Source organism: Diadema antillarum, unplaced genomic scaffold (assembly GCF_040938485.1).
Source record: "Diadema antillarum isolate AM-2024a unplaced genomic scaffold, OU_Dant_1.0 seq00000261_RagTag, whole genome shotgun sequence".
Classification (NCBI taxonomy): domain Eukaryota; kingdom Metazoa; phylum Echinodermata; class Echinoidea; order Diadematoida; family Diadematidae; genus Diadema; species Diadema antillarum.
The window spans coordinates 504189-629458 of record NW_027271299.1 but is presented as its reverse complement, the minus strand read 5'-3'; the positions used below and the strand labels follow the sequence as shown (position 1 = coordinate 629458).

At 37.7% G+C, this 125270-nt stretch overlaps 2 protein-coding genes across 2 annotated transcripts; one reads left to right on the top strand and one right to left on the bottom strand.

Moving 5' to 3' along the window:
• Positions 1 to 18778: 18778 nt before the first annotated feature.
• Positions 18779 to 68719, bottom strand: LOC139729733 (uncharacterized). Its single transcript, XM_071640669.1, has 2 exons — positions 67742 to 68719; positions 18779 to 22823 (listed from the first exon to the last, which is right to left on the bottom strand). The coding sequence occupies exons 1-2, from the start codon at positions 68577 to 68579 to the stop codon at positions 21553 to 21555; spliced, it is 2109 nt and encodes a 702-aa protein (XP_071496770.1). The 5' UTR covers positions 68580 to 68719; the 3' UTR covers positions 18779 to 21552.
• A 4092-nt stretch (positions 68720 to 72811) lies between these two features.
• On the top strand, positions 72812 to 98066 carry LOC139729736 (pyruvate dehydrogenase protein X component-like). The gene is made up of 11 exons (XM_071640672.1): positions 72812 to 72964; positions 76904 to 76987; positions 78429 to 78529; positions 79949 to 80157; positions 82649 to 82747; positions 83724 to 83868; positions 86545 to 86613; positions 88384 to 88521; positions 91339 to 91497; positions 92141 to 92205; positions 96221 to 98066. Exons 1-11 carry the CDS (start codon positions 72817 to 72819, stop codon positions 96459 to 96461), a joined length of 1458 nt encoding a protein of 485 aa, XP_071496773.1. The 5' UTR covers positions 72812 to 72816; the 3' UTR covers positions 96462 to 98066.
• The last annotated feature ends 27204 nt before the right edge of the window (positions 98067 to 125270 follow it).

Below are 125270 nucleotides of genomic sequence, written 5' to 3'. Positions count from 1 at the left end.
GTGTACATACCCACCCAAACACTCTCATACGAGCAATTGCGCTACTTGAAGTTGTCAATAGATTGGGAGAAAATTCAAACTCTCGATTAAACGTCTTTCTAATTTGTAATTCGTTAAATAACCATTTTGGGGTCATCATTCGTATATTATTATGATTGACCCTCATTGGCGTGTATTGGGGTACAAATAAGTGTCATTTTCAAATGTTCTCTAAAGATTTTCTTGGTATCTGTCTCTCTGAGTTGAATGAAAGCACATTAAGTTGATTTAGATCCTACCTATAAACTTCTAAGACTAGATGAGAGAATTACGTAATCACTTTTGTATCCTTCCTTAAACTTAAGGTGTGTGTGTGTGTGTGTGTGTGTGTGTGTGTGTGTGTGTGTGTGCAGGGGCGGATCCAGGAATTCCGTGAAGGGGAGGCGCCTTTGCAAAATTAAAGGGGTGCGCACGCACCCCCCCCCCCATTTTTTTCTTTATATTTCCTTTGTTTTAACCAAAAATAGAGAGAGGGATGCGCGCCCGGTGCGCCCCCTCTGGATCCGCCCACTGGTGTGTGTGTGTGTATGAAAAGATTGAAATGTTAGCAGTTTGGTTAGGAAGTAAGATGCACACAAAAGGATAAGAGCTGAGCTGTTTAAAAATTCTTAATCTCCATCTACTGCATCAATTCTGCCCAAAGCACACGTAATCAGACAAATATTGAGTTATTCAGCGCGTGTTTGGGACAGGTTGGGGTGAGGAATGGGTGGGGGCGGGGTAGCGGTCTTTAAACACTTAATGTAATATATTTTAAGCTGCAACGCACCTGCTAAACACAGCCCATTATACTACCGCGAGGCTCTTCAAAGTTCAAAGTTCAAATTTATTTTCATTTCCGTCAAATAGACAGAGAAAATTATATACAATGTATGAGCAGAACATATTTTGTAATAACATTGCAAAAACGTAAATTAACAAAATACCTGTAATAATGAGTAACAAAATGAAGAAAACATAATTGTATTATTTAAAAATATATATGAATATGTACAGTACAAATAAGGTGGGAGTGGAATTAATGAAGGGTTCCACTAAAAAGAAAAGCTTGTTCGATATGGGACCCTCAGAAAATACATAAGAGAACGAATAATGAATTAATGAAACTACAAACAGATATAAAAACAAAAAAACGGAACCAATGTCAACTGACATGAGATCAAATTAGGAAGGAAAAAAAGAGGAAAAAGAAAGGAGAAAAATAGTTTTAACGTAGGAAAAAAAAAGACATTCCGGGAGAATGAGTAAGCCAAAATGTACAGCTTTATTTTTGTTGACCTTTCGATATCCCATTACGCCGGGACTAACTTGGCCGTTTGTGTCACTCCGATACCTGATGAATGGGCCATATCTTCATCTAGTCTTGTTGTCATGGCTACATCTTCTCAACATCTTCGTACGCGATTAGGCGTGGTCTGTTCTTTGGATATCTCGCTATCTGATTGGTTAATTAACCTTCACATGTGTGCTCTGTGGGGCACAGTTTTAAAGATGTAATTAGGCCTATATAAGTCCTGATGATCCATCTACATAAAACGAGCCTGTCACAATCCGCATTCTAAGCAACATTGTCATTAGCTATTACGTTGTACGTAAACGCATACATGTCGCATTAAGAACTTTCACTACACCATCTGCATGGTACTGGTGATAAAATCGAGTTGTTCATTTAGATAAAATTAAGAATCAAGGACTCCACCATCATTATCTTCATCTCAAACTTCATCCAACCTATCATAAGATATCGATACACACTTCGGATTTATTGATATATTCGCGTCATCAATCGCGTCCCTGAAATTAACAATAAAAGCCCAAAATGGGTGTTAAGAACGCTGTTTTCAATTCGTGTAAAGGCGATTTAACAGTCGATTCTTCACTTACAGGTGAACAATAAGTACCTCTCGCATTTTGACTGATGATTGAGCACATTATAATTGGCATGTAGTCAAAGTAAGCGTGACATTAGTCAAATGGCTCGACACATCTGTTTCGTCAGATACACCTGAGGTTCGAACGATCCCCACGAAGGGCACCTTCGTAAACCAACAGGAGTGTTTCCATGACACTCAGCTAAATCTTTCATGCTCCTCACAAGGATGCTTGTTTCCCCCCGGTGATGAATGTTGCCATGGTAACGCTAATCATCACCCTCATCTTCGACCTCCCGATGCTGTCATCACTGTAATCTCACACACCTGAGCCCTCACTAATCCCCTCCCATCTCGATGACATTTCCCCCTCCATGATGTTGCAATTAGCTAATGGTTTTATCCTTCTCCACGATCGAACACAACTTAGAACAAGTGTTGTTGAGTCTTTGACTAACAATAGCAGAAGGTCGTTAGTCTGACGTGTTCTCTTGCCACGAGCTACGTGATTATACAACTTCAATTTCTTCACATTCTGCTACGCCTGACATTGCTTCTTATCCATATTTGATACTGGTTGTATTAAGTATATCACTCATATTCTACTATTTATACAATAACAAAAACGAAAGCAACAATTTGCTTTACTACTATACTACCACTACTACTACTACTGCTACTACTGCTACTACTACTACTACTACTACTACTACTACTACTACTACTACTACTACTACTACTACTACACTACTACATACATGTAATACTAATACTACTCCTTCGACTACGACTGCGACTAACGACTACGACTACCATGACTACCGCTTAATTGTGCTGCTAAGAATGACATGTGCTCCTGATTCAGTACTTTGTTTTGTTCTTTTTCTCCTATATACAAAGAGAGCTGCTTGTTACAATCACCGAGATGATGATGATATCGACTCCAAAACGAAAGACGAAGAACGAAGTCATGGGAGTTAATTTAAATTCAAGGTCTAGTGGTATACCAGTAGTCAAATGTCAAGCTCTGGTTACGAAAAGGGAATTTCCCTACCCGGTTATATCCGGCGAAATTACCGGTTTGTTTGATCTGGTTTGTGAGTTATGAGCACAAGACTCTCGATCAAAGTCCGACCTGCTTGTGTGTTCCACTGACCTCACTTATGTTATAGATAGTTTTGCTGCAGTTTTATAATCCATTCTGTACATATTTTTGGAATGTGCTAGTTTTTGCTAGGTTCTGTAAGTCAAACTGTTAATAATACAAAGCTTGCAATGAATATGTAGACCACCATGGATAAATTCGTTCAAGAAATCAGTAAACGAAAGAATAAATAAATTGTTAAGTAAATTCTCCGAGATACCCACGCGCAATTCTGCAATTTTAACTTGCTTTGGTTTACACACCTACTCATGAAATGTGAATGAACAGTATGAGGTCTCTGTTGGTATGATCGTCGATTGGTTCATTGACATTTTAACGTTTCTGTCCATTGTCCGAGTGTTATGTGATTCAACATACTTATACTTAATGATTGATTTGATTTGAACTAATTTTGATTGTTTCCGGACGGTCTGTATCACTTTGTGTCTGAAATCCAGATGTTGCAGATAAGATTAATGCTAAAATCAGAGCGTTGGTAAAATGACGCCTACACTGAAAAGATCTCCTTGGTCGAAACAATTAAAACAATATTATTGTATTGTTTATTTTTTTATTTTTTCATATAAAATGTGCACTGATCGACAGGTTGTTCAGTCCAATTTTATCGCTGATAGGGCAAGTGGGGGGGGGGGGGACGTAGACCCTCAAATATGGGTTATATTGTTTCTCTTTGGTTCAGAAGGTGGGCTGGTGATGTTATTGAACTCATGGATTAAGTTTTCTGCAGTTTTAACCTTATCATTTGTTCACCTTTGTGCTTGACTAAATTTAATGCACCGTTTGTGTATAGAAGGATGATCGTGTTTGCTATATCTGGCTTCTATAATGGTATACGATACTCTGAAGCTGTTACTGCTTCTTCCTATTTGCCACTTATTTCGACCAGCAGATTCGCAGAATAAGGACATAGACCATAATTCACTGTCGTGAGATCACCGTAGGGTGAACAAGTTCCGTTGTTTTATGCTGGTATAAAACCAAAGAGTCAGTACCGGAATTATACTTGTTATCGTTACGTGTTCTTTTCATGTCACGGGGATGGAAGTATGGATTGTTATAGCTTTAAGGGATACACTCACTGTGTCATGATATAGGTGAAAACAATATTTTGAAGTGTAAATCCAGACAACATTCACGTTTACTTTAAAGAAATACAGTAAACCTGGATGAACAGATGGTTGAAGTTTTATGAAAATCTGACAGAGAAAATATAGCGATTACATCCTAATAAAAGTAATCATTGCTGGGATATATTGTAACACCTTACTAAAAGTAATTATTGCACGGGTAGTGTAACACCGTTTAAAAGAAACAATCGCTGGGGTGTCGCAGCACCTTACTGGAAGTAATCATTGTTGGGCAATGTGGCACATTATACTATGAAAGCAATTTTTGTTGGGGTATTGCAAAACCTTACTATAAGTGATTATTGCTTGGGTATTGCGCAGCGATTACTATAGTAATCATTGTTGGGGTATTGCGCAACACCTTACTACAAGTGATAATGAATTGTTGGGATGTTGCAGCACCCTGTGTAGGTACACTGTACTATAGTAATCATTGCTTGCACGACAATAATTTGGTGCGAATGATATATCTCATTCAATTCAGGACAAATTACAAAGGGAAACGTCATAAGTACATTATTGTGTGTTGGTCCAATACACACTAAGTCCTGTGAGGTCATGACGTCATCACTTCAAAATTTGCATGTATGTTCTACTGGCATTGATTTTTCGTTAGCAAAAATAACTGTGTGAAATTTTTGAGATTTTGTAACTTTAGTTAAGGTCTGATTTTGGTGGAATCTCTACTAATCTGCTGTAGATCATTTAAATTTCATTACACTACCATGTAATGAAATTTAATTGAGTAGGTATATGAAATCGCACTGTAAACTCTTTTTTTTTTTCATCTTCTTCTTTCCTACTCCTACTTCAGCGTCTACATATTTTATTCCCTTTTTCTTTGGGGATTCCTTGCTATTCATTTGCGAGTTCATTTGCTCAGATATATGCGTTTCGATAATCAAACTGTAACCTGAACGCCTGATGCTGCGTAACCATAGTAACCATGTGTCATATCTTCAAGAACCTGAGAAGACATCAATAATCATTTGGAGAAGACGCTGAAACCAAAGAAGATTTCATCGATCGGAAACACTCTGTGTGCAATCGACACCAATTCAATAAAAATTCTAGGACAGTCCAGGTTAGCTATAATTTAATGGTATCTATCGGGCATCTCAATAATGGGCCTTTTGTTTGTATCATTTTAAATGTGACGTCATTTACATTTTACCATTCGTTTGTTTTATGAGTGAAATGTCACCATCTGGATATTTCAACAACTACGATTTCCTTTAGACCATGTAGACTGTGCTTAAGAGACAAGGACAAGATTGCTCTATATTTCTCTACATTTTGTTTGTTTGTTTTTTTGCAAAATAAAATAGCACTTGACTTACCTCTTTCATAAAACAGGGGGTAAAGTACATAACTTACCTTTACATAATGTCTGTAAAAGGTCAAGGAAATGTGTACTGTTCATAAAATTGAAAGTTTGTGGAATTCTGTGTATATTGCCCTGTTTTGCTTATCGTTGTCATACAGTAATGTCAAGAACTAGTCCTCTTTTCAAGCGACGGCGATATCAAAACTTTAAAAATTCGTAATTTTTCAACGGACCGTCCAATTTTCCTCAAACGTTCGCTGATGTGTTCTACGAATATTGCTGCACTCACTCAATCCGTAAATGAATTATCATTAGGGTACTTCACCAAGGAAAAATGGCACAAATTCCGTACACAAATGAAAGAATATTTTTGCTAACACCACCAGAATTAAATCTTACGTCAGAGTCACGTGATTAATAGACAGCTTTCTCGAATTCTGGAAGAGATACCACTCTTCTTTATTACTTTCATTCGATTTACAGATTTATTTCTTGGGGGGGGGGGGTCAGCTTGTCTGATCTTGCTCATGCTTTAGCTGCTTGTTTTTTTTTTTTCATTTCAACGTTGTAGATTCATAAGTCACGTCTTTTGCCAAGTAAAATTCCTCATGATTCATATTTCGTCATCTTCCTATTTGTGAAACCAGACTATTGAATCCAATGCAAAATGCAGCATAAAAGGAAAATAAAGATAAACTCCTCATGTATCGTGCAAAACTCGACTTGTCCAGTAAAAAACGCCCTTCAAAGATTAAGGTGATAACTTGATTGAAAGTGAAAATTGTTAAAGGTCAATGATGGCTAATGAAAAAAAAAATGTTCGGGGTAAGAACATATGAAGAGTTTGATCGGGAAATGAGTTAACTTCATCCCTAGTAACGTTGAGACATTTGCGATTAAAACTTCTGAAAAACAAAGGAAATGATAAAAAGTATGGAATATTTGAAATCTTATAAACTTCAGAAATAATCCTTTTATGTTACAAGTGAGGTATCAACGTCAAAGGTTTTATTTTGTTCTATCTGATGATGGACTTCATTTAAATGCTTAAAAATGTCGCTTAGACTATTTTGGGATCAAATTCTCTATATACAAAATGATACCAGTTAATTAGGGCCTACGTCCATTTGCAGTATCATGACTGCGTCCATTTATGACAAATTTGTTGTTCTCATGTTGACAACCACTTTTGGAGTGTTTGTCATCATCACCGTAACCAAGAATTATGAAGGAGAAGAACGCAATCAAGAATTACCAGGTATCAAAATAATTATCTGTCAGATCTTGTTTCCCTGAGCGAACGCCAAAATTGAGCAGGGCTATAAAAGTGATCATCATACTACCGTCAGCGTCCATTTCGTCAGTAGTAATAATATTCTGCATATTCAATGAATTTTTGTTTGATATCATGAAAAGAGGGGGGTACGATTCAAATCAAAACACATTTAACCTGGAGGGCAAAATGAAAAGTAAATAAGCAAACGAATAAATAAATCAATGAATGAATGAATAAACAAATAAATGAATTGATAAAGGAGTAAATGAATAAATGAAAGAATGAATGAATAAATACATAAATGAATGAATAAACAAATTTTAAAAAATAAATAAATAAAATGAATAAATACCAAAACATGGGGCACGCGGGTATCGCACATTGCGCTTCGTTTCCTCGCCTTATCCGATTTAAAGAGTTTTTGACGTAGACTACACATGTAACTCAATTGAAACTGTCAATACCGCCCACGCCGGCCAAAGAGAGAGAATTTCTGATGTGGTCCATGAATCTTTGAGTTCGTTCAGGGACTGTCATGGCTCGTCTCGTCAGACCCGCTATCTTGGGAGGACGGCGTGCTGAGAATACGTGATTTAAGCTCAGTGAACCAAGGAGACTGCTGTTTGGGGACCCATTGTCATGAAACGATGTAACAGTACAACGACTACTACCAAGACTACTACTACACGTAGGCATGTTACTACTACTATTACTACTGCTACTACTACTGCTACTACTACTACTACTACTACTACTACTACTACAACTACTACTACCACTACTACTACTACTACTACCGTATGATATTACTTGTATAATACACGTATGTATGATCTATTTTATCGTATAGTAAGATATTTTACGGCATCGTATCTTACTTCTGCCATGCATGTCAGCTATCCCTGACTCACTCCGTGAATACATTTTTTTTTTAAACTCTAATACATCCGATCTTCGCTCTTATGGTATGTGAATTTCAAGTTGTGATTTAAAGGGGATGGCTAGTTACCGATCAGTGGGAATCAGTGGGAATGCTGAGGGATGATTGTTCCAATCCTTGTGGGATTCATTTAAGAGTACATTATATATCTATTGTTGTGTGAAAATTATTTGCTTCAGAATGGTCTCATATTAAAGTAATGTGCAGATTAATGCCCCGTCACTGACCAGGGACGCTTACCTGGAAACATTAAACTGCACATTACTTGAATATGAGACCATTCTGAAGCAAATAATATTCACACAACAGTAGATATATAATGTACACTTAAATGAATCCCACAAGAATTGGAACAATCATCCCTCAGCATTCCCACTGATTCCCACTGATCAGTTACTAGCCATCCCCTTTAAGTTCTCGCCGGAAGAGTTTTTAAGCTGTATCTTGGCTTTTAATTGTATATGTGTCATATATCATTTTACAATTTCTGTAAAAACAAATAAATAGATTGATGGATAAATAGATGAATAAATGTACAAATAAATAAATGAAATAAAAATATGAATGAATGAATATAGAAAACTGTTTTGATTTACATCGTTTTTTGTGTGTGCATGTGTGTAATTTTCAACACCATATTTAGAAAAGGCATCACTGATTTCAGCTAGGAGTTTGTTCCTTCGGTATTGTTTATTTTTTGTTATATTTTATGATGTATAGTCTATATATTCATATCATTTTTGTACGTAAGGTTTCAGAATTGGACTGTACATGACCTTGATGTGAACCAGCATTCACTTGCTGATCTTGCTATTCTGCCAAAATAATATGTTGAAATAAATGAAAGAGTGAGTTAGTAAATAATTGAATGAATGAATGAATGAATAAATAAATAAATAAATAAATAAAAAATGGATAAATAAATGAAAGAATAAAGAATGAAAAAATGAAAAAAAAATAAAAAATGAATGAATGAATGAATAGATAAATGAATGAATGAATGAATGAATGAATGAATGAATGAATGAATGAATAAATAAATAAATATTAGCAATGATTGAAACAACATGATGTAAATTAGCAGCTGTGGAGATGATTGTCATCATCACACAATTTCCTGATTCGTGTGTGCAGAAAATTATTGTAAAAGTCATATTTTTCTTTCAGAATGTCTAACGACTACAACAGATGGACACAGTCATCAAAGCTGTAAGTTATTGCACCACAACAAAAATTTGATGAGAAAATGCAAGTTTTCTGGTCGGCTTCATATCAAAAGGGAAATTCATCACTGTCTTGTGAAAAACTCGTGATGCTCTAAAATTCTATAACTTCCTCAGTTTCGATTATGATTGACCCTCCACGGTTTTTTTTTTTTTAAAATCTTTGATTCTACTATTTTTGTTAAAAACAGCATGACCATGGTGTGGCATTGTGCAATAAATGGAAAAGAGTCTGAAATGTTAAAGGTATAATTTATCATTTGCTGAAAAAACAAAAACCCAGCATCAGCGCTTCAAAATAGTTAGTAAAATGTGAGTCAGGGATAGAAACAACCAATGTAAAAAATTGAACAAGTATAATCGATGTTAAGTATTGTTAGATATATAAAATGTGAACAATATTTATAACAAAAATGTTTCCAGACTAAACTGTCTACAGTTATGGTTTAATGAGAAAAATAGTGATATGTATCTCCTTTATGTTTTTAGGCTTTATTGCAAAAATCTTAGATGGTAGGATGTTTTGTGATATAACTGACCTACACATCAAAAGTAATATCTTGAACATTTTTTTTTTAAGTCACTGCTCCCAAAGGTAAACAGGACCTTTAACATTGGAGTGACTCATTCTTTCCTGGGTTGTTTCATTCTAGAGTAGAAAGTCCTTCTGATAATCGTAACAATATCAGTGTGTGTTTTCCTGACCATGGCTAAAGCTAAAGGTCCCTTTTTCTTGGCATGGGTGTCAAATCAGAAAGCAAGTGTAATGTTCTTTCTTTTGCCAAACTGTGAGACCAGTAAAATCATTTATAAACATATGATATATCAGGGTCTGGAAACAAATAAAATACGAGAGAGTTTGGGCTACAGTAGAGAGAGATTTCTTCGTTATAAAAAGAGTCACTACTACTACTACTGCTGCTGCTACTACTTATAATAGTAATAGTAGAAGTAATAGTAGTAGTAGTAGTAGTAGTAGTAGTAGTAGTAATAATAATAATAATAATAACATGGTATAATAATAATAATGATAATAACAATAATTGAAGATATTTATATGGTGTTTAATACAGGTGTTTCTAGGTGCATTGGTACTAAACAAACAAATTAAATCAAGATACAAAATGCAAAGACCAACATTGTGATATACATACAACATATTGAATAATGTGAGTTTTTAGTTTATCTGTTGAGTGTCCTTTTCATGGACAGCCCACTCTAAATAACTCACAAATCAGTTCATCTCACGTCATGGTAGAAAGAAAATCATTTACTGTCGCTTCTTATTCATATACATGACATATTATTTAGATTAGGAAGAAGTCACACAGAACAAAGACACTAATATGCCATTGAAGAAATTGATCAATTTCTGTTTCGCACCCGTAAACAAGAGAGTGATATCTTTCCCAAACCAGAGTGAAAAACACGCATTCCATGTCATGTTATTTATAATTGGTGTAATGTCCTTTTCTCTCTGATATATAAAAGCAAAGACACTAGTATACAATTGAAGAAATCAATCAATTTCTATTTTGCTTCCATAAACAAGGAACTGATATCATTTCAAAATCAGAGCGAAAGAAATGTCGCTATGGCGACTGGTATGCCTCCGCCATAATGCATGATTTTCCTAATAGGTCTAGATAGTACATGTGGACAGTGTGTGATTACATTTTCACAAAACTGGCAAAATATTGAAATGACAAGTTTGTCACAAATGTGTTGAATGTTCACCTCCCTTGACCTTGGTTTAATTGGATGAAAAGGAGAGCATGTATTTGGGGATTTAAGGACTTTAACTTGACTTTGACCCATTCATACATTTATGCATTGAGTAATTTTCATGGTACCGGTATGGAGAGAGAGTGCAATTTCTGTACTGAATAGTAAATTGATACCATGTTCATCTGGCCTTTGACCCTAAAATTCATAAGATACTAGTAATCACTTTCAGGTAGAATATGCATAAATATGCAGTAAATTTCACGATAAATTGAGCCACTTCTGAGATATGGAGGAAAAGTTAGTTCAGCACTTTCACTTGATCTTTGACCTTTTGACCTTTGAGGCAAAAAAAAAAAAAAACTCTCCAGAGAATTTCAATTAGGTTACACATGCATACACCAAGTGTAAAAAAAAAAAAATAATAATCCTGCTGGCATTGCATGAACATGAGGGAAATAGTAAAATTTTGAAGTGTTGCACTTGACCTTTGACCCCTGACCTTTGACCCCATGAACCCTACATTCTCTAGATAATCACTGCCAGTCAGTACATGTATATACTATGTTCCATGAAGATACCTTGAACAATTTTCCAATTTACAGAGAAAAAAAAAGAAGTTTTAATACGTTTACTCGACCTTTTGACCTTTGACCTTTGACCTCATGACCCAAACTTTCACCAGAGAATCTAAATTGGGTAATACATGTATACACTAAGTTTCAAGAAAATATCTTCTGGCATTGCATAGATATGGTGGAAATAGTGAAATTTTATATATTTGACCTTGACCTTTTGACCTTTGACCTTGAGCACGTGCACCCAAAAGTTGATAGGCACAACTTCACCCCCTAATACACATACATGCCAAGTTTCATTAGGATACCTCAACAGGTTTTGATAGTTACCTTGTCCACAAAATTCATTACGGACGGACGGAAAGACGGACGGACGGACGGACAACCCGAAAACATAATGCCTCCGGCACCACTTCGTGGCGGAGGCATAAAAACATGCACTCCATGTCGTAACTTATAACTGGCATAGTTTCTGTTTGTTTCTGATATATAATTACGTAATTTGCTTCTTCTTTCTCTTTTCTTTTTGTTTCCTGTATGTATAAAATGTATTATTGATTTTCACAGTAAAAAAGAGAGAGAGAGAAACAGGTAGATGTTTCATTAAAATAAGAAGGCAGGATTATGGACAATAAGTTTCACATGTTTCAAAAAAAAAAAGAAGAAAAACCCAACAAAACAAAAACAACAACAGTGACTCTAGTCACGACCATAATAAATGCAAATCATATGAGATGTGATATCATCACTTCACAATTCTCTTACAGACCTACATACACAATTTTCATGTTTACCTTCTTCTGCACAAAATGTAAAGAATAAATTGAACCCCTCTTAAGCATTCATGTCGTAGTTTTAGCACTGACAGAAGTGTCTTGACAATGGGAAGATGGTAGCTGTTTAATTCATTAATAAAACAACAAAATCTAACAAAATATACAGGAAAGATGAAGTCTCAGGATAATTCTTTTTTTTCAGTTTATAATTTACATAATTAAGTGATTGTGAAAAAAAAAAATCTTTGAACATGATATTAAGTTACGAATACCACACCTTACTTATCTATGTCTCCTTCCAATGAACTTCTACCTATGTTTGATTTCATTTTTAAAAAAGTTGACTTAAACAGATATGGCATTTCACTCTTGATGGGTAATAACTTTATGCAGCACTCAATCTTACAATACATTCATTTTGCTTTATTATTCATGCGCTTTACCAAAAACTACACTCTGGTATAAAAGTATATGAATAAGACATACATGTACCTGCTGGAAAAAAAAATAATGAGCTAATTAAGATGATATAACTTATGCACAATTGCATACTTTTGTAGAAGTGTTGAAATACTCTGAGTCACTTTGTTGTTGAAAAATAACATTTTGCTGAGCTACTAAATGTATCTTCTTTGATATTTTGGCTCATTTTCGTTTATGAAAATTCAACATTTTGCTGAGTTGCTAAAGGTGTTTTCTTTGATATTTTGATTTAAATTTTGATGCTGTTGTTAAAAAGAAAACTTTCTGCCAAGTTGCTAAATGTGTCTTCCTTTAATATTTTTCTCTTCCTGTTCAGATAATCACAATCCTCCTTTCATTCTTTCAAACACACACACACACACACACACACCCCACAATTTGAAAAGATTACAATACCATGAGAACATATTTCTCATTTATGTGACATTAACATTTTGGGATTTTCTTTTGCACAGTATTTTTCTTTTCTTTTCTCCACTTTAATAGTAATAATGGATTTGCACCCTAACCTTCACTTTCTACTTCAAGCCCTCTTCTCTGCAATTGAACACACACAGACTCAGGCTGACACAGTCATGCACACCCTTGTGTATAATATCATGAGTCATCACAGTACAGTCAAATGTAAAACCAGCAAAAGTTTTCAAAAGGTGTCCACTTAACCGTGGCAGACTTTCTCACGTTCACTTGACTCTTAGGGCCTCATGGCATAAAACTATGGGAACTTTACAATAATAAGTCTAACAATAATAGTAACTCTGCCATCAGTGGTAACTACCATGGCAACACTGTACAATTGCAAATCAAAAATCACTGATGGTTACCACTGATTACAGAGTTTACCTTTGATTGTAAAGTTACCGTAGTTTAAATGTAACTAAAACCCAAATATAAATTTGGATTGACTGAAAGTAGCATTATTGGTAGAATATATCATTCGAAGTTTGAAGAAAATTGGACAGTGGATTCAAAAGTTATGAATTTTTAAAGTTTCAGTGCAGATACCGCTGGATAAGGAGACTACTACAATTTATGATGTCATTGTGGACAATAAGAAAGAAAATATATGGAGAATTCCACAAATTTCATTTTTCATAGAAAGTAAAATGCATTTCATCAACATGCTACTGACACATGTTAAGGGTAATATTATTCCCTCTGCTTTCTGAAAGAGGAATAGTGCCCTTTCATAATGCTAGAAAAGTGAAAACATGTTGAATTTTCTTTATATTTTTTTTTTATATTGTTGTCCATAATGATGTCATGAACCTGTAGTAGTTTCCTTATCCTGCAATGACGGCACTGAAACTGTAAAAATTCAGAACTTTTGAACAGAATGTCCAATTTTCCTCGAACTTTCATTGGTGAGTTCAACTAATATGGCTGCTTTCACTCAATCCACATTTATATTTGGGTTTTGGTTTCCTTTCATGAAATGGGGCCCAGGTTTTTAAACACGTCCAATGATGGTGGTGGAGTTGCTTGCCATAAAACCAACCTCTGTTTCCTTTGAGGGGAACTCCAGGCCAGTTAGAAGTTCATCTGATAAGAAAGAGCAAAATCTTACGAGTACAACAGTGAAAATTTCATATTGACTGTTCAAGAACTGTTTCGAGAAAACTAGCAAAACTTCAAAAGTTCATAACTTCCTAACTGCTTTTAATCTGCTTTTTATCAAATTTTCACTGTAGTAAGAAAATCTTACTTCTTCTTTTAGAAACTTAACTGCACTGGAATTCTCCTTTCATGATCCTACATTCTTTCTGAATCACATCACGCTCAATTAAACAAGAGCCTGTTGCATCATGGGTATACCATGTTGTTTTCATAGATAATTTTCATTTATTTATGCACAGTAATACACATGTACATCATGGATTTGAGTCTACAGCTCTTGATTTCTTTCACCATTTCACACTGCTGGAGGAAACAATTACTATCAGCATTGTCATGTCTTGGCAAACTACAACATTTAACTCAGTTTGTAGGATATTGCATTGACAAACTCTAACATATGATTATGTGAGTAAAAATGCACAGCCATACTGGGGCTTATATTGACTACCACCAGCTGAGATTCATAAAAGGGTACTATTACACTGTAAGTGGTCTGTGGAGTTAACTCCTTCTGCTCCTAAAGTAACAACAATATCTGAGAAGGGATAACGCAACAAAGAGAAAATGCGTCTCATCTACTTTCATTTTATCATGATCGACATATAACCCTGTGAATACCACTGACAATCCGAGTTAAACTTACGTACATAATATTAATGACACTTTTAGTGGCTCTGTTCATGAGAGGATTACCTCTTCCAACTCATCAATTTTTGTTTGTTTGTTTTTTCTACAAGAGTGAGGACCAACTGGAAGAAATCACTGTTGTTATCCTCAATCCTATGATTTGTAATTTTATCTAATCCACAGTTAATCAATTCAAATCAATCAAAGTCAAGCTAAAGTGGTAGAGTAATCATCCCTACTTGTGACAGGGAGTCTATTTGCGGCAGGGACCATTTCATTAATTGATGAAAAGGCCCAATCAGGTGTGAGCATACCCTCACTCCCCATAACACATGTGAGTGAATCTAGCTTTTTGTTCTGATGGGACTAAGCACACTAAATGCTCTTTAGCTATTTCATCGATGAATAAAACTGCCCCTGCAGCAAATCGGCACCCTGTTGCAAACAGAAACAATTACTCTGTGCTCTCTGTTTAAAGCACCCAAATTACACAAAATATATACTTAGACCACAGTGCATGGAACAAATGAAGAGTTTGATTGCAGAGCAACTTAACTCCATTTTTGACCATTTGAGATATTTGCAATTAAAGCTCCTAGAAAGAAATGACAACAGTGAGATAAAAGGTGACATTTTTAATCATAATATGAAGGATATTCCCTGTTATGTAACAATTGAGGTACCATGGGAATAGGTTTATTTTGCTCTATTTGATGATGGAAAATTATATGTACATTGTATATGTTAACATTTTTGAAAATGGTGCTCAACCTGTTTTGCATTCAAACTCTTTGTATACTTCAGTGAGTTCTTGTAAAAAGAAAAGGAGAAAATTACAGAGTCTCCCCTCCCCCCTCTCCCCCCCCCCCCCCCCAAAAAAAAAAGATAAGTAAACAAAATAATTTGCCTTGATCAAAAATTTTCTGAGAACAGATATTTTAGTGATATTTTTGTTTCTGGAAATATCCCAAATATCACTCGCAAAGACTAAGCTGAGTTAAGAAGGTACCGAGTAAATATTCATAAAATGTCGCGAATACCGAGTCACATGACCGTGATGAGGGTATGTCATGTGACATTGGTGGAAAAAACAGTCTGTGTACCTGAAATAGTCACAAAGGTGTTACAGCTCCTTTGCTAAACAAGCAACAAAGTTTATGATCAAAAGCATGCAAATCACTCATATTTCTGTCACTTAAAACATATATCGCTGATTTACTGCCATAACCTGATTTCAAATATCATTCAGTAGATGAATACACGATGCTATCAAAATAAAGTATTACTAAAAAAAAAGAAAACTTTATTTTAAATGTCGAACTTCAAAATTGTAATGAATCACACAACCACAATGATTTTCAGTATTTGTTGAGTTGAACGATATAGCACACTTTCCCTTTTTTTTTCTAGGCTCATTTATACGCATCATTATATCAAAGGAAGCAAGTTAAGTATATGAACAAACAATGGCAACTCATTAATGAGTACGGAGCATGAAAGGCCAACATACAACATTCAAACTAATCGCATCATGAACTAAGCCTGAAACAAGGAGCAAGGTTTGAGAAACTTTCCGAGCAAATTTTCTAGAAATGTTGAAGTCTTTATGTGCCATGGTGTATTATTACCCCTGTGTGCCACATTATTCTGAGACAGCAACATAGTCATGCTTTGGGCCACCAATCCGTTTTTCAAATCAATGTAACTTTCTGAGATTCTTGTTACCCTGGACATGTAATAAGCAAAGTAGCAGAGAAAATGCCCAGCTTTGCTTTGATGTAAATTGTGTAACAAATCTATGACTGTCTTTCTGTCAAATGACCAGAAGCTAATTTATTGTAGAGGCATGACTTTTACACACAAAAAAGTGGCAGAAACTTTGAATTTACTTGCAAATCCAGTAGAAAACACTGCTTGATAGTCAACACCACATAAAATGCAAGCTATATGTGACAGGAATGGAATCGCAAGACATGCTTTCATCACACTATGGCATTTGGCGATTTATCGATCCGTTTAGGTGGGTTTTTGCGTTTGATGAGCAGAATATGCGAAGTTAGCACGCCGTCGACTGAGTTGGGCATGCGAACGTGGCACATAAAGAGTCAACATTCATTCCATGCCTCCTGCTACCTGCAGAAGTAATTCTTGCTGAAGTTTACAGAGATGGATAGGAGAAATCCCTAACTTGAAAGTGGTCAACGAAGGTCAAAACAAATCAAGCCACATGGTCAAGTGGCCTGAGCCAGTGAAAATGACCAGCCATGTAAGACATCTGCAGAGGCAGGTTAACTCCAAACATGGGTCCATTTACAACCTACTTTCAGAGCCTTTCTCCGAGGTGATATTTTGAAGTTAGCCATGTCATTTTAATACTCTCCTCATAAAGAATACATGGACTATAAAGTAGGATCACCAATTTCAAACAACAAGAACCAACTTGCAGTTTTGTTTTTTTAAGCAATTCTTTTTGTTTTCATTGGTAATGAAACGGGTCAAAAACAAAACACATCCATGTGTCCATGTTCTATTCTATGAAATGTCACCAAATATTTGCTAACTGAATAACATGCCGTAAGTGGAAAACAAAACTAGAACAAACAAAAAAAGTATCGACAGAAAATGGGATCTTGGGAATATCAAAAGTGTCCTTAGGAATATCAATAGTGTTCTTGGGAATATTAAAAGTGTCCTTAGGAATATCAATAGTGTTCTTGGGAATATTAAAAGTGTCCATCATTTACTTTCTTGACCAGATTATTTCCACATTTGTTAGTTTGTTTACATTTCAGCATGGGTCATGGCATAAACCAAGAATGCATGAGAGGTGGGTTGGAGTCTGCAGCAAAGATGATATCATGGAACAAATTTTCTTCTTTTTTTTTTTAGTTTGTAAAATCACGACCATAACTACAATTTTGTACCAAAGGACAATGTTATGAGCATTTGCTTACTTGTAATGTTATAAGATTGTTCTCAGTATGACTTTGCAAAGTCGCTATGGAGGTTTCCAATGAATGCTGTTTCACGCTCTTTTTAAATAATTTATGAACAGTATGCATAAGATATAACTGCAATAAAAATATAAAATAACAATCCACTCATCATACCGTAATAATGATTGGGATATCAAAGTCATATGCAATACTATTCATGATAATGTGTTACTTGATATAATTATTCTGCTGTATACAATGGCTAGATACCTGTAGACCCTTTGCACATTCAGAAGAAAAAGATATCAGTGTTGAATAATGAGATGATCTTCGCACCTGAAGTCTAGAAAACGAGAAAATCGATGCATCCATGACCACAAATTAATTGGCACAAGATTTGCTTGAGGAGAAAGTAAGAAAGTTTTCGATCATTGCTTCTAGCCTGCAGCATAAGTACTCTATACCATTGGTAAAACTTCCTACAGTTGAGCCAAATCTTCACCTCCTCCTCAGAACTCGCTTAATACAAAAAAGTCAGATGAAACAATACCTTCCTGTAAGAACACAATTGTAAGGGTCCCAACTCTTTATATTTGTTTTTGTACATTGATATAGTGAAAATGTGACATACAGTAATAGACCATTTCAGTAATGTAGTTGAATTCTATGCATTATTAAACAAAAGTTGTCCTTAACAACAGCAAAGCTTGCACGAGGTTTGCCCTACCCATCAACACCTACATGAATCCCTGACTACTCAGAACTTAATGGGGATGGCTAGTAAGTGATCAGTGGGAATCAGTGGGAATGCTGAGGGATGATTGTTCCAATTCTTGTGGGATCCATTTAAGAGTACATTATATATCTATTGTTGTGTGAAAATCATTTGCTTCAGAATCAGGTCTCATATTCAAGTAATGTGCAGTTTAGTGTTTCCAGGTTAGCATGCCTGTACAGTGATGGGCATTAAACTGCACATTACTTGAATATGAGACCATTCTGAAGCAAATAATTTTCACACAACAGTAGATATATAATGTACTCTTGAATGAATCCCACAAGAATTGGAACAATCATCCCTCAGCATTCCCACTGATTCCCACTGATCAGTTACTAGCCATCCCCTTTAATAGAAGGGAGCAGGTGAATGAAATGCTTCATTACTAGGCTGTAGGTAAGGAAACATCCATAAATTGTCATACATTTATTACTACAAAAACAATTTGTTGTCATGGTTTTTAGCTTCTCGTTGTACTGCGGTTCCCATGTAGAAATGACACTTTAACCAAGGAGGTACTAGTACCTCCTTGCTTTAACTAACACTTTCAAGCAAAAGAAAAACTGCTTCCCCAACAATTAATAATATGTTACATACATTGCACCATTTCTTCAGAGATAGAGAAAAATTTCAGGCTGTAAAGGTGTACACAGAGGAATAAAATGTGATATAAAAGCAACTGGAACAGAAAGATGATACCTAGTTTTTAAGAAACACAAAATAGGATAACCATGGGGGTAACCTTGGTGTGTGTCTTTTCTCCCCATAAGATACTTGTCAGATTCAGATTTTTTATGGTCTTTCTTAAATATTACAATGCTTTTATGCACTTCAATCAATTTCCTTGTCTTTTCTAAGTATGCATTTTTTTTGTCATGTCTCAATGTTAGCATATAACTAGATATAAAGAATAAAGATTAAAATGGAGTAAACTTCTTTAGATTTGGAAGCAGTACTACGACCACCAGAAAAGGTTTTTTCTACATTTTTCTGAGAGGGAGATGAAAAAATGAACAGACACACAAATGATACTGTACGTATCAACGCATTCCTAACTCTCACTTCAGGAATGAATGCTTGTCATGGGAAACTCATTATAGGGTGTGGCATGCCCTGTCTCTTGAAAATTACTTTTGAAGTTTTCTCATTTATGAGTATTACAAGTGCAGTTAAAATCAACCGCAACACACCACGAAATCAATGTTTAGCCAGAAGACACTGACAGTAGCTCTTCACATACCAACACCAATACCGGATCTGGTTGATACATTTGTCCTTAAAATCAATTTCCTTTTACTCTTTGCATAATTTTGATTTTTAAGGTATATCATATTAATTTTAGCAGTATGATTTTCAAGGCTCAAGTGAAGACACTTGTGTTGCTTTGTATTTTTTTTAATCATGAAAGGGTATGCACACTTGTTCAAAGATTTTGTCTTTATTCATTAAGTTGTTCATTGGGAGTTTATTACATCTATAATTCTTAAAATGGAAGTAAATTCCACATGAATGTATTGCTACTTTATATCGTTGTTCATACATAGTATGTTTTACAATCATTTAGAGAGAAAAGAAAATGCTGCATGTCGTGTGTATAAACCACTTGACTAGCGACAATGAGTGCAGTTCATGGCTATCTTGCCATATATAGGCAATATACTGTATATGCCATATATTTAGCTAGTCTAATGCTTTATGAATTGGACTTCCAAACAATTTGCGAGTGTTTCAATTCACGATCACGGAGTAGAGTAAAGACTGGAGAGATGTATGTGTGTACATCACATCTATGATGGGATCAGTGTTAAAGGAATGGTATAGTATTGGTGGAGATGAGAATTGGGCTTTTAGCTTTTTGCGCGATACCAAGTAACCACTTTGAAATAGTACAGAGCATACCATTTTAAGAGGAATTCAAAGTTTATAAGATGAAAAACAGCTTTGGAATCGCCAAGACATTCAAAAACAAATTACAAAAACAGGTTTTTCCTAATAAAAGATGAGTCCCATCTTTCATTAGGAATGCTCTGTTTTGGACATCTCAGCCGTTCTAAAACTAATTTTCATCTAATAAACATTGAATCCCTCTCGGAATTACATGCTCTTTCATATTTCATGAGAGGTTTCTCATTATCTCACCAAAAAATATTAGAAACCTGAAGTTAGGTCTCAACCAAAACTACACGCTCCCTTTAATATTTTTATGCGTTGTACCCGACTTGCAAAATTCACAAAAATATAACCCCCATGAAATATATGGCGCATACAGATCCCACTGCCACACATTGATTAAATTTTCCACAATATTGCCTTTTTACACAGACACGAGATATACTGGATTGAATTTACAGAGGTAGGGACCGTCTCTCTAATTTACCAACCTTAATTCTCTGCTAATGAACTTTACAAGTATCTCACGAGACACTTACACATTGATTATTAAACTCAACTCATAACCTTGAAAATTTATCCCTCCATTTTTCTTTAAATGAACCTGTTCAGTCCTCACTGCTTTCAATAGATTTTAAGAAGTTAAACATAATTCCTTTTAAATCTAATGACAATAATCTCAAGTAATGAATATGTATTGTATTGTATTTTTTTAAAACACAACTACTGTAAATTGAGTCAAATAATCTAAATCATATTGCTTTGATTCTGAGACAACAAATACCAAAAGAGGATCTGAGTGAAAATATCACAAAGTTGCCTCAATCCCACTTCTGTAACACCTTCACATATGAGAGTAGTTACCAAGGTTACAGCCAATCAACTGTCAGGATTTCTACCCATCATCACATCCAGTTGCTATCATTCTACATTGCTACCATAGTATGAGGTGGGTGTTGTTCTTGTTGTTTTCTTTTTACCATGACCAAGGTGAACTTCTACATATGATTTCAGACAAAAAAAAAAATCATCAACCAACAGATGAATCTTTTTTAAAGGAAAATGAGGCAATGGAAAGAAAAGAAAGCAGAGAAAAAGAGAAATATACGAAAGGTGGTAACAACTGGACAATCTCTAGACTTTTTCATAAAAAAAAAAAGTATTTCTGTACATCTTACACAGTTTCCTCTAAAATGCCCCGCCCATCATGCTCAGTATCGTTGATTTGATTGGCCGGTGGTTTACAGTGAGGCAGATGGGGTGAACTACCCCCATTCTGCAGCTCTGAGCTGTCGTGGATGTTTTTATCAAGGAGAGGACTGTGCACAGATAGCTCACAATCACTATCTGCTTCTTCTTCTTTTCCTGATTGCTGAGCTGGAGTTGAATGCCCAAGATTTGTGATCTCTGATGGCTGATGGTGGAGACCCAGCTGCAAATTGGTCAGCGGATGATCCCCGGCATTGAAATAAAGGTCATCCGCATCGGTGCGTTGCAGGGGCAAGCTGTGCCGATGCTCGCAAACTTTGCTAAAATTTCTGGGCAGGGTATCCATGGACGCATTGTCATGGTGACGCCGGAGAAAGCCGTGCGGATCGGCGTGGTCGTCATAATTAGACGCTAGCGTCTGGCACGGCAGCGGCATATAGCTCACTTCAATGTCAGCTGCGCAAGACACGCAGGAGGTATTGTACCTCCTCTCGGGTTGGGCAAGAAGAGGATCAGCCACGGGCCGCGAGATGCAATCACAGTCTTTTTCATCCGTTGCCATGGCAAAATATTCTGACTTTGGTTCTGCCCCTCTCGTGAATACTGGGGATGAAGTATTTTGAAAATCATGACTGACCCGCCCACCGGCATAGTAGAGCTGGTTGGATCTCATTAAATGGGGCCACTGGACGAGATGCACCTCATCCTTGGTGCATTGGTCTCGTACTGGGTCGGACGGTCGTCCGTAGCAACGCCCCCCTTTCCCTGCGTAGACAGTCTGCAGGACCGGTGACGATCTGGAGGGCAGGGAGCCAGTCCCGATATCGTCATCATCTTCCGACGAGTAGACGGAGGAGTCGTCGTAGTTGACCCCACCACTCCAGCTGAATCCCTTGGGGTAGTACTGGTTGGCAAAGCGGTGCTTGGCGATGCCTCTTGCATCCAGCACGAAGGAATCTAGCGAGGATACCTTATCGACATCCATGTGAGTATTTTTCAGTCTCACTACGTGTATCTTGGAGCCGTACCCCGATGTGCTGGGGAAACTCTCGTCCACCACCGTAGGATCACTTGCAGGCCGTAAACCCTCCCCGGAGATGGGAATCGTTTTTTCTGATGGCCGAGAGGCTGTTGGCTGACTCCCATTCCGCAAGGGGATGTCATCGTACCGTAAGGGAGGCATGCTGGTCATGCTGAACTCTATCTGATTGGTCGTCTCCTCATGGAAACTCTGACCTGGAAATGGAAGAATGAAGAACAAAGGAGACAATCATTAATGCAGTGAACCTGCTCTAGTGGCCACCTGGGGACAAGGATCAATTTGTGCAAGACAATCACGTGTGTATCGATAACATTAACATGAATCACTAATCAAATGGTGGACTCAGTGTAAAAGAAGGACCACCTGTTTATTTAAGGGCCCAGTCCTCTAGAACAGTTTCTATTGAACACAAGATTAGAATGTGCATATTTGGATATATACTGACAAACATCCAAACAGATTATATCCAAATTATTCAAACCACAATATTGAGAATTGAAAGAAGAATGACCCGTGCATGCATGATAGGTGATCCACAGAACCACAACCTTCATCTTTCCAAGTACTCAACAGACTGCGATAATGTCCACAGTCCTAATAATGTGGAAATCTGTTCAAAGACAAGGATATTCTGACATGATTGATATATGAAATACTTATATTCTGGTTGTCTTTATTTGTAAAGAGAAAAGCATGTCATCCCATCATATGCATAACCTTGTCAATACTGTGAATCACAATTATGTACATTTTACTCTTAAAAGCTAGCCTTGGGTTTTGTTTGATTTTACCATGTCATGCCATAAAGCAATTTGTGTGAATAGCAAATTGCTGATTTGCAGCAAACTTTGGCCTCGCCAGTGCTCATTGCAAAATTATCCTTTATTCAATACGTTCTGTAAAATACACAATTTCTGTGCTTTTCTTCCTGAGTTAGCAAGAACAGCGAAAATGTCTCTTAGATTCACATGGACACTTCAAAAAATTAGAATATTTCATTGAAGACAATGTAAAATAAATGTTTCAAATCCAGAAGGTTGATAGTCATATAGATGTAAAAAGAGAGTATTCAGGGTAAGCTAAGATTCTGTTCATAGTAACTGTGCTGTAGAAGCTGATCAGACCTTGATATCTTAATACTTTATGCAAGGGGCAGGGTGAATTTTCTCTTTCACTAGTAATTCAGTATAAATGTCATATGAACAAAGACATCAGAAGCCATCAACTATGTTGCTTCACCCCATCACGCTCAGAAACTGCACAAAAAGAGCCATTTTCTTCTACAGCACACAGACTGAAAGAGACTGTCAATTTTCCCATTTTTTCTGTCACCTCAAATCATTTTGAAGTATACTTTTATGTGTGTTTTTGTTTGTTTGTGTGTGTGGCATCTACAGCTTTTTCTGAACAATCACTGAGTAAATTCACTTACATTTTGAGGCGTCAAAATGTCTTCACATCTCAAATTCTCCTTCTTTGTACAATGTATGGCACAATGTGCCTGGTTGATTCCATTTGTTGAATACTGCTAGTCACCTGTGTGGTGGACCCACGAGCACTAGTCATCATTTGCCCATTTTTTATGGGTACTTACTTGGGGGGTGTTTCATAAAGCTGTTCGTAAAGTTACAAACAACTTACGAGCGACTGGTGATCAGTTCTAATGTGCTATACTTATCAGAATTTCCATAATTCAGCACAAGAACTGATCGCCAGTCGCTCGTAAGTCGTTCGTAACTTTACGAAGAGCTTTATGAAACACCCCCCAGGTATGTGGGGTGGACCACCTCATCAGGTTAGCACCCCACTTTTTGTGATGCATGAATGAAGTGAGATCTTGCTACAAGCAGGGAGGTGGAGGAGCCTCCTTGCTACAAGTGTGCAATAACATGTTTAGAGTGGCTATATGTGTGAATTGTAGTCAGTGAGGCAACATACGGCCAGTAAAAATCGACACAGCTCTCACCAATTCTCTACAGTTCTTTACACTGGCTGCCTGTAGAAAAAAGGATTATTTTAAAGATTTTTTTATTAATACATCCCTCTGTTCATTCTTTTCCACCTGCATACCTACGTGACTCTTATTCCCAAATACAATCTGCCACAAAGTCTACGTTCATCATCACATGCATGGTTACTCCAAACACCAAGAATTAAAAAGGAATGGGGGAATCATGCTTTCTCCTTCATGGGACCAACATTGTGGAATCAGTTACCTATTCAGTTTATTAAAGGCAACTGTCATCTACAGAAATATTCAAATCCAAACTTAAAATGCATATGTTCCTCTTTAATACACTGAGGATTATAACTGCAATTATAATGTCTGAAACAATTGTATTCTTTATCTGGTATGTGTTTATTTGTAGTTTTCCATTTTCTTATATAAACTCTGCTGTCATGATTGTACATATATCTCTTTTTCATTTTTTTGAAGCGCCATGAGCACTAAAAGGTGGACCTGTGCGCTATACAAGTAGCCACTATTATCATCATCATTAGCTCATGACTATTGAGATCGCAAAATGTCTCGAGCCGTCCTACCATAAAGTCTGTCTCAGCGGGTGATCACACTTCTGTGAGAAGATGGGTTTAACTTCCAACACTGGGTTCTATCTCTTCTTTGTATTGAGGCTCTTTCATAGTACTGACACCACTGTGCCTTCCTGGTTCACCGCTTTTAATCTCTATTCACAGAAACCAGTGGAGCAGAATGGAAAGACTCCAAGAGCGCAGGTAGTTCCCCCTCAAAATGTATTATATCGGTTTCTGCGTTCACTGATTCACTCCTAAGGCATTTCTAAAGCTTGCACTGTGGTACCGCATGACACTGCATCATGACAACAGTGACAGACATTTACTCCAGCAACAACTGCTCCAGTCTTATTTTCTCTGAGGACTTGAGATTTTGGGAAGGGTGTGATGCAGTTTTAGGTTTAGTTTAACCCATTGAGGATGGTTTGATTTTGCTACATCACGTATTTCCCATAGACACCTGCTCGAGTATACTCGGGACTCGTCCTCAACGGGTTAAAAAGAACCAAATGTTGAGATTTGTATCGAGAACACAGACTCTAAATTAGGGACAATATCTAACAAACCTCCCCTGTTTAACTTATACAGGTAGTAACAACATTCACATCACAAAAGCTGGGTTATCAGATTATCTTACTTTCTTTGGAATTGTCTGCAGCTTTATAGCAGCTTCCAAAACCATGAAATGGTTGTATCATTGTAAAAAGGAAACTCATGTTTCCTTTGACACATTGAAAAAAAAATGCGAAAAAATAGTGTTTTTCCTCTCTCACTGAGAAGCCACGAATGTAGCAAGAAGACATTGTTCACTAATCAGCCACTTCCACCGGCTGGATGGCTACAGCCATTCCAGAATAGCTTACAGACATCCCAAAAATATCTCTCCGAACAAAAGGGGAGAGATTCTTCATAGATAAGATCCAAACTTCTCTCCCTGTACGTGTATTTGATCTTTCAGTATATGTGCGCATCTTTTTATAGTCTGGAAAAGAATTTAAGGGGAGAAATGGAAAGTTACATTGTATATATAGGTAACAAAGTATAAAAGAAGATTACTATTTGCACGATTCTATGGAATGCCCCAGTCAAAAAAAAAAAAATGGCAAAAATATCTTGATGAGGTGGGTGATGTGGGGGTGTGGCTGTGGCTGTGGGTGTTACCTGCGACTATTGTCTAACAATACATCGTGAACTTCATTTTGGGTGGCAATGGGTGGATTTGGTGACTATTCTGTGCAGCTGGTTGCCTTCAACATCATGATGCAATTTCCTGACTCATAAATTTTCTACCATTGAAGAAAAAAATTTGTCAAAAAGTATGAATAACTATGCTTATGGAAAGATGGGACACTCCCTCTATAAAAAAAAAATGAAAAAACAAACAAACAAACAAACAAACAAACAAAATCTAAAACACTGATACAGAAGAAAAAGAGAAGTCCATTCATAATGGGCCCCACTCACAAGCTCTGCTTCTTGGGGACTCATATCCATTTGCTTTATTATGTTCATTCATTACTGTGACTATGTGCCCCTTTATAATTCTTGTCTAGAATGGATGATGACATGAATGTAATGTATCTTTTAAGACCATGAAAACAGAATGTTTATACACTATAAAATAAGAGAGGGGATAATCAATTCACTAGAGAATAACAGAAAAAATGAAAGAGTACAAATGTTTTGACAGTTCATAAAGATAAAGGGTTTTAATGCCACAGGGTTTATAGTGAAACCTTAACACCCTTTTCTTTCTCAACCGACGGTATAACCACCTATTATAGGCATACAGACCTTCCATTACTAGCACTGAATTTCTTGTTTTAAAAAATGTAGATGCAATTTTCCTTGTTTTTTGACATCAGTCTTATGCTATTATTTTTTCTCATCTCTAGAATTTCATCTGAAAAAAAAAATCCAATTAAATTCAAATCTATGATATCACTTTAATTTTCTTCTCTTCAATTCACTTATTCATCAAACGTCAAGATTTTCTCATCTCTGCAGTGTTATCTACAGAAGATGCAATGTGATGCATGAGCCACATTCACACACACCTAAAATTAACAGGGTGAAAATTGATTTCAGCAACATGATACGAAAACTGGTAATTCGTGAGTGTACGGACATAAAAAGATTAACTATCGTGATCCATATTGATGCAAAAATTATTGGTCCTGCTTGATTTTAACTATCAGCTACACATACATCTGTATAAAAGAAGATAATAGATTTTATTTGTGTGTGTGTGTGTGTGTGTGTGTAAATTTTCTAATGATACTGATTTTCAAAGATTTAATGAATTTTGATTAAGTTTCATCCCATCTTTCTCCAATACAGGATACACAGTTCTTCAGTGTTGCCAATTTGATGATGAAAAGATGATCATTTCTGCAGAAAAAAAAAATACCCCAGGGCTCGAAAGGTTAAACGAAGATCAAAATGAATGGGTTAATCTAGCACTAGGCCAAAGCAAATATAAAATTCTACTTAAGTTGGATGAATGTGATTTAATACGTGGAAGAGATGATTTTCTCTCCTTATCAAAAGTTTAATCACTTCTTCTAGAGATTTCAGCAAATATTCTCTGGTGAGGGCGCCGCATCACTCTGGCGTCATATCAGATTCCGGTCTGAAGAAAATGCTGACGCCCCCTGACAGAGTCCAAAAGTCTAACTCGACAATTTGTCCGTCTCGACTCTGTAAATGAGTTTTCTTTACTTGAAAGCTGACATGATTAATGGTGGGAGGACGGGTAAAAAGGAAAAAAATATCATTTTTGAAGAATTATGTAAAAGTCATACAACTTCAAGACATGAATTGCATCATAATGCAGCTGGATTGTTCACACTACATTCCTATATAAAAATATTTCACCCAATACATGTATTTGTGGCATATCATGACTGCGTTGCGCATTTTACATTTGGTTTAACTTTTGCTACATCAGGGACGGATCCAGGAATTCGGTATAAAAGGGGAGGCGCCTTTGCTAAATTAAAGGGGGGCGCACAGACGCCCCCCCCCCCCATTTTTCTTTTTATTCATTTTGTTTTAACCCAAAATAAAGAGGGGGCGCGCACAGTGCGCCCCCCTCTGGATCCGCCACTGCTACACTATTTGCATCATATCAGTATGATACACACTATCAAAATCATAATTTCAAAATGATAACTACATGCTGAAATGATCACCTAAATGTTGTTATACTGGTTTGAGTAACAATCTGTTTTGAATGATTGATTACTGTAAAACATGATATATTCGCGGCATTAATTTTTCGCGAATTGGAGCCGACGGCCTTTTTTGCGGCATGAAATTTTCGCGAACTGCCACTGGCATTCAATGCATATAGTGTGGACAAGGACTTTCGCGTGCATTTTAATTTCCCGAATCTTGGCACTCGCGAAATTTGCGAAATTAAAATGCATGCGAAAATTCCTCATTTTACAGTATGCAAAGCACTTCTATGATTTTGGCATAGAATCCATAATTTCGATAAGCTATATTAAATGATCAGCAATAGAAACATACAAGCAATCACTATTGACTAGAAACAAACAAACTAATATGGAATATTTCACTTGAAATACAATATTTTCTTTACAGTATGAATTAGGTTCCAAAGTGATATTTCAGACTGTTGCACTTAGTGTATGTAGTCTGTACGTAAGATTTCTTACCAAAAATGTTAGATTTCTTGATGTCACCCTTTAATCTCCTTACAAAAGAAAAAGAGAGGATTCAAAACATTTTGCCATGGATTCCTACAGCCCTGCCTTAGCTTGTGAAGTGCATGTCTACAAACACTTTAAATAATGTATTCTCCCACAAGCAAACAATACTCCATGGCTCTGAATACGAAATATACATGATATTGGGACGTGAGTTTGATTTCCATAGATGCCAATCCACGGTGCGTAGTGAAAACGTCCCATACACGTCTCTGATGCCTTGACTCGGAACGTGCGTGTGTGAAATGCAGGATGTCACGAAAGCCACGGCAAAAAAACATGGAATGGAGAGCGCAACCGGGTCAAACCTAATGATGCCTAGACGATGGGACAGACGGAGAAGCATTCTGTGTTTAGAGAGAATGCATCTTGTCTGAGGAGGAGGAAAAAGGGGACCTTTACGGATGAGCAGAGCAGGGCTCTGTGTCTCAGCCTACCAGTCGCATGTTCTGCATAGCTCACGATGTTGGATTCAAATTTAACATCACTTTCTCACAGTGCACCACAGTGGACAGAGCGGAAAGACATCTTGTACCATCATCAGGTACACAAAAAATATACCACTGAATAAAAAGAATAGTCCTACCTGACTTTATTATCAAATGGATGCACTATTCCCTCCATATAACAAATATCCTGTTTCATATGTGACCGTGCACCTCAAAACGAACATAAAGTCGCACACACTGATTTTGCGTGAGGACTGAAAATAGGTGAAATGGGTCAACCTAGCCGAACTTGACTTTTTTATATTTTCTGAAAGAGCGGGTCTTCCTTTACATTATGCTAAAATTTGGTATCATAAAACGGGCAGGAAAGTGTGTTTTTTTTTTTTGCAGGTTATCTCGAACATTTTTGGTAGAATAGTGTGTTAGGCGTGTCTTTAGAATCCCTAGATTTCATTTCTGAAAAACCTTGTCCACACTCTTCACTTTCAACTCTAATAGCTTTTGAAAGGATAGAGCTACTGCCTTGAAAGTTGTCGTTAATAATGGACAGAATGTGTTAATGACGCATGCTTAATTTCAGTTTAAATCGATAATCCCTTCATTGTTGTTACTCTGGTGGTTTACTTCCTGTTTTTTGTCCCATTCATCGCACAGCCATTACGGTTTGGTAAAGATTAAGAGCTTGAATAGACACTGTACTTCAGAGCCTATTTTCTCAGTTCACACTTTTCCTGAGTTTGTGCTTTCTTTCCAATATTTAGATATGTTAGGAGAGTCCATTTGATTTGAGTTATACATCATTTTAAAGCTTAAAGTCTGCTCTTTCAGAATATGGTCTTAACTAAAAATTCATGTCTGGCGACTTTTTGTTTGTTTTGAGGTGCACGGTCACATATTAGGGCGAGTCTTATTCTACAAATGTATGCTTCATCACCAGTTGCCTGTATACTTGGCACACAACATTAAGGAGCTCCTAGAAATAATAGTGCTATTGAGAAGATATCCTTTGTAATTCTAATGAATTTGTTCAAATTCATTAGAATTACAAAGGATATCTTCTTAAAAGTCAGCTTTCATCATTTTCTATCAAAGATCTCTGCTCTATGATGCACTTAGTACAAGAATCTAGGTTTAACTGTCATGAAGCATCAAACACATAGACATCCCAAAGTTGAAGAGGCATAGGAATCGCAAGAAAAACTCTATTTATCGAGTACCTCTATAAAAGTGGAAACAATTGATATCTCCAATCATGTACAAGTTGTCTCAACAACAGAAGAATTACTTAAAAAAAAAACACCCCAAAACAAGGAGGCTGAACTACTGTGAACTTGCAGCTTCAACTTGCAGGCTACTTGTACAACTGAAGAGTTTGTTCGCAAAAACCGACAAGTCCATATTTGCCAAATGGAGATATTTGTGATTAAAGGTCAAGAAAAATAAAGAGAATAATAAGAAAATTTTTGCTTCTTTTGACCATAACTTCAAAAATTTACCTTTATATGTAGTGACCAATATATCATTTAAAAGGTATTATGTTGTACTTTATGACAGAGACCGTACTTCAAAATCTTTAAAAATGGACTTATCGGTTTTTGTGAACAAACTCTTCAATAGTATCTGTTCAGTACAGGATGTTTTGAATGAAGGCATCAGGGTTGAGGGATAGCGACAGAAGCAGATGAAGTGGGATGTTTTGAGGTTTTGGGGAAGGGAGGGAGCAAATACCGTAGAAGGGTAGGGTTACAAATAAGGTGTTGGGTGATACGGGAGGGGTGATAACAGTAGTATCTTAAAAATGTTAGTTGAATTTTCAAAGTACGACGATTAGCTTATAATTTCAAACTATGACACATGTCCGCACAAAAAGATTATTAAAACTTTCTAGCAAAAGTCCCACTTGATGATTAAACCACAGATTGCAATATGCAGAGCTACAACCTTTGTAGCAAATGATACAATGGTGTACAACATGCACTGGAGGTTGACTCGTAAGCTATTGAAGGGGGAATACAGTTCGTGGACAGGTCACGTTAACTTTCCAGTTCGTGGACAGGTCACATTAACTTTCAAGTTCGTTGGTTATTACAATTGTGTGTCCACATGATGCTAAACTACTGAAAAGCAGTCTACTGGGAGCCCTCTGCGGCTTGTGGACTGAGCGTAAACTCTAAGGTGTCTTGTGATTCTACTCATTGACCTGAAATCTCATAACACTGCTATTACGTAACTTTTGACTGTGTCCAAACAGTGCTAAACTACAAGCTAATCATTGAAATGTAAAACTTCTAGTTAAAGGACAAGTCCACCTTCATTGACATGTGGATTGAGTGAATGCAGTAATATTAATAGAACACATCAGCAAGAGTTTGAGGAAAATTGGACAATCCGTTTAAAAGTAATGAATTTTTGAATTTTCTGCTCAGTCACGGCTGGATGAGAAGACTACTACAGCTTGTGATGTCACATGTGTACAATGATATAAAGAAAATGTAAAGAAAATTCAAGATATTTTCACTTTTCTCGCATATTAAAAGAACACTTGACTTCCCTCTTTCAGAAGGCAAGGGGAATAATATTACCCTTAACATACATCAGTGACGAGTCGAGGAAATGAACACTTTTTTCAAAAAGTAAAATTTGGTGAAGTTCTCTTTATATTTTCCTTATATCATTGTACGCATGTGATATCATACATTGTAATGGTCTTCTCATCCAGCAGTGACTGTGCAATTACTTTATAAATTCATAACTTTTGAACGGATTGTCCGATTTTCCCCAAACTTTCACTGATGTGTTCTACTATTGCTGCATTCACTCAATCCACATGTATATGAAGGTGGACTTGTCACCCATTGATTAGAAACATTGTGTGAACATAAAATGATCAAGTGAGGGATGTTTTGAGGGGTTCTATATTATAAGTAGTGCTATTAAAGAAGGGGTGTGTGGGGGATGTTGGAGGAGATTTTTCAGGAGATACATGTACAAGGAGGGGCACCAAGCTAGAATGGGGACAAGTGATCACACAGAAATTTGTCCCATTCGAAAGCTACCATCAGTGCTAGTATAAGAACCCAAGAATCCTTCACTTTTGTATACAATGGGGAATGATGTGTTCACTGATTACTAGTACATCGTAATTACATTTACCTTTCTGATATTTGATATAGAACACTGACTTGTTACACAACACATATGCCCATACACCACGCAGACTTTGGACATGTACACGATTGAGGGTCTAGCGGGTAGTGTAGCCACTCGAAAATGGAAAACATTCCCAACCCATCAAACCGGTGAAACTCAATTCTAGAGGACAATCATTGCCCTGTGGGTGTAAGATTGGCTTTCCAGATCAGATGTGGGCTAGTCTGCTCTCATCAGACCTTCTCCTTCTACCTTTTACCACTGAGTTGCGATAATATACTTTTGTTGCCATCCCACACATAGTATCTACGCACGCCATAACCTGGGTTACACGTACAATGTGTAGCACCACTTTATTTTCGTAACAAGCACTATATGATTACACACTACTTGGCCACATTTAGCGATTGGCAATAACGACCTCAATCCCAATTTATTTCTGTTTGGACACGCCAACGTGATCACCATAATGATGATAATTTTCAAATAATGTTGTTCTAAAATTATTATCAGTATTTTGGACAGTAATTCAGATGGAGACCATTTTAATACACAAACTCGGCTCGTGAAACTTGTATGTGGGCTGAAATGCACAGTGCAATGGTTTTGGTGCTGTTGCTGCTGAGTGCTGCTAGTGCTACTGAGATGCATAATGTTCAGTTGTATGCATACACTGTATAGCGGAGGGTAGTGGTGTTCTAGCATCATACTGTTTCACACTGTAATCAGAGAGAGATCGAGAGGGGAAAATAGTGAAATTGCAGGACATATGAATTAGCATTCATTATTCGTTCATAGTAACAGAACAAAATCTTCTTGCATAAAGCATGAAAAATTAGTTTCACCCATTAAAACCTAGTGTCACTTGCATGTTCTATAGTGTGTGGGATCCGAAGGCATCTAAGTACAATCCATGTACAATGTACCTCTATGGTCACAACTCACTGGTTCATGTAGCCCACAAGGTGAAAGAAAGTGTATGTTAAAGGCATAATTTACTACATGTACATGTATTTGCAGATGAAACAAAAACCCAGCATTAGTGCTTAAAGGACAAGTTCACCTTCATAAACATAAGGATTGAGAGAATGTAGCAATATCAGTAGACCACATCATTGAAAGTTTGAAGAATATCGGACAATCCGTTCAAAAGTTATGAATTTTTGAAGTTTTTGTGCAGTAACCGCTGGATGAGAAGACTACTGCAGTCTGTGAATAACTTAGATGTCACATGCGTACAACAATATAAGGAAAATATAAAGAGAATTTCACAAAATGTCATGTTTTGAAAAAAGTACACATTCCCCCGACTCGTTACCGACAAATGTTATGGGTAATATGATTCCCCCTGCCTTTAGGAAGAGGCAAGTCAAGTGCTCTTTTATTGTGTGAAAAAAGTGAAAATATGTTGAATTTTCTTTACATTTTCTTTATACTGTTGTACGCATATGACTCACAAGCTGTAGTAGTCTCCTCATCCAGCGGTTCCAACACAACAATTTTAAAAATTCATAACTGTTGCATCGATTGTCCAATTTTCCTCAAACTTTCACTGATGTGTTATACTAATATTGCTGCACTCTCTCAATCCTTATGTTTATGAAGGTGAACTTGTCCTTTAAACATACACGTGTAGTTCTAAAATGTGAGTTAGGGATAAAAAACAACCCATGCATAGAACAACAGTCATAATAAAAATGTTTCCAGACTAAACCATCTACGGTTATGGTTTAATGAGAATAAATGGTATTTTAGGCTTTATTGCAAAAATTATGGTAGGATGTTTTGTGATATAACTGACCTATATGCATCAAAAGTGATAACTTGAACATTTTTAAAATGACTGCTCCCAAAGGTAAACAGGACCTTTAATCATACCACCTATGTCACTGATGTCACAGACGGCATATCATTTTCATCCCCTTTAAATGTCCTTACACTTCATGCATATCGAATGTGGAGAAAACAGCACAGCTTTCATATCATGAATATTTCATAACATTGGTATTAAAGCTTAGTCTGACTTTTCAGACTTGTTTAGTTTCTCTCACAGGAGACAATTCTTATCCTAGAAATGCTCCCTCTATATATCGCACCCCTGATGCCATTGGCTGTACACATGTGTACATGGTACATTCACAATTCAGACAAGAAAATCTGAGAAGGCACAATCACAAAGAATACAATCATATTGAATAATTTAATTGGGTAAGTGTCTCGAAGGGTAGACCAATACAGCCACACATTCCTCATGTTCTGATATCAGTTAAAACAGAAACCAAAACAATGACAACGGAGCTGATTTGTGGGAAATCCCATCCAGCACAAAAAAAAAAAAAAAAAAAATGGATTCAGAAAATGTCTGATGCACTTATAGAGAGTAGGGTAAGCCAGTGACTTTACTTCACATTACATGCCTGAATGACAAGAATACAGAAGATGTGACCCGCTACAACAAAAGTTCCTAAAGTTAGGGGAGGTTGATTTTCTGAGAATGACATGACATTATTCCCTTACTTCTCCGCTTTAATGTGGTAAAGACGACTCATAAAAGCACTCGGTTGCGGAGGTATCAATGATTTTAAGAGAGCATGTTGAGTGGACTATTAAGAAATCAGCATTTCGAGAAAACCGTTGTTAAAGATTTCCTTCCTTCGCAACCGTGATCAAGGGGAGGTAAGACAGTTTTCATGTCTGGACAATAGAAGGTATGCCAGCGGTCTAATGCCATCGACTGGGAATAGTGCGAGCTTTACACTTCAGTTAGCATCAGCCAAACAACTGACCAATAAGATCACTCCAGTGTTGCTAGGGGCGGAGTCTATCTACGGCGCTTAATCCAAATCTTCGGACACGCTTCTGTTCCGTTGAAACTCAGAAAATCATGGCCCGGAAAAACGCTTAATTTCTGTCCTTTCCTTTGATCATTCAGCTTCAAAATTTTGGTAGATGATGGACGAAATACGAGACTACAAAATTATGTCAAAAACAGAAGGTTGATGGTTTTGACCGATTTTGATGATCTGACTTCAAACTCCATTTTCTCGCTACAGCCGTCAGCGACTTTCAGATCCTTTTGACGTGGCGGGTCACGTGTATTTTATAAATATACTATGAAATGACATATGATATATGAGAGGCACATCATACAACTAAAACTGAGCATGCATGGATTCACTCATGCAACTTGACCTCAAAAATTAACACTATGACCCCATTCACATGCAGGAGTTATCAGTTTTTTGCATCTCGATGTGAAAATCGGTTCTATTTGACCCCATTCACAGATGTATGCCAAAAAAAAAAGCACTTTGCCGAAAATGAAGCATTTTGAATCTCTAGACTGTGCGTGCCCAAAGTGACCACAGAATGCGCCAGGGTACCTGAGTTTGTGGACCTGTATGTGTGGGACGTTGCATTTGGGACTGAAAACATTGATGGTTTCTTTGCACGCCATTCACACATGCTGCACATGTTGAAGTTTGAGAAAAAAAAATCAACTACAAGGAGTGATATTTTTGCATCACGAGAGTCATTTTTTTTTTGCGTGTGTCCACACCCAAGAATCAAAAACAATTACACTTTGTAATTTAGGGCAGCGTAAAGTGGACATTTTCGTGAGTAATTTTTCGCGTTCGGCCAGGTATGAAGAATTTCATGTGTTTCTATTCCACAGAATCAAATATGAACTAATAATACATAAATACATAGCAAGCAAAAATTTTCGCATGCTTTTATTTTTGCACTAGTAGCAGGTCATGGGAAATTTGTGAAAATTTGCACACTGCGAAAGTTTCCACTTTTATAGTACAAAATCGTACGTGTGAATATGGCTACTAGCTGTCAGTATTACTGTAAAATGAGGAATGTTCGCGTGCATTTTAATTTCGTGAATTTCGCAAGCGGCAACATTCGCGAAATTAACATGCACGCGAAAGTTCTTGCCTACACAATATGCAATGGATGCCAGTGGCAAGTCGCAAAAATTTCATGCTGCGAGAGAGGCCATCGGCTCCAATTCGCGAAATTTTCATGCCGTGAATATATCGTGTTTTACAGTATACACTACTTCCTGCTTGTTATCTATTATGCCATGTAAACATCATGTAGATAATAAACTTCAACTTCAACAAGAGTACATGTAGGCCCTACATGTCACGCATGTTGGTGCAGCAAAATCTACATTTGTACATGTAGTTTTGTTTGAACTTCCTATGTGTTTATCTACTCATTCCCTTTGCATGGATGGTTGAAGGCGTGTCAATTGACAGAAAGATGGTAAACATGTATTCATCAAGGAAACTCACATTTTTGTGGTTGTGCCGTACTTGCCCGTAACAAATGTCTAAATAGCTCTTCAAGGTGGTGTTGCCATGTTACAATTCATCTTTTTGTCACTAACAATATTTGTGTCTGCATTGCTTTAGATGTGTGTGAAAAAAAAATCTCTGGAGTGATCATTGCACAACTTCTTATTTCTTATACACACACACACACACACACACACACACACGTGCATACATCCCCCCCCCCCACACACACACAAACAAACAAACAAAAAAATTAAACTACATTTTACACCTTGAAATGTGATTGTCATATTTCTTCCACTTCATATCACGCAATCACTGAAATCATTAGTTCTGTATTCATACTTTGATATTTAATAAAGGCTATGTTATTGGTCTTGACCACCAACCCCTTTGAGCAGAGGTTTTGAAAAAATGATGTGTGTTTTTTTCCAATCCTTAAAACACAATTTAAACCAAGATAACCTGAAATTCATACCATCTCTCTCCATCATTCTCCACCCTTGACCCCTGACCCCTGACCCCTGAACCCATGTCATCCCCATGGTACATCTAGTGCTGATGAGATAGACCATCATAGTCTTCAAAAACAGCTGACTATGATGGTTCACCTACTCAATATGCTACAAAGCACACATGTACTCCTATTAAAGCTCATCAAGAAATTTTCACATGCACGAAACTTAGACGAATTTTGCGAGGAATCGAGACTTGCAAAAGTACTGTGCATACATGTGTATAAAAATGCACACAAATTGTTTGTCTGCACAATGCATTGAATGCCAATAGTGATTCAGGAAAGTTTCACTCAGTGAAAAAAGGGGTCGGCTCTGATTCGCAAAAGTTTCATGCATCAAATGTTTCTGGGCCACATTTCATAAAGGATGTTATGATAGCAACTTTTGCTGGAATGGCAACTTCCAACAGCCAATCAGGAAGCTGGATTCTTGTCATTACCATGACAATTGCCATTCCAGCAAGAGTTGATGTCACATCAACTTTTTATGAAATGGGGCCTTGGTTTTACAGTAGTGATTGATACATTTGTACATTATTATTGCTCAAACTTCTCTCTGATTAACGATACATCAAGATGACACAGGTTTGATTTTCTTCAGGATTTCACTAGACCTTAGAGTGTATCAACTCACTCATGCATTGGATCACATTCCACAGTGACATAAGTAATACATCTGGCTTTGATATAATACTTCTGCTAACAGATATGATTTAACAGTAATTGGTCAGGAAAATTGCATTTGGTGGGTGGTAGAGCAACTATGATTTCCTAACATGTAGCTGATGGCTGTAATGGATTCATTGAACTTAGCTTTAATACACAAATTTCTCTTTTGCAGAAACAATATATCACTCTCACTTTCTGACACATCCAAATGGTTGTTTACATTCATTATTAACAGCCAAATCTCACGGATGAAAATTTCAGACATGAATTTCAGGTGACACGACATTTACATTTGCACATTTAAATGATTTGCTCTAGCGACAACTGCTATGGTCTTATCGTTCTCCAAGGACTTACTTGTAGAGTTAGGGTTAGGATTGTAATAGGGTTTTTAGTTTAGTCTGATGTGAGGATTAGGATTAGGATATTGTAATAGGGTTATGTTTGTGGGTAGAATTTATGGTTGGTTTAGCATCCAGATATTTTTAGAGTCTGAGCAATTGTTACAGAAGCAAATGTCATGGAACCGAATTACAAGATGCTTTCCAATTAAAATCAGGCAAGCTGAAATCCAAATGGGGGGGGGGGGGGGATACGAGCAGATTCATATTTTCCATCTGGAAATAAATGTATTATTGCCAAGTAATTCACAGGTAATAAAGGCTGACAGTATTGATGCAGCCTGAAATACAAACTAATTTGTCAGACTGACGGATCAAACTGTCGGCCATCCTCTGACCAATGTACAAAAAATCTCATTATATCCTTCCATCCTACAGATCCTGTACGATCAAAGTTTGTCATTACTCGCAGTTCTAATGAGGGCAATGATGACATTTACGTAAAATATCATTAAACAGCAAATGAATTATGAAAGGCAGGCAAAAAAATATGGTATAAATGGCATCATTTAACCACATTAATCCACATTTAATCCATAAATACAGCAATCATGACTCTATGACCGATCTGAAATTGACAGGGATTCCTCAATTTCAGGAAACGAGAACCTTAAAAGTGATGAATCTCCACAAAATATCCACACTTGTCATGAACCTAAAATCCTTTAAACTGCCGATGTTTCGGTACTCGGGGTATCTCCGAGAATCCATAAAGAAGACGCCAAGAATCCTGCGCTCGACACGATATGCAAACTCTCGGGTGATGATTCACTGATTGAGGGGTAGGTAACTCAGCCGGGCAATATTGATCATTATCAGCCCTGTTCACATTTACGTGGGATAGAAGACACACTCTAAACCTTTTTCTGATGAGTGGTGAATCATGCAGGATTTTGTGACCTAGATGGGAAGAGTGGGAATGAAAGTGTACAATTGGGCTTCAGAACCAGCAAGAGTTTGGGTTAGGATTAGGTTTAGGATTATTGTAGGATTAAGGTTAGGGTCAGGAGAAGGGTCTGGGGTAATTGTCCAGGGGGTAATTATTGCCCTAGACCTGTTCTGAGCAGTAAATAGCTTGCCATCAATCATACATTGTAGCATACAAGACAGAGAAGACAATTAAAACAATATGCTATCTTAAAATCTAATTTCCTCAAAAACTATAAAAGTTATCTCATACATGTAATCTCAGGACAGATGACAAAGTCTTCATTCTGAGCTGCTTGAAAAATGTTTGCAGTCAAGTATGAATTTTTTCTTTTGAAACTTTTTATTGATCAGATAATTGACATGTCCATCAAAACAACAAATTTATCATACTACGAATTTATACAACAGGATAAAAAATACAAAAATGAAAAAAAAAATATTATGATGAAAGAGTAAGGTTTATAATATTACTGCAGCCATCCAATAACCTTGCATCTGAGAGATTTTTTTTTTTTTTTTAGTAAAAACTTACATGAAAGTTTGATAATCATTTTTCCCCCTTTTCACTTGCAAAATAACTGATTTATATTTTAAACTGCATATTATTTTTATGCTAATCACATCATTTTGTGAGTCTGGAATTGAAACTACAAAATCTATGAGAAATGTTTACAGTCTAAAAACTACAATGTCATGTTTAGTTTTTTGTTTGTAGGTTGGTCTAGGTATGACATTGCAGGTAGATCTCAATAGCCCCACATATATTGTTTGGTGGGGTCCAGCAAAGATGTACAAATGTAACATCCTTGGGTCCGGGGAACCATTAGACTTGAAGCTGATAACTTGACATGACAGGCTTACAGGGACTGTACAGTACTGGTTGAGGTGAGGATTCAGGTTTGTAACCTTCCTAAGTGAGATAATGAGAAACCTCGTGAGCGAGCATGCTGTAATTTTAAGAAGGATTCAAACTTTATTTGATGAAAATTGGTTTTCAAATGGCTGAGATATCCAAAGAAGCGATAATAATAAAAGGCGACAGGCCACGCCTTTTATTAGGATCTCTTTGTTTCACCTTGTTTTTGGATATCTCAGCCATTTCAAAACCAATTTTCATCAAATAAACTTTTGATACCTCTTAGAATTGCATGCTCTTTGACATCTCATCGAGTGATTTCTGAATATCTCGCAAAATGTTAAAAGCTAAATCCTCACCTCGACCAGAACTGTACACCTAGCTCTTTTATAACAATGGTGACAGGAATGTGTGGCCTCAAACCAGGAAGTACCTCTGGTAAAATATGAAATTTCTCCCCTCGTACAAGACCGCAAGTAACAAGGGCACAATGCTATTATGCTCCAGAGCAAAGGTTGGGAACAGACAATAGTAGATCATTTCATAACACGATCAAACAGTATACAGAATGTTTGGAACTCTTTTTCTTTTCTTTTTCCCTGAACTGCCCCGAACAATGTTTGCTGGAAGAATGGAAACCTGTCTGGTCCTGGTACGCGTCTGACACTGTGATTATGGTGCAGCCACACTGAGTGGTATCCAATACATGTACTATACAACTGTGTTCAGCAGAAAAAGTTGATTGGGGAAGGAAAATAAAACAAACAAACTAATGAGTGACCAATTTGTTTGTTTTATTCTCCTTCCCCATCTCGGAATATCGCTCTTGAACAAGATCTGATTTGTATATGGTAACTTTAATAATGTTCTGCCTTTTTTGTTCTTTTTTATAATTACTCTACACTGTTCAGTGATTATGTTATTTTAATCATGTTAATTGTCGTAAATAGTGTGATTCTGTATAATTTTTCAATAAAACATAAATGAAATTAAAAAAAGTTGATTCTTTAATATAAATGCTAACACATTAATTTACATTTCATGCACAACTTTATAAGGCCTAAAAGCAATGGTTGTTCTTTTAAATCTGGAAGCTTATACAATGTAGGCCTATATTACGATGTAAGAGCACTTACATTTTGATAGTTACAGCAAATGATACAATGTGGGTTTCCGTGACAATGACATGCTCCTACAAGGTGTAGGTGTAAGCCCTATTAAATATACACTGTATGTGGTCAGGGGCGGATCCAAGAATTCAGTAAAGGGGAGGCACCTTTACAAAATTAAGGGGGGCACATGTGCCACCCCCCCCCCCATTTTTTCTTTTTATTTGTTTTGTTTTAGCAAAAAATAAAGAGGGGCGTATGCTCGGTGTGCCCTCCTCTGGATCCGCCACTGCTAATACTTGAGAAACATGCATCTATACCCCCCCCCCCCCTCTGCGAATATTTCGTGAGGTTTTTATTTTCGCGAATTTCGCGAGTCAGCTGCTATTCGTGAAATCAAAAACACGCGAAAATATTGACTCTGATCCCGATGTGGATGTGACGTATGCGTGTACATTTCTCCGTTCAGTACAGGACTCTACAATCGCGAATTTAACCACTCGCGAAATTGTCGGGAATTCCGGATTCGGAAAAATTTAGACTCGCGAAATATATGGCGTATACAGTATGCGATTTGGACCAGTACTCAGAAAATTCACATCATTATATTCATACATTACTGAAAGTTTTAGAGCCTATATCCTTTGGTGCTGAAATTCAACAACGCCATTAACATCTTTATGGAGATTTTCAAAATGACTGTGCTTTATAAAGAAGCCTACCAAATTATCATGAGAACTTGTAGGATGCAAAACATCTAAATTACAGTGTATGTTCGTACTTCATCTAAACTCAAAATGTTGCCTTTTATCATTGAAAAACCAAGATTGAAAACTTCATCAGAACATAAAATTGTTCACACTTGTCAAGTACAATGTATAATACAGAGTCTACAACGCAAATCATTTGTTTTTCTTGCATTGGACAAGAAGTGGGGCATTCTAAGCGTTTCCCAAACTTCAACAGCAGCGACAAAATCATGTATGAAAGGTCTCTATGGTGTATGATTCACCAATGACTGACTAATGGTACATGTAGTTAACCCCATTTTCCCCATTACCAAGGTAAGATTTGCTGTGTATTTGAAATAAAAACAATCTGGCAGTCACATGCTTCCTGCAGTCAGGGATAAACCTAATTAATTACACACTTTAAAAATCAAATTAGTGAATAACACTTTGAGGTGGGCGTGGTAATAAACTGCAGAGGCTAAGATCTACATTTTTGTACAGTTATGATACCAGACTTTTTCTCTCTCACTCAGAGAATGTGGATGTACAGAAATGTACATCATGAGGTCCATAAAGATTAATTTCTGTCCAATATATTTATTGTAGAATAATGCACTGTATGTTTGTACAATGTACAATGTAAGCCTATTAGATGTCTCTTCATAATGAACAAGTAGCTATAAAATATGTGCACATCGAACATAAAATACATGCACAACAGTTCAAACATACTACATATTCAACATGTAATTTGCTTGTTAATTAAACACCAAGGCTTTAATAATGTTTTTCATTTCTTTACACTTTCAAACTGCATTCCCCTGAACCTCTGCAAATATATGACCCCACAAATATGACAATGTGCATCAAACATGATGCTAAAAGATGTACAATCTAGCTGACATTTTCCCCATTTTGCTCATATTTTGAAAGAGAAATTTGCACTTTTGCATGAAAGCATCATTCATTTCAGCAGTGGCTTTACTGAAGCACGGCTCCAGCTCTGGATGTTCATCTGGTGACCTACTGAGCTCCATACCTGTCATGAACGCACAACGATGCCAGGTCCCATGAGATGACCTTTTGACCTTGACCTTTGACCCGAATCCAATCAGTGCATACCTACAGAGTTCGCCATCAGAGAGGCATGTGTGGGAGACTGGTGTACTATAACCACACATATGGGTTGGGGGCAGGATTTGTTCATGAAACACAGCAGTGCGTTCATCAGGGGAAAAAAAAACAGGTCGTGCTTTAGCAGACATTAAAGTTGACAGCCATCGGTAGAAACTGATTTTGACTGCTATCAGTGCCAATTTTCCTTGGCAAGTAACATCATTAGGTCATGGCGGAAAAAACAACACGCCACTACTCTCATCTGCATACATAACACAGTTAAATACACTTGCTGAACTTGAACAGAAATCAAAACATGCAAATATTTTGTGGAGATACTGAAATAAGTGTACCTGGTACAGCATGCATTACTGAAATGGTGTACAATGTAGGGCCTAGGCCTTATTAGTGGTTGAATTATGAAACAAACTGCAAGTGAAGTTCACAGAAATCGGTCCTGCATGCAACATACTTCTGTGAAACATTTATTGCGCAAAAGTTCCTCTTCTTACAGTACAAGTAAATCTGACCTTTGATAGTCACTGCATAGCATGATAGTCTTTGTAGGCATGGTTATCAAATCTTGATTGTTGAACTGGGTGATTTTGTTATGAAAATGAACAATATTGAACAAAACTGGACATGTCATAAGAGAAAAAAAAAATCACCGCAAAGTCATTAGGTTTATTAAAAGTAATTTAATACGACTTAAAATACAGTGTATTTTATCCAAAACATCTTTTAGTTTTAAGGCCTACATACCATTTTTATCTTCAATTCAATCATGCTGTTTTTATCTCATTTCACCTACTATTGTCAGATTTGTGTTTATTGTTAAGTACTTGTATTCATTTATTACCAACAGCAATTGCAACGTAAGTTGTACAAAAATATGAGCACAATTTTCACCAGGGTTTTAATGGACAAGCTAAATCTCAACTCATCATTCGCTGGATGTGTCATAAATATCCTGTAGTGCCATCAAAGTAATGAGCAAACCTCCTACACCTGTAATATCCCCACTGAAAGATGCATGCCAATTATAGCTCAGCATCCCTTGTCACCTAGCAACCATAAACAAGACCAATCTCATCTTGCTCTCTGTGTCATTAATAAATAACCACCCTACTACATGTAAATGCACTTGTTATGGGTAATTACGATATCAAGCCTCTTCTCTCACACTCACACTCAAAACGAGTTTGATCAGATAGGCCTACAAATGTATTTGTGTTAAAGACAGTTCACTATCAAATTTTGGCTTGGCTATTAAAGGGGATGGCTAGTAACTGATCAGTGGGAATCAGTGGGAATGCTGAGGGATGATTGTTCCAATCCTTGTGGGATTCATTTAAGAGTACATTATATATCTATTCTTGTGTGAAAATTATTTGTTTCAGAATGGTCTCATATTCAAGTAATGTGCAGTTTAACGTTTCAAGGTATCGTAAAGCGTCCCTGGTCAGTGACGGAGCATTAATCTGCACATTACTTGAATATGAGACTATTCTGAAGCAAATAATTTTCACACAACAGTAATGTACTCTTAAATGAATCCCACAAGGATTGGAACAATCATCCCCCAGCATTCCCACTGATTCCCACTGATCGGTTACTAGCCATCCCCTTTAAACGGACAGAATTGGGGCAGGTACAACTGAACTGGCAGCCAAACAATAACAATAGACAGTTCCTGGACACAGATCTAGAGCTCCTAAAACAATGAAGGCATTGGACAATACCCAGTTGAAGATGAGTTTCAAGTATCAGGGTCTACAACAGGTGTCTATGGGAAATGCATGTTATAGCAAAATCAGCTTGCCCTCAGCAAGTTTTTGATAACAAGTTAAAACTTTGCTTGCCATATTGGCCCATTTGACTACTTTTAAGCACACACAGCCAAGGGGTCTATTACAGTGTCCTCGGGACACAAGGAGTTACATTGTATTGTTCTTTCAAGATCAATTCTTTAATATCATGGATCTACTACATACCGTGTCATATCGTAGAGGACTGCCACATCAATGCCGAAATTCCCAGGAGGGCTTGCGAACTTGTTAAACCGAGTGATGCTGCCCTGAAATGGATCCGCAGTTTGGATAGTAACCTGTAAGCCTATAACACCCCCCCCCCCCCCCCCCCCCCCCCCGTACTGCATCATACGACAGGAGAGAATATCAAATGCTTTGTGACATCATTTCACAGTTAGTGTACTATTTTGAAAATGTCACTATAAAAAAAAAGTTGTGTCATTTTCTAAATACCATGAGGTGTTAAACACGGCAGCATGCTGAGATAAGTAGTTGAAAATACCCATGAAGCTGTTTCAACCAATCACTAGAGGATAATTTTTTGATTCACGATTATGGATCATCATTTTATAAATTTTTTTTCCCTTTAAAAATCAATTTAAATATACTAGATCGGACAATACTGGAACTGTGTATTAAGTCAAGAGAGCAGTTTGGGTTGATATCACTGTTTCCTAAAACTTTACATAGCAATGGCTTGTTTCACTACAACTTGTATGGGTCTAAAATAAATCCTAACTTTGATCAACTGATCTTAGGGATGATTTGGGGATAAGTCAGTCCTATCACAGTTACAAACTGTTTGACAAAGCCATTAGGGAACAATATCTTGGCGACCACCTTTATACCACATTCTTCTAGAATACATCCTGAAGGTCTAAGGTGTCCTTCCTAACTAGAGCTGATCGGAATCTGTCTCAACGATGGGTCCATTGTTTGGCTTGATAATACACAATCTAGTTCCCACGTTACTACTGACATAGGGCTCAAAACTTTTCCTCTTGTGGGTCAGATTTTGACGAAGCTTCCACTATTCTGTTCATCAGGTTTTACTCCATTCAGTGAAATCAAACTTGAATACAGTGAGAGATTTCACTTCATATCCTACAATGCTTTTGCTCAGATCAATAAGATCAGTGTATGAATGTGATAACAAAAAGTGTTACAATCACAATAAGGGATGGTTTAAACAAGGGAAGGACTGCACATACTGCACACGTAAATCTAGGTACAGTACATAGTACATTCACCATCATTTGTTAATGCTGCGTTATACTGCAGAGTCATTAAAAAGCTTAAGATAAGAATGTTGTGTACACTGTTGTTGGAAATTAAATACAATGCACATATGAATCTTGTTTGAGATCAGTGTTTGCACTGCATAGTATGTAGGACCTAATTACGTGGAGCCAACTAAATTTACGATAACAAGCCAGACAGACTAAAGGTGTATATTCACACAAAAATTACCATGACATTGATTATACACATGTACCATGGTAATTTATTGACACCATTCTAATTATTGGTGAAATACAGTAAAATGCATACATGTATTAAGGTGATTAACTCCGTACGGTTCTCAGACACAAAATACTGTGATATATTTGTATCTAGTATTAAAGCACTGCACACATGCAACGCAAGTACCACGATATTTCACCACAAACGTAATGCACCAATACTCATATTAATTTAAAAGAGAGCATTTGTGTTGCTTGTCTAGAACAGAATCAAAGGTACTGTTTACCTTTGGGAGCAATGATTTAAGAATTGTTCAAGATATCACATACAGCTGTATAATGCATACAGTTGTGTATAGGTCAGTTGTATCACAAAACATCCTACCATGTAAAGATTTTGCAAAAAAGCCTAAAATATAAGGAGATAGATCACTATCTTTCTCACTAAACCATAACTGTAGATGGTTTAGTTTGAAAATATTTTATTCATCTGTTGTTTACATTTTAAGTAGAAGCACTCGCAATCGAGCACGTATGTATCCCCCGAACCCGTCTCCCATACTCCATCTGGATTACTTTTAAGGCCAGAATTTTGTATGATACAAGGCAACTGTTGCAGGATACAATAAAATCTAAATAGGTGTACACTGTAGGTGTATAGATTTGACTATGATACATTTACATACATGTTGTACCAAATTTGAAAAAAAATCGGTCAAGAAACAAGGCAGCGTCGCACACACAAGCAGACCTTGTAAAATTTACCTTTTCATGTACATGAATAAAGACGGACCAAACGAGGGCGCCACCACCAAATACAATATGGGCATCTTCATTTCACTATAATTCACCTTTCTGCCAAATTTGAAAAAAAATCTTATAAGAAATGTGGCTGATAGAGCACACACAAGAAATGAGCATTGGCATCCAAAGTCGGAACATTGAGGGCGCCATCACCACAAGCTGTTGTGTTCTTCATGTAGAATGATCACCCATACTCCTCCCTAGCAAGTCTGAATAAAATCTGTTGGGTAATAATCAAGTTATTGCATAAATAAGCACTTTTGCAAATTTTGACATGACCAAGATGACCTTTGACCCTGTAAAAGGTGGAACAGTGAGGGCAGCATTATTAATAGGTATAGATACAATAGATTTGACTATGATATATTTACATACCACATTTGAAATAAATTGGTCAAGTAACAAGGCCAGTGTCACACACACAAGCAGACCCTTTAAAAGTTACCTTTTCATGATTAAAGACGGAACAAGCGAGGGCGCCATCACCAAAAACAATAGGCCCTCTTCACCTTACAATAATACACCTTCATGCCAAATTTGAAAATGATCGAAGAAGAACTGCAGCCAGTAGAGCGCTCACAAGCAGACCCTATTGAATTTACCTTTTCATGTATAAAGACGGAACCAGCAAGGGCACCATCACCAAAAACAATAGGCGTCTTCGTCCAACCATAATGCACCTTCATGCCAAATTTGAAGATGATCGGAAAAGAAACGCAGCTGGTAGAGCGCTCACAAGGAAATCTCTGCGGCGCGGACGCGGCGCAACGAGGCCAAATCCATAGTATCCTCCGAACTCTGTTCGGGGGATACAATTAACAATAACTTAACATCGATTATACTGATTCAAATTTTTAAATTGGTTGTTTTTATTCCTAACTCACATTTTAGAACTATTTTGAAGCACTAAAGCTGGGTTTTTGTTTCATCTGCAAATGGTAAATAATGTCTTTAAGATCAGCTTGCAGTGGTTTCTGGCCAATTTGGCTTTTTATCAATTGGCTAGTGGGCTGATATAGATCAGATCCAAAGAATACAAACCCACCTGTGTTTTCCAGTCAACAAAGTTCTACAAAATTATGATGGTTTGTGAAATAAAACAAAACTTTTACAATGTGATTTTGATGAAATCTTGATATCTGACACGGTTATTGGGACATACATGAACAATTACCTGTATTACATGATAACAGTGATTTAATTCAATTCAATTCAAGTCAATTCAAGTCAAAGGCAAGCAATGGATCATGATCTATCATTGACCGTTTAATACCACAATGGAGAGCTATATCACTAAATTTTTGATCAAAATCCTTAATATTATAACTCTACAGTACAAGTACATTACCTGACCATGAACATTAACACTTCAACAGCCATGTAGACAAACAACAAATAAACAAACAAGATAACTGCTGGCAAAAACATATTACTTCCTTGGTGGATGTATTTTACAAAATCATTCTTTGCACCAATGAAAAAAAAAAAAAAAAAAAAAAAAAAAAAACTTGCCTAGATGGAAGTACATACGTATTCATAAATATTGTGTGAATCCCATCCCGATAAGTGCTAACTGCCTTTCCCTGCCTGGCTATTTGATTCGCCCACGCACTGCGTAAAAAGGTCTCAAGCCGAAGAGCTGGCCAGGCGATAATTGAAACTTGACACTCTATTGGCTGGGCAAACGTGGCACAGCTCGAAAGCCGGAACGAGGCTTGTGCGTGATAACACGATGTGCCATGGCCGTCGCATCCAAGCATTCCTAAAATGACCGTGTGGAACTTTCGCACACTCTACACCATCAGGGCACAGCAGAAGGTAAAAACATGTACGCCTACACTTGTACATATTGTACACTGTACTACCACTTGTCTGAACGGGTGGGTATACATTGTACATTGTAAATAAAACTGGGTCCCATACATTATACATGTACCTGTCCAATGTACCTGGCGAGTGCCTGAGCTACATTTTACTTGCCCAAAAATAAGTTTCAGTGGCTCCTACAAGGAGCAGGCATGTGGGTGTAACCCTTTCTGAGCTAGGGACTGTAGACACTGTGGACAATGCTATGGGGTTTACTGGCCAATCAGCACTCCAAGCATGGCAAAGGGTTAATTACATGTAAAGTTTCCTTATACAGGTTACTATACAAATGTACTTCATACTGGATAGTGCTCAAAAACACCAATAAGTGTTTGGTATTACAGTGTGTATGTAAATGTGTTCATGTATATTTGTTCAATGTGCATACACTGTTTATGTTATGCAGGACACAGATAAACATTTAATACTAGAAACCGAAAACTCTTAATGCTCATACATTTATGCACAGTTATACTACACGTGTATTATAACATTGCAGAAAACAAGATGAATCAAACTGCAGTGTAAACCTTACAAACTTGATATTTGCTTTCAGAACCTCTTAAATTATCCTTTACACATGCTATGCTGTCAGCTGTGATGACTACAATTTTGCTGACAATGTTATGTTAATTATGGAAATTCCTAATTGTATTAAATCAAAACATTGCTACAGGTGTATCAATATGGTAATACTCCAAGAATGATACATCTTTAGCGATGAAACTAAATCATTGACATCCAAAAGCCTTAATACTTTGAGTGTGTTTCAACTATACCTAAAATTCTATGATGCAGTTTTGTTCATTCAATTGGTTATTCCCCAAATTTAGCAATGACCTTTAATATCCAAGGAAAGTCCTTGGTTTTCATTGTACTGACTTAATAGGGAGCAGCAAAATTTCCAAACGAGAGTAACAATGAAACTACTGTATCACAATGAGCCTTTTTTATTCTCTCCTACCAAACAAAATGCTCCACCTGTTAGAATGTTTGATTGTGCTTTAAAAGGACGATAATTAATAAAAATTGACAAAATTTCTCACTGCAAATGGATTGCAAGTTCTGTAAGCCTAAATTTCAAAATCAGTTTGACCCATCAAAAATGATATAGTGACATCTTGCAGGACACAGTTCTTTCCACCAGGTAAAAGGCTGTGCTGTGGGCAATCAAGCCATCAATTACCAGCAGTCCATCTCCCTGGTCTACAACCTTTTTAAAGTGCTTCATTCACACAACATGCTAATCATGCCCTGAAATGCCCCAGCCTGGCTTTTCTCTAAAGTTCAAGGCACTTATGCACACAGGGCATTGTGTATGGATGCACTGGTCATTAAAGTCTACTGGGAAACCTCAGAGTACATTGTCCTCATCTTTCACTGAATAAAGAGCTTAGCCTTTAGTCAATGCTCTTAAAAAGTACAATGGATTCATTTGAAAGACAAACCTCAAGTCATTTCCTGCATATGATCCTTTCAAACAGTGAAGCCTCCCAGAACAAACAAAAGGATCACATTGAGTCTCCCCGATGTCTGATTTATCAGTGTTACACTTTATACAGGAATTTGACACAAGGCATACCACCACACAACTTGGAACCGACATGTTTGGACAGGTACCATCTATAACCCGTCTTCCTCTGATTTTTCTTTTTCTAGAGCCCAAGATGTTCCTGAGATACTGTACAAACGAGGGTAAAATTCTACAATTGAAGGAGCCCGAGGTAATCGCATGGCAGATTCCACAACTATAAGCAAGGACATGGGATGGGCAGAGATCTGCTAGAAGGCAGGGCTTCTGTTTTAAAAGTATGGCATAAATTTTGCACTTAAACTGTTCCTCCCACAATTCTCCAAGCGGCTTCAATGCCCCCAAATGAGATTCTTTTTGCAGGTCAACAGATAACGGACAGGTTGATAATCCACCTATGGTGTGAAAGCAGTCAAGCGGTACGTGTATGTACATGTACTCCTGTTCCATGGTCAACTGCATACAATGTGCCATCAAACAATGGAAATATCCATTTGGTCAAAGGTGCGACTAGAGCGTGCACTGATGGGCTCACAAACTCTTTTGTTATAAAAGACGCATGTGAATGGAGTCAGTGAAGTCAAATATCTACTGTGCTCACCCTTGGATCACTGTGTACACTGTATATCTCATAAGTGTTTTACAGTGAAACAAACACACAATTCATTGGAAAAAGTCAAATAATACTGAGATACACGCAGTTTTCATACAGAAAGAAAACAGATATTGATAGAAAAACATCTAATCTTTCTATCAAAACCATTTTTCTGTGCAGCAAAACACAAATTAAAATAAATTTAGGTCACGAATGCAGGCACTCTTGTCTATGTTTTGGGAACCTGGTATACCAGGCAAGAAGAGGTTCCCGTAAGGAACAGGTTAAAAGGCAAAAAGATAATACAACCTACAAAAATTGTATGAAAAATGGGTCATATCCAACAATATACAATTAGGAACCAAATGTGACCCTGCACCTCAAAACAAACAAAAAGTCGCCAGACATGAATTTTTAGTTAAGACCACATTCTGAAAGAGCAGACTGTAAGCTTTAAAATGATGATGAACTCAAATCAAATGGACTCTGCTAACCTATCTAAATATTGGAAATAAAGCACAAACTCAGGAAAAGTGGGAACTGAGAAAAGAGGCTCTGAAGTACAGTGTCTATTCAAGCGCTTAATCTTTACCAAACCATGCCGGCTGTGCGATGAATGGGACAAAAACCAGGAAGTAAACTACCAGAGTAACAACAATGAAGTGATTATCAGATTAAATTGAAATTAAGCATGCCTAATGAACACATTCTGTCCAACATTAATGCCAACTTTCAAAGCAGTGGCACTATCCTTTCAAAAGTTATTAGAGTTGAAAGTGAAGGGTGGACAAGGTTTTTCAGAAATGAAAAAGGGATTCTAAAGACACACCTAATCACACTATTCTACCAAAAATGTTCGAGATAAACTGCTAAAAAAACACACTTTCCTGCCCGTTTTATGATACCAAATTTTAGCATAATGTAAAAGAAGACCCGCTCTTTCAGAAAATATGAAAAAGTCAAGTTCGGCTAGGTTGACCCATTTCACTTATTTTCAGTCCTCGCGCAAAATCAGTGTGTGCGACTTTATGTTTGTTTTGAGGTGCACGGTCACAAATGAAATGTTCTTGTCCATGAGTTCAAAGATGTCTTATGAATAGCAATGTACATTAATGTAGGCCTAACATTAAAGATTTATTCACATCCCTGAAAAAACAGCTTGAGAAAATAGATTTTTGCACAGCAATATGAAAGCCAGAAATTCTAGCAACAGTAAGTAGCGTGGACACACACACACACGCACACAAATAGTTTTTTAACTCTTGCAATCTGTGTTGGGATGCCAAATTCAGTCACGCTTTATTTTCTTCTTTTTTTTCAAAAGAAATATTGCGATATTCTGTCATGCATGGTGTGTGTAAACAACACAAGGAGACTTTATCAATTCTGAAAATCACACAATGTAAATTGCCCCGTATACATGTATGCAATGTAGTCCCCAAAATCGGATGCCAAGGGTCGCTGTACGTGTATGTCAGCACTGGCAAACATAATCGACTTTTGTATCACAATGAAAAATGATAATAACTCCAGGGGGTGAATATAGCTATTGAGATAGCACTTTTGTTGAGACAGTAAAGAAAAGATGTGCAAAGTCTGACAGATCTTATGCAAAGAAAAGACGAACAAAAAGAAAGCGACGCTAGATGCTTTATGTCACGTTCCCAGCAGCCACCGCAGCCCCCCTTGCCAAAAACATAGAGCACTACAGGTGGGAGTTTCTCCTTTTCTTTCCCCCTCAGTATTCTAGTCTTGTTTGTTCCAGTCCTTGCTCCAGTGAACATACAAATGTACAAATACTGTACGTACGTGCTCTATCAGCTGCCATTTAAATGGCATCTCGTCAGTCTAGACTACTGTACATGTATGTACACATAGTATTTTTCGTCGCATCCCTCTGTGAACTGCCTCCAAGTTTTGTTACGGCTCTAAACATGTTATTATGTTCTGTTGTGTTCATCCCGTTTTATTACGGCCTACTACAGTGTACAGTAGTTTATCACTGAAATACATGTAGCACCATTACTGCCGTGGCAAATTTTTTGATAGTTTAAAAATCTACCGCGACATCCACAGCAATCACGGCCTGTCACACATTTGCCCAACCTGTCCCATTACAACAGTATTAAACATCCATCCCGTTTTGTCTATGGTCGCCTGAGACCTGACTGGTGTAAACGTAGCTTGAGCAGTAATCGCCATCATCAACACGCTGCTACACGTACGGCTATGCAAGCAGCGGAAATCAAACTATTTTCAGACAAGTGTGATAGAATTTTTTATAAAGTAATTTGTCAACACAATGGGAGTCCAAAGATCAAGAAATAAGAGCCTACTTCTTGAAAGTACAAATATTGTAGCAGTCACTAGCAATAAGAAACTTATCTCCTTTTACTTTATCTTGACAAAGACATTTCAAGAGGGCCTTGCAAAGGAACAAAAACTAAGAACAAAAATTAACCCATTGAGGACGGACTGATGTTGCTACTTACAACACACATTCCCATAGACACCTGTCCGAGTATACTTGGGACTCGTCCTCAATGGGTTTAATGATTCCTTCCTCATGCAAAAGTCAGCCACTAATGCTAATGAATAAGAAGCTTGACTTTGAATTGATAAAATTCTTGCGTCGAGTTGTCTTTTAGTTTTTTAAACGTCAATGTAGGGCAATTTGTCAAGAGGCATAACTTTTTCTTTTAATCACAATCATGTCCTCTCACAGACGATAATGCATGGACCATTTTCTACAGGGAATGGGGTAGAAATCCTGATTATAAATGTGAAAGGTACATGTAAGGGGGGAGGGAGAAGATGGGATGGGGGGGGGGGGGGAGGGGATAAGTAAGGGTTGAGAGACAGGAAGCAAAAGTTCCTCTCCACAACGATGGGAGTAGTAAGTGCCTGGAGGGGGAATCGTTCAATTTGCAGCAGAGGAGCCAGCGGAGCCAGCCAGCCAGCCAGCCAGTGAGGGGGTACCGTACAGTAGATGAGGAGAGATTTATCATGCCATTCATTGGGAAATAATTTGCAATTCAGCCTGGGTCCGGAGTTCTTCTTCGCAGTATGCATGTCTGTCCGCCCGCCTGTCTGTCTGTCTGTCTGTTGGTGGATGTGAGAACACTCGAGTGTGTGTGTGTGTGTGTGTGTACTATGTACGGTACACAGCCACATGTGATTTCCATGGCGTCCCATCCACCCCGCATCCCATCTACCAGGCATCACAGAATACCATGGCGATGTCCCCTCCTCCATTCAAGCCTCCCACACTCGGGGATGATGTACACTAATGTACACACTTGTACATGCCCTCTTTGTAGGAGGAAAGGATCTACAACAACTGGCAGAGTGCAAAATACTGCCTTGGTGAAGAACAACCCCCACTTAATATGAAGACGCACATTCAATAACCTACATATGTGTATCCCTGCAAATTTGTAACTGTGTTTTTCTTACACTACATTATCACAGCATCACCACATAATTTGACTTGAGATTTTTGTAGTAATTTCATAACATCATCAATACAAGAATAATCACAAATAATAACAATAATAATAATAATAATAATAACAATCATAATAATAACAATCATAATAGTAATAATTGCATTCATATGGCACTTTATATGCTTTGAATACAAAATCAATGATTATGATGCTAATAAACAATTATTAATCATGATAATGATGAGGATAATGACTGTAAAGTCATATTTTTCCCATTTTGCATGTTCTCTTGTTTGTTTTGAAGTCCATCACATCAAAAGAGCATGGTGTCACTGTTGTGGTTTGAATTTCAGCATTATGTTCAGTGCAGCGGGGTGACTTCAGTCGGAAGTGAATTATTGTAGATTGCCTTCCAATAACATGGAGCTCTGGTTCGGGTGCGAGTTTGAGCCCAGGTGAATCTTATTCAGCATTGCTGTCTGTTATCATGCCGTCTCCTCCAGGAGAAGCAAACACTCTGTCAATCAGATGGGACATAAAATGGACGTCTTATGTGTGAGAGAGTCACAACCTACGTACAATACTGTACAGGATCCTGCTTCATTCATTCATCGCAATTGACACAAAGAACAGAGTGCATTTTATAACCTGGTGAAGTTTTGTCCCAAGTACTGTAAAACATGATATATTCGCGGCATGATTTTTTCGCAAATTGGAGCAGACGGCCTTTTTTGCGGCATGAAATTTTCGTGACCTGCCACTGGCAATCAATGCATATAGTGTAGACAAGAACTTTCGCATGCATTTTCATTTCGCGAATCTTGGCGCTCGCGAAATTCGCGAAATTAAAATTCACGCGAACATTCCTCGTTTACAGTACTCCCACCTGGACCCCCATGGAAGACCAGCTAGTGCGGCTGAGTATGAGCTATCCAGCCATCTTCTTCTGAGATGGGAAAAAAAAAAGTTATTACGACCACTGATAGTAATGACGGACCACATCATGATAACCGTCCCGTTACTCACACTAATATGCAAACATATCTACAGTGCTCATGTGTCCCTTTAATATCCAGACAGGGCCCCAAATCTGGGGCCTTCTTTACTGGTCCCCCATCACTGGGCCCCATCACTGGGCCTCACCCCAATCAATGGGCCCCATTCATCACTCTGTGCCTCTAACGGCATTCCCGACACGCTTCGACACTGACTCACAAGATTTCCAATTTGCATTGATTAATAAATGCAATTAACACTGCCTCCATTTGTCAAATGAGCTATTTGACTTGACATAAGACTCGGCCGAAGCTGCGGTGCTTGCCCAGTATTGGTCATACTTAATTCATGCTCTAGGAAGGGAGGGATACGATTTGGAGGGTTGGATAGGAGTGGTAACAGGTGATGGTATTAGGCTACTTTTCTACCAAATTTATGTCAGGTTCAAGTGTGTGTGTGTGTGTGTGTGTGTCACACACATACACACTGGTATAGCTTCTGACCATTCGAGCACTGAGAATCAAAGGTTTCTGGGAGAAACACTATACTGTACATGTAAATGCTATATATTTCGTGAGGGTTTTATTTTCGCGAATTTCGCGAGTCGGGAGCTATTCGCAAAATTAACAACACGCGAAAATATTACCTTCCCAAATGAATCCCTTGCCTTGATGATACGAAAATTTCAGTACTAGTTTACCATGTCACGGCTTACCGAACAGACCATACCGGCTAAGCTTGTTTACGTACATCTGTACATATAGCACGTCCACGTACTTACGAATAGTGCAGAGAGCCAATCCATTATCGCAAGGGGTCCACTCGTCAGAAATCTAGCGCGATGGACTTATCCACTTCAAAAATGTTGAATTCTAACTTACTAGTTCACAGAGTTTGGTAAGTTTTTGTCATGCAGTGTATAACTTATCATTCTTATTTGCTAGTAAGTTGAAAATTCACACTTTCTTTGCCACTTCATATTTTCTCTGGTCCCCCAATCGCGAATTTAACCACTCGCGAAAATGTGTGACAGCGGCAATTCGCGAAAATTTATGTACGCGAAAATTATAGCGTATCTAGGGCTTTCTATAGCTCAGTCCGTAGAGCACCGGGCTAGCAATCCGGAGGTCTCGGGTTCGAATCCCAATGGAATCCCATTTTTCTTCGCTCATTTATCCACTAAATAGTTCAATTTTGGGAGATTGTGTTGCCGCATATCAGGAAGTCAGTTGCTGAGTCTATAATGTACAAGGTGCAATCAATAGGCCCTACGTGTATGTACACTGTATAGACCTTTCACATCGATCCACAAATACTGCAGTACCGGTACTCAAATTTTTATACAGTCCAGAACTGGGCAGACTCGGTAGAGCACTCCGGTTTGCGGGCATGTGATGGGATGTCTGAGCAGTATCTTACATTGATCAGTTGTGTGAGGCCGATACCTTGCCATCACATCACTTGGGTTATGTTTGAGATGGAATGGCTCCTGCTCTCATGAATACAGTGTAGGCCCTATTGTTTATACACCCATATCATTCCAACTTGCACACAGAGAACTCAATGTTTAAAGGGATAGTGTAGTATTGGTGGAGATGAGAATTTGGCTTTTAACTTAATTTTTCAAGATACCAGGAAACCACTTATGAAATAGTAGAGGAAACCATTCTAGGAGGAATTCAAAGTCTATTTGATGAAAATCGGTTTTGGTATGGCTGAGGCACCCAAAAACAAAGTAAAACAAAGCGAACGTAATAAAAGCTGGGTCCCAACTTTTATTAGGATCGCTCTTTTTTGGATATCTCAGCCATTTCAAAACCAATTTTCATCAAATAAATGCTGAATTCCTCTTAAAATTACATGCTCTTCCATATTTCATTAAAAAATTCTCATTATCTCACAAAAAAATGTTAGAAACCTCAAAACTATACGATCCCTTTAAAGCTCTGGAGGACAGCCCTTGCTTGTGAAAAACAAGATCTGCTGAAAGACAGTAGAGCTACATTTTGTACAAGCACCATTCACTGCTCGGACAGCCACGTTCACACTGCTATCAATATTCCACGGGAAGAACTCCTTGATAGAATGCTTGAAGCATCATTGCTTTCAACAAAGAAAGAAGTACAAAGGCAGCAACGAAATGTCAAAGTGATCATAAAGATTTACAAGAAAAAAAATCGTGAAGATAAAAATCACAAAGAAAAATTCTCGAGAAAATATTTTTCAATAACTACAGTGTACGTGTAGATGGCTTCGGGTTAGAGGTACAATTGTACTATTGTAGGCCCCTACAATGTACTGTCATGTACAATGTAATTCAATAGTAGACAATCTATGATCACACAAATTTTGTATAGATCCGATGTGGAGATCATATGTTCCACAAAACATCACCAGTGAGGAGATGGTTATTAAAACCTCATCCAGTGAGGATGAGTCCCGAGTACTGTAAAACATGATATATTCGCGGCACTAAATTTTCGCGAATTGGAGCCAACGGCCTTTTTCATGGCAAGAAATTTTCATGAATTTCCACTTGTGTTCAATGCGTATAGTGGAGATAAGAAATTTTGCATGCATTTTAATTTTGCAAATCTTGGCGTTCGCGAAATTTGCGAAATTAAAATGCATGCGAATATTCCTCGTTTTACACTATACCTCAGGCAGGCGTCTATGGGAAATGCATGTTGTAGCAAAATCAGTCTGTCCTCAACGGGTTAACAGGGCAGGGAGAACACTTTCACCTGACTAGAGTCAGTCTCATGATACCACGTCATCCATCGAGCTACAGCACCCCTACTTGACAGGGGTAAGGTCATACTGACCTGTTGAGGGTTTTAAAGGCATAATCTACCATTTGCAGATGAAGCAAAAACCCAGCTTTTAATAGTGTTTCAAAAGTACAAATGTAAATAGTTCTAAAATGTGAATTAGGGATAGAAACAACCAATGTAAAAAGTGAATCATTAAATCAATGTTAAATTGTCCCCCACACAAAATGTGAACAAAAGTTACAATAAAATTGTTTCTACTAGAATAAACCGTCTACAGTTTTGGTTTAGTGATTTCCTTATATTTTTAGGTCTTATTGCAAATTTGTACGTATTTAAAAGGATTTTTGTGATGGGTCATTCCATGGGGTTGGGTCTTCTCTAGATTTTCATGTTGTGTAGGGAATAAAAGTCATATTCTGAAAAATTTATCAAATAATTGTCCGTGGTTTGCAGTTATTCTTGGAGAGAAATGTGTGAAGAATTATTTGATGAAAAAAAAAACAAGCCTGTGTACAAATGTATTTTGTCTATGACTGTTTCATTAATGATGTCCCATGGTTTTTTGTGGTTTATGTTGTGACATAAATATATGCCATTTTCATGGCGATGTAAAACAGGAATATACAACCTTTCAGCATTATGCCTATCATAATTAAGAGAGGCAAGGTGACTTCTACCAAGACTATAAGGCACATAAACATTTGTAACAAAATAAGAACACCAGAGCATCTTCAAGCAACCTCATACCTATGTTACAAACGATGTCCATGGCAATTTTTGTTGTAACATAGGTATAGCATGGTTTTACATACACTTCCAATCCTAATATGACTAGAAACTTTATTTCTATAATGAGATTTATATTGCAGGAGTATTCTTATCCAAAAATTAGCATCAAAATCCTCCAAATAAACAAGAAAATACGGAACATACAGAGACTCCAACCCAAAGCACCTTCTGATCTGGAGATTCTCCAGCCCGAAACCCCTAGCAAACGGGAGACTCCAAGTTGATGTGTGCGAAGCACCAAATTCCAAGGGTTCTAGATGCTCTCTGGTGCTATCTAAGGCTTATTTCTTCAACATACAGTGGCAATAAGTAAGAAATCCTTTCGATCGGGAGACACAGTGCCAGGGCGGGAGAAATTAAATCTCAAGCGGGAGAACGGGAGATTTTGCAAAAATGGGTTTTCGGCGGGAGATCTCCCGTCGAAAACGGGAGAGTTGGAGTCTCTGAACATATCACTGTACTTCAGTGCGATGTCCGGCCTCTTCGTGTAACGTAGGTAAGGAAAGACGCTCTCGCGATAAAAAGAAGAGCTACTAACTTCAGCAATCGTATTCATGTCACTGGCAGTCCTCCCCCAATGGCAGAAAAATTACTCACAGCCAATATACACCTACCTGGACAGCGCAAGATCTGTTTTTCTGCCGTTGTCCATGTAACGTAGGTACAGGAGTTTTAATGTTTCTGATGTCAAATGGTAAGCTTTTACGCTATTTTACGAAAATAATAACATTTGTCATATTCTGTAACTCTATTAGAGGAAAAAAACGACATCTAAACCTCTGAACTGGCCAAAAATACTGTGGACGATGATACTGTAGTCCCACATACTGAGATATTTGTTACAGGTTCATGTTCATAATTTTGATTGCCAAATTTTCCGTCCATGCCGGTCTCTGCAAAAGGAGCATATATTCCTCTCTTAGAAAACCATACAAAAGTATATCAGTGTATCTTCACTGCAATATAAAATTGTTTTACCTCCCGATTATTGTAAATTTTTGGACCCTTTTGTCATTAGGTATCTACCAAGGTAGACGTGCTAGAGTTAGTATTAATCACTATATACTAGTTGGAAAACGTAGATGCCCAGACTGCATCTGAACTAGAGAAATAGAGTTTGCCTTATTTTGCTGGTGATATTGAGGGAACTAGGAGCTGTGAAATTCTTTCTCTTTAACAGATTTACTTCGAAAATGTCAATGTTTTCCTTCCAAGATTTCACTGACCTGTTAGATGCTCTGATGAAGTTGTTAACATTTCACAAGGATTCACCATTTCCATTCCATGTTCACCCACGTGTGAAGTCTCAAAGCTAAAATGCCAGTGTCCTATTCAGTTTGGGTGGGTAGTGGGTAGGAAAGGCTTCAATAAAATTATGAACCCCAATCAAAATTGGACTATCATTGCTCTACGCTATCATTCAAAAAGAGGGCGACAATTTCGATGGGGGATGAATATAAAATAGGGCCTAGTATTATTTTGGGAGTCTATTAAGGACCAAAACCGTAACCGTAACCCTGACCCTAGCCCTAACCTTAGCTAGGACACTGGGGGCAGCGACCTGCCCTTCCTACAGTGTAGCTTGCATCTGAAAACAAGTTTTTAGCATAGAGTATGAAAATGATATTTTCCCATGTTTTACATGCTATATTATTATTATTAATATTTACATCATTTTAAGCATAACCCATTTTTTTTTCAATTTTGGTGGGAGGTACACATGGAACTCTAGCTAATGGGTATGCCAAGAGGTAGAAATGTAAGCAAAATTGTTAAAATTATTTAATTCCATTCATAAACACACAGATACTGTACATCAACAGGAATACATAGTCAACCCCGACAAAAATTTTCCTTTAATTTTTTTATTCTATCTCTCTTTACACCTTTTGTTCAGTTTGTTGATGAATCTGCCATGGCTCCTCCTCTACCACCGCTACGTGTTAAACCACATGAAAGAGTGAAAAGGACACATCCACAGCACTCCACAAACAGAGAGGAAGCCGACAAAGCAACACCCAAGAAGAGCGAATGTAACAAACTAGACAAGAAGAAAACTGCACGGAGGGAAAATGGACAGAAGAAAAAACAAAAATTGAGGGCTAAATGGACATTTGACAAAAGAGCAGAAATTAATTTCAAACAAAGAACATGGAGAAGACAAGAAGACTTGTCTGATTTCTCTTTATTAGTTTTCTTAGTTAGCTGACAACTAGTTGATGATGTTGATAGTGTATATTAGGTCAAATTGTGTAAAGCTTCACTTTCTTCTTCTTCTTCTGATTAAGTCTGCCTTCTTTCATATCAGAGTTACAAAGAATTGAAGTCTGTGTAACATAGGTATTGTTCCACAGGCGTGCAGTAGATATAATTCCAAAGAACTGTTACAATAGTGTTATTTGTGGGAACATACATAAAGTCTATATGTGTAGGTTTTAACATCTCACACCACAATAAAGGAAATCAGTTGATATGTCGTAATGTACCTATGTTACAAAGACATACTGTCCGTGTAACATAGGTAGTACACCGAGGGCGAGGTTGTTGTCTGAAAACCCCTGATTATAACAATAAAATCATGTTTTCACTTGAATACCCATACAAATCACTTGCTTCAATTGTGGTGCTTTTAAGAATATTGTCATTGTGTCACTGTTGATGAAAAAGTTAAACCTTTGATTGAAATTGTTAATGGTTTGTAGAAAAAAACATGTTAATAAAAGTGGCTTGCAGTTGACATCAGAACATACAATCTTACTAATAATGATCTCATGCGCCTGTTAAATAACATGTTGATGTGCTATGGACGAAAAAAACGTGGATGTGTTCATTGTTATCATTTCAGAACACAAAATGATGAAGGATGTCAACAAATGAAGTCCGTGTAACATAGGTATTTTGCCATACCTGTTTACCCATGCTGACTGAAAGTGTGCGAAGTAATAAACAGATTTCTAGTGGAATATGTTGAAGAATGGGAGTAACAAATCAGGGGGGAAAAGGAAATTTCAATTTACCCAACTTGAATTTTCAACTTGTATGTCACAATTTCAGTCCCAACCCCATGGAATTACCCTGTCAATACAACTGACCTACACTGTAATGTACAGTCTGTACACATGTACATTGTACACGTCTTGTATGCATCAAATGTGATAACTCGAACATTTTTGAAATACATACATTAACTTTTCCTAATGGTAAACAGTACCTTTAACACAGGGACATACAACGTTATCATATTATGGTGAATTATGACTGATATGAGAAAATGTTGATCCCCCCCCCCCTTTCCTATACCCTGCTAATGAGATTTTTGTGAAATGCTGCCATAACTGTCATTCAATGCATAAAACAGTGCAGAGAAGACAAGATCTTTCAGGTTTGATTTTAATCTTGCGAATCTTGGCTCTCACAAAATTCATGAAATCAAAATGTACTGTATCCAATATTTCTGGTTTTACAGTAGGCCTAGTTATAAAATGCACACACCAAAATAGCCACAGAAAAAGCTGCATGACCATACTCACAGGTACAAATCAGTATTCTTTGATCAAACAAGAAGTAAAAGTACTGTACATGGAACACAGAACTGTACCCATGGTATTTGTACATGTACACTTTGTTTGATTGGATTAGCAATGTTCCACTACAGGCTGTCTGTGTAGATGCCTACATAGTGTACATCAGTATTACAAGGGAATTCTTAAAATACAGAACAGGTACATGTACATATTGTATGTTTCTAAAATCTCTGAAGGCCTAGAACAACTCCTGCAGCCTTTCTTGTATTTGTGTTGCATCATCTACAAATCTGTAGACTACAAAATTGAATACTGCACCAACGTGTAGGCCCTACAATTCTTCGCTCAGAGTATGGAGCTGCCAAGCTTCAAGAAGATGATTCAGTTTTGCTTTATGACACATTCTCTCCACACACACATCATAGAACAGGTGTTACTATGAATGACAGTTGAGTTGGTCAAAGCAACAAAGTATTGTATGCTGTACAATATCCTGTTTTAATAGGGGAAGCCACCTAGTATTGATGTTACAAAGTTTCATCTTTTTTATAGGCTTATTACATTCACCTTCAGCAAACAGTATAATCACATACAGTGTAGTAGGCCTACGTACTGTATCATGTACAATGTGTACACTAGGCCCTTTATGGAAAGTATAAATTTTTGTTTCTTTTTGTTTTGAGAAGGGCAGGTATCATGGAAAATCCAATAATTTTAAGAGCTCATTACTTGCTTTATTGGTACAGTCCAATATCTACCCAAATATTACAGTAGGCCTATTAAAGTGCAAACATGATACAAACTTATGAGAAGTACTGTACACAAACAACTTGATGTAGTACAATGTACAAATGTGTACCTCCCCCTTTTAGTTTGCTTTTAAATCTGCACACATTGTACCAAACATAGTTTCATTTCCAAGTCATACGTTTGTACAAACATGTACTAAATCTGTCCCCTATCAACCAACAGAATACAGTATGTAGGCCTACAGTATATATTTCCACAACTTTAATCAATATTTCAGGACATGTATCTCTGAGTGAGTTTTACTCAAAATGTTTTAATATGATCGACTGTACATTTTGCTTGGGGGGGGGGGGGGGTTAAGACAAATTTGAACAGAATTGTACAGATACTCATACTCATACTTGTACTTCTGACAGGGATATTTCCCTTTGATACAGTAGCTCTTTCGAAAAGAAAAATTATGAACTTGCAATAATGGATCCAAGATAATTTTTTATGACAGTTTCAGAACATAGTGTTGGGTGACTTTCAAAAGAGAAGAAATTAAAAAGACAATGTTCAACAAATGTCTGGAATTATCAATGTAGGCCTACAATGTACAGTATCGACTTGAACTACAATTTTGATATGTGCATATATAGGCCTGCTGTACATTGTACATTTGTACTTGCATGCGATACTTGTAGTCTCTCTGTAAATAATCAATACCAAACGACCCTACTACACTGGAAAGAGTAACAGCACACAGAGAAAGGCTAGAGAATTGAAGATATTACTTGCCGCTGGCAGTTCAAGTCCAAATGTTTTTACTGACCTGAATAATCCACTCATGCACACTATACAACTGGCACAGAGTACAAGTACACTGTACAGTACAGTGTACAATGCTATTTTAGACATGTACAACAACAGCTGCATGTCCTGTTTGTAGAATGTGCATCATCCAAAGGATAGATTGTCCAAACATTGTGGTAACATCTTCCCCTACAAAATGATGAGTCTACTTGTATGATGACATTGTATCGTCTTTTATTTGTCAGGAAAAGAGATTAAAGTATGCGATGTGATTCTAAAGAGCCTGTAATGACTAAAAACTTTTAATACCCTATTAAAGTTGTTGGTTTTTTGTGTTGTTGTTGTTGTTGTTGTTGTTGTTGTTTGTCAGCAGTATCAAACTGAACAACGGATTTAGAATGAAATCTATTACAAATAACGGTACTGTACATTATACAGGGTAGTAGTACAAGCAGGGAGGTGGGTAACCGCAGCAGCGACCCCATACGGACAAATACGTACTGTTACTGTGTTACAGCGCCCCGCGACGGGGTTAGGAGGTGGGAAGAGAACAAGTGTGTGTAGTGTACAAAAGAAGATAAAGATCAGGGAGGCTTAGAATTTAGCTGACATCACTTTTTGCACAGTCCTATAGATCTGAATAAGAAAAATGCAAATATTCATTTAGAGCTATGTACATGTACTCCAAAGTAATTTTAAAGTGGCACACAATGCATAAGGTAGATTACATAATTTGTACTCCCAAAACAGCTGAAACTGAATAAACTAGGAAATTGCTAAATAATGATCTCCTTGTCACGTCCCAATTGTGAGGCCCTTACAGAGAGACTGATAAAAACTCTGTCAGCAAGTTTACTTTTAAAGGGGCTGTACAGTACTGGTTGAGGTGGGGATTCATGTTGCACATTCCTATTAAAGTGAGATAATGAGAAACCTCTTATGAAATATGAAAGAGCATGTAGGGTAATTTCAAGAAGGATTCAACATTTATTTGATGAAAATTGGTTTTCAAATGGCTGAGATATCCAAAAAAGTGATAAAAATAAAAGACTACAGGCCACAACTCTATTATTACGATCTCTTTGTTTCACCTTGTTTTTGGATATCTCAGCCACTTCAAAACCGATTTTCATCAAATAAACTTTTGATACTCCTTAGAATTGCATGCTCTTTGACATCTCATAGAGTGGTTTCTGAATATCTCACATTAGAAATCCTCACCTTGACCAGAACTTTACACACTCTTTAAACTCTATTCAGACATGTCATCGGAATTCCACTCTTCCTCAAATTAGCTTTGCATCCACGTATCACAATGGACACTGTAAACATTGACTAAACTGCACACTTTATTCACAATGGCCTGCAAAATATTTGCCTGTTTTTGCCCATTGTAGTTTTATAAGGTCCAAGGGTCACATATTAGTAGTGTACAAAATTTTATTTCTGTTTGAAATTTGACTGTCCCATAAAATTTGTGAACACACCTTTGTTCTCTCTACTGATGGTAACTTAACCACACTTCCTCGTGATATTCTTGCAAAATTTTGCGCAGTGCACAAGAGGGGGGAGCATCACTGGAGTGTACAGTATACAGTAACCAAGGCCTGGAATACATTGTATGCATTCAATGGTTGGTCTCCGGATGCCCAACAATCTGTAGAAAGTAATCTGCGATTGTAGCTGATTTCAAATTTCAAATTTTAATTGTCTTGATGACTACAGACTATATTTTGTACACATAATACTTTGAATTGAAGTGAAGCGAATGTACAAAATGCTTTCCACTGCATTTCAAAGGTCCTGTTTACCTTTGGGAGCAGTGATTTAAAAAATGTTCAAGATACTGTAAAAGTGGAAATTTTCGCAGTGCTGAAATTTTTGCGCATTTCGCGCATCCACAAACTAGCGCGAAAATAAAAGCACGCGAATATTTTTGCTTGCCATATATGTTCCTGTGCGGGATGTCTTGATTCCGCGGAATTAAAAACACACGAAACTCTTCTTATCCGGCCAAGCGCGAAAAACTAGTCGCGCGAAAATATCCACTTGCGCGATACAGCATTACTTTTGATGTGTCGGTCAGTTGTATCACAAAACATCCTACCACACAAAATCTTTGCAATAAAGCCTAAAGGAGATACATCACTATTTTTCTCATTAAACCATAAATATAGACGGTATAGTCTGGAAGTTTTACATCTTTATTATAACTATTGTTCACAATTTGTATATTTAGCAATACTTTACATTGATTACAAGTTCCTGGTTCAAATTTTATGGTTGTTTCTATCCGTAACTCACATTTGAGAACTATTTTGAAGCACTAATGCTGGGTTTTTGTTTTATCTGCAAAAGGTCAATTATGCCTTTAATGCTAAAAGGAAAGCCCAGGTGGTGTAATTCATAATTATTTATGCATTAACATTTTCACACTTACTCTAGTCAGTCTGTTGATGTTTATTAAACAATTCTGCATTTTGAGAATAAGATTTTTCTGACACAAACAGGGTTGCTATGAAAAAAAAATTAAAAAAATGTATATTCACAAAATCAGCAGGAAACTTGAAGTGTATACATACAAATCTAAGATATAATTTCAATAGATTGTGTACTTCCTTTAAATAGCAACTCTGTAGAACAGAAGTTGCTATTCAAATTGGTGAGGCATTAAATTAAGAAAGTGGTCCCACCTACTACAATTCATGTAGGGCTGTAATCGAGCAAATGAGGATCTTCATCACATTAGAAGTCTATCAAGTATCATATCACATAAACTGAAGAGCACCATTTTGAGTGACAGTTCTGTATCCAGATAGATCAAAGAAAGGACTACTGTAGCTTCAAGTTAACCTGCATGTTCATATATTCATAATCTAATACTGAACACAAGTTTGGGTGAGTATCATGACTTGATGACTCGATGTATCATATTTTCTTGATGAATGTCATGATATTCAAGTTTGGTTCTCTATAACCTGTATGCACACATGTACGTCTGTACAAGCAACACACAGATGTCTACAGATTACAAATTATTTGATACAAAATACTTTTGGAGATACAATAATTACAGACAGCATGGATACATTAAATTACGATCCATCCTGAAAGTTGGTCTGTCAAGTCCTACAATTTACTTGTCATGATTAAGCTTTTTTGAATATCTGAATCCCTAGTAAGGTGGTTTTGAGAACATGATGCAATGTTTACAATGGGACCTCCAGGCCTTGTTTTCTCAATTGGCTGTGACAGAATTGTATCACATGCTACATGTTGTATTTATCACTTTCATTTTCTTTAACGGGGGAGGGGGGGGGGGGGGTGAAAAGAAATTCTTTCTTTTTATCATTCATTCCAGAAATGTTAAACTGCTCACAGCGTGTTAAGATAGCCTATCATTGTATCAAATTTCCATTTGACTTCTTTTGATCCATTTTTTTTTTTTAAATATTTACCTCTCCTGCGTACGGTGACTGGTCGTTGATATCGCCACCACGATGTCACCTTGACGGACACCAAGTAGGCTCCCATCACTAGCGATAAGAATACCAGTAGACCAATAAGCGCGCAGAGACTCAGGAAATACCACGAATTTCTCTCGTCTCGGCCGGCCTTTTGTATGTTCACGTTCACATCCTCGGGTGTGGGTTTCCTGTTGGGTTTTGACGGTGCTACGTTCCCTGATAAATCCACAGTAACTTTCACTGGGGAGCTTTTGTCGTCTTTCAATCTCGGTGGCGTGGTCATGGCAAGATCTACGTTTTCGTTGTACAAGGAGGTGCAAGATGTTCCGGCAGCGGAATTGCACTGCCGGCAGACTGTATTGCTTGTGGATGTACATGGTTCAGCTTCAAATTCCCCTTGCGAGCATTTGGAGCACGGCACACATATGCCAACATATGGGAGTTGATCTGTTGGCGTTTTATTAGTCCCACCCGTTCTTGTTCTGTGCCCACTGCGACCAACTATGGACCAGGGAGGATGGTGGTCATGATCATGATCACCTCGATGACGATGTCGACGTAGTAGATCGCCTATGGTCCACTCGACTTCGGTTGATCGCTTGGACCGGGACGCGCCCGGGGACTGCGGTTCGTAGTACTCCTCTGGGCAATCCACAGAACGCCGGTGCACTTCGTGTTTTCTCACCGTGGAGTCCAACATAGCCCTGCCCGACATTGGGTGTAGTAGGGACGAGTCGTCCCGTAGAGACGTAGACAGCGACAACGTCGGCAAAAGAATTTGTGAATTGCTGATAAAACACAGCAAAATATACCAAATCCTTTCCTCCATATTGCTCGGGAATATCCCCGGATTAAAACATTAATATATCACTCTTACCAGACGGTCGGTCATCGTCCCTTAGTCGTGAGAAAGAGCGTAATATTGTTTCTGGAATTCCCCTCTGTTGTGTTGTGCAGGTCGGATGTCAACACTCGCATCCATTTTTGGGATCTATGCTACTAGTTCTTTTTTCCAGACCCTATGCTTGTTTTTCTGTCACCTCACAGAAAAAAAAAAAAATGTATTGCTGACACTTGGTAGTCCTATAAATGGCCGGCGGAAACGGGGGGGGGGGTGCTCAGGCCCCCACATTTTTTTGCACCATACAAAGGAATACATAAGGTGTCACCACTGAAGAAACCCGGAAGTTGGAGACCTTTTGTTTTGTTTGTTTTTGTATTGTTTTGTTTTTTGCTTGTCAGGTGAAGAAACCCGGAAGGGGCACCAGAAGTTATGCTGAAGGCCTTTTTTTTTTTGCTTGTTACTGTAGAGTAGCTCATGAAACCCGGAAGTCGGGGGGGGGGGGGTATTATGAGCCAAATGCACCTTATATCTTTCAAGTACTGCAAAGTTATACCATCGGTAAAATATGTAGTGCGATACAGTACTAGTACTTAGATTTAGCAGCATTCAACAGAGGTTATGAGGAAAAAGGGCTGCCGAAAACGCAGATGATTATATTTTTTATTAACATAAGAGCAAAGAAAAAGCTGATGATTGAATGTCAAAGTAAATCTTGTCAATAACTTCATCTATCAAAGAACAACATCAACAACTTATGGCATACATTGTGATCATTCAGTGTTTTCTTACTAAATTGAATTCATAACAAATCAATCATAATTTGTTGAAGAACCAAATCTTTATCATATTGAGATTTCGTTCTCCATCATTGGTACAAGACAGAATAATGGGACCTGATTTTTGCTGAAGATTTTCAAGAATCACTGTGTCGGTGTGTTCAGCCATGTTGTAGAAAACTCAAATGTCAGGATGCAATGAATGCCTCTTATCTGCACATTGAAATTAAATGTCATAGCACTTTACTCATGTGTAGCTTGTGTTTGCTTAAACAGGGTTTTAGGAAGGCCCTAATTAGCTTACGTTGTCTCAGTTGTTTAACTACTTATTCTTTAGTATCATCTAAACTTTCTGGAAGCTGTTATATTAATGGGATAATGTGACTCTTTTACCTGAATAGATTAATGATTAAAGTCATACACGGGAATTGTACGCCTACAGGTGAATGAAATGAAATCGCTGTTCTAATGTAATATGAAAAACTTTTATTAATCTACGAGCCAGTGCCATAAAAAAAAACAGTCAGAAAACAAGAAATGTGTCTGTGAGAATGAGACTAATCCCACCCAGCTCATTAACAAAAATATGACTGTCAGCCCTGCGACAGATAGAAAAAGAAAATAAACAAACAAAAATAGACTGCGTATAAGGAATGGCGCCATCTACTGTTGAGTGACTAGCGAGGCAGCATCCCCATGACTCATAATTTGGATCGTGCACACAATTTTTCAATAATTATCATCTAGTTTTCTGTCCATTCGTTTTTGCTATGAATTTCATATGAGGTGTTGACCCTAATTCCTGTTTCACTGAGCGAAAAACTGATGACTCAAATTCGTAGGCTCTGTTACTTTCTTTTGGAAAAAGATGGATCCCTCAAATTCCTTTAGCAATCCCGTTCCGATGAATTATTCAGCAAACAATAAGTTTGTAATTACGATTTTGATAGCATCCCCAAAACCTTTTTTACCGTCAATAAATCCCAAGGGAGCAGGGCTGTGCCCCGTTTACTTATGGGAAAAACAATTTAAGGAAAATCTTTCTGCAGTTTTCTTTATTTTTCCATTTTGTCGGATACTATGGGAATATAGATTGATTACAATTTTCTCCTTTTTTGTAAAAAAAGACAGCGAATTCTGTTTTTTGCACCACTGTGGTAATTTCATTTTTTTTTCATTAATCTGATTACCCTTGTGTGACATTAGAGTAAATCATCTTAGATAGACTACAATATTACTGAAAGCTTTCCTTTCATTGGGAGTGAATTAAATCAAATGCTAAACAGATTAGTTTTGCACATTATTTCATACTATAAACATATCGATGCTTGGTTGTTTTGTTTTGTTTTCTTGAGTGATCAATTGAGTCTCGAAAGCTCCGCTTTTCGGTGGATCACTCTTTGTGATTGCTATCGGCCCTATAAGATGTATAAGGTCTTTTTGTGTGTGTGTGTTACAGTTTCCAAAGTGAGCATTGCTTTCTTGCTATTTTTATCTGAACATATCATAGGTTGTGTTATTTTTTTTTAATTGATGGATAATAATGAATATGACAATTAACCTTTGACAATGTCATGTATTTCATTTTGTTCAATGGATACAAAGTATACAGTGATTTGCAAAAAATTAAAAGCAGTAACTCAAAGGTTTTAATTCCCCCAATGTGTCATGCCTGTATGTGTAATAAAAGTTAAAGGGATGGTACAGTATTGGCGGAGACGAGAATTGGACTTTTAACTTTTTGCGAGATACCAAGAAAACACTTATGATATAGTACAGAGCATACCATTTTAAGAGGAATTCAAAGTTTATTTGATGAAAATCGGGTTTGGAATAACTCAAACATCCAAAAACAAAGTAAAACAAAGCAATCGCAATAAAGTGTCCATGGGTCCCACACTTTATTAGAATCGCTCTGTTTTGGATATCTCAGCCATTTCAAAACCAATTTTCATCAAATAAACATTGAATTCCTTGTAAAATTACATGCTCTTTCATATTTCATATAGAGGTTTCTCATTATTTCACACACAAAAAATGTTAGAAACCTGAAATTAGATCTCAAATAAAACTGTACGATCCCTTTAATGTTTATAGGCCTACTTGAAAGTGGTGGTGGTGGGGGGGGGGCTCTTTTGAATACTCGAAATAAAGATTCTACAGAAGAGATGACTCATTAAATGAGAGTTAACACTTATTATGAAATGAAACTTTATAACTTCTAGTATAAATAATTAAGCAGTCTTAGTATTATCATTTTGCAAAGGTATCAATTTTGACAGACCATTAGCCAAAAACTATACACACTTGAGTTGATTGAAATAGCATTTTTAATCAAAGTATTAGTAAGTATGATTCCACAAAATCATTCTAATGCGTGAAATTAGCCACACTGTGATCATTATTAGGTGAACTTTGATATAAAATTCACCTAAAAAAATGTCATATAAATTCTATAATCTTTGTACCGGTACTAAAATGTCATATGAAAAGTTTGTTCGCAAAAACCGTTAAGTCCATTGTAAAGATTTTGAAGTATCCACGGTCTCTGTCATAAAGTACAAAATGATACCTTTTAAATGATATAATGGTCACTACATAAATATAAAGGTACATTTTGAAGTTATGGTCAAAAGAAGCTAAAATTTTCTTATTATTCTCTTTATTTTTCTTGACCTTTAATCGCAAATATGTCCATTTCGCAAATATGGACTTATCAGTTTTTGCGAACAAACTCTTAGGCCTACAACGCTGCAAGAACGCAAAGAATACGCATAGCGGCTTGACAAGGGATTTGAGCGTTGATAAAAGAAGTTGGGCAAGTCTTCACTCATATCTTGCAATACAGGAGAAAACTGTACAGTGTGTGGAGATTACGAATACACAAAAAGTTGAAAGTTACAGGTAGATCAATGTTCAGGACGGGGGGGGGGGGGTGTTTCATAAAGCTGTTCATAAAGTTACGAACGACTTACAAGCGACTGCCACGGTGATCAGTTCTTGTGCTGAATTATTGAAATTCTGATAAGTAGGTCCCCTATAACTATCAGGGGGTTATTTCATGAAGCGTTTTGTTGGATATTGTTTTTTTTTTCTGACAAACTGTTAAATCCTTGCATCTGATTGGTTGAGAGCAAATTTGTCCGACAAGTTTGTCTGACCAAACGCTTCATGAAATGCCCCCCACCCCGAACTAATCACCAGTCGCTCGTAAGTTGTTCGTAACTTTAAGAACAGCTTTATGAACCCCCCCCCCCCCCCCCGGGTGCAAATGAGTGGCAATGACATCGAAGAATCAAACGGTCAAAATGTTAGTAGAGTTGGTCATTGGGATGGGAGAGTCGAGGCCACGCTGTGGTCGAGGCTTTACTATAACACGCCCTCTACTGTCCTTGCACAAGAAGCTACTAGTACATCAAATTTTCGGGCGAAGGACCCTGGACAAGATGGCGAGCATGGGAGCTGGAATCGCCGGGGCGGCTCTCCGGAGCCTGTCTAGGCAGAGAGGGACGATCTGGGCTTCAAATTTGCGATTGAATTACGCTCCAAGATGTCAAGATAGGAGAGGGATTATTGTAACATCTCAGTGTTATGGTATGTTGGCGTATGTGCACTTCACTTACAATTCGGTGACTTGTACTTCCAGTAATTTGTACGTTGCAACATAAGTGATAATATGTGGGACTGTAGGAAGAGTGCTCTATCAAAAAGCGTTAATGCGGCTGTGTGAATAATAAATGTACTTCGCTTTTCAGCAGACTTGAATTGCTGTGTTCTATAAATTATACCTGGTCTGTGTGTAAGTGGGTAGGAACCTATTTCACAATAATTCATATGACTCGCATGTATGGTCTGCTTCTGTGGCATGTGGCGATCGTAATGGCACTAATGCACTTGTCAATTGTAGTCCCGGCCCCTGGGTACCCGGGGATGGCCGGGACTTGCATCACACTTGCAATTTTGGGATGTTACACCACCCGGCCAAGTCCAGTCCGGGAAACCTGCTCATGAGGACCGCCCCCGCGTACGAGGATGGTCCCTCCTCGTGCATGAGGACCTCCCCCCGCCTCATGAGGCCCCCCGGGGAACGCCTCATGAGGCCCCCCATTCACTTCTTATTCATCTCACATCTGACGTATAAATTGTCGCAACTTTGCACGGTGATTTTTTGTTACACACACATGTCCACTATCCATGATGAAAAGAAGAAAAAATCCTGTCTGTTTTTTTTTTTTCAAAAATCGAGTTTTAATCAACCGATGCAGAGCGCCCATCAAAACACGGGCGCCAGCGCGTTCGCACAATGCAAGACTGCCGCACCTAGCGGCCTGATCCGACTAAATATTTTCGATGCTTTTTTCTGCGGCTCTCACCTCTCCGCGCACGAATCAGCCTCGTGAAGCTGAAGTCTGACATCTTTTTACACAAATTCGTAACGAGAAAAATTAAATCAGTACTAACCTGATCTTGTCCATATATTCCAAATTACTATTCCACACTGATAGAGTAGGTGGGTAGATGACATACTCCAGTTTGTTAGCAAAATAATCACTTTGTAGGTATGACGAGTTCACTTTCTTCGTCAATTCCGCCCACGATTCCGCCGTTTGGGCGCTTTTTCTGGAATCATCCCGCGACGCGACGTACGTCGCATCACATCACGCATCCAGCACATACCAGACTGGTATGTGCTGGATGTGTGATGTGATGCGACGTACGTCGCGTCGCGGGATGATTCCAGAGAACGCGCCCAAACGGTAAGCGGGCGGCGGAATCGTGGGCGGAATTGACGAAGAAAGTGAACTCGTCATACCTACAAAGTGATTATTTTGCTAACAAACTGAACTCCCCAGCAGGCCGGGCAAAATTGGAGTTGAAATCCCCGGCCAATTCCCCGTCAGTCCGGGCAATATTTGTGCCGAAATCCCCGGCCAAGTCCCTGACAAGCCGGGGATATTTGCATAGAAATCCCCGGCCAAGTCCCGACCCTCAAGGCCCAGTCACATTGCCCAAAAGTCGCGTAAGTTTGCATGAATCACGCAAGAAATTTGGTTGTGCGTGCTTGTCCGTTGAGAATTTTCGCTGATTTGCGCGATGAAAATCACCGATGAATTGCGGAAATATCACTCAAGAATCACTAAACCACGCACTTTCAGCGCATAGGCACGCAAAGGCCCCATAAAGGGCGAATTCGTGGTTGTGCGCGACGACTGAGGTCCACGCATTTCCCGTTTTGAGGAGCTCAAAACTCGGCTTCGCGTAAAAGTTTACGCATTACTGCGCTGTTTTACGTAATTTTTGCGTAGTTTGCGTGGTTCTTACGCGAACAATGCGCGAAATATGCGTTGAATATCAGCGATTGTTCGCCAAAATGTTGCCGCTATAGCATTCACCAACGACTCTCCACTGACGATTAGCAGTACATAAATAATGACGTATGTTTCGCGCTTGTATTAACACCTACGTATCACTGAAAATCACTGAAAAAATATTGGCGTAGGCCTATGTATCTCTAACAGAACACGCAAAACGCATAATACTTACGAAATACTGATCGATGAGTCACTAATGTATCACTAACAACTCACGTATTATTGTGGGGCTATATTTTTGCATGATCTTTCCGTAGTTCTTGCGCAATTCATCGGTGATTTTTCATTGCGTAAATAAGCGAAAATTGTCAAATTCTCGACGGACAAGCACGCAAAACCAAATTTCTTACATAATTTTAATATGCGATTACGCAACTTTTGCGCATGGTATCGTGTAAAGCGCCGATCCGGCGCACATCCACGGACAATACGATCCAAGGTTCCACGTTAGAAAAGTTCATGAAATGCGCAAATCGCGCATGTTTCGCGCTAGGCTCTATTTTATTTTTCTTACGTGATTCATGCGTTTACGCGACTTTTGGGCAATGTTACCGAGTCCTCAATAGTGGGGAATTGCTAGTCAAGCGAAATAAATTATGATCACATTACCGTACTGGAAATGGTACAAGTCATGGTCAACTCTCAAGCAAAATCTGGCTCAATCCCGGCAAAAATTCCTGCCCCAAATCCCTGCCATTTGGTTGGAGTGAATTTCCCCCGACAAGCCCCGGTTTATTCCCCACCCACCGGGGCAAAATAAGTGAATCTCCCCTGACAAAGCCCGGCCCATTCCCCGACCCACCGGGGCAAAATAATTGAATTTCCCCCGACAACATCCCGGTACATCCCCGGCCCACCGGGGCAAATTAAGTGAATTTCCCCCTTCAAAGCCTGGTCTATTCCCGACCCACTCGGGCGAAAAAAATGCTGAAATCCCTGCTCAACTTGGTTGCAAGTCCCGGCCATCCCCGGGTACCCATGGGCCGGGACTACGATTGACAAGTGCATAATGTGACATTAATTGCCACTGACACTGTCCATGATGCTGATTGATGGTACACAAGGGCAAAACCCGAAAGATATTACTGATACTGGTCAGTGAGATTTTTGAAGTTCAATTTTCAAAGCCGTTTTTAAAAGGGCACTTTCAGCTTGGGGCAAAATGGCCTTGGGTACCTCCAAATTTCAAGGGGCATCAAGGCCATTGAAAAGGGCATCAAGGCCACTTTGAAAGGGCAGCTTATTCTGGTCAAAAGGGCACCGAGACAAGGTTATTTTTTCCCCCCTAAAAGATAAAATGACAAGTAAATTAGCACAATGTAAGGCACTGCACTTTGCTTTGGTACTACTACTAGAATTGCAATATAGCACACACACACATGCACACACTAACTATACACAGCCCAGTCGCTGTAATGTGCCAGTGCTGTACCAGGGTGGTGTACAATAGAACAACAAAGTTAACATGGCGATTGGGTTGAGTTTTGATACTTGACATCATTTTTGTCACCTCAAGCTCAGTAAAGACAATCTTCATTGATTAGACTTCATTTCTATGTTATCTATATTGACATACACAATTCACAACTTACTAAAAAGGAAGATTATATGCAGCGTGTGCAAATGGTACATCATCTTTTACTGATGGCCATTTTGAATAATCAGGAGTTCAGGTGATGGTCAAAGATATTTACTTTTGCAAATGTCAGATTTATGAGAGTGTACAAAGAAACTCCACTATTCTTAGCTGATATTAAAAATATGTACAAATGGCACAAAAATATCTAAAAGCTGCTGAACGCTGATCAGGTATAAATTTTTTCTCCCCAAAGATGATGATGATGAAGAAAACCAGAAAACCGCAAAGAAAATGATGAATATTTGAAGAGTTTGTTCGCAAAAACCGATAAGTCCATATTTGCCAAATGGAGATATTTGCGATTAAAGGTCAAGAAAAATAAACAGAATAATAAGAAAATTTTTGCTTCTTTTGACCATAACTTCAAAAATGTACCTTTATATGTAGTGACCAATATATCATTGAAAAGTTATTATTTTGTACTTAATGACAGAGACCGTACTTCAAAATCTTCAAAAATGGACTTATCGGTTTTTGCGAACAAACTCTTCATTTCTTGACTCTTCTTGTCTCTTTTTGCAGGTGTTGATCCAGTCAAGCTTCTGATGCCGGCTCTTTCTCCTACCATGACTGAAGGAACCATTGTCTCCTGGCTGAAAGCAGAAGGTGAAGCATATCTATATCTTATCTTTGCTATGTATGCAATATGTACATAGGTATACACATAGTTATATGTTCGTATGTGACCGTGCATCACAAAACACACAAAAAGTCGCACCCCTTGATTCTACGTGAGGACTCAAAAAGGTGAAATGGGTCAATCAAGTCATTATTGAGTTTTTCATATTTCCTGAAAGAGCTATCCTTCTTCTAAATTATTCTTTAGTTTGGGATCATAACATTGATGGGAAAGTGTGTTTCCAGCAGTTTTTCTTCAACAAGTTTTAATATGGAGGAGAATAGAATGATCAGGTATGTCTTAGAGTCCCCTTTTCATTTCTTGAAATCCTTTGCACACTCTTCACTTTCAAGTCTAATAACTTTTGAAAGGATATTACCACTGCTTTGAAAGTTGGCATTAATCATGGACAGAATGTGTTGATAGAACATGCTCAATTTCAGCTTAATCCAATAATCCCTTCATTGTTGTTGCTCTGGTAGTTTACATCCTGTGTTTTGTCCCTTTCATCACACAGCTAGTGCAGCTTGGTAAAGGTTAAGCGCTTGAATAGACCCTATACTTCAGAGCCTCTTTTCTCAGTTCACACTTTTCCAGATTGTGTGCTTTCTTTCAAGTATTTAGGTACACTGTAGGTTAGGGGAGTCCATTTGAATTGAGTTAAACATCATTTAAAAGATTAAAGTCTGCTCTTTAAGAATCTGCCCTTAACTAAAAATCCATGTCTGGCGACTTTTTGTTGATTTTGTGATGCAGGGTCACATATGGATTCTCCAAGACTTACCATGATATTTAACATTGCAATATTAACTTTTTGTGAAAATTTTGTCTATGCTTTCAATGGTGCTGCAAAAAAAAAAAAAAGAAGCTTCAGAGGTAGAAATTATGTTCATTCAGAAATGTACGTTTTTATGCAGCATTACTGAGCTTTCCTCCTGCTTGGAATGCAATTTGTATTTATCTTGTATATGTTCCCACTGAATATTGCCCTTTCACTTCTGTTCTATTAAAAGCTCATAAACACAGCTGTAGCTGTATACTAGGGTTGAAAATGAATGTGATACACCAAAGTGTGAGAAAGTCTTGTATATGGTCAAATGAAAACTTTCATTGTTTATCTTGCTCGTCTTAATGTATGTTATGAAAGTGCACAGGAACAACACTTCTGTAGTTTGTAGTCTGATATGAAAGCAAAATACCTACATACTCATTTCATTCTGCATATTAAAGGTAGTGAGTTATTATTATTATTATTATTATTATTATTATTATTATTATTTTATACAGAAACAAATTTGGAATGATTATTGTAGTAATTACTTGACCAAGTAGTGTTAGGTAGAAAAATTATATCCATTTTCTGATATGCCAGTCATAATTTTCGGGCATACACATTCTTATTTTTGTTTAATGTTGCTATGGTAACAGGCGATCCTGTAGCTGCTGGGGATGCTCTGTGTGAGATAGAGACAGACAAGGCCACCGTTACCATGGACGCAGATGATGATGGGATCATGGCCAAGATTCTGGTAAGCCTCCGTGCTGCTGGGGGGACTTTTTTCTTTACCCATTCCATACGGGAACCTGGTGGCCTGTGTACTAAGTCTATGGAGATTTCAGAATTCAGTATGGAACAGGTTAATTCAGCTTGTTTTATTATAGCCCTACTCCGCTGGCAAAACTTCAAGGAGTTTAACTTCAAAAACACTTTAAAGAGATGGTATACACTGGTATTGCTTGAGATGATGACTGGGCTTTTAACTTTTTGCAAGATACCAAGAAACCACTCTTGAAATAATTGAGAGCATACCATCTTAAGAGGAATTCAAAGTTTATTGGATGAAAATCGATTTTGGAGTGGCTGGGACATCTAAAAGCAAAGTAAAACAAAGCGATCCTAATCAAAAGTGGGTCCTACCTTGTATTAGGATTGCTCTGTTTTGGATATTTCAGCCATTTCAAAACCCATTTTCATCAAATAAACGTTGAATCAGTCTTGGAATTACTTGCTCTTTCATATCACATAAGAGGTTTCTCATCATCTCACCAAAAAATGTTAGAAACATGAAGTTCAGTCTCAACCAAAACTATACGATCCCTTTATCAGCGAAGTTTGGTTGTCTGTTCGCACTGGCGGCCAAACTTCCCAAAATCTGGGGTTCTTGATAAACTCTTGAAGTTTGCGTGCACATACACTGTATGAAGTAAGTGAGCGCTGTCTAACAGCTGAGCACTGAAAGCAGTGAGTACTCAGGCCTGGTCATGTGACAAACTTTGTAAATATGTAGCTGGGTGCATTCATACTGCAAAAACTTTGAGACGATTTGCAGGGGCTCAGCAAATTTCCCTAGTTTATCAGTTTTTATTTTAATATGTTTCTACTTTTCTAGCATGATGAAGGAGCACCTGAATCACCTCTTTCAGAAAGCGGGGGAATTTTTCTCCTTAAAATGATAATATTAGAAACAAGTCTTGGTAATGGGTACTTTTCATTTTGAAAAAGAAAAGTAAAGTTTTATGGAATTATTACACTTTCTTCATATCCTTGTAATGACATAATGTTACGAACTGTAGAAGTCTTCTCATCTAGCAATGGCTGCACAGAAACTGTAAAAAATTCATATCTTTTCAATGATTTGTCTGATTTTCCTCAAACTTCACTAATGTGTTCTACTAATATTGCTGCATTCACTCAATTCACATGACTGTGTATCTGAGTTTCATTCTCATTCGTTTGCACAGGATCATCAAACTTCTTCTAACAAATTTTTCTTGCAAGAAACGAAACAAAAAAACTAACAGCAGTTGACTTCACTTGTAGGATTTGATGTGTTCTTATGAATGGAGTACACTTGACACTTTGTGATACATCTTCTAGTAGCTATCAAAACTTTATTAGGGCTTTTATACATCATAGCAATTTCTTTCTCCATGCAACCCATCTGCAGGTACCTGAAGGGACAAAAAACGTCCCCATCACCGCCCTCATTGGTCTCATGGTGTTGGAAGGTGAGGACTACAGGGATGTGGACATACCCACTGAGACCACACCCTCACAAGCCCCGCCCACTGGGTCAGGGGAAGCCCCTAAGGAGGACCAGGGCGTGTCCCAAACAGAGCAGTTTGCCAGCATGAGGCACGCCATCACTAAGTCTGGGTAAGAGACTACTGTAAATGTGGATGTTTTCGTGTAAGTAATTTTTCACGCTCAACCGGATATAAAGATGAGTTTCACATGTTTTTAATTCCGTAGAATCAAGACATCAACTGCTGGTACAGTACATATGGCAACAAAAATATTTGCACGCTTTTATTTTGCGCTAGTTTCTGGTTGCGCGAAATGTGTGAAAATTTCAACACCGCAAAATTTTCACTTTTACAGTAGTCTATAAATGTCATGCTTCAAGCAAGTACCAAAGTGTGCTATCATAGCTATTCACCATCTTGGAAACTAGTTCTATACAAACCTCACATAACCTGAATATCCATAAATCATACAACAGTTGCTAACTATACGCGTACCCAGTTCCAACCAACTTACACTGCCTGAAGCCTTGTGCAAGGGTATTTTATGTGGAACCAGAACTGACGTGTGACAAACGACTATGAAATCATCACTTTGGAACTCAAATCATTGCATTATCAGTATGGTCTTTTGCTAATACACACTTAATTGAAAATGAACGAGCCCTAGGTATATTTACACTGACTGGATTTTGTATAGCCAAGTTGTGTTGAGGTGAATGTATGAAAGTATACTCTGCTTGCACTGGGGTACATCAACCATCCTTAAAAATTTATCTCATTTTCACTGAAAATATCACACTTTTGTTAAGAAAATTTACGAAGAATGCAAAGAATTTCAGTTGCCAGTAATCACACCATCTTGATGATTGTCCATACTGTAAACGTGGAAATTTTCGCGGTACATTAATTTTCGCAGATTTCGCGCTACGTTCGGCTAGCGCGAATTCAAAAACGCGCGAATATATCTTCTCAATTTTCTATGCACATTTTGAACGGGATGAATTGTGTGCGCTTCATCGATGATACTGCTACGTAGTACAATGTACAGGCATGTTTACGCTACTAGTACTGTGCGAAGAGACGATAGATTGTGTACTGTAGCATGCATGTGTGCACCGCACACACCGATGCTACATTCCCCCGTGACTACGGTACAATACTACAGTCACAGCTGTACTACGTATTTGAGTGCTTGTACTCGCAGTCGAGCCGCTCGCTACGTCGCTTGTCGTACGCTGGCATAGCAAGCTATGTAGCAGAGGTTTTGGATGAAAGCAGTGAATGTGTACTACAGTAAAGTAACCTGCTGCGGAGCGCGAATTTAAGAACCGGCGAATACGTTTTCGAGCCGCTCAGCGCGAAAAATTAATCGCGCGAAAATATTGACGTTTACAGTACATTACAGTGATGGTTTTTACAAGCAGGTACAGTAGTTCGTTGTTGCAATGTTTGCCATTGGTATAAACATTCTTGTAGTATTCCCTGTTTGTGGCTGTCTTATTGGCATTCCTCTCAGCCAATGAGCTCAAATGTGTGTAAAACACAGCAGATAATACCTCTATAATAATAACATGGTTTTCCACTGTCACATGAACAGAACATCTTTAACCCTTTCCGTGTTTTCTTCACTGATTGGCAATGAGCTGGAGTGCTTATTTTGCTGATGATTGGCACAGATATCAGAAACAAATTGTCAATGAATAGAGATCACCTATAATCCCCTTAAAGGTCCAGTTTACCTTTGGGAGCAGTGATTTCAAAAGTATTCAAGATATCACATTTGATGCATATGTGTACAATTGTAGGTCTGTTGTATCACAAAGCATCCTACCATATAAACTTTTCACAATAAAGCATAGAATATATGGAGATATCAGCATTTTCTCTATAAACCATAACTGTAGACGGTTTAGTCGGGAAACATTCTTATTATAACTATTGTTCACATTTTTTGTATTTAACAATAGTTAACATCGATTGTACGGATTCAAATTTTCACAGTGGTTGTTTCTATTCCTAACTCACATTTTTGAACTATTTTAAAGTACTAATGCTGGGTTTTTGTTTCATCTGCAAATGGTAAATTCTGCCTTTTAAAGACCTACCGTGTCACCCTGGCCTTCATGTCGGGCTGAGGCACATTACTCCACCTGAGTAGGCTGGCTACCTTTACAGCTAAGACAAAATTGAATGGGTTACTGAGTGCTGATGAAAAAACTTGGCAAGTTCTACTGCTGTATACGCCAAATATTTCACAAGGTTTTTATTTTCGCAAATTTAAAAACAGGCAAAAATATCAACTCTGATCCCGACATGAACGTGACATGCACACATACATTTCTCCGTTCATGTTGTGCTCCATAATTGCAAATTTAACCACTCGCGAAATTGTCAGGAAGTCCCCAATTCACAAAAAATTTGACTCGCTATAATATATGGCATATACAGTATAAAGTGCCTTGGTACATGAAAGGTTAATCATTTGCTAGTAATCATAGTAGTTTACACAAATTGTGTACTTTAAGACAGAATTTTTCTCAGAGTTCCGTTGTTCTACAGTGTCATGTGTATTTTGAAGAGAGATTCTAAAATTAGTGCATCCTTGGTTGTCTTGATACCAGGGAGGGTCTATCACCTGCCGTCAGGGCGTTAGTTGATCATCACAACATTGACCCGACCCTGGTGACCCCCACTGGACCCCACGGCAGACTCCTCAAAGGGTGAGTGAGTCTCATCCTGTATTAACCCCGTGTGTGCTCTGTGTGCCAATTAGCGCAGAAAATCCAACAGCACTGTACACACTGTCCAAAGAAAGTGTTAAAGGTGTAGTTTTAGTTGAGACAGGGCTACTGGTTGCCAACTTTATATCTGAGGTAGTGACAAACCTTTTTTTTTAAATGAAATATGAAAGAACATGTCATTTTAAGAGGAATTCAAAGATTATTTTATGAAAATTGGTTTTGAAATGGCACAGATACCCAAAACAAAGCGATCTTAGTAAAGGGTGGAGCCCACCTTTTATTGGGATTGCTTTGTTTTACCTTGTTTTTTTTTTATATCTCAGTCATTTCAAAACCCATTTTCATCAAATAAACTTTGATTCCCCTTAGAATTGCATCCTCTTTGACATCTCATAGAGTGGTTTCTGAATATCTCGCAAAACATTAAAAGCTAAATCCTCACCTCGACTAGAACTGTATACACCCTTTAAAGTGTCCATCATTTTGAATTGTATGTCTGTCAATTGCTTTGTAATTTACAGCTTAGTTTTCTCTCCTCCTCTGTTCTCATTTGTCCTTGCTCCACCTGAATTTCTCCTTGTTAGTTTTTATACTTTTTGTGTTTATTTTACTTTTAATTCCCTGTTAATTGCAATATTTTGAATTAGCTCCACTTTTTCCTTTCACTCTTCAGATGAGAAAGACGACGATTAGTAAAAATATTCATCAGATACAGATTATGTAAAAGGTACAACAAATTAATTTCTTTATTGCTTCCAGGTATATCTGTACACACTCTTTTTGTTGTCTTATGTAAGTATTATTGTCAGATATTAAGAAAAACATTGATTTCTGCAATAGCTGTGTTTGTGCAAAATAAACATCGAAATGATTCTTGTCAAATTCCAAAGTAATTTGAAGTGTGACGTTATGTCCAGTTATATTTTGACATCTATCTCTCTCTCTTTTCTGTCAGAGATGTCCTTAAGTTCATTGAGTCTGGTGGTGCAGCTGCAGCAGCCCAGCCAGCCGTGGCTCCGCCCCCTGCAGAGGCAGCTCCGCCCCCTCCTCTACCCCCTGCTGTTGAGAGGGCCCCGCCCCCATCATTCAGACAAACTGAGGTAGATATGAAATCTCTGCTCCACCAATGAAAGAGCAGAATGATGTACAAATAATTCACATAAATTAGGGCATTAGTTCGAATTACCCACACAAGGTACCTTTGGAACAATCTACCATATTAAAGGTGATAGTGGAGGGTGTTAGTTCTGTTTTGAAGTTACTGAGTGTGTGTAATTATACTAATGCCTGAACAAAATTATGTTTAATATTATGAAATGATGAAATAGATCCTTGTCGTTTGATAAATCACTCTCATCACAAGTAAATAAAACAATAAAATCTTGCCCTGTCACCATGAAGTGAAAGTGTAGATGACTGGTCATTACACTGTATTATACACCTCATATCACTCCTCTCATCTGATTGGTTAAAACTGGAGACATGAAAATAGCTGTGCCCCATTTTTGATCAAAATGACATCATGATTTACTGTGCCCGGGGCATAGAATCAACTGTGCTCTGTAAATAGGTTTGGAGACAGTCGCAACCCCGTACACATAGATCACTCATATGTATGCACCAATGATACGACCGCCGCGCTGTCGATCAGCGTTGATTACGAGTGCTGGAAAAAAGCTTTTAGTCCTTGTTTAATTCAGGTAACCTTTTAACCAATCAGATACGAAGAATCTATATTTTCGGTATATGAAACAAATAATGACAGCTTGATATTTGGGGCACAGTTAAAGTTATGTAGGCCCTCGGTGATGTGAAAACCATAAGTATGCCCTCAGCTTCGCTTCGGGCATACATATATGGTTATGACATCACCTTAGGCCCATAATTTTAACTGTGCCCCTCATAGCAGTCATTATTTGTGTGCTAATGACCTGTCATAAGCAGAGTTATGTGTTAGACAAAATAAATGTGTGGTCATGTGTATGCCCTCAATCATTTGATTAGGACCTGGTACATGCTATTATAACAGTGTATAGGAACTGTCGAGCGATGCATATCTTAACATTGCAGAAGTCAAAGTAAACAACAACAACAACAAAATCTTCTTTCACATGTAAGATGTCTATCAACCCGAGAGCATGTTTTTTTAATAAAAATTTTACTTTTTGATTTTATTCTAGATGTTGCGTAGACCTCCATTGTACAAATAAAACTTGATCACATCTAAGAGAAAAGACGCATACTTTTTTTTTTTAAGTTCTGCATTGTGACAACGCTAAGGCATGATTAACTTGTCCATGTACACTTTGATTCCCATACAGATAATACCCTGTGCTACTTTCATTTTATAAATGGATTGAGAAACTTTAAGAATTACATGAAATTTGGAAATTTGCCATAAATACGACAAATATGTACTATTCAATATGTTAGAAGCTTCTGCACAAGAAACCATGCATTATGCTTATAACTCTTGGTCGTCTATTGCTTATCGTCATTTATTTTAGACGGTTATGTTTATCTAAATGAGTAGAGTAAGGCACACTATCAAAGTTGTCCATCCCTTCAGGTCTGTATAAAGGGGATTCTGTGTGACTTTACATAGAAATATTTCAATAGAGATTTTATTTCTTTTTAGTAGAATAGAAAGTCAGATTAAAAGAAATTTCCTACCATCTTCAGGGTAATTGAAAGGAACAAAAAGAGGGGTTGACAAATATGTAAGCAATACATTGTAAGTGGACATATTAAAGAAATGCTGGTAGAATAATGGCAGTTATGCTGGTGGTCTGAAGAAACAATGTATACGCAGATCAATACGTTGATGGGCTGCACACACTTGTAATCTCATATTGGTCTATGGGTACCTATTTACTGTTTAGATGACCCTTTATTTTTGGCTTTGTTTGTCTGTGAAAACTTTAGAAATAAAGGATGACTTCAGGACAACTTGAATAGTATATCGTCATTGTGATGACAAGACCCTGTCTCTCAGATTTTGGTGAAAATTCCTTTTTTTGATTAATGGTCAGATAATAAGTTATTAGTGATGTCCTGTCCATATCCTAGCTGTCTTACACCAAAAGTGACACCGACACCTCATGTCAAAGGAAAGGGAATCCCATTTGTTAAAGTGCTTTGGCTGCTAAGTTTTTTTTTCTCTCCTGAACATTTGAAATTTTGTAAATACAAGGTCTTTTCCCCCTAGCAACAATACCCAATATTTGATAGATATTTCAGGGAAATCTGACAAGTGGAAACATTCATTCAAATTCATGAAATTCTTTCGTCAAGATGTTTTCACTGCAACTGATTGACAAATTGCCCTGCATTGACGTATATAAGTACTGAATTGATCAGTGTTTGGTAGTAGCCATGATAAAAAAATCATGGGCGTACATACTCGAGCACGATTCGAACCTATGACCTCCTGATCACCGGACAGGCGTCATCTCCACTAGACCACCGTCCGCGAGCTTTCGCCCGACAGCAAGTGTTGGTTCTAACTTCTAATCCTTATAGCATGCAGCGGGTACTGCTTTGTTATTCAAATTCATGAAATTCTTCCGTTGAGATGTTTTCATTGCAACTGATTGACAAAGTGCCCTACATCGACGTAGGGCAATTTGTCAATCAGTTGCAATGGAAACATTCATGTTCTCAAACATTTTCAAGGAAAAAAAAACACACAATGAAAGTATAAATGCATTTTCTGTTCTTTCTGCTCTTAGTAAGCTTTTTGTTTTGTTCTATTTCTTCCTTGTGTCTTGTTTCAGGGGATCTTCTCAGAAGTTGAGCTGAGTAACATGAGGAAAGTTATAGCCAAGAGGCTTACAGAGTCTAAGGTGAGCATATATCTCAACCATAGTTTATCAATAACCTGTTAAATTCTTGCCAACAAACAAGTAGAAAAGTAAATAGTACATCTTTTGAGTGCATTTTGATTTTGCGAGAGCCAAGATACGTGAAATTACATGCCGTGAAGAGAGGATGTCAGCTCCAGTTCATGAAAATTTCATAACACGAACATTTATTGCTTTTCAGTAGTTTATGTAATGTGAAGCATTGACTTTCAGTTGTATGAAGTGACACCAGTGGGATATACGATCAGTCACTGGTAAGAATAATATTTCTGTCTGTCACACAGTGGTGTAATCTCCCTATTAGCAAACAATCTATCATCTCTTGCTAATACAGTGTTGTAAGATTTTATGATTATGTTTATTAAAGTGCTGCATTGATATGTAAGGGTTAACCCTAACTAGGCCGGGGGGGCCTCTGAGGCCCCCCCCCTCGACGTTCCGCGCGATGTATCGCAATCGCAAAAAGCTATCGCCGCAACGTTTCATGACTTTTTTCTTTCGAGTCTCCCGCATCTTTTGACACCAAATTTGCGACGCCCGGGCTCGCGGTTCCGAAGTTACGCATAAATATGTACATGCATGTCAGACCAAAAATTGCTCAAAAACGTTAATTCGTGTACAATTTCAATGCAAACTGTGCTTACTGGCAAATTTCATAAAAGCATGATTATTTGGGTGTTTTATTGATTAAAATCAATGAATAACATATTTTCTTGTTCGGAGCGATGTCACGGACAAATTTCATCGAAAAAACAATGAAAAACATAAAGTCGAAAAAAACAAAGAAATACATAAGAAATTCAAAAAAACAATAAAATACTTAAGATTTTTTTCTGATATCACAATTTTTTTTATTACATCTGCTAAGGACACTAAAAAGAATATTAATACAAAAAATTTGCCTGTTTTGAGCTTGTTTTTGTGATTTCTACCAAATAGTCTGATTTTATGCATCATCATGCATAAATTAGCATAATTTAGCATAAATGATGATTTTTTGAAAAATTAACTTCATGGTATTTTAGATTACATCATAGGCAATGTGTGTGCCAATTTTCGTCGCGATCGCGCGGTCAACGGCCGAGATCTGGAGGGGGGGGGGGGGGGGACCTGGGAGGCCCCCCCCCCGGCTCTATCAACTACCTATCATAGCCCGGCCTAGTTAGGGTTAAAGATTGATTTTTGAAAGGTGGTACCAAAGGGGCACAAGATATATTAAGTAGAGGCAGTGATTAGTGCTTGTCCTTGACACAACATGATTTGACACTTCCAAGACACAGTCTCCTTATCATTAAACATTTACTTTTAGAAGTGAAAGAGTATCTCTTTTGGCAGGTGGAATTCATTGATATTCGATACTTCATAACTTTTGAAGGATTGTCTTATTTTTTGCAAGCTTTCACAGAATGTTTCACTTATCTTCCTGTATTTGCTAAATCCACATAATATGTGAGGAAATCTTTCTCTGTGATCATATTTCACTATTAACAGACAAGACATTCTTGCAAGTTACTCTGACATCAGCCATTTGATCACATATGCTTTGAGAATTGCCATGTAAAAAAATTCTTCTGATTCTACACTATGAGTAGCTTTTGCAAAGTGCAATTATTGCAAATGTGTAGATTTTTGCAGAGCTGGTTGTGAACCTCATCCTTTCTATGTTATCTTCCTTCATTGTTAGTGACACCTGCATCCCTTGTAATACCTTCATTCATTTTATTTAATACTGATTTTTGTTTTCTACTTGAGACCACCGTACCACACTCCTACTCCATGGCAGACTGTGAGCTGACAGAGATTGTGAGACTGAGGAATCAGCTGAAGAAAGACAACATTAAAGTATCTGTCAATGACTTCATCATCAAGGCAGCTGCTATGGCCCTCAAGGTATGCTTTCATCTTTTCTCTATTCCGTGAAAGGAAAATGAAGCCCAGTTGATGTGGACTGAGTATTCAAATTCAGCAGAATTAGTAGAACCATACATATCAGTGAAGTTTAAGGAAAATCAGACAGTCCGTTCAAAAGTTATGAATTGCTAAAGTTTTGGTACAGTCATCACTGGATGAGAAGACTACAACATTTCATTAAGTCACTACAGGACAACAATATAAAGACAGTATAGAAGAGAATACAGCACGTTTTTATTCCTCTAGCATCATGAAAAAAACACTTGGCTTACCTCTATCAGAAGGCAGGGGGAATAATATGTGACCGTGCATCACAAAACGAACAAAAAGTTGCACACACTGATTTTGTCTGAGGACTGAAAATAGGGGGAATGGGTCAACCTAGCCGATCTTGACTTTTTCATATTTTCTGAAAGAGCAAGTCTTCTTCTACATTATGCATAAATTTGGGATCACAAAACGGGCAGGAAAGTGTGTTTTTAGCTGTTTATCTCAAACATGTTTTGGTAGAATAGTGTGATTAGGTGTGTCTTTAGAGTCCCCTTTTCATTTCTTAAAAACCTTGTACACACTCCTCACTTTTAACTCTAATAACTTTTGAAAGAATGATGCTACTGCTTGAAAGTTGGCATTAATTATGAACAGAATGTGTTAATGAGGCATGCTTAATTTCAGTTTAATTTGATAATCCCTTCATTGTTGTCACTCTGGTGGTTTACATCCTGTTTTTTGTCCCATTCACCGCACAGCCAGCACGGCTTGGTAAAGATTTAGCGCTTGAGTAGACACTGTACTTCAGAGCCTCTTTTCTCAGTTCACTCTTTTCCTGAGTGTGTGCTTTCTTTCCAATATTTAGATAGGTTAGGAGAGTCCATTTGATTTGAGTTATACATCATTTTGAAGCTTAAAGTCTGCTCTTTCAGAATGTGGTCTTAAAGGACAAGTTCACCTTCATAAACATATGGATTGAGAAAATGCAACAATATTAGTAGAACACATCAGTGAAAGTTTGAGAAAAATTGGACAATCGATGCAAAAGTTATGAATTTTTTAAATTTTTGTGTTGGAACCGCTGGATGAGGAGACTACTACAGCTTGTGAGTCATATGCGTACAACAGTATAAAGAAAATGTAAAAGAAAATTCAACATATTTTCACTTTTTTCGCATAACAAAAGAGCACTTGACTTGCCTCTTTCTAAAGGCAAGGGGAATAATATTACCCATAACATTTGTCGGTAACGAGTCAGGGGAATGTGTACTTTTTTCAAAAGATGGAATTTTGTGAAATTCTCTTTATATTTTCCTTATATTGTTGTACGCATGTGACATCTAAGTTATTCATACACTGCAGTAGTCTTCTCATCCAGTGGGTACTGTACAAAAACTTCAAAAATTCATAACTTTTGAACGGATTGGCTGATTTTCCTCAAACTTTCAATGATGTGTTCTACTAATATTGCTACATTCTCTCAATCCTTATGTTTATGAAGGTGAACTTGTCCTTTAACTAAAATGTCATGTTTCATGTCTGGCGACTTTCTGTTCGTTTTGTGATGCAGGGTCACATATTACCCGTAACATACATTAGTAGCAAGTGGAGGGAATGTCTCCTTTTCATTAGATATGAAATTGGATCGAATTTTCCTTATGTTTTCTTTACATACTGTCCATGTGTGACATCACAAAGTGTTGTAGTCTACTCATCCTGCAGTGACTATAGCAAAACTTCGAAACTTCATGACTTTTGAATGGATTGTCCAATTTCCCTCAAACTTCAGTGATGTGTTCTGCTAGTATTACTGCATTCACTCAGTCCACAAATTCCACCTTGCCAAAAGTAGATAACTAGTCAATTTTGATGTGCCATTTCCTGCTGGCTTACATCTTGCAATATGTGAAACATTAATTTAGATTTAGAGATAAAAGCAGAAACAAACCCTAAAATGAAAAGAAAACTCACAAGAATAGTAATGATCTGCAACTGTATCAAGGCAACTACCCCCAGCTAAATACCGGTTAGTGGTAAGGTTAGAGTAAAGATTAGGGTTAGGGTTAGGTTAAGGATTAGAGTTTGGGTTAGGGTTAGGGTTAGGGTTAGGGTTAGGATTAGGTTCAGGATTAGGATGAGGATTAGGGTTGGGGTCATGGGAAGGGTCCGGGGTAATTGCCCAGGGGGTAATTGCCCTAGACCCTCGGCAGCTTGTGTGCAGTGTATTCTTCACTGTCTTTTTCTTGTTTTCAAATGTAGGTTGCAAAATGATTAAACTCGCCAAATTTTCAGATTTTAGTTTATCATTTTGTGCAGCAGCTGGGGTTGACGCCACATGCTATTATTACATTGTAGATTACAAATTTTCTCTCAGTTGATCATGAAAAATACTGCACAAGGCCATGCCTCATACAATCTTTCTGCAACAAAGCATCTTCTTTGGTTATTATTTCATAAAGCTTCTTTTCTGTCTTTTTTTTCTTGTTTTTCACCTCGTGTATTGGATGATGTTTTCGTCATTATTTTGTGACGAATGGTTACTTCGTGATATTCCATCTAGTGATCCTTTCTGAGAAACCTCACTTGAACATGTAAATCATGTGTATCTATGTATGTGTTTGTAAGTGCAGCTGTACAATGTTCTATGCTTAAGTAATATTATTGTTTGCATTTATGTCAGTGCTTTGTGACAATTCCCCTTCTTGCACAAATTGTTCATGCTACTTTGCAATTATTTTGTATTATTTGGATGGAAACAAATAAATGAAATGAAGAATGAAATTTTCTTGTGAAATAAACACACAGCATGTCCCTGAGGTCAATGCCTCGTGGAATGGTCAACAGGCCACGCCCCTCTCGGCCATCGACATCTCTGTCGCTGTAGCAACAGATGGTGGTCTCATCACGCCCATCGTGAAGAACGCTGATACCAAAGGCCTGGTGGAAATCTCGGCTACTGTCAAGGTGAGAGAAATTCTTCTTCAAGGGACAAGTTCATCTTAACCCGTTGAGGACGAGTCCTGAGTATACTCGGGCAGGAGTCTATGGGGAATGCATGTTGTAGCAAAATCAAACCGTCCTCAGTGGGTTAATGGGTTAAAGGGATGGTATAGTTTTGGTTGAGATGGGGATGCAGGTTTCCAACTTTTATTGCAAAATAATTAGAAACCACTTTTTTTCTCAAACTCACAACCACACACAAATTCATTGCAATATTCCACAGTGCATTGAAGGCATCTTAGCCACAGCTTTGTTATGAACTTTACATCAGAGCAAAGCATGCAATTTTCTCTTCTACTTTTCTGTACTGCATTTCCAGCATGAATGCTTCGGTAAGAAGTTACATGGCTTTAAAAGTCAGAATGTTTTTCAAAAGCGCTCATGCGTTGTGGTCTCAGAATAACGTGGCACACAAAAAAACATAATTGACTGATCTTCACTTTGGAAATGAATTTATCATGAAATGTACTCTTTCGGTCATTCTTTTCTGCAGCAATCCATTTTCAAAAGTTTGTTCCAGATTTCTCGAAAATTCTATTTTTGTTTTCATGTCGTGGTAAAATTTTTTGAATGATTCTCTCTTCTGTTGCGTCATGTCTGGTACCAGGATCTAGCAACGAGAGCCAGGGCAAACAAACTCAAGTTGGATGAGTTCCAGGGCGGATCATTTAGGTGAGGAGAGGCTGTTTTCATCTTTACTAGAGCAGCTGATACTTTTCAATACGTTTGAATGTTTCTCCAGTATTATTCATTCCTCACATGATAAGGTTGACTCCATTTGATCTTGAATAAGAAAACTCTCCATTCACAGGTTGCTAAGCCCCTCCCTCAAGTTGTACCATATGTGGTCAATTCCAGCGTAACGGACATGACATTCAGACCACTTTTTTGTGATTCAAACCATCACACAGTGAAATTGGGAGTCTCCAAAAGATTCTAATTGAGTTTATCAGACACATTTAAGTATATGTAATGTACACAGAAAATTTCATGGAAATTTATCAAGTGGTTGTTGAGAAATTGCATTTTTAGCGAGCGTAACGGACATGACACTAAATGGACAAGGCATTTTGATGTACTTACCATTATGAAAATTCCTGTGAATTTTTGGATAAGATGCAGCTGGTTTTGGTCTTGATTAAACCTTTAGGTCATGCTTTACTCATAAAGTCCTAATTTAGAGTAGTTTTACTGTTCATTCTTTTCTAATAGTTTAAAATATTGCGTAACGGACATGACACTTCGAGTGTAACGGACATGACAGTTTTGTCCACTTTTTGTAAGCTAAGATAATTTTTTTATTACAAGGTATAGCAGATATTCAATTGTTGGCATAGTAAGGTTAGAACATAGGGACACACATCATAACTGCAATCATGTAATATTTCTTATATTTTTATCATTTTAGGGGGGTTAGTCTTTGTATATATTTACAAAACAAAGAAATATAAAACAAATTCGCTCCTGCACCAGCTAGCTACAATTAGTGACAAATTTCCAGTTACTACCACCCACCATAGCAAAATAGGACATATTACTATCTTATACTATGGTTATTTTTTTCTTAGTGGCCTAATATTTGATACTTAGTATTATACACTAGCGTAACGGACATGACACTCTTGTAAGGTGAACCGTATTTTCACTTCTTTGTTTCAAAATAAAAAGATTAAAATAGCTGCACACTGCTAACTACATTATGTTCTTGAACAAAACATCAGAAAGTCCTTTTATTGCAGGTTTCAATGATCTAACAGCTACTCTAAAGCACATGGAGTACAATGCCCCGAGTACCACAATGGCATACATGTACAACACAGAAGACTATGTCTCCATATCCGCGGATAGGCAAAGAAAACATAACGAACCAGATCTGTATGAAATAAAAAGTTTGAATACAACATCATTAAAATGCACTCAGGATTGCATCAACTTTTATGCAATGAAACAGGACCACAAAACTGTTTGGTACCATTTTCAAAATAGTGTTATCATCTGAAAGAAATAAGGTATGTAAATTTCATTTCTGCAAAGTTCTTTCATTTGGCATTTATGTCATCCTTGGAGTAGAATCATCCTCTGTTATCCAATCTTGGATAGTTTTATTGTAAAAACTTCCACTGCTAGTACCAGTACCTGGTACTTTAACTGTCAACAAATGCTTTCTTTTCTTGGCTAGAAGTGAATGATCAAGCCCCCTTTTTTTCTGAGAATTTTCACAACATATAATCCATTTCCATGTAGAGTGGTCACCTGGGCAACAAAGTATTTCTTGTTTTCTTCACGGCAAATTCAGCTCGTTCAAATTGTATAATCAACTTTTAATTGCTTGCTTAGGCACTTCTGAAGGCTTGCCAGAGTGGTGTACTGGTTACATTATTCTCACCAGCTTGTGAGTAGGACTTTTTGAAATACTGGATGCTTTCCGTACCAACTGGTTGTAAATTATTATACAGTGTACCTTTCAGTGGATAAACATCTTCTCATAGCATCTCAAAATTGTGCTTTTTGTACGATGCTGTGCGCTGTCATATATACCGGTATATCCCTTGGCATAGAGGTACATCTAGTTTAGTTGTATTGTAATTTGATGAAATGGATAGGCAGCATTCAGACCGACTTTCTCTGACGATAGAGCTACATGTACTGTCAACATGCTTAATAAAGCAAACAATTCCATTCTCAGCCCTCTTGGCAAGTGATATCTCATTAACGTGCCACTGAAGGTGTGGATTTATAGAGTCATAGAGATGAGAGAGGTATGTATGGATGCAGCACAAACTTTTTTTTTAAAAATTATGAGGCAACACCATCATTGAAGACATTGATGCTGGATTCTTTGTTGTTGTATCATCAGTGATCATGTTCATTGGATGCACGAGGATCCATTTGTGCAGGAGTTCTTGGCTGTTGTGTTGACTCCATGGCGGATATATGTGTTAAATGTGGTCTACAATGTACTTATAATATGTAGAAAGTGCTCATTTTAAGTATTGAAGGAAGGCCAACAGTGAAAACTCCACTGTGTAAATACAACATACTCCTTGGAATGACAGCTGCTGTTTATCAGTCAGGATTACAAGAGGTGGGAATGGATCAAACCGGTGTAACAGGGTAGCAAGATCATCTGAAATCAACAGTCTTCCAGTGGCAGAAAGCATAGTTTGCTTGTTTTTGTTTTATTGAGTGATGTGCAGACTTAATTATTTACTCAAGTATAGAAATGTCCTCCTATGCTCAAGCAATTAAAACTAATCACTACCCTGTTTCACTGGGCCACAGTGTTATTTCTGCCACTTGTCTAATATGAGGTGTCATGTCCGTTACGCAAAGTGTCATGTCCGTTACACCATTTACAGGAAAACTAGAAGTGGTATAGAAAAGTGGTTTTCACACATGCAAGGGGATTCAATCCTAACATAGAAAATGAATTTGCAGCAACTTAACACTAATTTCCTCTTGGCTATGAAAACTTATAGTAAAAAACGTAACGGACATGACGCTTCAAATGTTATAGAAATCACACAACTTTGAGGATCAATGGGTCAAAAACTGATGAATGCTAAGGAAGTTGGTTGTGATTTTCCGTTGATATATACACAGGACTATAATTTAAAAGCTGAACAAGGCCTCTAGGACATATCTGGCCTTCTTTAGAGACAGGAACACTAAACTCTTTAAAAATAGCCAAATTTTTGCGTCATTGCAACACATCATACAGTATTTTCATCGACTGAGAAAAATACAAAATTTTGTAATGACAAAGATGCGACTAGTGAAAAATGAAAATATATATGTTACTTTCTTAGAATATTTGAGAACTTAAGTGAAACTCAAAACTTCATTTTTTCACCAAAGTGAACATTTCTCATGGAATTGCCCATGTCAAAAAAAAAAAAAAAATTACAAGGGGACCCTCCGCAACGATAACTTTACAAATAGTGAATCAGTCCAAATACAATTTCAGAGTACGAAACTATAATTCATTGCCCACATCTTACAAAAAAAACCCATTCAATTTGCTTCAGTGGTCAATGAGAAATGAGGAATTTTGTAGAGCATGTTAGGAATCTCTTCCCTCCAAGTTCTGTCTATTGTATTCACACACAAGAGCATTCAAGTGCTAAATTTGGAAGAATTAGACTCATGACATGCTTTACAACAATCCACATTTCTCTGTGACCGCTTAACCAAATTGATGGGGTTTTCTGCAAAATAGAGCTAAGATGTAATATTTTAAGACCCTGAAGTGGCATTTAGACAGTTTAATCATAGTGGGTGTTATCAATGCAAAAATCTGATTGTACTTTTTTGGGGGAACATACTGTGTAAGTCCACTCTTGTTGGACGGATGCAGGCTATCTGGCCTGTATGAGTTTGTTTTCCTCCTCATGATGTTTGGGTGGCTGATTGCCTTGCTACCCCGACCATCATGAATATTTACTTATTCTCATTCATTTACACATTTTCCTCTGATCGTGTCTCCGGCGGTATTTCAAATGTGGGGATGTTTGGGATGTCTTAGTATTCATTATTGACACATTTTCCTCTGCACATTTTTCACAGTATATCAAATCTGTGTATGTTTAAGATGTCATGAATATTTATATATATATTTTTCTGGGAATGTTTGGGATGTTAATAAATATTTATAGACATATTTTTCTCTGTGTATTTTCCCTGGCAGTATTTCAAATCTGGGGATGTTTGGGATATCAGAATTCAGTGCTGTCATCAACCCACCCCAAGCCTGCATCATGGCCATCGGTACGTCCAAGCTCGCCGTTGGAAAAGACCGCAAGCCCTTCACTTACATGACGGTCACCATGTCCAGTGATGCCAGGGTTGTGGATGGCGCCCTCGCAGCCAGATTTCTGAAAGTCTTCAAGCAGAACATAGAGAGTCCAATAAGATTAGGCCTGCTTTGATACAGGTCTCCTGTAATAAAGTAAATAATATCATGATTGTAGGATGTATTCATGATGATAGTTACTTTGCTCCAAAGGGTGCGGAAAGAGAGAGAGAGAGTATCGGTAGAGTATGATATTCAGCTGTGCTACACAGGGTACTGTCATCGTTTCTGTACTCACTCGACAAATTAGGATGAGATTTCCTTCAGCAAATATTTGTCTATCAGATAGGATATTTATCTTGTGTGCTTAAAATCAAATCGAGTAGCGCCCAGGGGGTGTTAACACAGATACATTGAATACTGCATATACTTAGTGAGTCTAATTTACAGGGACTTCCTGGCAATTTCATGAGTGGCAAAGTTTGCGATCATGGGGTGCAACAATGAACAGTGTAATGTGTATGTGTGCATGTTGCAACCAAGGTGGGATCAGAGTCAATATTTTTTTGTGTTTTTAACTAAATGTATGTGACTTGCTCCTGACTCACGAAATTCAGGAAAATAAAAACCTTGTGAAATATATGCCATGCAGAGCTGCCGAGTCTCCCTGATTCTGCAGGAGTCTCCCTGAAAATGTCAAAAATCTGTTCATGTCTGAATAAGAGAATATTAAAGGACAAGTTCACCTTCATAGACATATGGGTTGAGTGAATGCAGCAATATTAGTAGAGCACATCATTGAGAGTTTGAGGAAAATCGGACAATCCGTTCAAAAGTTATGAATTTTTAAAGTTTCTGCTCACTCAAGGCTGGATGAGAAGACTACTATAGCTTGTGATGTCACATGAGTACAACGGTATAAAGAAAGAATAAAGAAAATTCAACATATTCTCACTTTTCTCGCATAACAAAAGAACACTTGACTTCTCTCTTTCAGAAGGCAGGGGGAATAATATTACCCTTAACATATGTTAGTAACAAGTCGAAGAAATGTGCACTTAATTCAAAAAGTAAAGTTTTGTGAAATTCTCTTTTTATTTTCTTTATATGGTTGTACGCATATGACATCATACACTATGTTAGTCTTCTCATCCAGCAGTGACTACGCAGATACTTTAAAAATTCATAACTTGTGAACGGATCGTCCGATTTTCCCCAAACTTTCACTGATGTGTTCTACTAATATTGCTGCATTCACTCAATCCACATGTAAATGAAGGTGGACTTGTCCTTTAAGATCTCCCTGATTGGGGAATTATTTTTGCCCATTGAAATGCACATGACACACAGATATCTCCCTGACTGCTGTGTAGAATCTCCCTGATTTGGATGTGGGAATGTTGGCAGACCTGGGCATGAACAGGATTAGTCATGTGATGGTAGTTGCATTCTTTCAGTCCCGAGGAACCTCAATATACAACGTGTAATGAGGCCCTAAAAACTGTGACAATTACTGTATTCGCCATATATTTAGCAAGTCTAAATTTTCATTAATCGGGACTTCCTGACGATATCGCGAGTGCTCAAATTCGCGATAGTGGAGTACTTTACTGAACGAAGAAATGTATATACGTGTGCGTCTCATTCATGTCGGGATCAGAGTCATTATTTTTTGCATGTCTTTAATTTTGAGAATACCACCTGACTGGCCAAATTTGCTAAAATTAAAACCTCGCAAAATATGTAGCATATACTGTACCTTCGTACATCAGGTTTCTCATGATATCAGGGTTCAAAACTGAAGAAGTCTAAAGGCTCAGAACCCACAAATTCAGTTTGTTATGAAGATGGTTATGTTATATGCAACCCATTTATGACAAGGTTCCACTGTAATTACAGTTTAGTAAAAGGTACCATGCTATGAATGGTTTCTAGAGTGGTGTATGATTCTCTGGACTGGAGTTTTATGAGCAGGGATACTAGCAATTATTGATGCTGCAGTGATTCAAGAGTATAGCAATATCTCTAGAGAGTGTTTGCAGACTCTGGACAGTTCATGAGACACTGTATTTAAAGCTGTTATTTTCTCCAGGGTTTAATTTTTGCAAATTTCGCTAATCACAGTTGGACCACGAATTTAACAACATGCAAAGATGTCGCCATGCGCTTGGGCAATAGTGCACTTACGATAGCCTTGGCGTCTATTTGCGAAAACAACATTTCGCGAAAATTTCTGTGACCTCAGTCGTGAAAATATCTGTATGTGAAAATAACAACTTATACAGTAAATGAGACTATGTTGTCAAGTACAATAAAAGCAAGCAAATAGGAGCTACTTGATATAGAGTTGTTTAGAAAGATATGTAATTCATACAGATGTGGGTTTATGTTTGCAATCAAATCTTATTCTGGTTCTGTTTTTTTGAAATCATGTCATGTTTGATGTGCTCTTCTGTCATGTTAACCTGTTTTTCAATGTTTTATTGAAATGTTTCTCCCAGGACATTGAGCCAAATACAAATATGTAAACCACTCCTGATGTCTATTAACCCTTTGAGGACAACCAGATTTTATTCTAACACACACTTCCCACAGAGATCTACATCTGCTTGAGATTTGATTTCTCCCGCCCTGGCTCTGTGTCTCGCGGTGGAAAGGATTTCTTACTTATTGCTATCGTATGTTGAAAAAAATAAGCCTTAGATAGCACCAGAGAACATCTAGAACCCTAGGAACTTTGCACTTCGCACACATCAACTTGGAGTCTCCCGTTTGCTAGGGGTTTTGGGCGGGAGAATCTCCAGATCAGAAGGTGATTGGGGTTGGAGTCTCTGAAAATGAAGTCATTGAGGACATTGATTTAGTGACCTAGTGTTATACCAAGTACTTTCATACCCTAAGAAATATACCGAGGCATGGATATGTTACCAAACTTTGCCTGGTATGATATGCTTTGTTCTCATTTTTTATGCACTTTTTTTTTAAAACAATGTTTCCAGCTTGAAAACTGAGATGCATTGTGTACAATACTGATTCTGCTATCAGTGCCTGTAATATTTTGTCAAAAATTGAGCTATGAATATAAAAGAAAGTGAAGTTAAGTCAGTGAAATTCACCTCATCGTCATAAACAGAAGAACTGAAATCTCTGTTCAATGATTGATTTTCATCAATGATACGGATTCAGTTATTTCACACTCTCACCTCTCAACTCCATGGACTTAAAGGGATGGTACCGTTTCAGTTAAGATTGGGCTTCAGGTTTCTTATATTTATTGATGGGGATTTTAAGAGATAAGGGAAGCCTCTTATAAAATATGAAAGAGCATATGAAAATTGGTTTTAAAATGGCTGAGGTATCCAAAACAAAGCGATCCTGATAAAAGGTGGGACCTCACTTTCTGTCAATTATTTTATAATTTCTGTGGTACTATATCTGTTTCTTTGTGACTGATTTTCTTCGGCTGCATATTGAAGAAAAAAACAGTGATGTCACTTTGTCAAGAAAAAAGAGGTTCAAATTTCTTTTGTGCTTCCAGAAATCTTGTGTTATATTTTGCGGTCTTGACGGTCCGATCTCGAGGCTGCGGATATTTTGCGCTTGCACTCATAATAGAGACTATGCCAAGTAGATGAGGTACAACTGTATTTCAGTTGTACCAACCATGTATATTTCATTGACTTATGAATGATATGACATACACCGTGTTTCTGACCTCACCCTTTAAAAGGATGAGACACAATTTGAAAGCAGAATGTATGTTCTCTCTCTTTAGGCTATTCAAATATATATCGAAAATAAATGTAAGAATTCACAGGAAAGGATGTATCTATGATTCATAATGTTTTTAATGTAAAAAAAAACCCTTCTTCTAATTCTTCTATGGTGCTTCTCATCAAAGCCTGTTCAGCAACTGGATGAGGGTTTGTGGTGTGGTGCTTCAGACAGTGGATGCCGTTTGTGCTTTGTGCTCTTTCAAATGTATATATAGGTGCTCACTGTGCAAGTAAAAATAAATCTCTGCCATGCTTAGTTGGCTTCTATGGCTCTCTTGAACTGCTCAACAGAGGGCAGTACAATGATGTGTTGAGGAAGCCTATCCCAGTCTCTGATCGTCCTTGCGAAAAAACTGTATTTGTAGGCATCCAAGGTAGAGCCGGTTCTCATAAAACGTTGATGTTGGCTGCTTCGTGTTGTTCTTTGTCTCTGTTTGAGGTAATGTGGTATAGGTACATGTACTGCAATTTGGTTGTTTGGTTGTTTGGTTCATTGAAATTTAAAGAAGCAGCTGCTCAAAGTGTACTGTAAAAACTGTTACTTTTACGAGGGTTTAATTTCTGCAAATTTCATGAATCTCGAAAATATCGCCACCTGCTATTGATTGCATTAAATTTGGGATTTGGCATAGGCATATTAATTTCATTGTCAACATGGACCTGATATTGAATGAAACTCAAATAAAGAGTGTAATTAAAAGAAAAATGCATTTATGATAGCCATACATCTCACAAATATTTATTGTGCCCTCCTCATTTGTGAAAATATCTGTACGCAAAAGTATCAGCTTTGACTGTATTTGTACAGTTAGATTGATCCCGCACAGTAATTGTCATCGCAATAGTCACATATTATATCACTTTGTATAGTATAGTATATCAAAGTGTTTTGAAATCCTTCAAAAACACAACCACCTGGACAAAAATCAAACATTTTTAAACAACACAAAATCAAACGCACAAAAATATGAGTGCAAGATTTGAAAGAAACAGTTTGTAGAACTTTAATACTACTAACAGCTGTAAACATTGTTGACTCGATACAATGTCATTTGTTACATGAAATAATTCTCCCAAAATTCATTTGTAGGAGTTCAAGATGAACAATGAACACAACGAATAGAAATGGAGCTGTAGCCGAATATATTGTAGGCGAATAAACACATATATTTTGATGCTAACACAAAGGAAATCCAAAGACGTCTTGAGTGAAAATATTGAAACTTGATAAATTGATTCGATAACAAACGAACACAGGAATATTGAGCAGGTTATGACAATTCCAATATTTTAAAATTGTTTCTGGCATCAGTACTGTTGTGGACTATCAAAATTTAACTTCTTCATAAGAGAAATAAAAATGCGCCCTCTAGTGCATTGTGCGGTCCAATGGGTCAAGTACATGTACTATTATGCTTTGAGCATCCCACTTCAATATCTGTCTATTTATTTATCTGTTTATCTATCTATCTACCTATCTGCTATCTATCTATCTATCTATCTATCTATCTATCTATCTATCTACCTACCTATCAGCTATCTATCTATCTATCTATCTATCTATCTATCTATCTATCTATCTCTATCTATCTATCTATCTATCTATCCATCTATCTATCTATATCCATCTCTCTATCTATATTATCTATCTATCTTTGTATCTATCTATCTATCTATCTATCTATCTATCTATCTATCTATCTATCTATCTATCTATAGATGTATAGATAATGTATATCCAATTATATGACAGAGAGAGAGAGAGAGAGAGAGAGAGAGAGAGAGAGAGAGAGAGAGAGAGAGTTGCTGAAGGGATTTCAAGATGTTTCTATATCAAACCGCAATCTAAAGTGGAACAGGGTTTCAGCATGTTTGGAACCTTTACCATGCACGGTTTGTAATCAAACGGGTTTTCACTTGTACTCGCAACATGCTATTCCATAATTATAAAAGCCAACAAGAGTTGTCAAAAGCTGAGATAAGGTTCATGAAAGGTGAAGAATGCAAAATCGTGTTGACGGATTTTCAACTCTTGATGAAAATTATTTCGTTATAATCCGATTTCTTCATTTTGTACAGTGGGAGAGCAGCATAACGAGATCCTTGGGACCAAGACAGTTCTTTATATCAGTTATTTTGCTATATCAGTAGTCAATAAACAATACAAAACAAAGAAAATAAATTCACTGGGACCGGAGAAATTAGTTTGTGGTATCATATATTTTGTTATATCAGATCTCTTTATATCTTATTATGTGCACTGTATAGGTTCAATAAGTTATTCAAAAGTTACGATATGCGCGCATGATGTAATGCACAATTGAATACGTAAACATAGGAAAGACCGAGGTCCATGAGAGGAATTTTAAAGAAAAAACTTATCCCCAAATAGCACCCATTTTATTTTTCAGTAACAAGAATTTTATGTATTATACATATTTAATTGATTATTTATGTAACAATTGGCATTACTTCGCAAGGGGTCTCCAACGACGATAGCCAAAGTTTGACTTAATATTATGGACCATCTTTATAAAGCGTGTTAAGGAATAAGCTCTATTAAATTATGGTTTAGTAAAAAAAAAAAGAACTCGGAAAATATCCTTTTCACAGCATGTGGTTCATTTCTATGAAAAATGGCAACTTGTAGCAGAGAAACCAACTGGACAGTGTATCATGCGTAAATTTCATAAAACAAATACATACGGTGGAAAACCATCATATAATATTAGTCTAAAGGGCGACAAAGCACAGTCATCAACAAAAACAGTGTTGAAGAACAAGACGTAGAATTCATTTTACATGTGTTCGTGCAGATTGAGTGTTTGAATGACACGTGCGGTTGACAAAGCTTTTACAGAATGCGGCCTATCTATTTGTGTGGTGTAATATTATCGTGTAATTTGTAGGGCGTATTTTGCGTGGGGGCATTATTTTGAATGGCCCATGTGTCTTGTATCGCGTAAAGTGTATTTAGTGTGTTTTATTTTGAATAATGTATCTTGTATGGTGTACCTTGTATGGTGTATATTATGGTGTATCTTGAAAGGTGTATTTAGTGTGGTTTATTCTAGGCACGAGTGGCTACCGACTGACCCAAACAATGTCTGGAAAACGCGTGGGTAGATGGTTTAACCCTAGATAAAGCCCAAGGGAGGGGGGGGGGGGGTGGGGACATTGTGCCCCTACCATATTTTCGTTTGCCATTCCTTCGTCCTCAATCCAATTTCAACCAAACTTGATGACTTTTCCTAAAATCTTATTGAGGAACATTTTAGTATATAATTCAGCTGGTGTTTCATAGTTTCATATAGCTTGGACTTTACCGGTTCGGATGTATGACTGACTAAATCTACAAGGAGGTAAACGACCAGTAGAAAGGGGGAAGGATGGGAGGGGAGGGGAAGAAAAAATCTCTGTTACTAATGTTTGAGCTCCAATGAAGAGCCGTTCATTGAAAAGTCTATACCGCCCATTAGCCAACCTTAATACGCTGTTAGCAAATTACCCCGCCAGATCCTTAGGGCAAGCAAAGTGCTGCGGATTAGGGGTCCTATAATGGCACATTAAAATGTAATCTAAACAGGCGGAGGGGGATTCGCTCGGTCTTTGGAAAGAGTCGACCTTAAAAGCGGAAAAGGAAACAACAAATATTTATCCTCTAACCCCAGTTTGCTGGGAAACGGTATATTGTATGACCCGCACCGGTTAGAAGACGTTTGGTTTGAGGAGCTTCGTGCACCCCTAATTACTCCAAGAGCGGGTAGTGGTATTCAATCACCATTGCCATTCCCGTGTAAATGAAAGGGGGGCTTGTGGCGTCAGGGACAAAATTTGGGGGATGTTACGCACCCGATCGCTGAATGCCCTAGCTTTCAAAACTTTGTTTTTGTCACATTATCACTATTGTTTTTGGAGTGTTTGTGTGAAGTTTTTCTCTGTGGTTACTTTCTCCAATGGAACTTATTGGATATACGTGTTACAGTGACTCCAGCAAACCCTCTGCATCGAAAGTCGTGACGTAATTTCGGACGTGCTACCTTTCTCGGATCTCATCTGGCTCGGGTTGTGTTCAACCAGTGAAATATCAAGGAATTATCATTTGATTGTGAATCATTAATCGGATAACAAAGGAAAGACTATATATCTTTGGAAATGGCTTAAAGTGAGGGCTTTCGTGGAAATTTTCCTTAAAGCCTCTTAAATTCCGTTGAGATTTTTTTCTTTGCGATTATTAGGCCTACACTACGAGGATACCGCGCGAATGATGCGTAACGGTGCAGCTTTTTTCTCTTACAGAACCTTCAAAAGTTAACGTTATAGGCCTACCCTAACCGCGCGCGTGTAATGCGACTTCTTTTTCCAACTTAATTACTTCGAAACAGATCGCTTAGACAAGCCTGAGTGATCGTTCGACGCTCCACAGACCGAAGCATAAAGGAATCTAGTCGGACTACTCGAGGACGGGGAGCTCGTATTCTGTTACAAGAACAATTCCAACCGACCATAATATGACCAAACCAAGCTAGACACTCCAGTCGCCAATATCCGAAAAATACCCTTGCCCAAATTGGCCACTCTCTTTCAATTTCTGTCCTCGAGTGATACCGTGTCATAATAGATTTAAAATGGCGCCAAGAAAGAATGATAGGATATCATTAGCAGTTGGTAATGGGGAGCCAGAGTTTAAGATCTGACAATTGGATTGCCAGACAGGTGAATGTCGGGTTTTCTGGAAATTCAGAGCAGGAAAGAGACGAATTTCTGACAGGTTTCACCACTTGACTACGATCCAACTGGTCTTGTGGACGGCCAGAACTTAAAAGTTTGGTCTTAAAACCACAACTCTTAATAACGAATGCCTTTCTCCAGCAAGACGTGAGCAGATCAAGTAATGGTCTGAGGTCTGAAATCAATCTTTATTTTAGGCACTGATTATTTTAGGCACTTATTATTGACGCAACATTTTGATTGATTGACTGTCTTAGGATCCTCGAAAGACCGGTAATAATCTCTGAAGGGTACATTAACGGAAGCACCTGTCGGACAACCGTGTTGCGAGAATACGAGAATACTTCTTTGGAGTCAAACCATGGAGCTATATCACACTGGATGGTGTTTGCAAAGAATCAAAGAATTGAAATATTCCGCAAGAGGTCCTATTCGGAAATATTGATAGCGTCTTTTGAGGACATAGTGATATAATGGAATTTTGATAACGCGTATACATGTCTGAGTGAAAAATTCCTTGAGTTCACTCACCTTTAAAGCATATATTGTAGGCCTATTTATTGCATTTTGTACGTCACAAAGAAAGATGACTGGTTAAGCCATGTGATGTCTTAATCTTAGACAGAAGAAATATTAAAGTTTAACAACCGAGATTCATTTGTTGACTGGTGTTTCTCGCTTTTAAGCTAACACCAGGTTTTTGAGTGACGTGAGCTTGCCCTCGAGGTTTGAGCACGAGAGGTCGGGAGCACGGCCCGGGGTCAGTGGAACCATTTCCCGCTCTTCGACCACTGCACTGTGCGGTCTCGGCACCTACCAGAGGACAGGTCCTTTTCTTTGATGCACCAACCATCGAAATCTTCCAGGAGATTTTTCTTCCTCGCTTTCTTCTTATTCGCGGAAATAAAACGAGAATCTGCCCTTTTTTCTTCTTTCTTTCAAAAAAGGCGAGCAGAGAAAAGTCGTCCAAAGCTTTGACTTGCAAAGTTATGGGCATTGTCGTTTGAGGTCAACATCAATTATCACAGGACATTAAAATCTAAACAGCTGACTGACAGGAGCGACTGAGGAGGGGAAGGGAGGGAAAAAAGTTGGCCCATTTCTCGAGTTGAGTCGCGCACGACGTCGCGAGCTGAACGGGGCGAGAGAGCAGTGATTGACGTGACATCCAACCGAGTCGACGCCAGTAACCCACGGGGAGAATCCCCGCGTCCCGAGGAGTTGAAAATCCGCTAATCGGTGAGATTCCCCAGTGACACTCGGGTAATTCTACTATCATAACCAACGTGGACGTTCAGAGAACGAACAAAAACAAATCCCATGGAATTGACTTAAAGAATAGAGGGAGAGAGAAAGGGAGGGGAAAAAGTTTGAAATGTCCATCTTTTAACAAGACAACGCCAGAGTCCTGGCTAACTTTTTCAAATAGATCGAGGCTCCACGGTTCGATCGGTAACGTGCATGTTTAGCTAAGGATTCTTTCAGTTCATAACCAGCAATGCTGTACAAGTGGCACACTCTATTGCAATGACGCAATGCGCGCCAATGATTGTTTAGCGCACCGCTTGACATCATCATTATGACGTGGTACGTTGTTCGTCAATCTACTAGTCCGCGGTAAAAAAGTTTGGTAACATCGGTAAAAAGCACTTTAATTTTATTCGACATCTTATGGTTTCTTATTTCTTTCATAAGAGAACAACTTTCACCAGGAAAAACTGGCGACGATGTCAAACTGAAATTTGTCTTGTGTCACGTTGATGAATTACCAAGTTTCTGTGGAGAAAGTGATAGGGGGCAACTACACATGCGCAGTACCACATCCGAATACTTTCGATAAGGAACACCTGCGGTTTTTCCCCCCAACAAGGCCAACGAATGTATCTCATGTGCTCTGCCACTACTTTATCTATAATCGTTACATTCCTGATCTGATATTTTCTTATCTCTTCTTTCCTTGGCGTCTTAAAGGATTCTGAGACCGGGAAACGACGAATCTTAAGGTAAGAATTTGACAAAGAGAAATTATTCATTCTGCATAACGTGTGTCTATTCTGCGTGTCATTGACTCTGTCCGTGTAGTCCGAGCAGTCCAAATATTTATACATTGATATCTATATGTATGTGTGTGTGTATGTGCTTCACGTTATTATGTGCGTCTTTTTGTGTTTTGTCCTGTCATGAACAAACAACTCATGGTTCTAAGGATTGCTCATTCCTTTTCCATTTGCGTTTTAAGGAATATCTAATTAAAAGCTAAATATTCAGACTGGCAGTTTAAACTATTACAGGGCATCTTAACGTTACAAAAATGCAGTCTTGCAGATGATAGATATACATGGTATTCGTTGTAATTGAAATACCTCTTGAGCGAAGTGGACTCGATATCATTGATGTCATCTATGCAAATTAGACGTCTTTTTACAATGTCTGCTATGAATGATTACAAAATTATCTACAACACTAAACACGTTGTACTTGATTGTAAATGCAGCGTAGATCTTTTTGATATCTGAAATCGCGGCAGATTTTTGAAATGTACAAGGAAACCCGAAATGGTCAATTTTATTCTGGCTAGCAATATATCATCAAAATAAATCGATAACAAGAGGAGTTTTATTCATTCATTTAATTCAGCACACCTTTAAAGGGACTGTACAGTTCTGGTTGAGGTGAGGATTTAGCTTTTAAGGTTTTGCGAGATATTCAGAAACCACTCTATAAGATGTCAAAGAGCATGCAATTCTAAGGGGTATCAAAAGTTGATTTGAGGAAAATTGGTTTTGAAATGGCTGAGATATCCAAAAACAAGGTGAAACAAAGAGATCCTAATAAAAGGCGTGGCCTGTCGCCTTTTATTATTATCACTTTTTTGGATATCTCAGCCATTTGAAAACCAATTTTCATCACATAAACGTTGAATCCTTCTTAAAATTACATGCTCTTTCATATTTCATGAGGTTTCTCATTATCTCACTTGGAAATGTTATAAACCTGAATCCCCACCTCAACCAGTACTGTACAGTCCCTTTAAAAGACATTAGTATATAGCACACATCCCGAGGCAAGTTCACTCTGCCACAAACCCTGTAAGAAATGGTTTTCAAACATTACTAAACTACTAACCACTTTGTGGTCCAAGGCATGAGGGAAGAGTTTAGTTCACAACTTGCGGTAAACTCGGCAAACTTTTAAACGCTCTTGTTGGTACTCCAGAGCGGTTGATCTGTAATGTTTCTAGAAGTTTGAGCAGGACAAAGTAGAGGATAAGAAGGATTTAATCATAAAACAAATAAGGGCCGTTTTTCATTCCGGAAAGGCATTTCCTGCTTTTTTTTTTCTGTCTATAGCTAATCGACCAGAATATACTGGAAATTCAATCCCGCTGATTGACATGAAAACGCATAGCATGTAAATACTAGCTGAAGATCTCTAGTTCAAACATCGACAAGAATGTGTGCCAAGTTTTTCTTTCTAATTCATGTTAAAAAAAAAAGTGATCAAGGAGACATGTAGGTATATCCAGTTAGCTTTGATTCAAGGCGCTGTAATGTGTGTTTGAAAAGCAAGCAAGGCAGTCGGCGTGGAGCCTATTACCGGAAGAATTGAAAATCTTAAATGGCGTTCATAGGTAAAGTATTTGCACACAGAGAGAAAATGAATACTCTGCTCTAATCATGACGTTAATATCTTAATAGCATCATCTGTCATTAATCTTATACTTTTAAGCACGATGGGATATGATGCTAAGCAAGTGAAGACCTGTTTCCAATAATATTGTAATTTGTTTATGCGTTGCATGTTATGCTGTTTCAGAGTAGGCCTACATTTCATTTTTTTGTTTTCTTTGCCAGCAGCTACATTGCAAAATTAATGTATGCGACCTTTTAATGTTGATTGTTGTTAGATTGTTATTGTTTGGGGAGCGGAATTTGATGATTACTCGAAATAAATCTATTTTCGGACGAGTGAAGATTAAAAAAGTACAATGATTCAAGGAAATGATAAATTTAATTTCAGGTTACTTCCAAAGAAAATTTGGAATTGTAAATTCCTTGAAAACAAAAAAGAAAAGTAACTTATCTTTCTAGTGATTGGTATATGTGCACTATTAACCATGTTATTGCAATGTCTTCTTTCTTGTCAAAGAATTGATTAAAAAAATATCCCTTCCTCTTTGGAGGGGGGGGGGGGGGGAGGGGGCGGCCCCATAGAAAGTACACTACCCTATAGGAATGCAAGATTATTGAGGAATTATTATCGTTCATTTTCTCTGTCTAGCGCGATCACAAACAGAACAGCCTCACAGGACAACAACAATGGCCTGCAATGGATTTAATAACAAGAATCGAATGAGCATAGACAAATATTTTGGGGAAAACTGACTACATAATTGAGCTGAATGAGGGGAAAACACGCCGTTTGTCGGAAGAAAGCTAAAATAGGCACATCAATGTCAAACTTCTATTACTCTGTAATAATCGAAGGCTCCCGACGCAATACCTACTCTTATTGGTGACCGTGAATTATTTCAGATCCTTGCGGGCTGGTTGACAATTTATCATCCGTTTTTTAGAGAAATTTCTTAATAATACTGACGTAATACGATGAGAAAACTAAATTTGTTTTTCTTTTCATCATGACCTTTGGGTTAATTGGTATTGGAAAGATAAGTCTCCAAAAATATGAACATCATTAACAATAGTTCTATTTACAATAACTCAATTCAGTGTCGGCGTTTGGTTTGATGTGACGTAACAATGCGGTTCTTTGACGGAAGGGGGGGGGGGACGGAAGGGGGATGGGTGGTTGCGGTATATTTACTAGCAGAGTGCATAATGCAGATATCCGCTTCATTATATTCAGAGCTGATCGTTAGTGAATCAAAATCGAGAAGAAATGGAAACCTGGAAAAGATCAAGAAGAATTCAGTTACCTCCAGGAGTTATCGTTCGTTTACAACAGAAGACAAATGAAACTGTCTTTGCCCAAACAAATAAAAGAAACAAAACGGCGGCATGTACAATGAACCTCATTTTAGTTTTGATTCCGTCAATGATACATTATTTTTCAATTGACAAGAGCCTTTTTTCAAAACTTTTGAATATCATAATGCATAAACTATAATAAAAAGGAGGAACATTTGACAATCTCGTGGATGTAATAATATAATTTTAAAGTCCCATTACTTTTGGAAATCTGCGTATCACTCTTTTTGTTTCAGTTAAAAGATGAAATGATGATTTCGCGGTTTTTTTAAATCGTTTTGGCATTATACAAACATCACTGTCGAATACTTAATCGTTTCTATGTAACATCGCATACTAATTCTGTTACTGTGGTAATTAATATCGCCTTTTGTTGGATGTTGGTATGTGTTTGCGTGTTACGTTTATGTATTTATGTCTGCATCTTCACAGTTCCACTGACTTACGACAAAGTGGAAAGAGTTTTTATATTTATTGACTTGTCAACTCTTCAAACTTTCCTCTACAATTTAACTTTCCCGATGCGCATGCGCAAGGAGGAACTTTGTATCCACGGAAGGGGGGGGGGTAGGGTACAAAGTGGCAAATGAGACGAGGGTTTGAGTCATGCCCATATCTTTGTAACGCCACCCGGACTTTTTCATCCTTTGTAGGATAGCGGGTTTGAATAAATAAACAAAACTGCATGGTATTTTCCATTCGGTTCGAGAACGGGGTTGACGGAGTCCGCCGAACTACCAGTAAGTGTCGTCTGGCGGTTGAAAAATGGATTCCGGGTTTGTGATCAGCGGAGCTCGTTAACCTGCGTTCACCTTCCACTTTTCGAGAGGAAGCTTCAATTTGAACTTTGATAACGTTTCGCGATTAATATCGATCGCCGCGTCGCCATGGCAACCCATCTCCACAGCTCTAACCTGTAGGATGTCACTCAAAGAAACAGGAATCAATTATACGATATATCTTACGGCTACGGGATACTGCTGACACTGTTTTCATTCATTCTCATAAGCGAACAAATTAACCTTCCTGTGTCCTTACATGTCCAACGTTACCTATCTGAATTTTGTTGTCTTCATTATTTCAGGTCGTGAATGTACTACCGTAGCGTGCGACGCCTGTAGAGCCTAGATATTTGAATTTGCGGAAGATTATTCAGAAGCATTACCTCTCGGCTTCTTCCATTGATCTGAGGTGAAATTTCGTCAGCTGCAATCAAGCTCCGTTGCATGTCGTATAAGTTACGATAGCACATCCGATCGACTGAAAGACTGTAAATTTTGACTCGGTAAGCGGATCGTCTCTCGACTATCAATGAATGAATGAGATCGTGACTGTTATCATCTTGGATCTTTTCTACTGGTTTGGTGTTTTCTCCTCACTGAGCAAGCTGTAATAGGCGTGAAAACTTTGAAGACAAAATGGAGGGACTTTCAACAACGTGTTTGTGTGCCTGCATTCGGCACTGTGATATCACGCAACTCGCTTCTTCAGCTGACCGGAAGACGATAAAGCATAGCAGACGACATCATATGGTATCGCTATCGATATCCCAAAAGATATTCATATCTCTCTGTATCCTACTGGGTAAGTCGACTTTCAGATTTTTATCACATATCGTAAAACTGAGAACATTAACTTGTGTCCAAGTGTATGACTATGCTTTTGTATGTTGTACTAACTTTTCTAAACTTTAAATTTCGATTTGAATTGTTTGAAACGGTTTTTTTTTACGTTTGAAGACCATTCTTCCTCATTTTTAGACTAAAAGTAATCCCAAGAAAGAACCTGATAGTTTGTCATTTTTTCTCAAGTCAACATGCTAGCTTTGAGTGTAATTACTGATTTTTTGACAAAGTTATACTAGTAAGAGGGGAGAATCACACACATTGACTGGAAATGCTAATTACATGAATGTATTATTTATGATAACCCACTCAAAATGTTACAAAATACTTCTCCTACAGTTGTTTTCTTGTCTTTACCCTTTTTATATCTTATTTTTCTGGTAATAAGTCTTGCAAAAGGGAATATCTCAAGCAGAACCCATAAGCAATTGGATATTATAAGCTTCAGATTTGTGACCATGTTTGTAGTCTTGTATTGAATAATATCCAAGCAAAGCGACTAATAATTTTGCTTACAGAGTTACAGCAGCGCACTCATCCCTTTATAGAAAACACGAAGTAAAACATAAAACAAAAACAAAGAGAAAAATTTCCTTTCTTGTCGCTTACTCGGGGCAGTGCGATGACATCTTAGCTCGGGCCAAAACATCTCGGCCCAAAACATGTCGGCCCAAGGTCTGAATGCCATCATGGTAAAGTATGAGAAACTCTTTTCTCCTTGGTAGACAGAAAGTGTCTGAGCGGAAATCATCTTCTATACCCAGACTTCTCGGTCGTTGATACCAATCAGCGCTCGAAACTTCCTCGCGATGAAAAATGTGATTTGATGTAGGGATAACTGAGAGTCGGTGTCGATTGGCTGTCATACTAAGACTAGCCTCAGTTCAGGCGTTAATATTAAGTCTGCAGACAAATGAAATGTAGGGACCCTATTGCCTTACGTTTGTCTCATCAATTTCTCCGATTGCCATCTGCTCTTTTTAAAGCCCTCTCCCCTCTTAGGTATATAATATTCACTTCCCTCCAAAAAGACAGAGAGAGAGAGAGAGAGAGACAGAGAAAGAGAGAAGTGAGCGTTTATAAAACAACTAATGAATATAAAAATCCTAACAGGCTTCGAAAACGCATGGGGAGAGTGGTGAAAAATATGTAAACGCCTGGATTAAGAACAGATCCAATCCTCGGAATTCCTTGGTATCATCTGGAACCCGTTTAAAGAATCTCGAATCCCAAACAACACAACTGCTGAGAGGTTGTGGAAACAAAGTGGGAAGAAATAAAACAGTTCCATCTATTTTGTCATCAATAAATCACTTCTCGAGCGGTTATCCTTCAGCGAGACTGCTTCGTGTTTATTATTTGTGAGTCAGCTCTGTGTTTTATCATAGCGAGATGTTTATTTACTAAACCTAACGCGCTTGGCAGGGCTTGTCGTCTGCGAACGGACAATATTTAGAGCGCAGTGGCCGTCGCTGTTTCTGGATCTTAAATCACAGTTTATTTTGACCCCGCCTTGCCGGAAGGTCAACCTCAACCTCGTTCGCGTAAACCTTAATGGAATTTTGAGCGCTGTGTTTGTTGGATAAAATCTCAACTTGTTTGTGTACACGATCAGAATTATCCTCACATTACCATGATAAATGAGCGCAGATTCCAGAAATGGGGACTTTTTAACGTCGAAGCTGGAGACTCGAGCGGAAGACAACACACCAACTCCCCCTTTCATCACAAATTGGGTCATGTGAGGAAATACTAAGGAATAGAATGACCAAAGTGTGGTTTTCCAATACATGGATGTATACAGGCAGATGATTTCCTTCATACTTTAGACAGGAAACTTAAAATCATTATGCTGCCATCAGAATATTGCCGCCATGTAGTACCATTTACGTCTTCATTAGATGAGAAGACATTGATATTGACATAAGAAGGTGCGACAAATAACCTGAAGGTTTGGTTGTGACTGTCCAGACATATCATTGTCGTTCATGTCCTTTTTATTGTAGTCTAAATCCAACTGTATCTCTTGAAGGCTTCTCTCTTGAAAGCACATGATGATAAAGGCACTAGAACTTTATTTCCTTTGAAAATACATTTTATGTGTTCGGTTGATGAGAGTGTCAAGCTATTACACTTTGATTTATCTCACCACATTATATTTTATCATTGCCAGTAATTTTGCAACAAGTATTTTTAGGAATAGAGGGACTCTTTATGTGCTTTGAAGTTCGTGAGTCTCTTCTTCTTCCTCTTCCCTCTTCTCCTTCTTCTTCTTCTTCTTTTTCTTCCATATTTTGATCGGTCCCTGTAGATGAGGCATTGATTCGAGGAGTCATACCAATAGAGACAAAGCCTCATGCTGTAATGGTTATTATGACATGCTTATGAAATTTGAAACTGTCTATGCTGTTTTTATGATTACGCAATATTTGGACGTCGACACACTGAGTATTTTTAGAATTAGAATAATCGCCCTATAAAGAACCATTTTAGTTTTCACTTAAAGTTTACTGCCTTCATTTGATTCTTCCTATGGAATCGATCACTTTCATCACTTTAAGAAATGAAAGAACTTTAAGAAACTTCAGAACTGTGAAATTAAATGGCAAACATGACACACGTTGATATTCCCACAATTGACAAAATGCTAACTGTAGTGTCTATCCACAAGACTCGCCAGCTTTAGAGAAATTATCGTTTCACAACATACTCTGATGGTTTGTGACAACATAAATTTCGCTTCACATTAAACATTTAAGCATCGATTCAAATATCGATTTTGGACATCTGTCGCAATGCAAGTTCTTCAAGATATCCCGTACAGTATAAACCTACATCGAAAGACTTTTCAACAGCAAGGACCCACAGGGTGAGCCAAATTTCAACGAGTATTAAAGTGGGATTTGAACGATATTTAAAAACCTTAATAGGGGCATCATGAAGCATAATAAATATCGGTATTGTCTGCTGTTTCTCATGTTATGATATATCAGTAAATGATGTTATCGCGGATGATTGAACCCGAGACGTTATTGCGTTGGGGTAGTGCAAATAATAAACGGTGACCTCTCCAATTCAACTCGGATTAACCATCGTTGTTTTTTCTGCCACACTCACGGAATCAAAACTAAAGTTCGCCAGGTATTTAACTGAAACCAACATGCCTTTCTTCTTTCCCTTGGTCTCTGTCCCAATAGAACTGAAACTGATAAAACCTTTTGTAAACTGCTGCAAATGTTTTTGGTTAACAAACATGGGGTGGAAAACGAAAACGGTCTCTCCGTTATTTTGTTTTTCCCTGTCGTCTGCATGACATTATAGCGATCGCGTGTCCGGGGCGGAGTGGGGGTAAAATGTTTCCCGCGGAAATGTCTTCAAGATGTTAGCTATCGTCTGGACCGCCACCGTAAACTTGACGCATGCCAACTTACCACTCAACACTGGGGACTGGAATTCAAATCTTCTTTACTGGTTCTCCCATAAATGTTCCTTATACCTTGCTGCATGAGCTTTGCCAATATGAATGAAAGTTTAACTCTCACCCCTGTTCATCTATTCCAGTCCAACGGTTATTACTTTCGTGTACATCATCTTCTTTGCTCTCGCGCTTTCTTTTATTCATCATTTGAATTTATTCAAGTTGGATATTTTATCAGTCGCTGGTAGCTCGTTACGTATTTTTTTCTTTTGCGATGCGATTGTGTTAGTTTTCTTTATTTATGCGATGTTTTCTGGTGTAAGCAACATTTCCCTTTGATATTCGTCGTCGTTTCTGTGAATGATAGTTGTATTCCGTTTTTTCTGTTGTTTTCTTACAATTTTGAAGAAAAGTTATCGGTTCTCCTTTTCTCCTGCTTTTATTCCCCCTTTACACCATCATATTATCAGCTCCTCTTCAGTCATCATCGATATCACCACCACCATCATCATCATCAACATCTTTACCGTGTGTTATCATTTCCATCATCATTACGGTCCATTTTTGTCATTAACGTCTTCATCATCACGACCCATCATCTTCATCATCATCATCATCATCATCATCATCATCATCATCATCATCAGCGTTCATCATCATCCTTACCAATTTCTTCCTGCTCCTTATTTTACGTTGCTCTTGTATTTTTTATTTCCTTGTCAGCTTCTGCCTTCCCACCTTGTATCTGAAGATGATCAGCAAGATTTAATGGGAGGAATCGTATAAAAGTTTAAAGAGGACGAGAGACTGGACAGCTCTGATTAAAATGTTGCCTAGATTCCTCGATGAAGATTATTGAACTTCAAACGGCTGGGAGGAGACTAGCTGCTGGTGTGAGGCACTTCGAATGGTGCTCGACACCTCTTCGTCAGTCTTCAGTCATACATCTCTGTGTAAACAAGCACCAGAGAATTGTATCACCATTCTATGTATGTTAAATTGCAGACTGCTGTTGATAGTGCGTCCAGTCCAAACGTTTACACAGGCGTTAAGTCCGGACGCGTAGAATGTTATCGGTCGATTAGCGGTGATAAAGACCGCATAACATCACAGAGAGTGCACGGCGCCCCAAAAGGATACGCCTCAACAGAAAACAATTTCAGATTGACGTAACAAACGGGTTAAGAAACACGTTTCGGGGTACTCAAATATTTCTTGTACGTGTTGAACATCAAATTCCCTTTAAATTTCTCCTCAACCGATAACACTTCAGAACTGACTTAGACGCCAGTCTCGTGTTGTTCAATCGAGTTTTGCTCCTTTCTTGATGCACATTAGCATAGCAGTCCGAAATGTTTGAGCTCTACCGAGGAAGGGGTTGGGCTTGACCTTGAATTCACTTCCGGCATGCTGCATGCGTATACTATTAACGTACTCTTGGCTCAGCGCCTATTGAGAATTTAGTTTTGTCAGTTTTTTTATTATAATTAACATTATTATTATTACAATGTAATTACATTATTAAAAGCATATGTGACACAGCTGTTATAATAGTTGTCATTTGCAGATGGGGGTTTGCAAGCAGAATGGTTCAAAGTGAACTTGTAACTGTAAAAACGTTTGGAAACGCGTTTCAGAAACTTGTTAAGTCAAGCAATTTGTTGTCGGAAATAATTACGTGATAGGGGATGCTATATCATGGTAATGACTTCACGGCATACACAAGGTGACTTTGACAGAAGATAAAAAAACAAATAAGTAGAAAGATAGATTAATACATGAATGAATAAATTAATTAATTAATCTTACAAAGGTATAGATGATTTCTTGAAAATAAAGAGAAATCTAGAAAGTTATTGCATCTAAGAGTCACGCACCTACAGGGAAAAGTGATTTCGTCGAAACGAAATATCATGCAAATCGAAAAGAGATATTTAATCTAATTTGCATAGTCATCATAGTTATATTCCTATCTGACCTCAATCAGATTAATTCTCTCGGTTTTCTGTAATATTCGTGTCTCGATGAAATGTCCCATTATCTGTGTGTCTATCTTTTTATTGATCAAAGGTATCACCCAACCGACTCACAGTCCCCCCCCCCCCCCCCCTCCCACACACACCAACAGACACACACATCTTCTGGATATTATAGCCCATATTGTAGTTTAACAAATACTATACATTTATTCAATTGATTTCGCAATTGTTTGTTTTGTTTTACTATATGACCATTCGCTTTAATATTCTATTGTCCCATAAGGGGTCCGCGACTTACAAGCCAAGCTCTTTATTTATCCCTCCATCAACTATCAACTTGTAATATAGTTTGTTATTGTTTTGTTTTTCAGTTCATGAACAGACTACTGTATTTCGTTTGTTTTTTCTTTTGGTCTTGGCCTTTTTTCAATATTTTTGTTATCTGATATAGGGCCTACCTGTAAAAAAAAAATGTGATTTTGCTATTGATGGAAATTAGATAAATTCAATTCAATTCAATACAGAAAGTCGATTTGTATGTGGAATTGGAGTCCGTCTGTTGGTCTGGTTCGTTTTTGACAGAAAGACAGCGAATAAAAGTTCGGTATACGGAACGCACATTATCAGCAGTAGGCCTTCCATTTGAAGACATAAGTGACCTTCCCAACACACATCTCGTAAAATGGAGTCTGGAATAGAACTTGAAGGTCTACTTTACACGAACTTGCTCTACTGAATTAAGTTGTTCAGCTGTGGAGTACACTGTCATAAACTCAGACAAGTGCGGGAGATTCCGAAATAGCGCGACGTTCCCCTACTGTGATGCCATAAACAATATTGGAAAACCCAAATATCAAAGTCATAACAAAAATATGACTGGTTTATAACACGATGCCTGCTACATAATGATTGGACGAATTCACTCACCTCAAAAGTGCATTTTCGTTTTGCACCATGTTTTAGGGAATCATCGCTGAAACATGGTTTTGTAATGCCAATGCTGTTACGTATAATATATCGTGTTTGGGCTTCATTCTGCTCATGTGCAAGTGAATGGAGTAGGCCTACATTTCTGTGTACATCGCTCGTAAAGGGACGGGAAGGTGGGCAATTTTGTCGGATTCTGCGTCAACAAGTAAAGAAAGTCTTTGGTTGATACAAACGTACGCAATCACATTGCACCAATGCGCTCTCTTTTTCCGTAGCTTTTCACTCACGGCATTGAAACATTTTGACGTCATATAACGAAGACTGATATCTGCTTGAATGAAATGGCTTCATAGAAATTAACAACCAATATGTAATATCATTAAGTATCTATGTATTGAATGGCTTATGAGTCAACTTATGCCCTCACAAAACATGGCATGCCGATTTTATCCTTCTCTTTGTTACTTTAGAAACCTATGTGGGACTCGAATTAATGATAGAAAGAAATAGTTTATTTTTTTTTCTCTCTCAGCAAGGTGTTCCCTTGAAGAAGCATCCCTTGAAAGACGGTCTATTTAGAAAAGTAGGTTGGCTAAAATCCCCTCGAAATTGGAGACATTCCTTCATTTACAGAAAGTCATGGTTCAGATTATAATGCGCTGGAAAAGGTGTTTTCCATTTTGATCGCATAGGCTTCTATCAAGTCGCTTCGTCGATTTAGTAGGTCACCGATATGCCATCACCGGATTGGTGCTATGCTCTGATACTTTGATTGCTTTGATATTAAAATCTCATGATTTTTTACTGACTTTGTAAATCGCATCTGAAAACGAACAAGCACAAATGATTAAACAAATAAATCGTCAAGCATACATGAATGAGCACCACTCTTAAGTACCCTTAAAACAGAGAAGAAGAGGGAAAGAGAGAAAAAGGAAGAGAAGTGGGAGGAAGAAGGAGGAGGAGGAGAAGAAGAAGAAAAAAAGAAGAAGGAGAAGAAATAAATGGCATGAGATCTGCGTCTAGAAGTGTGATAATGTGTGCGGACATTATAAGATTCTCTCTCTAGTCTTGAAATCAGACTAAAGAGTTCACAGTGAATCACAATTTGTGAATTCTCGCCCAAGAGGATGGGAGAATTCCACGTCTGGTTCTGCCGAGATGGCTTATAAAATTTATTAGAAGAACTTTAAGAGCTCTCTCTGTCTTTCAGCCGGGGTTATCAAAACAATAAATATTTCTTAACTCCCCTGCTGTGCGAATAGCTACATATTTCTAGGGTTTAACAAAATGCTGGCGTTAAGGAGATGAAATACGTGTTGCTATTCTATTGACACCGTCCTTTGATACACAGACTGCCTTGTTTGCCGGTGATTTACAGCTTATTATTTTTGTCTCATCAAACACAGGTTGTCTCTCTCACCATAGACTTCCATCGTTAAAGCAGCTTGCATTCTGCACTAAGAGGAGTCTTCAAAACATAACTTTGTTTTCTACCCTTTTCACTTTATGGATACATGTGTGTGACAGAAGTCCCCAAAGTCAGGGTTTCTGTTGGAACGTATTTCTACAGCTGCTCGTTATGTCGTAAATGATAAAAACAAAATACAACCACATAACGAACATAAATGAAATGAAAACGATTTATTTAAATGCTGATTTATCATTTTTCTATACGAATATTATGGAACATGAGGCATTCTTCTCCTTTTACCCTAACTGTCCTGTAAACAAAACAAAAGTAAATATTGCCCCCTTTTGACAGTGTGACAGTGCAAGCGTTTAAAGAGAGATATCAATCGTCATTTCATCGTGTCGAAAGAAGATGCACTGACGTAATGACATGCATGCATACGTCAGAATGAGAACGTATTGATATCCATGCATACGTCATAATGAGAACGTATTGGTATCCATGCATACGTCATAATGTGAACGTATTGATATTCATGCATACGTCATAATAAGAACGTACTGATATTCATGCATACGTCACAATGAGAACGTATTGATATCATGCATGCGCCAAAATGAGAACGCGAGCACAGGTAGACGAGTGAATATCAGGCGAGAATGGCATGAAAACACACATCTTGGTCACGGATCTACTGTGACGTCATTGGCTTGTCTTTCTTGATTTCAGTCATCAGTTACGTACTTGTGTCTTGTTCTCAGACCTCCTAGAACACACACACACACACACACACACACACACACACACACACACATACACACAAGATTATCAAGCTTCTCCCCCTCCAAATGTCCTCCTCTTATAACTTTCTACCAAACTTTACCACCAAATTTAAGGGGAAACAAGAAATAAAAACAACTCTTGTTTATATAACGGTATGAAGTTCATAATATGCCACGTAATTTCTATTCACTTGAAACTCGGAAACTGGGTGACAAATATAAAACTTTCAAAGATTCCTGCAAGTTTGATGACCTGCTATCCTGCATAGGGGTTATTTCTGGCTCAAATACCTGTGATTAATAATAATAATAATAATAGTGAGACTCTTGTAGAGCGCACATTTCTACCTAAAAAAGATACTCAAGGCGCTATAGAACAGAGTACATATTGTGTCATGTTACAACAGTATCACAGAAAATAATAAGACAATAAACCAACAAACAATATATACGTACACATACATTACATACAGGCATACAATATTGTCAATTCAAAACAACAAATTTTAAATGCCGTTATTAATAACGGCATTGGGGTCGTCAAACACATAGCAGAGCATATTTGCTGCCCTCAACGGTAATTGGTTTATTAACTTCTTTCTGCAGCCTTGTTTAACACAGCGACCGAACTGATTCAAATGATACCGATGATTATGAATATATGAGCTATTAACTTGTTATTATGACGTAAACAGTTTAAGACACAGTTAATCATTTTTTTAGCATTAAAATGCATGTTTTGAGCGAAGAATTTGAGGAAGCTCTGCCTATGTGAAGTATATTTTCCACGAAGGTGTACAATACTGGTGTGAGAAGAGCAAAGAAAGTTTGAATTCGGCGCAAAATCACCACACTTCGAGTCACGGTCTTTCCCCAGCAATCACTAATTGTACCCATGTGCATCGCATGTCCACGTTCAGAAAGCTTTAGTAAACGAGATTATCCCTGGAATCTCTCGTCGAAAACGTTAATGATGTCAATTTCTCCCCCAAAAAAGATGTTTCGAAATCATTCAACGCTTGTCTTTTACCCATTCACACTTTTGATGGACATATCCGTTTCTTTGTTGTCCACTTGCTGTTTACCAGTCTTACTTTTGGTTCGCTGACATAACGAACAAAAGGGCGATAGTGTTGAGAGCCAGGCCTTTATATTCCCCGCTCCGGGCGAAAAAGGACTTTGATGAACTGGAAAATTGTAGGGCGCAGAGTGACGCGTGCAGCCACCGGAAAAACAGAAAAGGAGAACGCGTTAACTTTAACACTTCATTCAGGAAAGTCAAATTCATGAAGGCGTTGTTCTCCCCCCCCCCCCCCCCCCCCCCCTGTCTTCCCTATCCATCAAACTCTGGCCGCCACGTGTTGAATATTATTGTCCAATGCAATGAGGAGGTGTAACGTTATGCTATATAATCCTATCGAAAATCCACACTTTTAGATTGACGTGTGACGCAATAAAAAAGAGACGAAGCAAGATTTGACATCGTTCTGAGAAAAAAAAAAAAAGACGGCAAAGGCTCTTTACGCCAAGGGGTACAGTGTCCTATTTTTACACCGAAAACACTTCCGTCGTTGTGTTCGGTAAATAAATGCGTTCATTTTGTTTTCTGTGACGTTGGGTATAGTGTATAATGTATTGACGGGACTAGAAAGGGTGGACGATTTATCATCTCTCTTTGCAGTGCATTTATTCAGTGCTTAAGGTTGGCAATAGAAGAGTTTACACGTGCGTGTAGGAAGATTTAGGAGGAAAAGAGAGCAAAACAAACGATTGTTAGAAAAGAAGTGTTACGGTCATTCATATACATATTTTAATTAAAACGGATTTCTTAGTGCCCTTATGACTATAATAATTGCTAAATTGTATTTTCAGAGAGCAGTAACTATTATGTACACACAGCTAAGCTAAAATATATAAATTTGTTTAGCACTAAGTAATTCGTTCTCCACTGCACAATATGAATTATTGCTTCATAACAGACCTATTATTTTACTACAACGTTCGTACATTTTGTACTGTTCTAGACGGATGCCAAACAAACTTGTTTACGATGCTACCCCTTCCAAATTATTTACGTCACGTTTTATTTGCGTTATCATTTTCTTGTTGTTGTTGTTGCTGTTATTGTTATTATTTTATCCAATACTTCAACCTATGAATGTTGTTTACTTGACTCACTGTATTATGTAAAAATCTGTTTTCTTGCATCTAAATTTTTCATGTGTTGATATCTCTCTTTCCATTCTAATCTAATCAATTGATTTGTTGATTTGTCATTATGATTGTGATCAAAGTTCTTATGAGAATCATCCTTAAATACCATGAGCTTTCTCACTATTCTATCATTATCAGTGGTATCATTATCACAGCTTTATTGCAGTTATTGTTTATTTCCATGAAAGTATTCTGTAGGCTACTACTTTCAGCTTTTTCTTTCCCAAAAGTTTATCTCTCGGAACTAATCGGATGCTGCGAAAGTTTGATGGATGAGTCATCATTTCAACCCAGAATAATTCCAAAACTGACATTTTTTTTTTTTTTTGGGGGGGGGGGGGAGTGGATGGGTGGGGTGGTGATGTAGTCCCTTTATATTAGCTTTATATGTTCCTACTATATTCATTTGTTTGTTTGATTTATTTTCTTCAACATGATTTCATACATATATCAAAATTTCTTTTCAGCAATATCACAGAAAACATCAATATACGGATTTAAAACAGTGTACATGATTCGAAGAAATAAAATAAAGCATTCCTACATCAATTCCATTGAAAAAAATTAGATTGTATTATCAAATTTCCAAATAATTAGCTATACTGTGATATCGCGAATGGTTGTAGAGTTACTATGATTTCGACTCATGTCAGACACCTCACAAGACACGATACCTTGTAATGTGTTCTTCGAGGAATTCCAGTATCATCATTCTATATGTAAACGCAAGAAATAATTTAAGAATTTGATCTCAAAATATTTTAACCCCATTCTCATTAAAGGACAAGTTCACCTTAATAAACATAAGGTTTGAGAGAAAGTAGCAATATTAGTAGAACACATCATTGAAAGTTTGAGGAAAATCAGACAATCCGTTCTAAAGTTATGAATTTTTGAAGTTTTTGTGCAGTAACCGCTGGATGAGAAGACTACTGCAGTGTACGATGTCACATGCGTACAACAATATAAGGAAAATATAAAGAGAATTTCACAAAATTCCATCTTTTGAAAAAAGTACACATTCCCCTGACTCGTTACCGACAAATGTTATGGGTAATATTATTCCCCCTGCCTTTAGAAAGAGGCAAGTCAAGTGCTCTTTTATTATGCGAAAAAAGTGAAAATATGTTGAATTTTCTTATACATTTTCTTTATACTGTTGTACGCAAATGACTTACAAGCTGTAGTAGTCTCCTCATCCAGCGGTTCAAACACAAAAATTTTAAAAATTCATAACTTTTGCATCGATTGTCCAATTTTCCTCAAACGTTCACTGATGTGTTCTACTAATATTGTTGCATTCTCTCAATCCTTATGTTTATGAAGGTGAACTTGTCCTTTAATTTCCGATATTTTCAATTGTAGCTGCTAAAAAATAAATAGAATATGAGATAGTTATTATATAACCCTACGATTATGTCTTGTTATTAACAAATGAGATATCATTGGAAATGTTTTGCTTTGCTCTATGTAAATGATGAACTTTAATTTGGAATGTTGAAAATGGTGCTTAACCCGATTTGTGATCACAATCTCACTTTGAGCCAAGTGAATGTTATTCTTACATAAAAATGTCGAAAATCACAGAGCGCCGAAGCCTCCACATCACCGAGCTTACAACATTACAACGGCGATCCAACATAACGCCCTGCTCAATGTTCTGTGAAGGGTTACCCGAAGCAAGGTTAATGTTGTTTCTTTTCGACGTAAAATGACATTAACGATTTACGATGTCACATCTCAGATCCACCCACAGTTTGGTTGCGGAAATTCCACGAAGACCTCTTCCTTTCACTTTTAACCTGAGATAACGTATTCTGTAAATGGCAACGTCGCAGTGAAAGACATTGGTCTTGCGACATATCCGTCTTTTGTTCCACTAAAAATCTCAAATTGTTTATATCATGGGCCATCTCTTTACCTCACCTAAAATATTGAAATAAATCCAGAAAAATCATATGCAATGTAGGGAAAATCACGTCACGAATGACGAACTGTAATTGATGGGTATTCTTTTTTTCAATTCAAATTGATTGCGTGTCATCCCGATACCAAAACAAAACACTTTCATTACTATTTCACGTGTTCCATAAAGTTTGTTAACTTCTTATAGAAACTTATCGACAGACGTGAGACAATTACTTGTTTGCTGTCCTAGTTGAGCTTTTTAAAAGAGTCGGTCTCCAAATCTTCTGGTTTCATCCTCTTCAGTTTAATATATTGTTTATCATCAGCATTCGTAGCACTAGCGGCATCCTTTTCCTTTTCCCCTCCTTTCCAACTCTTTCTTCTTCTCCTTTTTCTTTTCTCCTTTTTTCTTTTCCTCCTTCTCCTTTTCCTTCTTCCTCTCCTTCCACTCCTCCTCCTCCTCATCTTTCGCTCCATCCGTCTGAATCCCGTCTCTTTTATTCTGATTGTTTATCGCCTCAATGACCATCCCTATTCCTCTGTCACTCCTCTTACCGAAAAACGACGTCAAACTGGAAAACCGCAACGACGGCTCACATTTTAGGCCGTCTTGTTTGCGTTCATCTTCCCTTATTCAAGCCTTATTTGCGATGAAATATGATGTTGATTCTGAATATTCTGTATAACCTTTAGGAAGAAAGTCTGTCAGTTTTTATGGCTGCATTTTCATCGGTCATAAATTAATCAGAAGATAGGAACGTCTCTCTAGGCTGTGGTTGCATTAACGCGGTGTCTTGAGCTACCGGGCTGCGGGAAGGCGAGCTGGCTCTGTGGTCGGTGATTCAGCTTCAAAACGAGTAGGTCTCGAATTCGAGCCTCGTGGGTTCCCTATTTTTTTTTGTTTTGTGTGTGTCATTGTGCTCTTGCGTGTGCATTGTGTAGATGCTTTTCGGTCGGTGCTTCTAAAATCCCGATATCAAAGGTTAATAGCGTTTCTGGGCTGTTATTATAGGCCTTCTTCACAACATGTTCATGTCTCATTTTGACGTAAGTTTCATTTTGACGTAAGTTTGGTTAAAGAGGAGAGACCCTTCTTAGAGAAACACAATATTCTGTGATTGTTCGTGTCATACCGCAATTAGTATACTCACTCGTAGCATGGGATCTATTTGTTGTAACT

What these genes read in the sequence shown, in the direction of transcription:
- LOC139729733 (XM_071640669.1), bottom strand. Translation starts at nt 68,579, where the DNA reads ATGGAGGAAAGGATTTGGTATATTTTGCTGTGTTTTATCAGCAATTCA. An exon ending in AGTCACCGTACGCAGGAGAG is followed by an intron (nt 22,824 to 67,741) that starts GTAAATATTTAA and finishes TTCCATTTCCAG; the next exon opens with GTCAGAGTTTCCATGAGGAG.
- LOC139729736 (XM_071640672.1), top strand. Translation starts at nt 72,817, where the DNA reads ATGGCGAGCATGGGAGCTGGAATCGCCGGGGCGGCTCTCCGGAGCCTG. An exon ending in CACGGCAGACTCCTCAAAGG is followed by an intron (nt 82,748 to 83,723) that starts GTGAGTGAGTCT and finishes CTTTTCTGTCAG; the next exon opens with AGATGTCCTTAAGTTCATTG. An exon ending in AGAGGCTTACAGAGTCTAAG is followed by an intron (nt 86,614 to 88,383) that starts GTGAGCATATAT and finishes TTTCTACTTGAG; the next exon opens with ACCACCGTACCACACTCCTA.